The sequence below is a fragment of the Stomoxys calcitrans genome, chromosome 1 (genome assembly GCF_963082655.1).
Source record: "Stomoxys calcitrans chromosome 1, idStoCalc2.1, whole genome shotgun sequence".
Lineage (NCBI taxonomy): Eukaryota > Metazoa > Arthropoda > Insecta > Diptera > Muscidae > Stomoxys > Stomoxys calcitrans.
Genome location: NC_081552.1, coordinates 117,763,461 through 117,907,639, shown reverse-complemented (window position 1 = coordinate 117,907,639; position 144,179 = coordinate 117,763,461). Strand labels below are relative to the sequence as shown.

At 40.2% G+C, this 144,179-nt stretch overlaps 1 protein-coding gene across 1 annotated transcript; it reads right to left on the bottom strand.

Moving 5' to 3' along the window:
- Positions 1-30,164: 30,164 nt before the first annotated feature.
- On the bottom strand, positions 30,165-112,494 carry LOC131996816 (uncharacterized). The gene is made up of 3 exons (XM_059366825.1): positions 109,240-112,494; positions 107,785-108,567; positions 30,165-30,320 (listed from the first exon to the last, which is right to left on the bottom strand). Exons 1-3 carry the CDS (start codon positions 112,492-112,494, stop codon positions 30,165-30,167), a joined length of 4,194 nt encoding a protein of 1,397 aa, XP_059222808.1.
- Between the last annotated feature and the right edge of the window lie 31,685 nt (positions 112,495-144,179).

The following is a 144,179-nucleotide window of genomic DNA, read 5'->3' as shown; positions in this document are numbered from 1 at the left end:
GTATTCGTTTGTAACACCCAGAAGGAAGAAAGATAAACCTATTGATAAGTATACCGATCGACTCAGAATCACTTTCTGATTCGATTTAGCTATGTCCGTCTGTCTGTCCGTCTGTCTGTGTTAATTTGTGTACAAACTACAGGTCGCAATTTTCATCGTCTTCAAATTTGGTACAGGCATGTTTTTCGGTCTGGAGACGGAGCCTATTGAAATTGCAAAAAATCGGTTCAGATTTGGATAAAGCTTCCACATATATCTTTGTGCGATTTTCATTAATAATGCAAAAAAATTGTCATTTGTTAACCGATTCTCTCGAAATCGGAAATTTTTACTCTCGACATTAATAGTGAATTTCATAGAAATCGGTACAGATTTAGATATAGCTTTCATATATATAAATATCCACTGAATTTCACTCCCAGAGCCACTGCAAGTGAATTTACTGACCTATTGACCAATTAATCATTTATTGTACAGCGCATTCCCCGTCGACTTCATATTTATATATGGCTCTCATATATATGTTCGTCCGATTTCAAGAAATATTGCAATAAAGTGCTCATTTGTTAACCGATTCTCTCGAAATTTGGCAAGAAGGACTTTCTTATGACTTTTAATATTGCTGGTGAAATTTATAAAAATCGGTTCAGATATAGATATAGCTGCAATGCATGCATTTCGCCCGATTTTCACTTTTAGAGCAACTGCAAACCCATTTATTGACCAATATTGCCAAAATTGTGCACAACGCTTTCCTCGATGCCTACCACAATATCTAAGAAGTTTGGTAAAAATCGGTTCAGATTTAGATGTAGCTCCCATTATATGTTCTCCAGATTTTGGATAATTTACAATAATGTTGTCATTTGTCAACCATATCTATTACAGTTTTATCATATTTGCTTTAAATTTGATACATCCGCCGAGGTGCATAAAAATTGGTGCAGAACTAGATATAGGTCCCACTTTGTACTTATAGGGTAGGTGTATGGTATTATAAAGCGACACCGCTCAACTTTTTCTTTTCCTTACTGGTTTTATTATAAAAATTTTTAGAATTTTATTGTTTTTTGTTAAAATATTTTTTATTATTTTGTCCAGAGCCGAAATAATTTTTTCTACTCCGACTCTGCAGCCCTGAATATAACTCCCATACATGTATATGAATGCAGGATTTTCACTTAAAAGCCATAGCAAACAGAATAATTTGCAATTATTCCAGAAACTTTGCGGATTGCTTTCTTTACACAATTTACCGCATGAATGTTACACCGCATGAACGGGGATACATTTCTCGGATACTTCTCAGCATGTTTTCCGATCAGACTGTGACCTGTCAAGACGTCCGTTTTAGACAGCGACAGCAAAGCGGTAGACCAATTGAAGTCATGACTAGACCACATAATTTTGGAATGCCCACAATCCAACGGATGATATATGTCGCAGTAGTTTGTATACCCACGATATCCAGAGGCATTAGGCGTAGCATTAAATGCAGTGCGTGAAATGGTATAGTCCTCTTGAACAGTATGTGGACTTTTGAAGCGCCGTCCATCCGACCACTACCCCATATAGCATTATAGGTCTGACAACCAGTATATACCCAGTGCATGACATGCAGCTGTATAGGGCAAAAGTAGACTTTCTTGTCCTTTCCAAAATGTTGGATTCTAAGTTCAATTTCCAGTCTAGCAAAACACCTAAGTATTTTGCACTTTCAGTAAATGGAACATTCTCTCCTCCTAAGGAGACAGGTGCCTCTGTAGGTAACTTGTACCTCCTGCTGAAAATAACTACTTTTGTCTTGTACGAATTGACGCCTAGACCACTTTCGGTAGCGCACTTCGCTGTCGTACGTGGAGTTTCCTGAAGTATATCTCTAAGATATTGTTCTGCCATCTGCCATATCTCTAAGATATTGTTTTCAATCGTATAAAGTACAATACAAAACTTTTAACATTTATCTGCCATAAATAGTGTACCGGTATTGGGTTGTCTCCAAATACCTGCAGTTTTTGGCGCAGTTTGCTTGTTATTAATGAAACAAAATGCAAAATATTTGTTCTCCTGCTCTACCTTTTGTACATAGTTCGTAACAAACATATACTTGCCGACTATAGGCTTTGGTTGGAAATTGACAAATTAACCTTGCGTCATCTACCATCCTGCTTTGATATAAGCTTTAATTGCACACATTTACAAGCCGGCAAGTGGTTCTTGTATAAGCTAAGCTTTTCTTTGCAAGCATTTCCTGGTTTGACGCATCTCTACAATTTGATTGTTGTAATTGCCAAAAGCATTAAATCGTGAAGCTTAGAGATTAATTTAAACTTTTATTTTAAAGAACGCCCCTGTAGCCCAGCATCTGAAACTTAAAAATGAATTGCTCTAAGATCAACTGCAACAAGTAAAAAAGCGTTAAGTTCGGCCGGGCCGAACTTTGGATACCCACCACCTCGGGTATATATGTAAATCACCTTTCATCAAAATCCTGTAAAAATTGCATTCCTTATGTCCTATAGCAGTTATATCGAAATATGTTCCGATTTGAACAAAGTACTGTTGTTGTAGCAGTTTATTGTGTTCTATCTTTCGTCTGCTTGATTCTGTTGAGTGTCAAGACCCAGGAACTCTGCGACTAAGATGGGGTGGGTCCACAGGAATCTGGGTCTGAGTCGAGTGGGTCTGGCCGGGTAGTTAAACAGGTGACGTGTATCGTGCGGTCCCTGGTTACAATCGGGACATACATCTTGCACGTCGGCATCAATCCTAGCTCTGTGGGAATTGAGGCGGCTGCATCTGCCAGAACGTAATTGAGCCAAAACCACTCTGGTTTGCCAATGGGTGGCGGTCGTTCTCCAAGGACTACATTCACCCGGTAGCCAATTACCGCGTCTGCTACCGTGTCTGCATGAATGTTGTTCAGACCCGCTTGATATGCTGCTTGATCTAGAGGTTCTCTCTTGTAGCGCTGAACCTCACGCTCTAGATCGTGTAGATCTACCTTAAGGCTTCTGGGCGGTGGGTATCTATCCACAAGATGATGATTTGGATGGTTTCTGCGATAACAGCCCAAAAGGTATTGCTTAGACAGCATGTAGTTATGTCTTCGCACTGGTAGGATCTTTGTTTCCTGATGGAGGTGGTCCACATGAGAACTGAGGAGACAGCCCGTCGCAGTTCGGAGGGAGGCATTCTGACAGATCTGAATATTATTCCACTGCGTGTCACAAAGTTGACGAGACCACACTGGCGCTGCATAACTTACCACAGACCGGCCAATTGCTTTGTACGTGGTCAACAAGGTTTCTTTGTCTGCACCCCAAGTGCTGCCGGCGAGTGACTTGAGGTCCTTGTTTCTACTTTTGACTAACTTTGACTACTTTGGACCAAGTACTAATAAGTACAAGTCATTGTTCAATTGTGTATAACAAAATATTGGTATTTTTAGTAACTATATCTAAAAATAAACCGATCTGAACCATATACGACCCAGAAGTCGAAAAGCCTAACATAAGTCACTGTGTCAAATTTCAGTGAAATCGGATAATAAATGCGCCTTTTATGGGGCCAAGACTTTAAATTGAGAGATCGGTCTACATGGCAGCTATATCCAAATCTGCACCGATTTGGGCAAAGTTGCAGAAAAATGTCCAAGAGTGTAACACAACGCACTGTCCCAAATTTCAGCGAAATCGGACAATAAATCCGCCTTTTATGGCCCCAAACCCTAAAACCGAGAGATCGGTCTATATGGCAGCTAAATACAAATCTGGACCGATCTGTACCATATTGCAGAAGTATGTCAAGGGGCATAACTTAACTCACTGTCTCAAATTTCGGCGACATCGGGCAATAAATGCGCCTTTCATGGGCCCAAAACCATAAATCTAAAGTTCGGTCTATATGGCAGCTATATCCAAATCTGAACCGATCTGGGCCAAATTGACGAAGGACGTCGAAGGGCCTAACACAACTCACTGTGCCAAATTTCAGCAAAATCGGATAATAAATGTGGCTTTTATGGGCCTAAGACCCTAAATCGGAGGATCGATATATTTAACAGCTATATCCAAATCTGGACCCATCTGGGCCAAATTGACGGAGGATGTCGAAGGGCATAACACAATTCACTGTGCCAAATTTCAGCAAAATCGGATAATAAATGTGGCTTTTATAGGCCTAAGACTCCAAATCGGAGGATCGGTCTATATGGCAGCTATATCCAAATCTGGACCGATCTGGGCCAAATTGACGAAGGACGTCGAAGGGCCTAACACAACTCACTGTGCAAAATTTCAGCAAAATCGGATAATAAGTGTGGCTTTTATGGGCCTATGACCCCAAATCGGAGGATCGGTCTATATGCCAGCAATATCCAAATCTGGATGTCGAAGGGCCTAACACAACTCACTGTCTTAAATTTCAACAAAATCGGATAATAAATGTGGCTTTTATGGGCCTAAGACCCTAAATCGGCCGATCGGTCTGGGGGCTATATCAAGATATAGCCCGATATAGCCCATCTTCGAACTTATCCTGCTTATGGACAAAAAAAGAATCTGTGCAAAATTTCAGCTCAATATCTCTGTTTCTAAAGACTGTAGCGTGATTTCAACAGACAGACGGACGGACATGTATAGATGGTCTTAGATTTTTACGCTGATCAAGAATATATATACTTTATAGGGTCGGAAATGAATATTTCGATGTGTTGCAAACGGAATGACAAAATGAATAAACCCCCATCCTTCGGTGCTAGGTATAAAAATACCGATTCCGATGATTCGATGTTGTCTTGCTTTCTATGTTTGGATTCATAACACGTAAGATGTGTCGGATTAGCAGCACGCACTGCGTATAATTAAAGGAAGGATAAAGGTCTACGTTGGTGCTGTACCAAATGCAGAATGTTTATTAATTTATTTATTTGAAATAAATTATCTTGATAATTTACATACATCTAAATTGAAAAAATTAATTACAAAAAAACAAATGCAAAAACTACATCCATCCCAATTAGAAAACATATGAAAAATTTAATTAATAATAAAAAGCAACGTATAAAGCAAAGAAAATAAAAAATGTAGTAAAATTTAAAAAAAAATTAATTATGAAAATTATATAATAATAGGTTCGGTTAGGTTGAAAAGGGGGTACAGATATTAATCTGCCCCATGCCACTAAAGACATACATCTAAGCCAGTAATCGGTTTGTTGTGCGCTGCAAAAGCCGGACAATGACATAGGAAATGCTCCAAAGGCTCATCATCTTCCCCACATACCCTACACATGCTATAACTTGCCGCATCGATTTTGCATAAGTGAGCTCGTAGTCCTATGTGTCCCGTTATGATACCAATAGCTATATTGACCACTCCTTACTTAATTTCAGTAATAGCCTCGTCCTCTCACGATCCGGATCATCCCATAGGGTTTTCGCCGTCCTACCGACTGTTTCGCTGTGTTACATGCACGTTTGTCGCCCACGCCCTTAACTCGGACTGCGTCGACCAGAAAGGCTTCGGGTTAACCAAGTTTACCGACGGTAGTCCTCTGGCCTTCACCGCCAAATTGTCTGCCCCTTCATTTTCCCTTACCCCGTTATGGAGTAAAATGGGCCCGGCACCCAAACGATGCATATTTTGCCATCCTCAGAGAAGGCGTTAATCTCCTTCTTACACTGCAAGACTTCGTTCGTGACCTTACCGTCCTGGTTGTTATTGCCCTTATAACAATTTTACTGTCGGTAAATATGTTCACACTCGACGTCCTCGCGTTACTACAACACTACCTCACGCATTCCGTGATCGCCCGGATCTCCGCCTGCAGGACCGTATTATGGTCAGCCAGTCTAAAACAGATCTCTTCCCAATGTAGACTCCCAGGCCCACTCGTTCCCCAAGCTTTGATCCATCCGAGTAATATGATCTTCCAGACGGCAATACTAGGGTTCCGCCAGTCCAAGACTGTGCAGCTGGCACTCTACCTCAAGTGTCGTCTCAGGTATCCGATCGGAAACCTCTTACCTTCCTTTCTGGTTTCCCATCGTTGCCTCGTCTAGTAATAATCCTATAAAGAAATTGTGAAGATCTCAATTTGAGGGGAGAGTCAAAACTGTATCCATAAAGGCAATTACTTGAAGTCATGTTGGGTTCTTCTCAAGCTATAGGCATATCGTATTATGGCATTAAAAACAACATTCAGTTCAAATTTCCAAAGAGCTCACAACCATACAACAGCACTGAAACCAATATGGTCTTTGCCATCAGATCTCGTATGCTAAGTGATGTGAATGAATGCGTAAGCTATGGTGTACGTAGTTTAGTAAGCTATGGTGTACGTAGTGTGTCCAACGGCTGCATTAATATGACTTGTCCAACTAAGTGAACTGTTAAATATTACCCCTAAATTCTTCGCAGTGGGGACTATCCGAATCTTTTCATTGTTAACATATACGCCGATGCGGGGAGCTTTTCCTATTCTTGTGTAAAATCAAACACTTTGATTTGTTAGGCTTTAAGAGGAGACCATTCGCCCGGACTCATCTACGAACATTGCGAAGATCACTATTGAGGTCCACGTTGGACTGATTATGATATTAATCAGTTCAACGTGAGATGGCTACTCAAGTAAATTTGAACGTCGTCAGCATACATGTGCACTTGGCTATAAGTCAGTTGATCAGGAAGATCATTAGCTTACATTAAAAAAAGAAGTGGACCAATAATCGATCATTGAGGAACTCCTTTTCCTTCTTCTAATGGTTGCGATGGATCGATTTTCGAGAGGAGAGTCTCAGTGAGGAGTCAGGTGGCACTGGCTCTTAATTAAATACTGAGTCCGAATGATACTCGAGATGACAAGGCGATCATTCAAATATCCAATGGCCAAAATCAGCGTCTGTTCCGAGGTTAGGGAGCGAGTGTCAGATCTTGGAGCAAGCGGCTCGCCACAACGAGGGGTACATGTGCAATCCCACAAAGCCCATTCGGTTGGGGCGCTGGGGCAGTAAACCGCCCCCGGAAAACTATGAGAAACAAAGGAATAGTAAAAACGGACCCCCCAACGTTGACAACCCACGCCAACAAAAAAAGGACCATGATTTTCGGATCTGCACCTGGAATGTCCGCACTCTTTATAGAGAAGGTGCAACATGCGCGCTGGCGGATGTATTAGAGAAGTACAAGGCAGATATTACAGCCTTACAGGAAGTGCGATGGACTGGGAATGGCGTCACTACAACACCAAACGGTGACGATCTATACTATAGCTGCCTTAACACGAGGCATGAATTTGGCAGTGGATTTGTGGTTAGTCGGAGACTGAAACACCTTGTCTCCAGCTTTACTCCGGTGGATGAGAAGCAAGCTACAATTCGCATAAAAGCCAAATTCTTCAACATCAGCCTTATTTGTGCCCAAGCCCTGACGGAAGACAAAGACGAGCAGACCAAGGATATTTTCTACGACCCCCTAGAGAGAGAATATGACCGCTGCCCCGCCGATGATATTAAAATCGTTCTTGGAGATTTTAATGCGAAGATAGGGAAGGGAGACATTTTTGGTCCAACAGTAGAAAAGTTTAGCCTCCACGAGATAATGTCCAGTAACGGGTTGAGGCTGAGATGAAGGAGAGGTATCGGCAGAAAAGGAGAGAGGAGAAACGTCTATTCCGCAGAAAGAAAAAGGAAATGGAAAGACGTAAGTGTGAGCGAATTGATATGCACAGAATTAAACATCAAACGGATGGCTTTAGTGCAGGTACATCCTCCTGCAGAGACAAAGAAGGAAATCTGGTAACTGACAGAGATAACATGCTGAGGATATGAAAAGAACATTTTACCCAACTGCTAGTGTCCGACGTTGGCGACGAAAAGGATACCGCAGAACCAATCCCTGATGATGGTATAGAATGTTTATCTCCTAGTCAGAATGAGGTCCAAGTAGCAGTGACGCGACTAAAGAACAACAAGGCAGCAGGAGCCGACGGATTACCCGCTGAACAATTTAAGACCGTAGGCGACACGCTGATAAGGCGTATGCATCAGCATACTATGTCCCGTACACAAGAAAGAAGACAAGACGGAATGTTCCAACTACAGATGAATAAGTCTCCTCCCCGTCGCGTACAAGATACTCTCGAGCGTACTGTGAGAAAGATAAAAACCAAAAGTCAATGAAATAATTGGGCCCTATCAATGCGGCTTTAGACCTGGTTAATCCACCCTGGACCAGATATTCACACTGCGCCAAATCCTGGAAAGACCGGAGAAGCACAAATCAACACTTACCATCTCTTTTCGTTGACTGCAAAGCCGCTTTTGATACTCCATTACGTTCAAAGGTATTTCAAGCCATGTCTGAGTTTGGTATCCCTGCAAAATTAATAAGACTCTGCAGGATGACACTTGCTGACACGCGTTCCTCAGTAAGAATAGGAATGAATCTCTCCGAACCATTTAATACCAAATGAGGTTTCAGACAAGGAGACAGCCCATCGTGTGATCTCTTTAAAATTCTGCTGGAGAAGATTATACGAGATGCAGATGTGAATAGATATGGCACACTAATTAAAAGAGAACACATGCTACTCGCCTATGCCGACGACATCGATATCATAGGTCGGTCACCGGAAGTTTGAAAGAATCGAAAAAGAATCGGTGAAAATGGGCCTGACAATAAATAGAGCTAAGACGAAATGGATGGTATCAACTCCCAAAACGTCTTGCACAACCGAGCTGATAAAGAAAATGGAGAAAGTTGGGAACCACAACTTTGAGACAGTCAGTAAATTAACTACCTCGGCACCGCCGTAACCGAAACGAATGACCCGTTTTGAGATTAAGCGAAGAAAATACTGGCAAACAGATGCTACTTTGGACGAAGTAAGCAGTTTAGAAACAAGACCACCTCTCGACAGACGAAGATTACACTATACAAGACACTGATACTACCCATGTTGTTATATGGTTCTGAAGCATGGGTACTTGCGAAAGCAGATGAGGTAGTGCTTGGAGTATTTGAGAGATTCTTCGTAAAATATATGGACCAGTTTGCTTTAATGGAGAATATAAACATCATATGAACCACGAGCTGTATGACGACGATAGCATAGTTACATGCATTAAAATACAACGGCTGCGTTGGCTAGGTCATGTTGTCAGAATGGATGAAGAAGTTCCAACAAAGAAGTCTTTTGAAGGTAAACACGGTGGTACACGCAAACCAAAAGCCAGATGGAAACTTGGTGTCAGAGATTTTAGAACGAGAGCAGAAGATCGAGGCGCTTTGAACGCTAGTGGAAAAATGTTCTGTCACAGCCAATTAAAGTAAGTAAGTAATGGTTGCGATCTCGAGCTCCCTACGTACACCGATTGTGATCTATTAGAGAGGTAGGACATTAGAAATCTTGTTGACGTACTAGAGAAACCGAAAAATGGCGAAGTTTGAAGAAAAGATTCCGGTGGTCAACGGTATCGAATGCTTTTGATGATGAAGAAGAAGAAAACACGCCTTGTTGCCATCAATATCCGCTCTAATAGATTCAGAAACTTCTAACAAAGCTGTTATGCAACTGTGGTTGGGCCTAAAACCAATTGGCCGATATCCTTTATCCGTTTTGGGTACTGGAATAATTTTGCATGCTTTTAATTAGATGAATAAGTACTAGAAGCGAGGATATTATTAAACAAGTGGGTTATGAAGGGAATTAGACGAGGAACGAGAATGCGTATAAACCTAGGGTCGACTCTGTCGGGATCTATAGCGTTACATTTGACTGCCGCAAAACATTCCAAAACAACCTCTCGCGAGACACACCGAAACTTAAAACTACCTTCGCCAAGTATGTCATTAGATGTTCTACCATCAACATTATAAAACGAGGGATCCGCCTGCCCGGATGGTATACTGACAAATGTTCTGTTCAGTTCCTCAGGGTCTTAGTGACAAATACTAATCTCATTAGTTTTCCCAATACCAAATTCCTCAATAATTCTCCATTTACCTCTGGAGTCTAAGGCTAAACTAAATTAATTGGAATATGGAATTGAATTCTGTCTTCGCCGCTTTTATCAAATAGTTAACCCCTCTCCTCGCGGTGCGGAATTCATCATATAGAATTCATCATATTTTATGGCATTTCTAATAGATGAGCCAAAGCAAAGCACACGATTCATGTTGGTGTGTTTCCTCTTTATAGGAACAGTCACATTGTACAAATTGCATTGTAGGAAATCAAGTTACTGATCCACTACTTACATACTTCTGAAATCCCGAAACGAATACGTTCCTGCATCTATATGTAGGTTGAAATCGTAAACCAAGAACATCAAATCATGCTTGGAGAAGCCAGGAGCAGAAACCTGTTCATAAAGAAGAACATTTTTCAGGTTATTAACAAACAAGTAACAAGGAGTTAAGTTCGGTCGGGCCCAACTTTGGATACCCACCACCTCGGGTATATATATAAACCACTTTTCATCAAAATACGGTGAAAATTGCATACCTTATGTCCCTAGAAGTTATACCGAAATATGTTCCGATTTGGACCAAATACTAATAAGTACAGCAGCTACATCTAAAAATAAACCGATCTAAACCATGCACGACGGATGTCGGAAAGCCTAACATAAGTCACTGTGTCAAATTTCAATGAAATCGTATTATAAATGCGCCTTTTATGGGGCCAAGACTTTGAATTGAGATATCTTTCTACATGGCGGCTATACCCAAATCTAGACCGATTCGGGCCAAGTTGCAGAAAAATGTCGGGGAGCCTAACACAAATCACTGTCCCAAATTTTAGCAAAATCGGATCATAAATTTGTTATTTATGGGACTAAGACCCTAAATCGGAGGGTCGGTCTACATGGCAGCTAAACTCCAATCTGGACCGATCTGGGCCAAATTGAGGAATGATGTCGGAAGGCCTAGCACAACTCACTGTCCCAATTTTCAGCAAAATCGGATAATAAATGTGGCTTTTATGGGCCTAAGACCCTAAATCGGCGGATCGGTCTATATGGGGGCTATATCAAGATGTAGTCCGATATGGCCCATCTTCGAACTTAACCTGCTTATGGACAAAAAAAGAATCTGTGCAAAGTTTCAGCTAAATATCTCTATTTTTAACGACTGTAGCGTGATTTCAACAGACAGACGGACAGACGGACGGACATGTCTAGATCGTCTTAGATTTTTACGCTGATCAAGAATATATATACTTTTTAAGGTCGGAAATGGATATTTCGATGTGTTGCAAACGGAATGACATGAATATACCCCCATCCTTCGGTGGTGGGTATAAAAATAAATGAAGCAATGTGCTTGAGGAAGAATAAAGGTGAGTGGGTGTGTTCTACTAGTGGGATATAGACCAAGCGAGAACATGTTATCCGTCAAAGATGGGTCAACGAGAATATTTGACTTAAAGTCGACCGTGATGGCCACTTCATTATATCCCAGCATTACAGCCATTGAGCTGACCAAAATCAATGGTTAGATGCAACCAATTAACATTCTCCTATTATTGGACCTGAGATCAATAAAATTATATTCGATACCATCACCAGTATTCGATCTCAGACGAAATTTTGGTTTAAGAACATTCCTTGCGAAAATTGCAACATCTCCCTTACGTTTTTCCTGTCAGATCTAAATACAGAATAATCCTGCATTCCAATAAAAGCATCGGGTATTGATGGATTAAGTCATCTTTGTACTACATATAACATGAATACATGTGTTTTCAAATATGTACTTAAACTCATCGGTTTTATTTACTATACTCTGAGCGTTAAATGGCAAATTTTTAATCCCCTTCTTTGGTTTGCGAGAATTCGAAAAAGAATTCTCGTTGTGTCTTGGGAAGCACTGTCTACACAACACATCGCTGAAAGTGATAAAACGGGTAACAGCAACACATATAGTTTTGATTAGCAGGCAGTATTAAGTAAAAGCGTGCTAAGTTCGGCCGGGCCGAATCTTATATACCCTCCACCATGGATCGCATTTGTAGAGTTCTTTTCCCGGCATCTCTTCTTAGCCAAAAAAAGGATATAAGAAAAGATTTGCTCTGCTATTAGAGCGATATCAAAATATGGTACGGGTTGAACCACTATTAAATTATATGTTGGAGACCTGTGTAAAATGTCAGCCAATTCGAATAAGAATGGCGCCCTTTAGGGGCTCAAGAAATAAAATAGAGAGATCGATTTATATAGGAGCTGTATCGGGCTATAGACCGATTCAGACCATAATAAACACGTATGCTGATGGTCATGAGAGAATTCGTCGTACAAAATTTCAGACAAATCGGATAAGAATTGCGACCTCTACAGGCTCAAGAAGTCAAGATCCCAGATCGGTTTATATGGCAGCTATATCAGGTTATGAACCGATTTGAACCATACTTGGCACAGTTGTTGGATATCATAACAAAACACTACGTGCCAATATTCATTCAAATCGGATAGGAATTGCGCCCTCTAGAAGCTCAAGAAGTCAAGACCCAAGATCGGTTTATATGACATCTATATCAGGTTATAGACCGATTTCAACCATACTTGGCACAGTTTTTGGATATCAGAACAAAACACGTCGTGCGAAATTTCAACATCAGCCTTATTTGTGCCCAAGCCCTGACGGAAGACAAAGACGAGCAGACCAAGGATATTTTCTACGACCCCCTAGAGAGAGAATATGACCGCTGCCCCGCCGATGATATTAAAATCGTTCTTGGAGATTTTAATGCGAAGATAGGGAAGGGAGACATTTTTGGTCCAACAGTAGAAAAGTTTAGCCTCCACGAGATAATGTCCAGTAACGGGTTGAGGCTGAGATGAAGGAGAGGTATCGGCAGAAAAGGAGAGAGGAGAAACGTCTATTCCGCAGAAAGAAAAAGGAAATGGAAAGACGTAAGTGTGAGCGAATTGATATGCACAGAATTAAACATCAAACGGATGGCTTTAGTGCAGGTACATCCTCCTGCAGAGACAAAGAAGGAAATCTGGTAACTGACAGAGATAACATGCTGAGGATATGAAAAGAACATTTTACCCAACTGCTAGTGTCCGACGTTGGCGACGAAAAGGATACCGCAGAACCAATCCCTGATGATGGTATAGAATGTTTATCTCCTAGTCAGAATGAGGTCCAAGTAGCAGTGACGCGACTAAAGAACAACAAGGCAGCAGGAGCCGACGGATTACCCGCTGAACAATTTAAGACCGTAGGCGACACGCTGATAAGGCGTATGCATCAGCATACTATGTCCCGTACACAAGAAAGAAGACAAGACGGAATGTTCCAACTACAGATGAATAAGTCTCCTCCCCGTCGCGTACAAGATACTCTCGAGCGTACTGTGAGAAAGATAAAAACCAAAAGTCAATGAAATAATTGGGCCCTATCAATGCGGCTTTAGACCTGGTTAATCCACCCTGGACCAGATATTCACACTGCGCCAAATCCTGGAAAGACCGGAGAAGCACAAATCAACACTTACCATCTCTTTTCGTTGACTGCAAAGCCGCTTTTGATACTCCATTACGTTCAAAGGTATTTCAAGCCATGTCTGAGTTTGGTATCCCTGCAAAATTAATAAGACTCTGCAGGATGACACTTGCTGACACGCGTTCCTCAGTAAGAATAGGAAAGAATCTCTCCGAACCATTTAATACCAAATGAGGTTTCAGACAAGGAGACAGCCCATCGTGTGATCTCTTTAAAATTCTGCTGGAGAAGATTATACGAGATGCAGATGTGAATAGATATGGCACACTAATTAAAAGAGAACACATGCTACTCGCCTATGCCGACGACATCGATATCATAGGTCGGTCACCGGAAGTTTGAAAGAATCGAAAAAGAATCGGTGAAAATGGGCCTGACAATAAATAGAGCTAAGACGAAATGGATGGTATCAACTCCCAAAACGTCTTGCACAACCGAGCTGATAAAGAAAATGGAGAAAGTTGGGAACCACAACTTTGAGACAGTCAGTAAATTAACTACCTCGGCACCGCCGTAACCGAAACGAATGACCCGTTTTGAGATTAAGCGAAGAAAATACTGGCAAACAGATGCTACTTTGGACGAAGTAAGCAGTTTAGAAACAAGACCACCTCTCGACAGACGAAGATTACACTATACAAGACACTGATACTACCCATGTTGTTATATGGTTCTGAAGCATGGGTACTTGCGAAAGCAGATGAGGTAGTGCTTGGAGTATTTGAGAGATTCTTCGTAAAATATATGGACCAGTTTGCTTTAATGGAGAATATAAACATCATATGAACCACGAGCTGTATGACGACGATAGCATAGTTACATGCATTAAAATACAACGGCTGCGTTGGCTAGGTCATGTTGTCAGAATGGATGAAGAAGTTTCAACACGCTCAAGAAGTCAAGATCCCAGATCGGTTTATATGGCAGCTATATCAGGTTATGAACCGATTTGAACCATACTTGGCACAGTTGTTGGATATCATAACAAAACACTACGTGCCAATATTCATTCAAATCGGATAGGAATTGCGCCCTCTAGAAGCTCAAGAAGTCAAGACCCAAGATCGGTTTATATGACATCTATATCAGGTTATAGACCGATTTCAACCATACTTGGCACAGTTTTTGGATATCAGAACAAAACACGTCGTGCGAAATTTCATTCCAATCGGATAAGAATTGCGCACTCTAGAGGCTCAAGAAGTCAAGACCCAAGATCGGTTTATATGGCAGCTATATCAGGTTATGGACCGATTTGAGCCATACTTAGCACAGTTGTTGGATATCAAAACAAAACACGTCGTGCGAAATTTCATTCCAATCGGATAAGAATTACCGACCTACACTAATAAGAAGTATTTGTGCAAAATTTCAAGCGGCTAGCTTTACTCTTTCGGAAGTTAGCGTGCTTTCGACAAACAGACGGACGGACGGACGGACGGACATGGCTAGATCGACATAAAATGTCACGACGATCAAGAATATATATATACTTTATGGGGTCTCAGACGACAATTTCGAGTAGTTACAAACAGAATGACGAAATTAGTATACCCCCCATCCTATGGTGGAGGGTATAATTATTGTTTTATATATGAGTGTTAATAATAAAAACTGAGAGCAAGTTATGACAAAGAAATCAAAAATATGAGAAACAAGTAAAAGCGTGCTAAGTTCGGCCGGGCCGAATCTTATATACCCTCCACCATGGAGCGCAGTTGTCGAGTTCTTTACCCGGCATCTCTTCTTAAGCAAAAAGTGATAGAAGAAAAGATTTGCTCTGCTATTAGAGCGATATAAAGATATGATCCGGTTTAGACCACTATTAAATTATATGTTGGAGACCTGTGTAGAATGTCAGCCAATTCGAGTAAGAATTGCGCCCTTTGGGGGCTCAAGAAGTAAAATAGAGAGATCGATTTATATGGGAGCTGTATCGGGCTATAAACAGATTTAGACCATAATCAACACGTATGTTGATAGTCAAGAGAGGATCCATCGTACAAAATTTCAGGCAAATCGGATAATAATTGCGACTTCTAGAGGCTCAAGAAGTCAAGATCCCAGATCGGTTTACATGGCAGCTATATCAGGTTATGAACCGATTTAAACCTTATTTGACACAGTGGTTGAAAGAAAAAATAAAAAACGTCATGCAAAATTTCAGCCAAATCAGGTAGGAATTGCGTCCTCTAGAAGCTCAAAAAGTCAAGTCCCCAAATCTGTTTATATGACAGCTATATCAGTTTATGAGCCGATTTGAACCATTTTTGGCACACTTGTTGGATATCATAAAAAAAACATGTCGTGCAAAATTTCATTCCAATCTGATAAGAATTGCGCACTTTAGAGGCTTAAGAAGTCAAGACCCAAGATCGGTTTATATGGCAGCTATATCAGGTTATGGACCGATTAGGACCATATTTGGCACAGTTGTTGAATATCATAACAAAACACGTCGTGCAAAATTTCATTGTAATCGGATAAGAATTGCGCACTCTAGAGGCTTAAGAAGTCAAGACCCAAGATCGGTTTATATGGCAGCTATATCAGGTTATGGACCGATTTCAACCATACTTGGCACAGTTGTTGGATATCGTAACAAAACACGTCGTGCAAAATTTCATTCCAATCGGATAAGAATTGCGCACTCTAGAGGCTCAAGAATTCAAGACCGAAGATCGGTTTATATGGCAGCTATATCAGGTTATGGACCGATTTCAACCATACTTGGCACAGTTGTTGGATATCGTAACAAAATACGTCGTGCCAAAATTCATTCAAACCGGATAAGAATTGCGCACTCTAGAGGCTCAAGAAGTCAAGACCCAAGATCGGTTTATATGGCAGCTATATCAGATTATGAACCGATTTCAACCATACTTAGCACAGTTGTTGGATATCATAACAAAACACGTCGTGCAAAATTTCGTGCTAATCGGATAAGAATTGCGCACTCTAGAGGTTCAAGAAGTCAAGACCCAAGATCGGTTTATACGGCAGCTATATCAAAACATGGACCGATATGGCCCATTTACAATACCAACCGAACTACACTAATAAGAAGTATTTGTGCAAAATTTCAAGCGGCTAGCCTTACTCCTTCGGAAGTTAGCGTGCTTTCGACAGACAGACGGACGGACGGACGGACGGACAGACGGACGAACATGGCTAGATCGACATAAAATTTCACGACGATCAAGAATATATATACTTTATGGGGTCTCAGACGAATATTTCGAGTAGTTACAAACAGAATGACGAAATTAGTATACCCCCCATCTTATGGTGGAGGGTATAAAAATATGTAATCTAATATATAAAAATGAATTTGTGTTCGTTTGTATGTTTGTTTGTTTGATTGTTTGATTGTTTGTATGTTTGTGGGTTTGTAAATTTGTTTGTTCCATATAGACTCAAAAACGGCTGAACCGATTTCAAATTTTCACAGATTGTGGGGAGTGGTCCGGAAGGAGCAATAGGCTATATAATTTATTTATATTGGTAGGGGGCGGACCCTCCCCCTTACCCTAAAAGTACGACCCCAAAATAAAAGTGAACCGATCGGAACAATATGTGATTCAAATGAAAGGTATTGGTATTCAAATGAAAGGTATTGGGGAATAGAATACGAATATGGTATTAAAAATTGTGGTGAAGTATGCGAGGGGTCGTGCAACCCCAAAACAAACATATTTTTTTTATTGTTTGTATGCTTGTGGGTTTGTAAATTTGTTTGTTCCATATAGACTCAAAAACGGCTGAACCGATTTAAAATTTTCACAGATTGTGGGGAGTGGTCCGGAAGGAGCAATAGGCTATATAATTTATTTATATTGGTAGGGGGCGGACCCTCCCCCTTACCCTAAAAGTACGACCCCAAAATAAAAGTGAACCGATCGGAACAATATGGGATTCAAATGAAAGGTATTGGGGAATAGAATACGAATATGGTATTAAAAATTGTGGTGAAGTATGCGAGGGGTCGTGCAACCACAAAAACTCCCCCAAAACAAACATATTGGACGTAAATATCAATATGGGACTCAAATTAAAGGTATTGGGGACTAGACTACGAATATGACATAAAAAATGAGGTCCAAGTAATTGGGGGTCTCCCCACCCTCAAATGGGAATATAATTCGATCCTAGCTAGATGAGCCTCAAATTAAAATCATTTGGTAGCAGATTACGAATATGACATTAAACTTTGTGTCCAAGAATCTAGGTGGTGCTTTACCTCCCCATTAAAACAATGGGAGATCAAGTGATATATATTTTTAAGTGGAGTGCGTCATTCAAATTTGTGCTCAAGTGGCAGATGGAGTGAGGCGTCCCCCACCAAACGGGGTTAAATTCAAAGTATAAGGTTGTGGACTGCGAATATGATATATTTATTCTGCTCAAAAATCTAGCGGACTACCTCACCTCGAAACAGTTGATCAATTATAATGACCTAACAGGACACTGCCGCCGTACCCTCAAAATTATGACATTCAGTGTGATAGGAGCAGTTGCAAACCTTAAGTCAAGGTGGCCGCCATTTTTAGCTCATCGACAAGGAGCCTTCCTTTCCTATACAAGTCCAAACAACGTGCTGCTCGGCAACACTTTTATGTTAAAAAGTTTTACATGGTTTAATTACTAAGAACTGTCGCCACCGCACCTAATATAAAGACCGGCTATGACTATTCAACAGGTAGCCATATAGTCAGTTATAGACAACTAACACATGATGATCAATGTTATAGACGCTATGCCGCTCTAAGCGTGTAGCAGCATAGAGAAAGGAAATTTATATATTCATAACATGTGTTCAAAAAAGCTCTAACAGATAGAAGAAATGTAAAATTCTCAGTCATTTATATGGGATTGCGCAAGCAACCAGGGCGACATGGAACGGAGAACTTTTAAGTTACTTTGTAAACATTCTGGATATTAAAGTCCAAACCTTTCCCTTATCGATGGCAGCACTAACATTTAAATAAGCACCATCTATTATGTTTGCAAATGGATCAACTGAATGGAGACGCCACCACGAGTGGTAAAAATTGATCATGCAGCATTTATCTTTGTTATGGCAAACCTATCGGTCAGTAAAATAAAGAAAAATAAAGTCTAGGAATTTCGTTGCGGATGTTTGCTGTACTATTTTTTTGCAAATTTCCCACCCTTAGATAGATAATTCAGGTAGTTTATGAGGCTATCTTTGCCATAGATAAAAATTTATTTTGTAGAGTGCGATTATCCAAGTTTGTGTTAATCTGTTAGAGGGGAAGGCTCAACGAACGTACACAGAATCAGAGCTGTTGGAGAGTAGGTTACGTTACAGAGGTGACAATTTCTACATCTTGAAAGCGAAAGCGAAAGCTCAGTGGAGCGGGTTTGATTGAAAATTTAGTTGAAAGGTAAGAGACCTCCTTTTTATAGTCGAGCCCAAGTGGCATGCCGATGAGCACACATTTTTTTTCGTTTTGTCACTCGATTCGTTCGCCAAGTCATTGAAAACTGCTGATTTTATAAATGGTTCGGCCGGGCCAAATCATACATACCCTTGAACTTGGATCTCATTTGTCATTTTTTTGGCCGATATCTCTTTATAGGCAAACAAAGGATAATGGATATAAATTGCAAAGCTATTGGAGCTATTTCAGATTATCAACCAATTAGAAACATGTTTGGTTTGGCTGTTAGTGACCATAGTAGATGTCATTACGCAAAATGTCATCAAAAATTGGATTAGAATTGAGCTTTTAGTGGCTTAGGAATTAAAATCGGGAGATCGGTTCATATGGGAGCTATATCAGGTGATGGACCCATTCAAACTATATTTGGCATGCACGTGGAAGGTCATAGGAGAAGTCGTAAAAATAATGTTTAGCCAAATCGCATAATAATTGCGCCCCCTCAGAGGCTCAGAGAGTCATATTAGGAGATCGGTTTATATGGGAGCTACATCAAGTTTTAAACCGGTTTGAAGCATACTTAGCACAGATGTTGGAAGCCATAACAAAATATCTTATACAAAATTAGATACAAATCGGATAAGAATTGCGGCGTTTAAAAGGTCAAGATCCAAAATCGGTTTATATAGCAGCTATATCAAAACATAGACCAATATGACCCACTTAAAATCCCAACTGGAAGTATTTGTGCCAAATTTTAATGCACCTAGCTTTATCACTTTGTTAGCATGCTTTCGACAGATGGACGGATCGACATGGCTAAATCGACTTAGAATGTCAAGACGATCAAAAATATACACATATATAAATATATATATATATATTGTTGGTTCTCAGATGAATATTTCGATGCTTCACAAACGGGATGACGAAATTAGATTACGATGGAGGGTACAAAAAGAAAAACTAAATTTAGTGCTCTAGGCCGTAAGTTTTTGTACTGAAGTCATAAATGGATAATGATTATTGTCGCAACTATTATTGAAGGAATATCCAGTGCTCAAATATTTTCTGATATTTTTGGCATGGGTAAGCCGAAGATGCTTACCCATGCGTAACGGTGACATTAGATAGGCCGAAAAAAGTGGAAATTCAATTGAATTTAAAAATAGACAAAATGATGACAATGTGATTGGAAACAACAGCTAGCATGACCAACAATAACTTCAGCGCTATCTATTGGAAGATAGAAATAATTTGAATAGCCAAGCAAACCCGAACAAAGAAAAAGAGCGCGAGAGGTACAGGAGTGTGTTCAAAGTTGATCATATGCTTTTCACTACTGTTTTGACAAGTTGTCTGTCCTTCGAATAAATAAAATAAAGGAACTAACTTTTGACTGTTTTCGGTATCTTTTGTTTAACCCTCCTACCGTGGGACAAGTTTCCACAATAGTCCAAAAGTTCTATAAAAACATGGCCGCAAAATATATACCTATCTTAGTGAATGCAAAGAGGAGTAATTGAAAAGAAGGTTATAATTCATATGGTGTAAAAGGAAGCGCAGCGAAGCGGGTCGGGTTCAGCTAGTCTTATATATAAATATCAATTTGCGTTTGCTTGTTTGTGTGTACCTTATAGACTCAGAAACGGCTGAACCGATTTTCTTGAAATTTTCACAGATGATCCCGTGGTGAAAATAGGGTACTACATTTTTTGATATCTGAAGGGGGGCGGACTCTCCCCCTTACCCTAATTTTCAGAAACGCCAGATCTCGGAGATGGGTGGTGCGATTTAAGCGACATTTTGTGTGCTCACATATAGTACCCTAAAAATAAAAATTTGGTATCCAAATTTCGGATGGGGTACCTAGGGGGGCCACCCCACCCTAAAACCTACCAAACATATATTTAGACCAATCACGACAATATGGGACTCAAATGAAAGGTATTTAGGATAAGAAAACGTATCTGATATCCATTTGTCGAATCAAGTGCTAGGGGGACCACCCCAAGCCCCAAAACACCCCTTAATCGGACATATTTACCGACCATGGCAATATGGGACTCAAATGAAAGGTATTTGCGAGAAGAATACGAATCTGATAACCAAATGTAGGACCACGTTTCTGGGGGTCTACCTCTTCCCCAAAACACCCCCAAACAGGACTTCTTTACTGACCATGGGAATATGTGGCTTAAATAAAAGGTATTTGAGTGAAGAATAAGAATCTGATATCCAAGTATGGGACCAAGTGTTTGGGGGGACGCCTCTCCCCAAAAACATCCCCCAAAGGGGACACATTTACGACCATAGCTACATGGGGCTCAAATGAAAGGTCTTTGGGAGTAAAGCACAAATCTGATACCAAAATTCGGGAAAAGTGCCCATGGGGCCACCCACCCCCACAACACCACCCAACCCCCTAAACACCCCTAAATCGGACATATTTACCGATCATGGCAATATGGGACTAAAATTAAATGTATTTGAGGTTAGAAAACGAATTTCATAAGCAATTTTGGGACCATGGGTTTGGGGGACGCCTCATCCTGTAAACTCCTCTTAAGCCAATGGCAATATGGGGTTTAAATAGATGGTATTTGAGAGAAGAGCACTATGCTGATGATTTTTCAGGGCCAAGTGTAAGACATCATGAGAAAGTAAGGCTAAAATAAAGTATTTTAAGAATACCTTACATCCACACTTAAATTCGTAGACCAATAAAGATCAAAAGGGATTCAGATAAAGGCACTTATATTGTTAAACTGTTTGTCAAGCGATATACTATTTTCGTGTTTGTCAAGCGATATACAATTTAAAAGCTCTTTAATTGCCGAAAATAAATATTGCAATGAAAATTTTGTTCGATATAAAGTAAAAGAAGGCGCAGCGGAGCGGGCCCGGTCCAGCTAGTATATGTATATATATATATATATATATATATATATATATATATATATATATATATATATATATATGTATATCTATATATATCACCAAAATTTTTTATTCAATTTACAAATGTCTTAATTGAACCATGTTTTAATATTTTTTCTGTGTATTAACGCAGTTTATGATATTAAATATTCAAAGAAATCCAGTAGTTAGTTAAATGCTTCCATATTCGTTATGACTTTTATACCCACCACCATAGGACGGGGTATACTAACAGTCTCTTGCCGGCACAAGATGCTCTCTAAAGAAGAACGTCTACCTATAGTTATCTTCTTCTTATATATAAAAAATTAATTTGTGTTTGTTGTGCCGCCCCACCCCCAAAACCTACCAACTATATACATATATATATATAGTACATTCACGACAATATGGGACTCAAATGAAAGGTATTTAAAAGTAGAAAACGCCTTTCATATCCAATTGTCGGACCAAGTGCTTGGGGGACCACCCCAAAACCCCCCTAAATCGGACATATTTACTGACAATGGCAATATGGGACTCAAATGAATGGTATTTGCGAGTGGATTACGAATTTGATATCCAAATGTAGGATCAAGTTTTTGGAGGCCCACCCATTTCCCAAAATACTGCCAAAGGGGACATATTTACGACCATAGCAATATGTGGCTCAAATAAAAAGTCTTTGGGAGTAAAGCACCAATCTGATATCAATATTCAGGAAAAAGTGTTTATGGGCCACCCCAACCCCATAAAACCACCCAAATAGGACGTATTTGTGTCCATTGCAATATGGGTCTCAAATAAGAGGTATTTTAGAGTAGAACAAGAATTTGATATATATTTTCACGGCCAAGTCACTGAGTGGCCTTAAAACAGCCCCCAAAACGGTCATGTTTCTCGACTATGGAAATATGGGGTTTAAATGAAAGGTAATTGGGAGTAGACTATGAATGTGATATCAACATTCGGGATCAACTGTCTAACCGACGTCCCACCCGCAAATAGGACGTATTTGCTGACCAAGACAATTTGGGTCTTAAAGCGAGTGGAGCTCGATATTGATAGTTTTTAGGGCCCATGCCCCAAACAGGATATATTTGCTGAATTTGAATTGAATTTGAAATTAGAAAACGAATTTAATAAACAATTTTGGGGTCAAGTGTTTGGGGGACGCCTCATCCCATAAACTCCCCTTAAACCAATGGCAATATGGGGTTTAAAAAATGATTTTTGAGGACAGAGCACGATGCCAATGTTTTTTCAGGGCGAAGTGTCTGGGGGACCACCTCACCCCACAAAACATCCCTAAATTGAACAAACATATCTACCGATCTTGGCAATTAAGGGCTCAAATGAATGGTATTTTGGGAGTAGGATACGAAATTCACCAACCACCAACCTGGGCACTTCCCACTACCAAAATCCATATGAGAATATCGGGCTCCAATAAAGTCTTTTAAGTTGAAATACGTCTGACACATCCAAACTTAAATGACCATAAATCCTCCGAGCGAATTCATAGACGAATAAAGATTATATGGAATTCAGATAAAGGCATTTATATTGTTATACTGTTTCTCAAGCTATGTACACATACTATTTTCGTAGCATGGTATTTCACTCAACGCTCTTTAATTGTCAAAAATAAATATTCAAAGGATAATTTTGTTCCATATAAAGTAAAAGAAGGCACAGCGGAGCGGGTCCTGTCCAGCTAGTGGTGAATAAATCAAAGATGCAAAAACGAAAGTGTTTAAGAATATTTAAACTATAAGATATCCACAATAAAATGCAAGATTTAAATCGGTTAGTTCTGTGGCTTGAAGTTACTTCCTTCACCCACACTACGAAACACATCAAGACCTTTCGAGTGGTAGGCGCAGATTGATTCATTGCTATTGGGGCGCTAAATGTAGACAACGCCACGAAATGTGTAAGCCGCCTGTATAAGTCCTTTTTTCTTGAGATGGATGACATCTTGTAGATAGTGATAATTGGTATTAGATATATTTTCAGAGATATAATATTGAGCAGTTAATTGAATCCAATGGTATTAAATAGAAGCTTATTGGCATTAAGCTTTTTGTATGCTGCTACCGATTTCATTAAAAAAATTTCTGTCGTAAGGTGACATAAATTTTGCAATGATGACTCCATCTGGCGAATTAATTTTTCTCTTTTTTTTGTGTTATTCCTCTTTTGTAATCGATAAATGGATTTAAAACATGGTAGAGATATTCTCATGCAGTTGCATATGTCACCAAAAATATGAATCAAATTCTCATCGGCTTTAAAGGGAATACCGTCAACTCTAATATCGCAGGCTTCATGCGAATTTTCTTGTTTGAGGACTTGCATACGAAGATCTTTTATTTCTTCTTTCATATTTGAGACTTCATTAACGTAGTTTAAATCCGATCGTATGAATGAATTATTCGGAATGGGAAATCCGACAAAAGTGGCGTTTTGAACGAATTTCTAAGAGTGCATTGAAGAAGACATTCTCTGTCTATTTTGGGTGCCCGCAAAAGATGTTTACAATTTATTAGCTGTATTCGGCAATTCAAAAATTTGCTAAAATTTTTACTGGAAGTCGTACTTTATTTGCCAGGGGAAGAGAGAGTAAATTTTGACAGTTTGAAAATAGAAAACCCGCAAATTCTACTGGGAATTTATTTGGCAGCAGAAATTTGCTACTTTGAACAAATGTTTTGTGAAGATCATCCGTTTCATGAAAATCAGCTGTTACATGAAAATTCAAAAGCTAACACCAAAATCAAAAGGGCAGAGGTAAGTAAAATATATAAATATTGTGTATTGGTAATTATTATATTTGTTTCATTATACCTACACCACTACTTTGGTACAGGGTATTACAACTTAGTGCATTTGTTTGTAACACCCAGAAGAGAGAGATGTAGACCAATTGATATGTTTACAGATCGACTCAGAATCACTTTCTGATGAGATTTAGCTATTTCCGTCTATGTATCTATCCATGTTAATTCGTTTACAAACTACAGGTCGCAACAATTTTTATCCGATCATCTTCAAATATGGTACAGGCAAGTTTTTCGCCCTAGAGGCGAAGCCTATTGAAATTGGAAGCCTATTGAATCGGTTTCGATTTGGATATAGCTCGCATATATACGTTTTTCTTTATTTATTCTTTTTTATTTAAGCCTATAGATAATAAATACCCTTATAGACTTATAACAATATATATTTACAAATATATTAACCTAAGAAATTAAAAATAATATAATTTTCCCTTTTTAAACTTTCTCTATTCTCAGGTAGATCTATTATATCTTTCAGTTGATTAAATTGATAACATAGGTGCCGAAAAGGATCATTATTGGCATACTTGGTTTTATAATAAGAAATTTTCAAAAGATCAAAATATCTGGTAGGTCTGATAGGAACGTTAAAGAAAATTCGACTCAAAAGAAATCAGGAATCTATTTGGCCATGAATTAATTTAGTCAAAAACGTAATGTTTAGCATGGTTCTACGACTTTTTAATGTATGAAGCTTTATAAGATTTAATCGGTACTCGTACGAAGGTAATGAACTTCTGTCCCACCCATTTCGACGGAGACAAAATAGTTGAAATCGTTTTTGAACCGATTCTATCAAATCAGAATGAATATTGTAGTACGGATCCCATACCACTGAACCGTACTCGAGATTACTTCGTCCGATTTGCAGTAATAATGCAATAAAATGGTAATTTGTTCAGATTTAGATATAGCTTTCATATATATATCGCCCGATTTCAACTTCTAGCGCATTTATTGAACAATCTTGTCAAAATTTTGCACACCGCTTTCCTCGACAACTACCACAATATCCGAAAAGTTTAGTCGAAATCGGTTCAGAATTAAAAATAGCTCCCACATATATGTTCGTCCGACTTTGGGAAATATTGCAATAAAGTGCTCAGCTGTTAACCGATTCTCACACAAATTGGTAGGAGGGATTTTTTTTTTAGACTTTCGATATTTCTGGTGAATTTCATAGAAACCGGTGCAGATTTAGACATAGCTGGCATATATGTAAATCGCCCGATTTTCACACCAACGGCCACTGCAAAAGGATTTATTGAGCAATCTTGTCAAAATTGACTGGCTGGGCAGTTAAACAAGTGACGCACAGTGGGATTGGAAAAATGTAGTGCAAATTAGTCTGCTAATTGTGAGCGGATACAGATATTTTCAATGATAACACAGTGTCCGTAGCCGCCACATGAACAAATAGAAAGCTCCCTTTGCCTCACATCAGTGATGTCAAGCCACAATATCCAGAAGCATTAGCATTAAACTCAGTTCACCAGACTGTAGCAGTTGGCATTCTGACAAATCACAATATTATTCCACTGCGTGTCACATAGCTCAATAGACTACATTGCCGCAGCATAACTTACCACAGACCGGATAATTGCTTTGTACGTGGCTAGTCCAGGGTTTCTTTGTCAGCACACCCAGTGCTGACGACTAGGGACTTGAGAACGTTGTTTCTACTTTTGTGTACGGTGATGGCATGTAAAGCAGTTGTATTTCTATGCAGCCTTTGAAATGCTTGCTGATGCTCGGCGAATGGAAATTGTCCAAAGGGAGGAGCAGTCCCTCATGCGTCTTGGCTACTGATGAGAGAAGGAAGATCAGTCTGTACGACTTCTCCTTGATCGTGTCCTTTCCAGGTTTCAGTAGTGGGATCACACTGCCCATCTTCTAAACATCGGGTACTATAATAGTGTTCAAACAGGCTGAGGACAGTTGTAAGGTACTCGACTCGAGGCAGATCCAGATTCTTCAGCTTCAGTGAAGAGATTCCGTCTGGGACCAGCGCCTTGCGCGACTTCGGTCAAAGGATGACATTCGTAGCTTCGTGCGGCACGGAGATCATGGATACAATGAATGGCCCGCCTTTTAGCCTTGGCACTCTCGGGTCAATAAATTGACGTCCATCTAAGGGAATGTCTCACAAGTATCGCCAGCATTTTTTTTATTTTAAAACAATAGTTTTCCTAAGCAAGCAAATAAATAACCAATCAAAACAAAAATCAGTTATTGTTCTGCAAATTTTTACTCCAAGTCCTTCGCGTACTTTTGCTTGCAAATTTTTTAAAGAGAGTAAAATGGCTCTTAATCTCCTGCAAATTTTTACTGGAAAAGTATGCGGACAATTGTTTTGTAAATAAAAACCAACACAAAACATGTCACAACACTTCACATGAGTTATTAGACACTGGGTGTTTATTTGCATAGATTTCACAGTATTATTGATTAATAAAACAGTTAATAGTCCTAATTTGAAGGATTTTGGTGGGAGCTTAAATAAACACTCCCACTCGCGACAAAAAATAGAATTAAATTCAACGCCTTGATGAATAGATTTGTAAAATACAAAAAAATATTTGATAAAACGTCTTATTTAGATCAGTTCCTTGAATCTCCATCTGACTCACCTCGCAAAGAAAAAAGCGGTTTGATGCTGCCTATGTCAAACAAGCAACAACTAAAAGGCGTTAAGTTCGGCCGGGCCGAACTTTGGATACCCACCACCTCGGGTATATATGTAAACCACCTTTCATCAAAATCCGGTGAAAGTTGCATACCGTATGTCCCATAGCAGTTATATCGAAATATGTTTCGATTTGGACCAAATACTAATGAGTACAAGTCATTGTTCTGTTGAGTATAAAAAAATATTGGTCTTTTTAGTAGCTATATCTAAAAATAAACCAATCTGAACCGTATACGACACGGATGCCAAGAAGCCTAACACAACTCACTGTCCCAAATTTGGGGAAATCGGACAATAAATGCGCCTTTTAAAGGCCCAAAACCTTAAATCGAGAGATCGGTCTATATGGCAGCTATATCTAAATCTGAACCGATCAGGGCCGAATTGAAGGAAGATGTTGATGGGCCTAAGAAAACTCACTGTCCTAAGTTTCAGCAAAATCGGATAATAAATGTGGCTTTTATGGGTCAAGACCCTAAATCTAAGGATCGGTCTATGTGGCAGGTATATCCAAATCTGAACCGATCTAGGCCAAATTGACGAGGGATGTCGATGGGCCTCACACAACTCATTGTCCCGAATTTCAGCAAAATCGTATAATGAATGTGGCTTTCATGGGCCTAAGACCCTATATCCAAATCTGGACCGATCTGTGCCGTATTGAAGAAGGATGTCGAAGGGGCTAACACAAGTCACTGTCCCAAATTTCAGCAAAATCGGATAATAAATGTGGCTTTTATAGGCCTAAGACCCTAAATCGGCGTATCGGTCTATATGGGGCTATATCAAGATATAGTCCGATATAGCCGATAAAAAAGAATCTGTGCAAAGTTTCAGCTCAATATCCCTATTTATAAAGACTGTAGCGTGATTTCAACAGACAGACGGACGGACATGTCTACGCTGATCATGAATATATATACTTTATAGGATCGGAAATGGATATTTCGATGTGTTGCATACGGAATGACAAAATTAATATACCGGTGGTGGGTATAATTAAGTGAATACTCAAAGAAGATATCTTATATATAAAAATCAATTTGTGTTTGTTTGTTCCTTATAGACTCAGAAACGGCTAAAGTGTTTGGGGGCCGGCTCTCACCCAAAACATCCCCAAAGGGGACAAATTTACGACCATAGCAATATGGGGCTCAAATGAAAGGTCTTTGGAAGTAAAGCACGAATTTGATATCAATATTCGGGAAAAGTGTCTATGGGGCCACGCCACCCCCCCCCAACACCACCCAAATAGTAAGTATTTTCTGTCTATTGCAATATGAGCAAATTGTAAAGTGGAACTCGAATCCGATATATATTTTCAAGGCCAACTGACTGAGTGGCCGCCCATCCCCCAAAACACCCCCCAAGCCAGTCACGTTTGCCGACTATGGAAATATTAGACTCAAATTAAAGGTAAGTGGGAGTAGACCACGTATCTGATATCAACATTAGGGGCCAACTGCCTAGCGGACGTCCCACCACCATAACAACCACCAAATAGGATGTATTTGCTCACCAAGACAATTTGGGTCTTAAAAAGAGTGGAACTAAATACTTATAGTATTTAGGGCCAATACCCCAAACCGGACATATTTGCTGACTTTTGCAATAAGGAGTTTAAATGAGATTAGAAAACGAATTTGATATCCAATTTTGAGGCCAATGCCAATATGGGGTTCAAATAAATGATATTTAGATATATGAGAGTAGAGCACGTTGCTGATATATTTTCCGGGCTTAGTGTTTGGGGGACCACCCCAATCCCCAAAACACCCCTAAATCTGACATATTAACCAACCATGTCAATGTGGAGCTTAAATGAAAGGTATTGGGGGGTATAGCAAAAATTGATACCCATTTTCGGGACCAATTTTCTGGGGGTCTACCCCTTTCCCAAAATACCCCACAAACACCAATTTTTTAGTGACAATATGGGGCTCAAATAAAGGTATTTTAGAGAGGAATATGAATTTGATATCCAAATTTAGGACCATGTATTTAGGGCATCACCCCTTCCCCAAAGGGTTAAAATTTTTCGACCATGCCAATATGTGGCTCAAATGAAAGGTATTTGAGATTAGAAAACGAATTTGATACCTATTTTGGGGCCATGTGTTTGGGGAACGCCTCATCCTGTAAACTCCTCTTTAGCCAATGGCAATATGGGTTTAAGTAAATGGTATTTTAGAGAAGAGCACGATGCTGATATTTTTTTAGGGTTAAGTATCTGGGGGAGCATCTCTCCCCCGAAAACATCACTAAATCAGACATCAATGGAATATCGGTCTGAAATGAAGTATTTTAAGAATGGGGTTTGTTTGTTTATTGAGTGTAACACCAGCACAACAAGATTATATCTTATATGTTAATGTGCTGATTCGCAATAGAGTATATAAAATAATGATTATTCTTTTTAAAAGGATATTAACTAATCTTAACATTTTAAATTATAGTAGTAAATATTAAGGACATTTAAAGAAAAATAATTCGTAGTTCATTTAAAAAATTTAAATAGCTCATTTTTGAATGAAGTTGCATTGCTTATGCTCTGTATGTTGGGAGGTAGGTTGTTCCAGAGACGCGTACTATGTACAATGTACTGTCGTTCAGAGGTTCTCAAATCTCTTATCGATTAACATAAGCATTCGGTGTGGAGAGTCATAATTTGAAAGCCGCGGAGTTTTGTTGACACTTTCCTCACTTATGCTCATCCCCTCTCTCATTCGTTTTGGCGCCAACAACAGAGACTCTCCAGGAGAAATATTGTTGTTGGATGAAGATATTTTTTTCACTGATGGCACTTCAGACATGATGAGTTAACTTTAATGTTTCTCAGGGTTAATTGTTGTTGTTGTTGTTTTAGTTCTTCACTTTTTTCTAGTTTAGCACTTTGATATGTGGTTTTGTTTTGTTTTGAATTTGTATTTGAAGCCTGTGTTGTATTCTTTTTTGTAAATAACACGACGGTGATTTGCCAAGCAAACAGTATGAACAAAAATTAACAAAAATTAAACTTTGTCAGTTAAAAGACACTTTTAAACATTTGAAATAATTTATTTTTGAGGAGCGTTTTAAAAACACGTCTGTACGCAAAGAGAGTCGCTGGAGATGTGGGCCACCTTACAACCAAACTTAAATTCGAAGACTAATAAAGATCATATGGGATTCAGACAAAGGCACTTATATTGTTAAACTGTTAGTCAAGTTTGCATGATATTTCACGAAGAGATCTTTAATTTCGAAAATAAACATTCCTATAAGACTTTTGTTCCATATAAAGTAAAAGAAGGCGCAGCGGAGCGGGCCCCGGTTATCTAGTCTTACATTAAAAGCAAATCCAACACGGCCACTGATATAAAAGACTTCAAATTTAAATATGCGGAAAGTCGAAGTTAGGCCTCTTTTAAAATCATTGTTCCATTGTTCCTGAAGACGAAGGAGGCAGAGGAGTGTGAACCGGCAGCGCAATCGGGCGAAATTGCGGGATGCTGGAAGGGATACAACTGACATTTATAGAGGACTGTGACTTCCAAAAGGAGGCCACAGTCATCAAGAAAGGAAAAGATGGTCGCTGAGAATGGTAAGGAGCCGCCCTCTTACGCCAAAGTGACAAGGAAACACAACAGAGATGAACTTACTTATGCAATTATCAATATAAGCAGTGCATCCGGTAGGTTTCCACCAGATCATCGGTCCCAAGTGGAGGATCTGGTTAAGGATCGGATTTTTGAACATGTAAGTTCCACCCATACAAATGATGCGCTGTGAGTACAGAGGGGGTAACTTTACGCTGCGTTTTGCGCCGGCGGAATATATTGATGTCGAAAAAAAGCTTGTGATCTGACATCCCGCAGATCACAAAGGCGACGATCTTTAACAAGGGATGGGACAGTGAATTTGCGACGAAACGTATGTTTTGATTCTTGGGCAAGCCAAACCAAGGGTTGGTCGCAAAGAAGTGGGAGGTCTTCCACAGGGAGGGGAAGGAGGATGGAACTTTCCTTGTGGTTGGCATTGATCACATCTCCGTTACAAGTTATGTTAAGATTAAAGGCATGGCGCACTACGGGAGCAAGGCTGTCTCTTTCAAGATTGGGAAAACTAGGATAGGAAAATATCCTCATATTGACCCTTATATTAAAACAATAGGCAGCGCAGGGGCGAAATACTCAACACAGCCTAACGAACAGGGACCAAACGATGGAACCTTAAACAACATTATCAAAATTCGGAAGTCTAGAATAGGCAAAGAACCAATTACTGAAACATCAGGCAGTGCAGTGACAGGAAAGTCAATGCAACCTAAAGAACAGGGAGCGGACGATAAGACCATCACCTACTTCCAAGAAGCCCATTTTCTCAAGATTTGGAAGACTAGGATAGGCAAAGATCCTAATATTGGAACGTTAGGCAATGCAGGAACAGGAAACTCAATGAGAGCATCATTGTCCTCGATCGAGGACCTGCGCTATTCATCATAAAAATTTAAATTGAATATTTTCCCCAGAGTTGTAAACGTCGGATGCAACAGTGGTGAGACAGGGATACGGTGGAACATACCTGGCACCACTTTATCTGCCTTTCGACTCTCCGACATCGCCACCCACGTCGGAGCTGCAACGGGTGGTGAGAAAGGCAAAATAGACAGGAGTGAGGTACTAATAGGGTGCGATGCGAACTCTCACTGCATTTCGTAGTGTAGTACCAATACTAATAAGCGGGGTCAAGCCCTGGCAGAGTTCTTGAATACTAACGACCTAATAACACTTAATATTACCTTTGTTAATAGGATGGTTTTAGATGTGACAATATGTTCGGAAAACCTAGTCGATGAGGTTCAGGATTGGAGGTGCTCTATGGAACACTCTTTCTCTGACTATCCCTACATTAGATTTTAAGTCGCACGACCAGCGCTTCCGAAATAAGTTGAAAGCCAACTGGACAAAATTTGGAAGATTATTCAGAAGAAGACTTGGGCAAGATAATTAAAATTGTCCAAGCATAGACGACAATGTCATCAGGATTACGACTGCACTGTTGGGGTCTTTCAAAGATAGTTGGATGACCGGGGAGGTTCGCAAAATTGGAAAAGAGGTCCGCAGACACTTTAACAGAGCACGTCGTACAAAAGCGGACGTTTATTGGCATGTGTATTACACACGGCTCAAGGAATACAATAAAATTACCAGAGCGGCAAAGCGTGCCTTCTGAAAGCTTTTCCGCGAACAGGTCGATACTGTTAATGACGCCGCCAAGATGAAGAAGTTTCTCTCAAAACCCCATCCCCAAACTGAAACTTTAGTAGTCGACATGGGTGTGAAAGCAGAGTCAACGGAGGATATGTTGAGGATTTTTCACAGGATACGACAGGACTCACGAAAACACCGGAATCTTGGAAAATGATGTTGATAGAAGGCTTATCATTACCAAAATTTATGGTGAAGGAATCCTTAAGGAGCTTCAAACCATTTAAGTCACCCGGACCTGATGGAATATTTCCGACGTTACTACAGAAGGAGGCAGACTATCTGGCGCCCCAACTGGTCAATATTTTCACAGCGTGCCTGTAACTTGCATATACTCCGAAAGCCTGGCAGGAGGCAAGGGTGGTATTAACACCCAAGTCAGACAAGCAAGTTATGCGACACCAAAGGCCTTCAGACTTATAAGCCTAATGCCCTTTGTTTTCAAAACCGTGAAACTTATTGTGGACACCATGGCAAAGAGTAGGAAATCCAGCGAACTGCTCAAATACAAACAGCATGCCTATGTCAAGGGAAGGTCGGTGGAGACTGCCCTATACGAGGTTGTACATAAAATAGAAGATTCCTTCCTTTTAACAATGTACGCAGTGATCCAATCCTTAGATCAGTATCGGGTGGACCCGGTCCTTAGAGACTGGATACGACATATGCAAAGGAACAGGTGGGTAAATTGTGTGTCCCATGACATAAATACAATATAAGGGAGCAAGTGGCACAAGGCACACCACAGGTGTCCACCATAAATGACCTATTACGAATGCTGACTGAGGAGGGATTTGAACGTGTCAGCGTAGCAGCCGATGTTATAATACTTCTAAGGGGTAAGGATCCGAACCAGTTATGCAGAAAGGCCGAAAGGGTCATGCAGATGGCACACGATTGGGCTAGACCCAGGCCACTCAATGTTAACCCAGACAAGACTGAAATATTCCTGTTCACGAGGAAGACGAAGGTGACGCACCACGTTTCAATAAAACAATTTCGACATCGGACAAGGTCAAGGTCAAATACTTAGGGGTGATCGTGGACAGGAAACTGAATTGGAAGTGTGACATTCAGGACCATACCGAGAAGGCTCACAGATGTTGGGCACTATGTAGACGAGCCGTATGCTCGAACTTAGTTTGGTGGACTGCGATGGAGAAAAGGTGTAACGTAGGGAAAATACAACAGGTTCAGAGAACACGTTGTTTTGCCACAGGCAGAGCGATGAGGACCACGCCAACTAGGGCACTGGAGACTATTCTAGATACCTGACCAATAGATATACAGATTAAGTGCGAGGCTGCCACTGCGGCTGTGAGACTTAAGGATAGGAAATATGGAAAGAAGGGGACAGATTTTCGTTCGGATACCTGAGACGACACTTGAGTTCGAGTGCGAGGAACTGCTGCTAACGGCAGCTAGGAAGGAACTGCTGCCAGCGGAACCCTAGTATTGCCATCTGGAAGATCATGTTACACTGATGGATCAAAGCTAAAGAACAGAGTGGGCCTGTCGGTCTACGTTGACAACCCAGGGACTGAGATCTGTTTTAGACTTCCTGATTATAATACCGTCCTGCAGGTGGAGATCCGGGCGATCACGGAATGCGTGAGGTGGTGTGGTGTTAACGCAAAGACGTCGAGTATGAACATTTTTACGGACAGTAAACAGGCCTACAGGCAATAACAACCAGGACGGTAAGATCACGAACAGCCTTGGAATGTAAGAAGGAGATTAACGCCTTCTCTGAGGATGGCAAAATCCGCGACGTTTTGGTGCCGCGACATAGCGGAGTATCTGAGAATGAGAAAGCAGACAATTTGGCTGAGAACTGCCGTTAATAAGCTTGGTTAACACGAACTCGGGTCAATGCAGTCCGAGTTAAGGGCATGGGCATGCGCATTCGATGCAACATTGTGGAACAGCGAAACGGTCGGTAGAACAGCAAAAATCCTATGGGGTGGTCCAGGTGATGAAAATACGAAGCTTTTATTGAACGAAAGTAAGAAGGAAGTCAATATAATTTTCGTGTCATAATGTTTGTAATGTAATGGGACACATAGGACTACGAGCTCACTGATGTAAAATCGGTGCGGCAAGTGATAGCATGTGAAGGGCATGCGGGGAAGATGATGAGACGTTGAAGCATTTTCTATGTCATTGCCCTGCTTTCGTGTCTAACAGATACCGGCACTTAGGTGGGGACGCAATACAGACATGAACCAACAAAGGGGCGTGACATGGAAAACAATTAAGGATTTTGTAAGTAGCACGGAATTTTTAACTTAGATTTTCTTTTTCGAGGTTACTTTATTTGTATTAAGAGCGCACAACAAGCGAATTACTGACTTAGGTGTATGTCCATTGTGGCATTGAGCGGATTTATATACGCACCCACTTTTTAACCTAACCTACAATTACAATTAATTACAATGTTTGCATTGAATTTACTGAAACCTGGCTTCAAACTTTTTGTCAAAAGTTTCAGGTATTTAGACGTGATCGTGTAGATAGTTCCAAAAGAAGAGACGGTGGTGTCTTGCTAGCTGTTTCGTCCGAATTAACTACTAAAGAAATTTTCTTTCCCACACCGGCTGATATTGAGATTGCCGCTATTAAGATCCGTCTTAGATATTTATTTATATTCGTTACATGTTCATACATTCCTCCGCGTTCAAGCGTTAAAACGTACATGAAACATATTTCATTTATTCTACTTGCCTTCCAGTCTGCAAGGTCAAAGGATATATTAATCACTCTTGGTAACTTTAATCTGCCAGGTATTCAATGCATTGAGAGTCTTAATATTAATGATTTGTTACCTACTGAAATGAATGAGAGTATTGGAAATACATTGGCCCGTTAATAATTTTTGGTCTATCGCAGTTTAAAAAGGTCTATAACTTATGTGGAAGATTCCTTGACCTTGATATTCGTTAGTTAACCCCGCGATATATTGTTTTTTCCTTTTGATCCCAATACCCGTCCAGAGGATAAATATCACCGAGCTATAGGACTTCAGATCCCGCAGTCGTACCTTTCTACATGCCCTAGTAAATCATATCAAAATAAGTCTGTATATTGCTTCTCAATGACAGATTACGTTAAATTGAATTCACTTCTGAGTTCAACGGACTGGACTATTCAATTAATTTTATTCAATTTATTCAATTAAATTTTTTATTCAATTAATTCTTTCGATGAAATGCTACAGATCTTCTATCGTACTCTAAGACATTATGTATCAGAAACTGTTCCAAAGTGAGTACCCTCTACGAATGTTGGTCCCTCGTGGAATACTCTTGCGTTGTCGAAATTGAAGAACAGAAAGAATAAACTCTATAGAAAATTCCAAAAAAGTAATTCACATTTTGATTATATGAATTAGTCAGTAGCAGGGTCGAAATACTCGATTATGAATAAACAACTGTATGGCAGGTACATTACTAAAATGAAGAATGAGTTGACGTTGAATCCTAAATACTTTTATGGGTTTATTAACAATAAACGTCGATATAATGCTTTCCCAAAGAGTTTGCAATTTGGACAAGTTGCAGCGGAAATCTCAAATATCTTTGCATCTTTTTTTAGAACCACTTATTCAACCAAATAGCAGAAGGACACCTTTCAATATCTCTACCAGTTTTCTGAATTCTCATCTATACACATAGATGTCGTTAGTTTAATATTAAAAAATCTACTGGAACTAAACATTAGACCTTTTTCAGACTAGGTAGAATACAATCAAGTTATTATTTTAATGACCGTTTAATTGAATGTGTCTCATCTATGAACAATATTGGGATGCTTTTGGAGCACCAACTAGACTTCCGCGAGCATATTTCTGTAATTACCAACAAGGCATATAAAAGTCTAGTCTTGATTAAACGCTGGAGTTAAGAATTCTAAGCAATTTTAAATTTCTTTTGTTCGTTATATCTTAGAGTATGGCTCTGATGTATGGGACCCAGTTTACTTAATACATTCCAATACAGTTTTATCAGTTCAGAAACACTTTTTAGTATTTTGGGAGTCGTGCCTGGCACCACTAGAATTTGCCTAGTTGTAATTGCGGACTAAATCTTATTAAGTTACCAACTCTGAAGAGTCGTCGCACTATGCTGAATACAACTTTCTAATGAACATTATTCATGGTAAAGTACTATCGGATTTAATTTTAGATAGACTTTTTATAAACGTTCCAATCAGACCGACTCGTCATGATCAACTACTTCACATAAATCATTATACTATCAATTATGCAAATAATGAACCTTTGCGGCGCCATTTACTTGAATTCAACAAAGATTATAATCTAGTTGATCTATCAGAGTACCGTGAATCGAGGAAAACAAACTAAATTTTATACTTGAATCATATTAAGTAGGTAAACCTCTATATTCTTAACAAGTAAAAGCGTGCTAAGTTCGGCCGGGCCGAATCTTATATACCCTCCACCATGGAGCGCATTTGTCAGTTCTTTTCCCGGCATCTCTTCTTAGGCAAAAAATGATATAAGAAAAGAAAGAAAGAAAAATCTGCTATTAGAGCGATATCAAGATATGATCCGGTTTAGACCACAGTTAAATTATATATTGGAGACCTGTGTAATATGTCAGCCAATTCGAATAAGAATTGCGCCCTTTGGGGGCTCAAAAAGTAAAATAGAGAGATCGATTTATATGGGAGCTGTATCGGGCTATAGACCGATTCAGACCATAATAAACACGTATGTTGATGGTCATGAGAGGATTCGTCGTACAAAATTTGAGGCAAATCGGATAAGAATTGCGCTCTCTAGAGGCCCAAGAAGTTAAGACCCAAGATCGGTTTATATGGCAGCTACATCAGGTTATGAACCGATTTGAACCATACTTGGCACAGTTGTTGGATATCATAACAAAACACGTGGTGCAAAATTTCATTCTAATCGGATAAGAATTGCGCACTCTAGAGCCTCAAGAAGTCAAGACCCAAGATCGGTTTATATGGCAGCTATACCAGGTAATGGCCCGAACTGAACCATACTTAGCACAGTTGTTAGAAGTGATACTAAAACACTATGTGCAAAATTTCAGTCTAATCGGATGAGAATTGCGCCCTCTAGAGGCTCAAGAAGTCAAGACCCAATATCGGTTTATAAGGCAGCTATATCAGGTTATGGACCGATTTGAACCACACTTGGCACAGTTATTGGATATCAAAGCAAAACACGTAGTGCAAAATTTCATTCCAATCGGATAAGAATTGCGCACTCTAGAGGCTCAAGAAATCACGACCCAAGATCGGTTTATATTGCAGCTATATCAGGTTATTGGCCGATGTGAATCATACTTTGCACATTTATTGGATATCGTAGCAAAACACGTCGTGCAAAATTTCATTCAAATCGGATAAGAATTGTGCCCTCTAGAGGCTCAAGAAGTCAAGACCCAAGGTCGGTTTATATGGCAGGTATATCAGGTTATGGACCGATGTGAACAATACTTGGCACAGTTGTTGGATATCATAACAAAACACTTTGTGCAAAATTTCATCCCAATTGGCTAAGAATTGCGCACTCTAGAGGCTCAAGAAGTCAAGACCCAAGATCGGTTTATATGGCAGCTATATCAGGTTATGGGCCGATTTGAACCATACTTGGCACAGTTGTTGGATATCATAACAAAACACGTCGTGCAAAATTTCATTCCAATCGGGTAAGAATTGCGCACTCTAGAGGCTCAAGAAGTCAAGACCCAAGATCGGTTTATATGGCAGCTATATCAAAACATGGACCGATATGGCCCATTTACAATACCAACCGACCTACACTAATAAGAAGTATTTGTGCAAAATTTCAAGCGGCTAGCTTTACTCCTTCGGAAGATAGCGTGCTTTCGACAGACCGACGGAAAAAGTAATTCACATTTTGATTATATGAATTAGTCAGTAGCAGGGTCGAAATACTCGATTATGAATAAACAACTGTATGGCAGGTACATTACTAAAATGAAGAATGAGTTGACGTTGAATCCTAAATACTTTTATGGGTTTATTAACAATAAACGTCGATATAATGCTTTCCCAAAGAGTTTGCAATTTGGACAAGTTGCAGCGGAAATCTCAAATATCTTTGCATCTTTTTTTAGAACCACTTATTCAACCAAATAGCAGAAGGACACCTTTCAATATCTCTACCCGTTTTCTGAATTCTCATCTATACACATAGATGTCGTTAGTTTAATATTAAAAAATCTACTGGAACTAAACATTAGACCTTTTTCAGACTAGGTAGAATACAATCAAGTTATTATTTTAATGACCGTTTAATTGAATGTGTCTCATCTATGAACAATATTGGGATGCTTTTGGAGCACCAACTAGACTTCCGCGAGCATATTTCTGTAATTACCAACAAGGCATATAAAAGTCTAGTCTTGATTAAACGCTGGAGTTAAGAATTCTAAGCAATTTTAAATTTCTTTTGTTCGTTGTATCTTAGAGTATGGCTCTGATGTATGGGACCCAGTTTACTTAATACATTCCAATACAGTTTTATCAGTTCAGAAACACTTTTTAGTATTTTGGGAGTCGTGCCTGGCACCACTAGAATTTGCCTAGTTGTAATTGCGGACTAAATCTTATTAAGTTACCAACTCTGAAGAGTCGTCGCACTATGCTGAATACAACTTTCTAATGAACATTATTCATGGTAAAGTACTATCGGATTTAATTTTAGATAGACTTTTTATAAACGTTCCAATCAGACCGACTCGTCATGATCAACTACTTCACATAAATCATTATACTATCAATTATGCAAATAATGAACCTTTGCGGCGCCATTTACTTGAATTCAACAAAGATTATAATCTAGTTGATCTATCAGAGTACCGTGAATCGAGGAAAACAAACTAAATTTTATACTTGAATCATATCAAGTAGGTAAACCTCTATATTCTTAACAAGTAAAAGCGTGCTAAGTTCGGCCGGGCCGAATCTTATATACCCTCCACCATGGAGCGCATTTGTCAGTTCTTTTCCCGGCATCTCTTCTTAGGCAAAAAATGATATAAGAAAAGAAAGAAAGAAAAATCTGCTATTAGAGCGATATGAAGATATGATCCGGTTTAGACCACAGTTAAATTATATATTGGAGACCTGTGTAATATGTCAGCCAATTCGAATAAGAATTGCGCCCTTTGGGGGCTCAAAAAGTAAAATAGAGAGATCGATTTATATGGGAGCTGTATCGGGCTATAGACCGATTCAGACCATAATAAACACGTATGTTGATGGTCATGAGAGGATTCGTCGTACAAAATTTGAGGCAAATCGGATAAGAATTGCGCTCTCTAGAGGCCCAAGAAGTTAAGACCCAAGATCGGTTTATATGGCAGCTACATCAGGTTATGAACCGATTTGAACCATACTTGGCACAGTTGTTGGATATCATAACAAAACACGTGGTGCAAAATTTCATTCTAATCGGATAAGAATTGCGCACTCTAGAGCCTCAAGAAGTCAAGACCCAAGATCGGTTTATATGGCAGCTATACCAGGTAATGGCCCGAACTGAACCATACTTAGCACAGTTGTTAGAAGTGATACTAAAACACTATGTGCAAAATTTCAGTCTAATCGGATGAGAATTGCGCCCTCTAGAGGCTCAAGAAGTCAAGACCCAATATCGGTTTATAAGGCAGCTATATCAGGTTATGGACCGATTTGAACCACACTTGGCACAGTTATTGGATATCAAAGCAAAACACGTAGTGCAAAATTTCATTCCAATCGGATAAGAATTGCGCACTCTAGAGGCTCAAGAAATCACGACCCAAGATCGGTTTATATTGCAGCTATATCAGGTTATTGGCCGATGTGAATCATACTTTGCACATTTATTGGATATCGTAGCAAAACACGTCGTGCAAAATTTCATTCAAATCGGATAAGAATTGTGCCCTCTAGAGGCTCAAGAAGTCAAGACCCAAGGTCGGTTTATATGGCAGGTATATCAGGTTATGGACCGATGTGAACAATACTTGGCACAGTTGTTGGATATCATAACAAAACACTTTGTGCAAAATTTCATCCCAATTGGCTAAGAATTGCGCACTCTAGAGGCTCAAGAAGTCAAGACCCAAGATCGGTTTATATGGCAGCTATATCAGGTTATGGGCCGATTTGAACCATACTTGGCACAGTTGTTGGATATCATAACAAAACACGTCGAGCAAAATTTCATTCCAATCGGGTAAGAATTGCGCACTCTAGAGGCTCAAGAAGTCAAGACCCAAGATCGGTTTATATGGCAGCTATATCAAAACATGGACCGATATGGCCCATTTACAATACCAACCGACCTACACTAATAAGAAGTATTTGTGCAAAATTTCAAGCGGCTAGCTTTACTCCTTCGGAAGTTAGCGTGCTTTCGACAGACCGACGGACGGTCAACATTTTATGTCGATCTAGCCATATCAATCCGTATGTCCGTCCTTCCGTCCTTTCGTCAGTCTGTCGAAAGCACTCTAACTTCCGAAGGAGTATAGCTAGCCGCTTGAAATTTTTCACAAGTACTTCTTATTAGTGTAGGTCTGTTGGTATTGTAAATGGGCCATATCGGCCCATGTTTTTATATAGCTGCCATATAAACCGATCTTGGGCCTTGACTTCTTGAGCCTCTAGAGTGCGCAATTCCTATCCGATTGAAATGAAATTTTGCACGACGTGTTTTGTTATGATATCCAACAACTGTGCCAAGTATAGTTCAAATCGGTCCATAACCTGATATAGCTGCCATATAAACCGATCTTGGGTCTTGACTTCTTGAGCCTCTAGAGTGCGCAATTCTTATCCGATTGGAATGAATTTTTGCACGAAGTATTTCATTATGATATCCAACAACTGTGCCTAGTATGGTTGAAATCGGTTCATAACCTGATATAGCTGTCATATAAACAGATCTGGGGATTTGACTTCTTGAGCTTCTAGAGGGCGCAATTCCTATCGGATTTGGCTGAAATTTTGCATGACGTATTTTATTTTTACTTTCAACAACTGTGTCAAATAAGGTTCAAAACGGTTCATAACCTGATATAGCTGCCATATAAACCGATCTGGGATCTTGACTTCTTGACCGCTAGAAGTCGCAATTATTATCCGATATGCCTGAAATTTTGTACGACGGATCCTCTCATGACCATCAACAAACGTGTTTATTATGGTCTATAGCCCGATACAGATCCCATAAAAATCGTTCTCTTTATTTTACTTCGTGAGCCACAATGGGCGCAATTCTTATACGAATTGGCTGAAATTTTACACAGGTCTCCAACATATAATTTAATTGTGGTCCGAACCGGACCATATCTTGATATCGTTTTAATAGCAGAGCAACTCTTTTCTTATATCCTTTTTTGCCTAAGAAGAGATGCCGGGAAAAGAACTCGACAAATGCGATCCATGGTGGAGGGTATATAAGATTCGGCCCGGCCGAACTTAGCACGCTTTTACTTGTTTATTTTATAAAAGTAAATAATATGAATATTGCAATAACGATATATACTACTATGAGTCCTAACGCAAGTTGTTTGTGAAAGGATATTTTAGCTGTTTTTATACCCTCCACTATAGGATGGGGCTATACTAATTTCGTCATTCTGTTTGTAACACCTCGAAATATGCGTCTAAGACCCCATAAAGTATATGTATTCTTAATCGTCGTGACAGTTTAAGTCGTACTAGCCATGTCCGTCCGTCTGTCGAAAGCACGCTAACTATTGAAGGAGTTGAGCTAGCCGCTTGAAATTTTGCACAAATACTTCTTATTAGTGTAGGTCGTGCTAAGTTCGGCCGGGCCGAATCTTATATACCCTCCACCATGGTCGCATCTGTCGAGTTTTTTGCGCAGTATCTGTTGTTAGGCAAACAAAGTATAATGCATAAGGACGGAGGAGCAGCTATATCAAGTTATAGTACGATTCGGGGCTCAAGAAGCGAAATCGGGAGATCGGTTTATATGGGAGCTGTATCAAGCTATAGATCGATTCTGATCATATTGCACACGTATGTTGAAGCCATGGGAGGAGCCGTTGTACAAAATTTGTGCCAAATCGGATAAGAATTGCGCTCTCTAGAGGATCAAGAAGTCATGACCCAAGATCGGTTTATATGGCAGCTATACCAGGTTATAGACCGATTTTAACCATACTTAGCACAGTTGTTGGAAGTGATATCAAAACACTATGTGCGAAATTTCAGTCAAATCGAACGAGAATTGCGCCCTCTAGAGGCTCAAGAAGCCAAGACCCATGATCAGTTATATCAGGTTATGGACCGATTTTAACCATACTTAGCACAGTTGTTGGAAGTGATATCGAAACACTATGTGCGAAATTTCAGTCAAATCGGGAATTGCGCCCTCTAGAGGCTCAAGAAGTCAAGACCCAAGATCGGATTGTATGGCAGCTACATCAAAACATGGATCGATTTGGCTCATTCACAATACCAACCGATCTACACTAATGAGAAGTATTTGTGCAAAATTTCAAGCAGCTAGCTCAACTCCTTCAAAAGTTAGCGTGCTTTCGACAGACAGACGGACGGACGGACAGACGGACGGGCATGGCTAGTTCGAGTTAAAATGTCACGACGATCAAGAATATATATACTTTATGGGGTTTTAGACGCATATTTCGAGGTGTTACAAACAGAATGATGAAATTAGTGTACCCCCATCCTATGGTTGAGGGTATAAAAATTATTATAAGAAAATAAATTATTTGCTATTGATTGAATGAAACTTGTTTCATTAATACAATGAAGCTCTACGTTGGTTCCAAAACAACGAAAATTTTCATTGCATTAGTGTAAGATTTCATTACGGTTTCGAAGGGTTTCCTTTCAGTGTAGACTTAAGACAAATAAAAAAAAGTTCTCGGAAACTTTCTCCTTGCAGCAATAGCCACGTCATCAGCATACGCGACTACTTTTACACCTTTTTCTTTAACAGACAATAATATATTGTTAATGGTTATTACCAAAGTAGAGGAGACAGTACATTTCCATGAGGTTTTCCTCTGCTGACCCATCTTTTTAGCATGCATGCTGTTCCAGAGACTGGATATCTCCAGGAATCTTTGCCCTAAGATATATTTCTATCATCCTCTTAAGAGTCTTCAGCATAAAGGATGACAGACTAATAGGAAGAAAATCTTTCGCCTTCGTGTGGTAATGTTTTCCTGCTTTCGGAATGAAACTGACCTTTATGTCCTTCCATTCCATTCCAGTATATACGATATGCTGATAAAAGCAAAGCATATCTCCCTAAGCCAAGGAGCCAGTATGTCGGACACAGCTTGTAATTCATCCGGTGATACATCATCATGGCCTGGCGACATAAAGAAGTCAAAACTTTTTATTTACCAAGGGATTTTTGATTCAGACACAATTTCCCCAATATCCTTTAATGAATGCATATGGTGACAACTTCTTCTGGCGCCTCGATGTTCGTTGGAGAGTTTCCCGTGAAATGTGTATCAAAGAGTAGCTCTGCTGTTTCCTCACTTGACATTGACCATACATGACTGACTTCTAAATGTATCCCACCTTAATCGGTCTCGAGGATAGGATCCTTCTTAGCCTAGAGGCCTCAGATATATCCTTCACGGAGCTGCAGAATTCCACCTAGGATTCGTTCAGAGCCTTTTTCAGCTCGCCCTTGTATTTTCTTAGCTCAGCCTTGTAGACGTCCCAATCATGTGGTGCCCTTGTGGCTTTCGCCCTGTTAAAGAGTTTTCTGCAGCCCTTCCTTAGACTAATCTTGGCTTGGCACTCAGACATGCTGACACAAGCGAGTTATTCAGAGCCTTCGTGATCCGTTTGATCATTATGTCTATATCCTCCGCAGTTTTCACTCATTTTCTGGTTTAGAAAGGATAGTTCTACAGAATCTGTGCCGAAATTTATACCAATCTGCCTTTGTTCTATTCAGCCGAGTGATCACTTCAGCAGTATTTTCGCCAACACTGAAACTAATACAACGATAATCAGAGAAGCTGTAGTCATTCAAAACTTAACAGTCGCATATCCTTCCGCATATATATTCCGATAAAAAGGTGGCATCTAGTACCTTATGCTTGTTCCTGGTAATAAAGATCGGTTTCTTCCATTTGTTACAAATCGCCAGATTACAACTCATAACATATTCAATAAAAACCTCACCTCTTTCGTTTATATCCACTTCTCATATCTGATGATGTGCATTAGAATCGCTTCCCACATTGAAGGTATTTCCCCTGCAGAAGCGGCTTCAAAGAGCAACTTGCGGCTTGAAGGGGTCATCACTGAACCGCGTGCCATTTCCTTTTAAATAGCACGCGGTTCCGAGATGACCCCTTCAGCGAGCCAGTAATAAGACTTATTAATTTCCAAGCTAGCTACTGAATCCTCAGTGCTTAGTGCCGAAAGAAGAAAAAGATTTAGACTACTCTTTGTAATTATAAAGGCTTTGTGTCTCCCAATCTTTGTATCCTTGAGTAGTTTAGATCAAGGAATGTTTAGTCTACGAGCCATTCCTCCGCATGCCCATGGTTTCTGGACAAGAACCACGTCAAATCCTCCTACAATAAGAAGAACCATTAGTACTGCCGAAGCGGCCTTACAATGATGGAGATTTTTCTGCAGAAACCGGACCATAGTCAGGATTCATAACTTCCACCACTGCTCCGCAAAGAGTTCAACCTCACAAGATTCGTTAGATCTTGTCATGATGAGCTTTCGTACACACCCAGGGAACAACTTTTCCTCAGGACACCGGGCCCTTGCGGTGTGAACGCTACCTCCTTAGATGCTTCACTAGCCGCTGCTGTCGAACTACTTTTTCCGGTCCTTGCTTCCTCCCTGGCGCACACCTTGAGCCCAGACTAACTTGATGATCCATCCACACAGGGTTAGTCGGGTCCCGTTTCAATGCCTTTCTTTCCTGTCTCGATTGTGGCAGGGGGATTTTCAGTCTCCTGCAATCCCCCAGACTTTAGCGATGTGGTCGATAGTTCCTCAGGCAAGTGTTCAGCAACAACTGCTGAGTCGTCTCCTGATTCCCCAACCCCACCGCTTCTATACACCTTCAGTTAAACCTTGTTGAATCCGTAGGACTTGAGGTCTGCGGGACAGCCGGAGTTTAGCACGAATACTCCGGTCACCATCAGCCTCATCCAATCTTCCAGTCGGTGGTTGAAAGATTGCGATTACATTCCCCTAGTCTTCCAAGTATGGATTCAGGCGTATTCAGAAGGAATATCTTCTTTCTTAACTTGATCCAGTGCTGCACCTGGGCAGATCACACCACTCTTTTTTAGCGCACAACGATACATTTCAATTGAGCGTTGATCCCCGAAAGCAATTAGTCTATATCGGCCCCGATACCGCCTGCATCGTCAAAAACTGAAGGAAACCCAAGAAATTCCGCAAGAACATGGAAGTATGCTGATGACTGTCCATTGACTATCCCACTCCAATTATTCCTAGGTATGCAGCCCTGTTCTTTCACCTTGTCGACAACTGCCATCACCAAATTCTCCCTAGCGACATTAGCAAAGGTTCTTGGACCCATCTTAGTATTGTTCGTCCTAGTTCTTTTAGGCATGGGATGCCCCGCAGGTGACCGCAGCCTTTTAGCTGACTGCGGAGCAGTTTCCGAATCTAGATATGTAGTCTTTGGGGTAGCCTGCGCATCGAATCCCCGAGCCCAATTCCCCAATCCCTAACAGTGAGAGTCGTTGGATCATTCCCATCAAGCCTCTCAATAAACCTGAGAGCTATGCGCCTTCTACTATTCCAACCTCTTAACGAGCGTGTTGATTTGCCGGGGAAGGCCGATCGTCTAGGCAAATTATAGGCATGCGAAGATAGAATAGGTTCAGCCTTGTCCTTTAATCTCGAACCAGGTATTTTCGTCAAACGCCACTGCTGACCAATCGCCTGTAGGCTAGTGGATCCTGGAGCAGCCGCTCCACCAGTCGAGGTTTCCGTAGCAGACAACATGCTACTGCCTGATACCACCATCGCAGCTGTTGGGTCTTTGGAGTCCATTCTAGGCCTACTCCTGGGCTCTATATCTGCTGGCTATCCTTGAGTGACTAAAAATTTCCTGAAAATAAGTACCTATTACGAGTTACAGAAAATTCTTGAGGAGAGCAAAAAAATACGTCCGCTCCACTCAAGAAACTCATATCAATGAGTGTAGTCCGATTAATGTTTAAGCTCAATGATAAAGGGGCTCCCTTTTTATGCCGTGTCTGAACGGAGTGCCGAATTAGTGTCGCTATTTAACGTGGCAGGATACCTAACAAATGTAGCAATGATGTTCACACCGGAATTTGCACCCATGCATTTGGCGTTATTGGCGGACATGCCAACCTCTGCTTCACGATGACTTCAATTTGTGTTAGGACCGTACAATTGAAAGAAATTGTAAAGCTTTTTTATGTGGGTAATTTTTATGTTAATTTTTGGACAGCCAAAAAACAAAACTAACCCTCAATATATATCGCTCATATTTTGGAGTAGGAGAGCTCAACATGTGCTTACATAAGAGCGAGCTCCATTCGTATATGATGTACATAAGGAATGTATTATGAATACAGAAAGGAACAGCACCTATGTAACGCACACATCGTGTGATAGCAACTTAACCAGGGACCAAATGTCACTTGTTCAATCAATCGTACTCGACTTACAATCAAATCGCTATGGCCACAGTCTCGCTGAATTTACGCTACCCGCCTATAACGCTGAAAGCCTGGGTTTGAATCCTGGCGGGAACATCAGAAAAAATTTCAGCCGTGGTTATCCCCCACTTATGCTGGGGGACACATGTACGTGAGGGCTGCAGCTCTTTCTCCGCTCTCTACCATGCGATGGCGCTAAAGCTGCTATTAGACGTTAAGACTTGTCATATGTAGTTCCAAAAATAGCCACTCTGAGAGTTGTACACATCGTGTTATACGTATGAAAAAATTAATATGAGAAAAGCTTTTTGGACTAATTATCCAACTATTAAATGGAATCGTACATGTAAGCACATATCTTCAAAAAAAGTTACAATACATATAAAAATACAAGCCGATACATAATAGATAGAGGCCACCGTAGCGCAGAGATTAGCATGTCCACCTGGCGAGACCATCAGAAAAATTTTTCAGCAATGGTTTTCCCCTCAGCAATGGTTTTTTCCACTTTTCTCCAAAGTGGTGTCGTACTGCGTCACGCCGTTCGGACTCGGCTATAAAAAGGAGGCCCCTTATCATTGAGCTTAAACTTGAATCGGACTGCACTCATTGATATGTGAGAAGTTTGCCCCTGTTCCTTAGCGGAACGTTCATGGGCAAAATTTGCAATTTACATATGAGAATAGAGCGCGCTCTCTCTATTCATATTCATAGGAAAGTTTTATCAATACAGAAAGTGACAGCTCATATGACAAGTTTTATCGTGTAATAACAGCTTCAGCCTAAAATCTTAAATCCAGAATATTGATGTCTCAGAAGTAAAAGTCTGCGGAGAAACGATTGATAGAATCTCTTACAAAACTTTTTAGCTTGTTAAACATTTGTCAAATTTTCAGAAAAAAACCTTATCTTACTTAACCTATTTCGATGGCAAGCGCTTTTGAGAATTTACTAATTGACTTTAAGCGTCCAATATAACTTTAATGTACCAGATGGCTGCAGTGTAAGTGCGGGGAGGGCACTGTGTAAAAAACATTGATTGCCTGCTTTGTGTGTCTGATATTTGAAATCAATACTTCTTTACTTCAGTATCAGCATCAATAACGACGACGAAGTCCTTTCGGTCTGGATGTCCTTTATTGAATTTGAAAAGCTTTTAGTCGCATTTTCGAAATTAAATAATAAAAATACAGAAGCGGATACTTTCATTATTTTCCCCTTGTGAAGAAAAGTTCACGTTGCTTACACGCACAAAAACAGACACAGTTGTGTATGAGCAGAACAGCACCTTTACTTTTACTACTTATTTTTCTTTTTCAATATCAATTGATTGATTGAATTGACTTTTCGCCATTAAGCATTTTTTTTAATTTTTTCAATAGTGCTTATAGTTAAATCAAGTTATTTTTAAAGCATTAATTGCATGCTGGTGACGGTCTGTTCTTTCTACTCAGCCCCGCAATTTGGAAGCATGAATTTTCGAATATGTATTTAATTATTGTTTTTGTTGAAATTTTCATTAGGGAGGCTAAGAGGCGCGGGTTGTTCTGCTTAAACTTTTCACTTCTTAAAAATCGAATTTCAGCAAACAATACAAGCAAAAACGCACCGGCCGGACCGAACTTTGAGCGCCACCACTTCGTGTATATTATCCACTGTTCGTAAAAATCTCGTAAAAAAATCACAATTTATGAACTCTTGGCAGCTACATGGTCCGATCTGGACCAAACTCGGAACGTATGTCGAAAGGTTCGCACCCGTTTAAGCATGGCGACGAAAGTACGATTTGACACTGCACGGAAGCTGGACATTGAAAAGCTGCAAACACAACATGTGGCAACGGCATTCTTCACTCGACTGACCCAACTGCTTAATGAAAGCATTCCTTGTTCCGATTATAAAACGGCGCAGGGGCAATCCATTGCCCATTCCATGGAAAATGCCCATTCCATGGAAAAACGTGAAAGCCGTACTTGGGTATCGGAAGCCTGCCCCATGCTACTGAAGCCATGAATGCAACCCTGCAATCAGTATCGGGAGAGAGGAGAAACGTCTATTCCGTAGAAAGAAAAAGGAAATGGAAAGACGTAAGTGTGAATGTGAGCGAATTGCGATGCACAAAAGTCAGAATGAAGTCCGGAAATTCTACCTACTTAAATATTGAACTGATGGCTTTGGTGCAGGCACATCCTCCTGCAGAGACAAAGAAGGAAAACACAAAGAAGTAACTGACACAGATAGCATGCAGAGTATATGGAAAAAACCTTTTATCCTGGAGCTAGTATCCGACGATGGCGACGAAGAGGATACCGCAGAACTCGTGTGACTCGACTGAAGACCAGCAAGGCAGCAGGAGCCGACGGGTTACCCGTTGAACTATTTAAGACCTGAGCCGTCACGCTAATAAGGCGTATGCAACAGCTTGTCTGCACGATCTGGCAAGAAGAACGCTTACCCGATGGTTGAAACCACAGAAAACTATGTCCCGTACACAAAAATGGAGACAAGACGGAATGTGCCAACTTCAAAGTATTAAGAATTAATACCTAAAATCAATGAGATAATTGGGCCCTATCAATGCGGCTTTAGATCTGGTAAATCCACCCCAGACCAGATATTCACACTGCACCAAATCCTGGAAAAGACCCGAGAAGGACAAATTAACACCTACCATCTCTTTGTTGACTACAAAGCCGCCTTCGATACTCGTTTACGTTCAAAGGTATTTCAAGCCATGTCTGAGTTTGGTATCCCTACAAAATTAATAAGACTCTGAAGGATGATACTTGCTGAAACACGTTCCTCAATAAAAATTGGAAAGAATCTCTCCGAACCATTTAATACCAGACGAGGTTTCAGACAAGGAGACAGCCTATCATGTGATCTCTTTAATATCCTGCTGGAGAAGATTATACGAGATGTAGATGTGAATAGATATGGCACACTAATCACAAGAGAACACATGCTACTCGCCTATGCCGACGACATCATCATCATAGGTCGGTCACCGAAAGTAGTAACTGCAGCCTTTGAAAGAATCGAAAGTGAATCGGTGAAAATGGGCCTGGCAGTAAATGGAGATAAGACGAAATGGATGGTATCAACTCCCAAAACGCCTTGTATAACCGATGAGATAAAGAAAATGTACAAATCTCGGCATTCGCCGTAACCGAAAGGAATAGGACCTGTTTTAAAATAAAGCGAAGAAAAATACTGGCAAACAGATGCGTCATATGAATCACGAGCTGTATGACGACGATAGCATAGTTACACGTATCAAAATACAACGGTTGCGTTGGCTAGGTCATGTTGTCAGAATGGATGAAGAAGCTTCAGGAAAGAAGTCTTAATGGCGATCACGGTGGTACACGCAAACCGGCACGACCAGAAGCACGATGGAAAGATCATCGGTATAAAAAGCAGCTACATATATTCAAATAATGCCCGATCTGAGTCATATACGGTATCAATGGTCTTAATGCAACTCACTGTACCATATTTCAGCGAAATCGAGCAATAAAAGCGCTTTTTGTGAGCACAAGTTCTTAAATTTTGAGGTATGGCAGTGGGGCAATATGTATTTATTGATTGACGTTTGATGTGTTTTATTTTAGTACTGAATAGATAAACCGTGAAGAGCAAAACTAAAATGCAAAAAATGTTTCCAGTGCAAGTCTGTTTGTTTGCCATGAGGTGGTAACGCCAGTTGCCAACCTGTCAAAACAATACGAGAAAAAAAGTGAAAATATTTGTAAAATTGGTAAATACAATGTGCAAAACATGTGTGGGCATAGCAGCCAATTTACTAAGATTTGTGCACGCAATTTTATAAATAATTAGTTTTAATATTATTTCGCCATTCACAGTATAAGATTTCTGTGGGTGGCCACACTAATTTGTGAAAAACATATGACAATCCTGACGACAAATGCTCTACATAAGCTTTCGTTGTCCTAGATAGATGTTATTTTCGTATAAATTTCACTATAAAGTACTAAAATAAAACACAGCTAATAATAAGAAAGTTTAACATTTTCAGACACTAAGATTAATTGTGGTAAGAGATAGGCCATACCGTAGATGGACATGTGCTATACAAGTTTTTTAGTTAGTGGGGAATGAAATATGGTATACGTGATCCTAAAAATGTGTATTCACTTTTAAGACGTTTTCATTAACATCTTGTAGAAGATATACTCCTATACAAAAAAGTCAGCATATTTTTTTCATAAATTTTCATTAACGAATTTTTTTGAACATAAATGTGTTTGTTTGTGGTACGTGGGTTTTTCTATTTGTGGGTTTTTTTTATTTTTCGTGTCTGTGTCCGTTAGAAATGTGTAGGTTTTTTGCGTTTTTGTTGTTGGACACGCATGAACGTATTGTGGCGTGTGGATCATTGGCTATAAGCTTTTTATTTGGCAGTTTCCTATATTACTTGATAAAATACGGTTCGTTAGAGAGCAACGGAAAAAAAACGTGGCTAGATGAAAACAAGTTAAACCGTGCTAAGTTCGGATTCTGATAAAATTGTATACAAACTAAGTTTAGTTGAAGGGCATAATTTTATTCTACGAACCACACTTCTACCAAACCAGCAAAATTTAAAGCTTCTTGGAACCGAACAAGGATAATCGAGACACCGGTTTATATGGGGGTCAGGGATGTAGCTAGGATTTTATTTTTTTTTTTTTTTCGAAAATTGTGATCGCTTTTGTGTGCAGGAACTGACCTATCGGCCGTGACATGTGGTCATAAAGACAGAGATGAATTTTGTACTGCTTGCCAACACACCGATCCTCATCTTTCAAAGTGTGGTTGTTTTTGCGAATATCTAAGTTTTATAGTGGAAGTTTCGGCAAATCAGCTTCAGTATTTTTTCCATTTGCGCTCATTTTTGCTATCAAACTTGTTTTATGACTTTAACAGGTTATTGTTTGTGTCGGTCTATTAGTTTTAAATGAATTTTATTTTCATAAAAGTGTACGTAAACAAACTGAAAACATTGAGCAACAATAATTGTAAGATATTTCAAAACTAAATTTTGACCAATTTTTACGAAGAACCATCTACATTCTGCTTAAATTATGTCGCTAGTTTCGTCTTCGAATTTGATTAAAATCGATCGAAAATTCGGTTTTAATGGAAATGATGTCCGATAAAAATTGCATCCAACTATTGCCGTATAAGCTTATAACTTGCATCATGTCTTTATAAGTCCTAAAGTTTTCCTAATTTATTGGAGATAAAATGGAAAAAGGAGGTAGAAATAACAAGTAAAAGCATGCTAAGTTTGGCCGAGCCGAATCTTATATACCCTCCACCATGGATCGCATTTGTCGTTTTCTTCTCCCGGCATCTCTTCTTAGGCAAAACAGGATATAAGAAAAAATTTGCTCTGCTGTTAGAGCGATATCAAGATATGGTCCGGTTCGGACCACAATTAAATGATGTGTTGGAGACCTGTGTAAAATGTCAGCCAATTCCAATAATATTTGCGCCCTTCCGACCTAACTTAACACAGTTATTGGAAGTCATAGCAAAACACGTCGTGCAAAATTTCAGTCCAATCGGAATTGAATTGTGCAAAATTTCAAGCGGCTAGGTTTACTCCTTCGAAAGTTACCGTGCTTTCGACAGACAGACGGACGAGCGGGCATGGCTAGATCGACATAAAATGTCACGACGATCAAAAATATATATATACTTTACGGGGTGTCAGACGAATATTTCGAGTAATTACAAACAGAATGACAAAATTAGTATATCCCCATCCTATAGTGGAGGGTATAAAAATCAGAAGCACCAAGAGATTTCTACGTTATTGTAATTGGAAATTCTTTCTTTGCACAGCGGCAAACGTAAGTGTAATATAAAACTTGCTCTCATAGATAAGTCTGCTGACTTATATTTTTTTAATACATTTGCTCACTTAAGGTGGGTATTAAATTCGTGTTTCACAGTAAAAATTAATATTTTTACGATTAATTTTTGTAGACAATAGGTTTTAAAGCAAAAAGCTGCTGATTTCATTATTTATTCCCATTATTTACGATAAAATTGTTAGAAAAGTGTTACGTTATCTGTTCGGGGTCAATCTAAGGGAGAATTAGGGGGTTCAAATTCAAGGTTGTTGTAATTGTTTATTTTGTTTTTTTTTCTTCATTCAATGTTATTTAAAATTCATTAGGGATAAGTAGCAATTGAGTTTTAGTTTAAAAGCAAATGTAACATTTAGGTTTAGATAGCAACGTTTATGTTTAGTTTTTAGTAGTACAATTAAATATTAGGCATAAGTAGATAAATTTACACTTGAACTTTTGGGCCTAGGGAAATTGTGCAATATTTGGATTTGTTGTTGGTATGGATAGTGGCCCGCACTTGTGTTTGGTGTTGGTGTCCCGCACTTTGGTTGCTTTACATATATATGTTGTGTTGGGTTTATTACTTAATGAGTCTTTGTGTTGTACCTTAGTGTCACTTCACGTCTGGAAATTACATTTTGTTAGCTTTGTTTCACTGTTTGTTTCTCAATATTGTTCAATGATCATACATTGCTTGTTTGTTGGTTAACGTTCACATTTCACTTGTTGTCACTAAAAGGGGGGAGATCACGATAGCGCGGGTTAAGTTTTCAAAGGAGACTGATCTTTTTATACCCTCCACCATAGGATGAGAGTATACTAATCTCGTCATTCTGATTGTAACTACTCGAAATATTCGTCTGAGATCCCATAAAGTATATATATTCTTGATCGTCGTGAAATTTTATGTCGATCTAGCCATGTCCGTCCGTCTGTCTGTCGAAAGCACGCTAACTTCCGAAGGAGTAAAGCTAGTCGCTTGAAATTTTGCACATATACTTCTAATTAGTGTAGGTCGGTTGGTATTGTAAATGGGCCATATCGGTCCATGTTTTGATATAGCTGCCATATAAACCGATCTTGGGTCTTGACTTCTTGAACCTCTAGAGTGCGGAATTCTTATCCGATTGGGATGAAATTTCGCACGACGTGTTTTTTTATGATATTCAACAACTGTGCCAAGTATGGTTCAAATCGGTCCATAACTTGATATAGCTGCCATATAAACCGATCTTGGGTCTTGACTTCTTGAGCTTCTAGAGTGCGCAATTCTTATCCGATTACAATGAAATTTGGCACCACGTGTTTTGTTATGATGTCCAACAACTGTGCCAAGTATGGTTCAAATCGGCCCATAACCTGATATAGCTGCCATATAAACCGATCTGGGGTCTTGACTTCTTGAGCCTCTAGAGTGCGCATTGAATGAAATTTTGCACGACGTGTTTTTTTATGATATCCAACATCTGTGCCAAGTATGGTTCAAATCGGTTAATAACCCGATATAGCGGTCAAATAAACCGATCTTGGGTATTGACTTCTTGAGCCTCTAGAGGGCGCGATGCTTATCCAATTCGAATGAATTTTGGCACGTAGTATTTTGATATGATATTCAACAACTGTGCCCAGTATGGTTCAAATCGGTTCATAACCTGATATAGCTGTCATATAAACAGATCTGGAGACTTGACTTCTTGTGCTTCTAGAGGGCCCAATTCCTATCCGATTAGGCAGAAATTTTGCAACACGTTTTTTATTGTTACTTTGAACAAATATGTCAAATAAGGTACAAGTCGGTTCATAATCTGATATAGCTGCCATATAAACCGATCTGGGATCTTGACTTCTTGGGCCTCTAGAGGTCGCAATTATTATCCGATTTGCCTGAAATTTTGTACGACTGATTCTCTCATGACACATACAGCGATACAGCCCCCATATAAATCGATCTCTCTATTTTACTTCTGAGCCGCAAAGGGCGCAATTCTTATTCGAATTGACTGACATTTTACACAGGTCTCCAACATATAATTTAATTGTGGTCCAAACCGGACCATATCTTGATATCGCTCTAACAGCACATAGCAGAGCAAATCTTTTCTTATATCCTTTTTGTCTAAGAAGAGATGACGGGAAAAGAACTCGACAAATGCGATCCATGGTGGAGGGTATATAAGATTCGGCCCGGCCGAACTTAGAACGCTTTTACTTGTTTTGCCTAAAAAGAGATGCCGGGAAAAGAACTCGACAAATGCGATCCATGGTGGAGGGTATATAAGATTCGGCCCGGCCGAACTTAGCACGCTTTTACTTGTTCTAATTGTTGCTTGTCACTTAGACCCCCCGAAAACGGTTGGCTTTCCGAGCGACAAACAACAATTCCAGGTAAACAAATGCGCAAACAAAAGGAAACAGCTATTAAGAAATAACATCAATGTACCGTTATGTACAGTGGGTCGTGTGCATACATGAGCACACGTCTGCACATGGGTACACACAGCTTTATGTTCAAACATACTTTGAAAATTATCAATGATTTTTTTGGAGTTTTTCAAAAATGTGATCATGAAAATTATGGATATATCACTGTGAAACATGAACTTAATACCCACCTTTTTGTAAACATGCAATTTGACTCGTCGACATAATATTGGGTTGCCCAAAAATTAATTGCGGATTTTTCATATAGTCGGCGTTGACAAATTTTTTCACAGCTTGTGACTCTGTAATTGCATTCTTTCTTCTGTCAGTTATCAGCTGTTACTTTTAGCTTGCTTTAGAAAAAAAGTGTAAAAAAGTATTTGATTAAAGTTCATTCTAGGTTTTATTAAAAATGCATTTACTTTCTTTTAAAAAATCCGCAATTACTTTTTGGGCAACTCAATACATGACGAAATCAATATTCGAAAATTCTTTGTAAATTCATTGTAAAAAAAATTTTCTTGGAAGAAAATCAAAAGATTTAAAAATGTTTTAAATAATATTTCAATGTGCTCAAATCTACGGCCGAAACCAACAGACCTAACAAATTTCTACTTGAATTTTCGTCTCTTCCTATCAATTGCCTTAAATACTGTTTTATGGAATTCAAAGAAAGAAAACGAAATGGTTTTATTTGATATAACTATTTTAAAATTTACGGTAATCTGGGTGATTATTTCGGGGTTCTTAAATTCCCTAAAATTTTTCCTTTCATTGGTGATGTTATTCTAATGATTCATAATTAAATATTCCTAATTATTCTTTAGAAAATTTTTCAGAATCACAAGTAAAATATTTCATTTAAAGACATTTTTTAAATATTTTTTTCTGCAGATAAAATTTCAATTAAAATAATAAAACGGGAATAAAGAGGAAATTCATATAGAATTATGTCTCAGAATTTTTTTTTTAAATGTTTGCCTTTCGGAAAAACTTTTATAAAAAACAAGTAAAAGCGTGCTAAGTTCGGCCGGGCCGAATCTTATATACCCTCCACCATGGATCGCATTTGTCGAGTTCTTTTCCCGTCATCTCTTCTTAGGCAAAAAAGGATATAAGAAAAGAGTTGCTCTGCTATTAAAACGATATCAAGATATGGTCCGGTTCGGACCACAATTAAATTATATATTGGAGACCTGTGTAAAATTTCAGCCAATTCGTATAAGAATTGCGCCCATTGGGGCTCACGAAGTAAAATAGAGAGAACGATTTTTATGGGATCTGTATCGGGCTATAGACCGATTCAGACCATAATAAACACGTTTGTTGATGGTCATGAGAGGATCCGTCGTACAAAATTTCAGGCATATCGGATAATAATTGCGACTTCTAGGGGTCAAGAAGTCAAGATCCCAGATCGGTTTATATGGCAGCTATATCAGGTTATGAACCGATTTGAACCTTATTTGACACAGTTGTTGAAAGTAAAAATAAAATACGTCATGCAAAATTTCAGCCAAATCGGATAGGAATTGCGCCCTCTAGAAGCTCAAGAAGTCAAATCCCCAGATCTGTTTATATGACAGCTATATCAGGTTATGGACCGATTTCAACCATACTTGGCACAGTTGTTGGATATAATAATGAAATACTTCGTGCAAAAATTCATTCCAATCGGATAAGAATTGCGCACTCTAGAGGCTCAAGAAGTCAAGACCCAAGATCGGTTTATATGGCAGCTATATCAGGTTATGGACCGATTTAAACCATACTAGGCACAGTTGTTGGGTATCATAACAAAACACGTCGTGCGAAATTCCATTCCATTCGGATAAGAATTGCGCCCTCTAGAGACTCAAGAAGTCAAGACCCAAGATCGGTTTATATGGCAGCTATATCAGGTTATGGGCCGATTTGAACCATACTTGGCACAGTTGTTGGATATCATAACAAAACACGTCGTGCAAAATTTCATTCTGATCGGATAAGAATTGCGCACGCTAGAGGCTCAAGAAGTCAAGACCCAAGATCGGTTTATATGGCAGCTATATCGGGTTATGGACCGATTTGAACTATACTTGGCACAGTTGTTGGATATCATAACAAAACACGTCGTGCAAAATTTCATTCCAATCGGATAAGAATTGCGCACTCTAGAGGCTCAAGAAGTCAAGACCCAAGATCGGTTTATATGGCAGCTATATCAAAACATGGACCGATATGGCCCATTTACAATACCAACCGACCTACACTAATAGGAAGTATTTGTGCAAAATTTCAAGCGGCTAGCTATACTCCTTCGGAAGTTAGCGTGCTTTCGACAGACAGACGGACGGACGGACATGGCTAGATCGACATAAAATGTCATGACGATCAAGAATATATATACTTTATGGGGTCTCAGACGAATATTTCGAGTAGTTACAAACAGAATGACGAAATTAGTATACCCCCCATCTTATGGCGGAGGGTATAAAAATGTTGGCAAAAATATTCCATGAAGCAATTTTAATACGCCAAAACTCAAACGAAAAAATTTCCCAAAATTCTTAGGAGTGAGATTTCTGGAATCCGTTTTAATGTCTTGTTGGATTTGATGGTTTCTATATTATTATTATGGAGACCACCGGAGCGTCTGGCGAGACCATCAAAATAATTTTTAACGCTGGTTTTCCCCTCCTAATGCTGGCAACATTTGTAAGGTACTATGCCCTGCACAACTTCTCTCCAAAGAGGTGTCGAACAGCGGCACGCCGTTCGGACTCGGCTATAAAAAAGATGCCCCTAATCATTGAGCTTAAACCTGAATCGGACTACACTCATTGATATGTGAGAAGTTTGCTCCTGTTGCTTAGTGGAATGTTCATGTGCAAAATTTGCAAATATTAAAAAATAGATTTATCGCAATAATCCTACTTATTTTGACAGCAGGTGTCATTTTATGTCATAATCATTAAAGCCAGCTTTCTTCGCTTAATGGTCATAAAATATTAAAAAAATTATTGTTTTTGTTGTAGAGGAAAAGGAAATAAAATGATTTTTGTTTTCAAAAATTTTTAAAATTCAAAATATTTAATTAATGGTCATAAAATATTAAGAAAATGATTTTTTGTTGTAGAGAAGGCCACCGTAGCGCTGGGTTAGCATGTCCGCCTATGACGCTGAACGCCTGGGTTCGAATCCTGGCGAGACCATCAGAAAAAATGTTCAGCGGTGGTTTTCCCATCCCTCTCCAAGGAGGTGTTGCACTGCGGCACGCCGTTCGGACTCGGCTATAAAAAGGAGGCCCCTTATCATTGAGCTAAAACTTGAATCGGACTGCACTCATTCATATGTGAGAAGTTTGCCCCTGTTCCTTAGTAGAATGTTCATGGGCAATATTTGTTGTTTGTTGGATGGGGAAATACAAAGATTTTTGTTTTATTTTTTATTTAAATTAAAAATATATCATTTTGTTGTTGGTTTAACCAGCTTAGACCAATGTGTTTTTATTTATTGCTTCTTTTTCAAAACAAAACAAAAACACTTTAAAGAGCCTCAACATTTGTGGTGTGTTAAATGTGTCAAGGGGCGGGCTGCAATGATCACGATTTCGGCCTTTGCCAGGGTCCTCGCCAGACTGCTATGCCACCAAAAGATAACATGCTTCCACCTACTCACTAATCAGTGAGCAGTGCAATAGTAGAAGCATGCCCTCTGAATGCAAAGTTGGGTCTTGTTATTCAACCTTTTCTTATAGCGCAGTAAGAGAAAAGTTAAATTCTAACAGCCAACATCTCTTCAAAAAGACATCTAACATCAACAATACACACTTGTTATGCGGACAAACTTCGCTTGCCAAACTAAAGAATCACAAAGGAATGAATGAGGGCACGATCAGCATGTCGATGGGAGCTATATCAGGTTATAGACTGATTTGGATCGCACTTAGCACAGTTGTTGGAAGTCGTTACAGAATACTGCATGCATTTCTGCCAAATCGGACACAAATTGCGGCTTGTAAGGGCTCAACAAGTTAAATCGGGAGATCGGTTTATATGGGAGCTATATCAGGTCATAACAAAACACTATGTGCAAAATTTAATCCAAATCGGACAAAAATTGCGGCTTGTAAGAGCCAAAGAATTCGAATCGGGAGTTCGGTCTATATGGAAGCCAGGGACGTAGCCAGGATTTTATTTTGGCTGGGGCCACCCCACATTTTTTCAAAATCCAAAATTGCCAAAATTCTTCTCTTACTATGCAATTGTTAAAGATACCTCAATTTTCTTTCTGAAAATTGTGGTCGCTGTTGTGTGCAAGAACTGACCCATCGACGGTGACATTTGGTAATAAAGTCAGAGCTGAATTTTGTACTGATTGCCAACATATAATTTATAGGCCGATCCTAAGTTTTCAAAGTGTGGGTGTCTTTGCGAATGTCTTAGTTTTATTGCGAATCAGCCTAAGTATTTCGATGAATTTTTTTCATTTGCGCTCATTGTTGCTTTCGAACTAGTTTTAAGATTTCAACAGGTTATTGTTTGTGTCGGTCTATTGGTTTTACATTACTTTTATTTCCATAAAATTTTACGCAAATAAACTGAAAACGTTAAATATATAAAAAATAAATGTCGACCAATTTTTAGGAAGAACCATCTGCATTCTGCTTAAATGATGTCGCTAATTTCTTCTTCGAACTTTACTAGCATCAATTGAAAATCACATTTTCATGGAAAAGATGTCCGGTAAAAACTGGATCTATTGCCCTTTATACTTATAATTTGCATCAAGTCTTTATAAGTCTAGGTTGAGTTAGGCCGAAAAGAGGGTGCAGATATTAATCCGCCCCATGCCACTATAGACTAAAAACTCAAAAGTAACCTCGAAAAAGAAAATTTTAAGTTAGGAATTCCGTGCTACTTACAAAATCCTTAATTGTTTTCCATACCACTCCCCTAAATTGGTTCATGTCTGGTATCATGTACCCATGTAAGTACCGATGTCTGCTAGACGCTAAAGCCGGGCAATGACATAGGAAATGCTCCAACGTCTCATCATCTTACCTACACGCCTTACACATGCTATCACTTGCCGCACAGATTTTGCGTAATTGAGCTCGTAGCCCTATGCGTCTTGTTAGGACATCAGATGCTATACGGACCTCTTTCTTTCTTCCTTTCAGTAAAAGCCTCGTCCTCCCATAATCCGGATCACCACATAGGATTTTCGACGTCCTACCGATCGTTTCGCTGTTCCACAGTCGCCCATGCCCTAAAATCGGACTGTGTCGAACCGAAAGGATTCGAATTAACCAAGTTTATCGATGGCAGTTCTCTGGCCTTCACTGCCAAATCGTCTGTCCTTTCATTCCCCTTACTCCGTTATGGCCCAGCACCCAAATGATGCGGATAGTGCCATCCTCTGAGAAGGCGTTAATTTCCTTCTTACATTCCAAGACTGTTCGTGGCTTTACCGACCTCGACGTCCTCGCGATAACACCACACCACCTCACGCATTCCGTGATCGCCCGGATCTCTGCCTGCAGGACCGTGTTATGGTCAGGCAGCCTAAAACAGATCTCAGTCCCTGGGTTCTCAATGTAGACCCTCAGGCACACTCCAGCTTTGATCCATCCGTGTAACATGATCTTCCAGACAGCATTACTAGAGTTCCATCAGTCCAAGACTGTGCCGCTGGCAGCAGTTCCTCGCACTCGACCTCAAGTGTCGATTCAGGTATCCGATCGGAAACATCTTCCCTTCCTTCCAGGATTTCTATCGTCGCCTCGATTATACCGCGATGGTATGAGCTGCTCCCATCCTCAATCCATTCTCCCATCGTCTTAAGTCTCATAGCCGCAGTGGCTGTCTCACTTTTAATCTGTATATCAATGGGTCGAATATCTAGAGTAGTCTCCAGTATCCTAGAGGGCGTGGTCCTCTTCGTTCCGTCTATGCCAAGACAATTTGTTTTCTGAACTTGTGGTATGGTCCTAACGTCGGATTCAGGTCCCATTTGAAGCCTCTCGGATTCAGGTCCCCTACGGCTCATCTGCATAGTGCCCAATATATGTGAGCCTTCTCAGTACGCTCCTGAATGTGACGCTTCCAATTAGGTTTCCTATTCAAGATCACTCCTGAGTATTTGACCTTGTCAAATATCGAAATCATTTTATTGAGGAAACGATAAGACCGGAAAATATATCAGAAACGTGCTCTACTCTCATATATCTAAATATCATTTATTTGAACCCCATATTGGCATTGGCCTCTAAATTGGATATCAAATTCGTTTTCTAATCTCATTTAAACTCCTTATTGCAAAAGTCAGCAAATATGTCCGGTTTGGGGTATAGGCCCTAAAAACTATATATATTTAGTTCCACTCTCTTTGAGACCCAAACTGTCTTGGTGAGTAAATACGTCCTATTTGGGGGTTGTTATGGTGGTGGGACGTCCGCTAGACAGTTGGCCCCTAATGTTGATATCAGATACGTGGTCTACTCCCACTTACCTTTAATTTGAGTCCCATATTTCCATAGTCGGCAAACGTGACCGGCTAGGGGGGTGTTTTGGGGGATGGGCGGCCACTCAGTGAGTTGGCCTTGAAAATATATATCGGATTCGTGTTCCACTTTAAAAACCCTCTTATTTGAGCCTCATATTGCAATAGACAGAAAATACTTACTATTTGGGTGGTGTTGTGGGGGGTGGCGTGGCCCCATAGACACTTTTCCCGAATATTGATGTCAAATTCGTGCTTTACTTCCAAAGACCTTTCATTTGAGCCCCATATTGCTATGGTCGTAAATTTGTCCCATTTGGGGGATGTTTTGGGCCGGCCCCCAAACACTTAGTCCCATATTTGGATATCAGATTCGTATTCTACATTCAAATACCTTTCATTTGAGTCCCATATTGTCGTGATTGGTCTAAATATATGTTTGGTAGGTTTTGGGGTTGGGCGGCCCCCCTAGGTACCCATCCGAAATTTGGATACCAAATTTTTATTTTTAAGGTACTATGAGAGCACACAAAATTTCGCTTAAATCGCACCACCCATATCCGCGATCTGGCGTTTCTGAAATTAAGGTTAAGGGGGAGGGTCCGCACCCCCTTTAGATATCAAATACACCATCTGTGAAAATTTCAAGAAAATCGGTTCAGCCGTTTCTGAGTCTATAAGGAACACACAAAGATACAAACAAACACAAACTGATTTTTATACCCACCACCGAAGGATGAGGGTATATTCATTTAGTCATTCCGTTTGCAACACATCGAAATATCCATTTCCGACCCTATAAAATATATATATTCTTAATCAGCGTAAACATCTAAGACGATCTAGCCATGTCCGTCCGTCTGTCTGTTGAAATCACACTACAGTCTTTAAAAGTAGAGATATTGAGCTAAAATTTTGCACAGATTCTTTTTTTTGTCCATAAGCAGGTTAAGGTCGAAGATGGGCTATATCGGACTATATCTTCATATAGCCCCCATATAGACCGATCCGCCGATTTAGGGTCTTAGGCCCATAAAAGCTACATTTATTATCCGATTTTGCTGAAATTTGGGACAGAGATTTGTCTTAGGGCCTTCAACATCCTTCATTAATTTGACCCAGATCGGTCCAGATTTGGATATAGCTGCCATATAGACCGATCCGCCAATTTAGGGTCTAAGGCCCTTAAAAGCCACATTTATTGTCTGATTTTGCTGACATTTGGGACAGAGGGTTATCTTGAGCCACTCGACATCCTTCCTCAATTTGGCTAGATCGGTCCAGATTTCGATATAGCTGCCATATAGACCGATCCGCCGATTTAGGGTCTTACGTCCATAAAAGCCACATTTATTATCCGATTTTGCTGACATTTAGGACAGAGTTATATGGTTATCTGAGCCACTCGACATCCTTCCTCAATTTGGCTAGATCGGTCCAGATTTCGATATAGCTGCCATATATACCGATCCGCCGATTTAGAGTCTAAGGCCCATAAAAGCCACATTTATTGTCCGATTTTGCTGAAATTTGGGACAGAGAGTTATGTAAGGCCACTCGATATCCTTCCTCAATTTGGCTCAGATCGGTTTAGATTTGGATATAGCTGCCATATAGACCGATCTCTCGAGTTAAGGTCTTGCGCCCATAAAAGGCGCATTTATTGTCCGATGTCGTCGAAATTTGGGACAGTGAGTTAAGTTAAGGCCCTTGACATACTTCTGCAATAAGGCACAGATCGGTCCAGACTTGGAAATAGCTGCCATATAGACCGATCTCTAGATTTAAGGTTTTGGTTCAATAAAAGGCGCATTTATTATCCGATGTCTCGGAAATTTGGGACAGTGAGTAGTGTTAGGACCTTCGACATCCTTCGTCATTTTGGCCCAGATCGGTGCAGATTTGGATATAGCTGCCATATAGACCGATCTTCGCATTTAGGGTCTTAGGCCCATAAAAGCCACATTTATTATCCGATTTTACTGAAATTTAAGACAGTGAGTTGTGTAAGGCCCCTCGACATTCTTCGTTAATTTGGTCTAGATCGGTTCAGATTTGGATATAGCTGCCATATAGACCGATCCTCCGATTTAAGGTCTTAAGCCCATAAAAGCCACATTTATTATCCGATTTTGCTGAAATTTGGGACAGTGAGTTGTGTTAGGCCCTTCGACATCCTTTGTCAATTTGGCTCTGATTGGTCCAGATTTGGATATAGCTGTCATATAGACCGATCTTCCTATTTAGGGTCCAAGGCCTATAAAAGGCGCATTTATTGTCCGATGTCGCCGAAATTTGGGACATTGAGTTAGGTTCAACCTCTTGACATAGTTCTGCATTATGGCACAGATCGGTCAGGATTTGGATATAGCTGCCATATGACCGATCTCTCGGTTTTAGGTTTTGGGGCCAGAAAAGGCGCATTTATTGTCCGATGTCGCCGAAATTTGGGACATTGGGTTAGGTTCAACCTCTTGACATAGTTCTGCACTATGGCACAGATCGGTCAAGATTTGGATATAGCTGCCATATAGACCGATATCTCGATTTAAAGTAAAAAAAGTAAAAATTTGACACATTGACTTATGTTAGGCTTTTCGACTCCATATTGTATATGGTTCAGATCGGTTTATTTTTAGATATAGCTAAAAGGACCAACATTTTGTTATACATAATTGAACAATGACTTGTACTTATTAGAATTTGGTCCTAATCGGATCATATTTCGATATTACTGCTATGGGACATAAGGCATGGAATTTTCGCTGGATTTTGATGAAAAGTGGTTTACATATATACCCGAGGTGGTGGGTATCCAAAGTTCGGCCCGGCCGAACCTAACGCCTTTTTACTTGTTAAATCTCAAATACCTTTCATTTGAGCCACATAATACCATGGTCGGTAAATTTTTACTATTTGGGGGGTGTTTTAGGGGAAGGGGCGGTGCCCCAAATACATATTTCCACTTTTGGATATCAGATTCGTATTGTACACCCAAATACCTTTATTTGAGCCCCATATTGCGTCGGTCAGTAAATAATAGCTGTTTGTGGGTTGTTTTTGGGGAAAGGGTAGACACCCAGAAAATTGGTTTCGAAAGTGGGTATCAATTTTGTGCTCCACTCCCCAATACCTTCCACTTGAGCTTCACATATACATGGTCGGCTAATATATCCGATTTAGAGGTGTTTTGGGAAGTGTGGTGGTTACCCAAACACCCTGCAAATACATCAGCATCTTGCTCTACTCTCATATTGGATATCAAATACGTTTGCTAATCTCAAATACCTTTTATTTAAATCCCTTACTGCAAAAGTCTTGCTGACTGATATGTCCGGTTTGGGGTATGGGCCCTAAAAACTATCAATATCGAGCTCCACTCTCTTTAAGACCTAAATTGTTATGGTCAGTAAATACGTCCTATTTGCGTGTGGGACGTCGGTTAGACAATTGGCCCCGAATGTTGATATCACATTCGTAGTCTACTCCCAATTGCCTTTCATTTGAGCCCCATACTTTCATAGTCGAGAAACATGACCGTTTTGGAAGTTGTTTTGTGGGATGGGGCGGCCACTCAGTGACTTGACCCTAAAAATATATACCAGATTCTTGTTCTACTCTAAAATACCTCTTATTTGAGCCCCATATTGCATTGGTCAGCAAATACGTCTTATTTGGGTGGTTTAATGGGGTTGGGGTGGCCCATTAACACTTTTTCCCGGGTGGTGTATTGGGAAAGGGGTGGACCCCCAGAAACTTGGTCCCACATTTGGATATCAAATTCGTACTCTACTCGCAAATACCATTCATTTGAGTTCCATATTTCCATTGTCAGTAAATATGTCCGATTTTTATACCCACCACCGAAGGATGGGGGTATATTCATTTTATTATTCCGTTTGCAACACATCGAAATATCCATTTCCGACCCTATAAAGTATATATATTCTTGATCAGCGTAAAAATCTAAGACGATCTAGACATGTCCGTCCGTCGGTCCGTCTGTCTGTTGAAATCACGCTACAGTCTTTAAAAATAGAGATATTGAGCTGAAATTTTGCACAGATTCTTTTTTCGTCCATAAGCAAGTTAAGTTCGAAGATGGGCTATATCGGACTATATCTTGATATAGCCCCCATATAGACCGATCCGCCGATTTAGGGTCTTAGGCCCATAAAAGCCAAATTTATTATCCGATTTTGCTGAAATTCGACATCCTTCGTCAATTTGGCCCAGATCGGTCCAGATTTCGATATAGCTGCCATATAGACCGATCCTCCGATTTAGGGTTTTAAGCCCATAAAAGCCACATATATTATCAGATTTTGCTTAAATTTGGGACAGGGAGTTGTGTTAGGCCCTTCAACTTCTTTCGTTAATTTTGCCTAGATCGGTTCAGATTTGGATATAGCTGCCATATAGACCGATCCTCCGAATTCGGGTCTTAGGCCCACAAAAGCCACATTTATTATCCGATTTTGCTGAAGTTTGGGACAGTGAGTTGTCTTAGGCACTTCGACATCTGTCTTCAGTTTGGCCCAGATCGGTTCAGATTTGAATATAGCTGCCATATAGACCGATTTCCTGATTTAAGGTTTTGGGCCCATTAAATACTCATTTATTGTCTGATGTCGCTGAAATTTGAGACAGTGAGTTTAGTTAGGCTCTTCGACGTGCTTCTTCAATTTTGCCCAGATCGGTCTAGATTTGAATATAGCTGCCATATAAACCGATCTCTCGATTTAAGGTTTTGGGCCCATAAAAGAGGCATTTATTGTCCGATTTCGACATTTGGGACAGTGCTTTAAGTTAGGCTCTTCGACATTTTTATGCAAATTGACCCAAATCGGTCCAGATTTGGATATAGCTGCCATGTAGACCGATATCTCGATTTAAAGTCTTGGCCCCATAAAATTCGCATTTATAATCCGATATCACTGAAATTTGACAAAGTCTTATGTTATGTTTTTTTTTTATTTAAGTCTATAGATAATGAATACCCTTACTGACTAATAACAATATATATACAAATGTATTAACCTAAGAATTTAAAAATAATATAATTTTCCTTTTTAAACTTTCTCGATTCTCAGATAGATCTTTAATATCTTTTAGTTGATTAAATTGATAACATACTTACTTACTTTAATTGGCTATGACAGAATATTTCTTCCACTAGCCGAACGTAGAATAGCGTTCCAAGCGCCTCGATCTTCTGCGCTCATTCTAAAATCTCTGACACCAAGTTTCGAGGTGTCTCCCACAACTTGATCTTTCCATCGGGCTTTTGGTCTTCCCGGTTTGCGTGTACCACCGTGTTTTCCTTCAAAAGACTTCTTTGCTGGAGCTTCTTCATCCATTCTGACAACATGACCTAGCCAACGCAGCCGTTGTATTTTGATGCGTTTAACTATGCTATCGTCGTCATACAGCTCATACAGCTCGTGGTTCATACGTCGCCTATATTCTCCGTTAACGCAAACTGGTCCATATATTTTACGAAGAATCTTTCTCTCAAATACTCCAAGCACTGCCTCATCTGCTTTCACAAGTATCCATGCTTCAGAACCATATAACAGCAGTGGTAGTATCAGTGTCTTGTAAAGTGTAGTCTTCGTCTGTCGAGAGATGGCCTTGTTTCTAAACTGCTTACTTAGTCCAAAGTAGCATCTGTTTGCCAGTATTATTCTTCGCTTTATCTCAAAACTCGTGTCATTCGTTTCGGTTACGGCGGTGCCGAGGTAGATAAAGTTACTGACTATCTCAAAGTTGTGATTCCCAACTTTCTCCATGTTGTTTATATGCTCGGTTATACAAGGCTTTTTGCGAGTGGAGACCATCCATTTCGTCTTATCTCCATTTACTGCCAGACCCATTTTCACTGACTCTCTTTCGATTCTTTCAAAGGCTGCAGTTACTACTTCCCGTGACCGACCTATGATATCGATGTCGTCGGCATAGGCAAGTAGCATGTTCTCTCTTGTGATTAGTGTGCCATATCTTTTCACATCTACATCACGTACAATCTTCTCCAGCAGGATATTAAAGAGATCACACGATAGGCTGTCCCCTAGTCTGAAACCTCGTTTGGTATTTAATGGTTCGGAGAGATTCTTTCCTATTCTTACTGTCGAACGCGTTTCAGCAAGTGTCATCCTGCAGAGTCTTATTAAATTTGCAGGGATACCAAACTCAGACATGGCTTGAAATACCATTGAACGTAAAGGAGTATCAAAGGCGGCTTTGTAGTCAACAAAGAGGTGGTAGGTTTTGATTTGTCCTTCTCGGGTCTTTTCCAGGATTTGGCGCAGTGTGAATATCTGGTCTAGGGTGGATTTACCAGGTCTAAAACCGCATTGATACGGCCCAATTATCTCATTGACTTTAGGTTTTAATCTTTCACACAGTACGCTCGAGAGTATCTTGTATGCGATGGGGAGGAGACTTATTCCTCTGTAGTTGGCACATTCCGTCTTGTCTCCTTTCTTGTGTACGGGACATAGTATGCTGAGGTTCCAATCATCGGGTATGCGTTCTTCTAGCCAGATTGCGCAGATAAGCTGATGCATACGCCTTATCAGCGTGTCGCCTCCGGTCTTAAATAGTTCAGCGGGTAACCCGTCGGCTCCTTCTGCCTTGTTGTTCTTTAGTCGAGTTACTGCTACGTGGGCCTCATTCTGACTAGGAGGTAAACATTCTATACCATCATCGGGGATTGGTTCTGCGGTATCGTCTTCGCCGCCAATATCGGACACTAGCAGTTGGGTGAAATGTTCTTTCCATATCCTCAGCATGTTGTCTGTGTCAGTTACCAGATTTCCTTCTTTGTCTCTGCAGGAGGATGTGCCTGCATCAAAGCCATCGGTTTGGTGTTTAATTCTTTGGTAGAATTTCCAGACTTCATTCTGACTCCTGTACATCTCAATTCTCTCGCACTCACGTCTTTCCATTTCCTTTTTATTTCTGCGGAATAGACGTTTCTCCTCTCTCCTTTTCTCCCGATACCTCGCCTTCATCTGGCGCGTTGCTACTGATTGCAGGGTTGCTCTATATGCCGCATTCTTGGCTTCAGTAGCATCTCGACACTCTTGGTCGTACCGTGGGTTTTTTGGAGTACGGATTTCGCGGCATTTTCCATGGAGTGGGCATAGTTTGCCACTGCGCCATTATATCATCGGAACAAGGAGTGCTTTCGTCAAGCAGTTGGGTCAGTCGAGTGGAGTATGCCGCTGCCATTTGTTGTGTTTGCAGCTTTTCAATGTCCAGCTTCCGTGCAGTGTCAGATCGTACTTTCCTCGCCATGTTCAAACGGGTGCTAACCTTTGCTGCAACAAGGTAATGATCCGAATCTATATTCGCGTCACGGATCGATCGTACATCTAACACGCTGGATGAATGCCTTCCATCTATCACAACGTGATCAATTTGGTTTCTCGTGTTTTGATCGGGTGACAGTCATGTGGCTTTGTGGATATTTTTATGTTGAAATCTGGTGCTACTAACTACCATGTTCTTTGCCGCGGCGAATTCTATCAGCCTCAACCCATTACTGGACGTTATCTCGTGGAGGCTAAACTTTCCGACTGTTGGACCAAAAATTTCTTCCTTCACTATTTTAGCATTAAAATCTCCCAGAACGATTTTAATAATATGCGTGGGTCAGCGGTCATATTCTCTCTCTAGGCGCTCGTAGAAAATATCCTTGGTCTGCTCGTCTTTGTCTTCCGTTGGGGCATGGGCACAAATAAGACTGATGTTGAAGAATTTGGCTTTTATGCGGATTGTGGCTAGCCTCTCATCCACCGGAGTAAAGCTGAAGACTAGGTGTTTCAGTCTTCGACTAACCACAAATCCGCAGCCAAATTCATGCCTCGTGTTATGGCAGCTATAGTATAGTTCGTCACCGTTTGGTGATGTAGTGACGCCATTCCCAGTCCATCGCACTTCCTGTAAGGCGGTTATATCTGCCTTGTACTTCTCTAATACATCCGCCAGCGCGTATACTGCACCTTCTCTATAAAGAATTCGGACATTCCAGGTGCAGATCCGCAAATCATGGTCCTTTTTTCGTTTGCGTGGGTCGTCAACGTTGGGGGGGTCGGTTTTTACTATTCCTTTGTTTTTCATAGTAGTTCTATGTTTTCCGGGGGCGGGTTACTGGCCCAACGCCCCAATCGCATGGGTTTGTGGGATTGCATGTATCCCTCGTTGTGGCGAGCCGCTTGCTCCAAGATCTGACGCTCGCCGCCAGCCGCCCCTAACCTGGGAACAGACGCTGATGTTGGCCATTGGTTATTTGAAGGCGCCAATAACTCGCCTTGTCATCTCGAGTATCATTGGCACTCAGTATTAGTAAAAACGTAGCTTTCCACCATCCGCAACCTGTGGACGCGCCCGGTAGCTTTCAGCTAAGCTTCCCGTGATAACGATGGGCACCACACAAGTCGGAGCTACAAATTCCAGCCTGTGTGGTGCTCATAGTCATCCCGTATCGGCCGGGATGACTATGAGCACATAGGTTCCGAAAAGGATCATTAATGGCATAGATGGTTTTATACTAAGAAATTTTAAAAGATCAAAATATCTGGTAGGTCTGATATGAACGTTAAAGGAAATTCGACTCAAAAGAAAGCAGGAATCTATTTGGTCATGAATTAATTTAGTCAAAAACGTAATGTTTAGCATGCTTCTACGACTTTTTAATGTAGGAAGCTTTATAAGATTTAATCGGTACTCATACAAAGGTAATGAACTTCTGTCCCACCCATTTCGACGGAGACAAAATAGTAGAAATTGTTTTTGAACTGATTCTATCAAATCAGAATGAATATCGAGATTACTTCTAACTAGCGACGTATATAAGTCACAGAGAAATCGTTAAGTTTTTTACTCCAGCGTTTCATGAAGCCAAGAGCACTACGTGCTTTGTTTACAACCATTGAGATGTGTTGACGGAAGTTTAAGCGTTGATCTAGAAGAAATCCAAAGTCTTTAAAGCTATGGACTACTTCAAGTTGATTGGAACCCAAATAGTAGCTAGTTTTAAGAGAGGTTATTCTTGAAAATTATATGTGTTTGCATTTGGAAATATTAAGTTCCATAAAGTTCTGGTGGCACCATTCGTAAAGAGTATCAAGGTCATAAGATAACACTGTTCATCAGAGTCTCTCGTTGATCTGAAGATCTTTACATCATCTGCATACATCAAAATATTCGAGTGCTTTAAAGTAAAAGGGAGATCGTTTATGAACAAACAAAACAGCACAGGGCCAAGGTGACTATCCTGTGGAACACCTGAAGAGACAACAATTGATTTGGAAACTGCAGTACCAAATTTAACTCTTTGAGTACGTCCAGTCAGATGTGATCTGATCCACTTTAGTAAAGATGGACTGAAACCCATAAGATCTATTTTTCTTAACAGAAGGTTGTGGTTGACTTTATCAAATGCTTTACTAAAATCGGTATATATAGTATCCGTTTGGTAGCGTTCCCTAAAGCCATCGTTGACCAAACAAGTAAATTCTAAAATATTTGTCATCGTCGATTTCGATTTCCGGAACCCATGTTGGTAGGGAGACAATATAGAAGACACTTGATGTGAAATAGTGTCAGTCAGAATTTTCTCTAATAGCTTCGGAATAGCATTCACAATTGAAATGCCCCTGTAATTAGATACCTCATTGCGATTTCCGGCTTTAAATAACGGTCTTATATAAGATTGCTTCCACAATTCCGGCAGATATCCATGCTTTAATGAACTGTTGAAAAGTGTACAAAGGGGATACGAAAGTTCGAGAGCGCAATGCTTTAAAATGTTCGAAGTTATTTTCAGTGGCCTTAAATTTATAAGTACTACGTTTTCGCCAATCTCAGACACGTCTATAAAAGCTGAATTGTTGATTGTGTATGGATATGTTCCACATAAATCATAATAATTATCTGAGTAGGTAGTGCTAAAAAAGACAGCAGCAAAGATGACGGCAATGCCTGAATCGTTATCAGCTACTTTAGCTTTATATCTAAGAAAACTCGGTAAACTATTACAACGGCGCTTTGAATTCACAAATTTGTAGAAGGATTTAGGATTTAATTTCAAATGATTTTAATTTTATTCAGATAACTACCATACGCCAATTTGTTTTCTTTATTATATTCGCATCTTGTTAATGAATGCATCGAAAAGTCAGACGTTGACCCTGAGCGTTTAAACCTTTTATATAATTTATTCTTCCTTTTCTTCAGCCTGGAAAGTTTGGTTGTCCATGGAGGACCAGATGCGTTGCAAAAAGTAGTTTAAGGGACAGATTGAGAAATAAAGTCAAGTAGCACAGTATAAAAAGTTGAAATCATTTCATTGATATCTTTAGATCTGAAAATTTCATTCCAATGAACAGTTTTAGCAAAACAGTACACTTTTTCAATTGCTACATCTCTTTTAACTTTAGAAGTGGGATAGGGTATAAGTAATTAGAGTGTCGGATGATATCTATCCTCAGGACTTGCAACCGGATCATTAAAACTTAAACATAACTCAAATGGTTGATTAACGAAAGCAAGATCGAGTAATTTAGAAAATGAATTGTTTATGTAATTAATTTGAAAAAGACCAAAATTTAACAATATGTTGATGCATTCATTAGAAATGCCATTTGGTATCACGGGTGATAAATCATTTGACTCCGACGAATGAATCCAGTTAATTTGAGGAAGATTAAAATCATCAAGGGCAATCAATGTGTCTCTTGGTTGAGACGACTGAAATGCTGATTGGATTGCAAGTACATGTTTTAAATAAATATCCTCACATGAAGAGGGTGGGACGTAAGAACATGAAATAAATATTGAAACATTTTTCAAAAATATTTTTACGGCTACAAATTCAATATCCAAGGAAGATTCCACTATTATTTCTTCAGAAGGAAATTCAGTGGAGACCGCTATTAGCACACCACCGCCAGATTTTTTTATTTTATCGTTCCGATCACGCCTATATATTTGATATTTGGAATGTAATATTTCAGAATCGTATACCTTATTCTGAAGCCAAGTTTCAATAAAAGCGATGATATGATAATCGAAAATAAAGCTATCTGAGTAAAATGACGACAGTTTTGTATTTAACCCTCTAACATTTTGATATACTAGAGATATGTAATCAGCAGCAAATGATAAATTCAGTTTTTGGCATAATTTCAGAGTTAGAATTAGTTGGGAGGTAAACAACATCAAATCGAGGCGTATCCTTAAAGATATATTCTCGGATAAATGCCTTAGCGGGCCAAAAATCGGGATTTATAACGACTTCAAAAATGTCTTCTGGAACAATGATTCGGAAAGAAGCTTAGGGGGGTTTTGGGGGTTGCGGTGGTTCCCAAACACTTGGTCCGACAATTGGATATCAAATACGTTTCCTACTCTTAAATACCTTTCATTTGAAAATATTTCGAATTTAAACTAAAGAATCTTACAAGATGCCCTCTCCCTAAAAAGAAAGAAACTTTTCGCCCAGCCCATATTTTCAAAGGACAAGTGTATGTGAAGCGTGATCCCAGCGACGTTCCGGAATGCATTGAAAATTTTGATACTTTAAATGGGTTTTGTCATACTAACCAAACACAAAATCCTACTACTAACATCATCTCATAAACTACGGCTAATCGCATGTCATTTATGTTATCCTCTATTTAGTTCTGTCATTCGTTTTTTACATTTTTTTTATAGTATCTTATCATTCATCAAAATTAATTTATGTTCATTCATAACATTTCTCATCTTGCGAGTTGCTGAGAATTTAATTAAATCATTTTACTTCTTTAAATATGATTGCTACAACTAATACTAGAGATGCAACAGCGAATATGATCAGGATATTGTCTAAGCAACATAATGGATTAAATATCTGTCATATTAATGCCCAAAGCCTGAATAACAAGCTTGACGAATTGTGTGTGTATCGGAGACGTGGCTGATTCAGTCAACACCTGATGCGTTTATTGATCTTTCAGGATATTGTGTGCACAGAGCTGATAGATTACGTCGTGGGGGTGGCATCGCTCTGTATGTGAAAAACTACCTGAATACTCAGTTATGTATAAAGTCGAACCCAGGTGGCCCAATTGAGTGTGTTTTTGTTGAGGTGTCTGCTGTCGATAACAAGCTCCTAGAGGGATGCGTTTATAGACCGAACAACCGTACAAATACGCGAGATTATTTCCCTGTCTTTCAACCTCTCTCTCTTGCTTACTCAGACGTTGTGGTTGATGGGAACTTCGACTCGGGCTTGACGTTTGAAATGTTTTCCTTGGGACTTTTGCCTGTCAATTCAACAATTTCCACCCATTTTTCGCATCCTCCAGCGCGCTTTTTCGATCTGTTCTTTGCTAGTGACACTTCTCATGTTTTTCGAACCATGACTTGATCTTTTTATGTTATGAATTTGAGCTCACCAAGACTATGGAAACTTATTCATATAGAGATTTTGCCAGTCTTAACCATGATTTTTTGCTTTCGAGTGCTGTGCTTATTGACTGGGATCTGATATTTCGCATGGAAACTACCGATGAACAAACTGACTTTCTACAGATGAAAATCCGTGACCTACAGGAACTTACGGTTCCACTCAAGACTATGGAAGTGTCATCCAGAACGAAACCGTGGTTCTCCCGGGATATTCGTTCGGCTATTCATGAGAAGAATATGTCGCATCGTATGTGGAGACGTTTCGACGCCTAAGTTACATGATGCCTTTCGCTCGGCAAGAGACCACGTCAATTAGTTGATTAAGATAGCCAAAAAAGACTACTATTACAGACGCCTTTCTTCTCCAATAGTCTCCAAGAGAACTTGGATATACATAGGAATTGGGAAAGAAACAAATAGATGTTCAACAAACCTGGACATTAATGGGCTTAATGATGCCTTTGTAAATGTCCCACTGATCCCAGTTTCTATGGCTTCAATATCTCCCCCTCTCTCGATGGCTTCAACTGTGTTGGTCCGGCTGATTTCCTTGAGTGTGTCGCGACTGTAAAGTCCACTTATTATTCCTCATTTAACCTGTGTTTTCAATAGGATTTTGACCACGAGTTATTTTCTATTAGCGTAGAAGCATGCCAAAGTCATCCCACTGCCTAAGAATTCCAAGGAATATAGACCAATTGCGATTCTTTGTTACTTGTCAAAGGTCTTTGAGAAATTGCTGTATTTGCAAATGTCGTCTTCTGTCAACGAGAACTCTTTGTTAAATGTGAGACAGTCCAGGTTTCGTCCTGACTATAGCTGCATAACTGCCCTGGCAGAGGTCACAGAGAGGATCAGGGTCAATTTGGAGAATGACAAGATAAACTTTCTTGTTCTTCTTGACCATTCTAAGGCATTTTACACTGTGGATCATTCCTTGTTTTGTGATAAGATGAGACATCATATCAATTTTTCTCCTACGTCCGTTCGTCTTATTTTGTCGTACCTGTCACATCGCACTCAGTCCGTCAGTTTTAAGTCTTCTGTATCGTCGCCTCTGCTTGTTTTAATATTCCTCAGGGATCAATTCTGGGACATCTTCTCTTTCATTGTACAGTAACGACTTGGCGAGTCAATTGTCTTCTTCTGAGGTACATATGTGCGCTGACGATGTACAAATATATATCGGCAGTACGAGGGATGAGATCGCTGAAAACATACGTCTGCTTAATCATGATCCGTCAAGAGTCAGCACGTGGGCGAAAGCCATTGGCCTGTGTCTCAACCCTGTAAAGTCCAAGTGTGTTGTTATCAGAAGCAGGCTGTCTTGTTTTTCATGTGATGTCAGTTTATTCATTAACGACGCTAGATTGGAAATCGTTGCTCATGCAAAGAACTTGGACGTGGTTATTAATAGGACTCTGATTTGGAGTAATCATATCGACTCTGTCGTTGGTCAGGGATATTCAAAATTCCGTGCTCTCGGGGCCACTCACTCGGTTACTCCGCTGCGGGTCTCTCTTGGCAAAGACTTATTTTGTTCCTGGCAATCTCTACGGCTGTGAGTTGTTTGCTAATTGCGACTCGGTAAGTAGACGCAAGCTGAATTAACTCTTTTAATAGCGTTACTCGTTATGTATTTGGCTTGAGACGGCGCGACTCCATCTCTGAATACTCTTTATCCCTGTATGGCGTCTCCTTACACCACTTGTTGTACTTGAGATCGCTTAATTTCCTGCACAAACTGATCTACACGCAGGCACCACAATATCTTTACGGATTCATTGATTTCACCAGATTTATTAGCGGTAAAAAAATCATTCCCAAAATTCATCGGAGGCTGGTTTCTGAATGGCACATGTTCATATTCGCTGTACGTCTCTGGAACTCACTTCCTTACCACCTGCAATTACTCAGTAACTCGGCAATATTTAAAACCAGACTTTTGAAACATTTTACTACATTAAGTTGATCAATTTCCTGAAACCATAATTTCTTTTTTTTCGGATCAACTAAGTCTATTTTTCTATTCCCGAAGGATGGGGGCATATTTTGTTATTCCATTTACAACACAACGAAATATCAATCTATATAATCTTGATCAGCGTAAAAATCTAAGACGATCTAGCCATGTCCTGCCGTCTGTCTGTCTGTTGAAATCACGCTACAGTCTTTAAAAATAGAGATATTTAGCTGAAACCTTGCACAGATTCTTTTTCTTTTTTGTCCATAAGCAGGTAAAGTTCGAAGATGGGCTATATCGGACTATATCTTGATATAGCCCCCATATAGACCGATCCGGCGATTTAAGTTCTTAGGCCCATAAAAGCCTCATTTATTATCCGATTTTGCTGAAATTTGGGACATTGAGTTGTGTTAGCCCAGTCGACATTCTTTTTCAATTTGGTCCAGATCGGTCCTGATTTGGATATAGCTGCCATATATAGCCATCTCTCGATTTGAGGTTTTGGGCCCATAAAAGGCACATCTATTGTCCTATTTCGTTGAAATTTGGGACAGTGAGTTGTGTTAGGCCCATTGTCAGCCCTCTTGAATTTGGCTCAGATCGGTGTAGATTTGGATATAGCTGTCATATAAACCGATCTCTCGATTTAAAGTCTTGACCCCATAAAAGGCGAATTTATAATACGATTTCGCTGAAATTTGACACAGTGACTTACGTTAGGCTTTTCGACATCCATATCATATATGGTTCAGATCGGTCTATATTTGGATATAGCTACCAAAAAGACCAATATTTTGTTGTACAAAATTGGACAATGACTTGCACTTAATATACCACTCAATATCCGTGTCAAATTTGGTCCGGACATATTTACATAAAGCTGCAATGGAACCATAAATTATGCATTTTTCACCGGATTATGACGAAAGGTCTTTTATATACATACCCGAGGTGGTGGGTATCCAAAGTTCGGCCCGGCCAAACATAACGCGTTTTTACTTGTTGGTTTTTCTTTTAAATTAAAATCTCCAAAGCCACAAATGTTTGTTTTTTGTATATGTGTATGTATGTATGGATATATATGTATATATATATATATATATATATATATATATATATATATATAGATAGATATGGGTATGTAAATGTATGTATATATATACATATATTAAATAGTATTTTTCATAAATCTACCAATTTGTATCAAATTATTTCAATCTAAAAATCTGTGATGTATAGTATAGCTATAGATTCTTTGTCTTAAGTCTTTACTATGTACAATTGTTGGAGAAATCCGTACTTTACGTTATAGACTGGTTTGGAACGTGCTTGACACTCTTGTTGGAAGTCGTAACAGAACTCCGCTTTCAAAATTTCAGCCAAATCGGACAAAAATTGCGCATTGTAAAGGCTCAAGATGTCAAATCGGGCGATCGGTTTATATAGGAGCTATACCAGGTTATAGACCGATTTGGACCGTACTTGGCACAGTTGTTGGAAGTCATAGCAGAACACCAAGCAAATAGTTTCAGCCAAATATTGAGGCTTCCAGGGGCTCAAGAAGTTAAATCGGGAGATTAATCTGAACCGATATAGTCCATTTGCAATCCCCAACGATTTACATTGATATTAAGTATCTGTGCAAAATTTCCATATCCATATCTTTTTTTATCATTTGTTAATATATTTATATTATTATTGAAAATATTTAAAAATAAATCAACCAACCTTCAATATTTTTGAAGTAAAGGTGTTCAATAACATTATAGTGGACTTCACCCTTCGAAAATCGCACAATTTATTGATTTAGACCAGTTGAAAAAAATAACGATTTGCTGTCGGTTTTTTCTCAACATTTTGACGATTTTGTTCTTAGTTTTGACAATTTTTTTGAAAAAAGTCTGGCAACACTGGCTGTTCACTACCTGTGTTAATTTGTCTTGTGTAAATGCCCCATTTTTGTTTATTTTGCTAGACGCCATCAACGCCATATCGAAACCATTTGAGTGAAATGAAATGAATCCAAATGATGTTTTAACCTGCTTTTCTACGGAGTAAAATGGACATTGGAGTGAAGAAAATATAAAACCCATAGAATGTAATTTACCTCCTATTTTATGGCGTTAAATGGACGCCTGCAAATAATGGTATAGGCTTCTTTTCGGTGGGAATCGGTAAGATTTGGATAAAGCTCTCATGTAAATCGATCTACGGTTTTAATTTTTTAATCTCGTAGAAGTTTAAATGTTTATGCAATTTGATTAGAATTTGGTACTAGAGTTGCTCTGTGCCCATAAAACCTCAACCAAATGCCGGCCAGGTGGATCCAAAAAAAAATATGGCCATAGGCAAAATTTTTGATATACAAGTTGTGGAAAACTATCTCCATATTTGAATTCTTGAACACAACAAAAATTATTTTGATAAATATTGGAATTGCACTCCGAATTTCCATAATTATTAAAATTTAATGAAACTTTGCACAATGAGTTCTCTTATGCATACATGATAAGTTTAGTATAAATCGGTTTATAACGGTATACTAACCTAGTTGAGAAACTGCAATGCGATTTACAACCGTTGAATACCGATGTCCATTACAAAGGACATTACTATATCGGACTACACTACACTCACATTGGGCTTGTTCTCTAATTTAGACGATATCGTAACACAAAATGAACCTGATCAAATAGGTGTTTTGCTGTCCACCATTGATATGTAAATATAAGAACAGTGCCATTAATACGCTCAAACAAAATATAACAAAAATCATATGAGTAATAAACGTTGGACTCTCAAAGTCATGTCCTCTGTAGACAGGGCTGCCAGACGAGACGATTTTACGTCGTATTGACAATGTTGTGGCGAAAATTTGGCGTTTCCACGCTTGACGATTTTTGTTTTAAATCCCTTTACGTATTGACGATTTTTTTTTTGTTTTTAAATTTTAAGGTCACAAAGTTATCAAGGTCATCAGATCGATATTGAAAAATGGGGTTTTCTTTTGCTATATATAGTCGTACAGTCGTGTTTTTACTATTTATATCGGGTTTTGTGCAAAAAACGGCCCGTCTTTTTAAAGATGCATTATTAATTGTTCTTTGTCGTTTCTCTATTAAATCTTTATAAAAACAAAAAAAATTTCTGTGAAAAAATTTTAATTTCTTTAAAATTAAAATTTTAGAGTTTCAATAACCTACCTTTCAAAAAGTTTGTCTTTAGTCATCATTTCAATGCAATTTCATCCTGAGATACATTTTCATAATATTTTGGTAAAGATTTTATTGAAATTTTGTGTTTAAGGAAAATGTCAGTTAAATTTTACGTTTGGAGAAAATTTCAGTAGACATTGTCTCTATAGAAGATTTCATTGATATTTTATTAAATACTAGCTGACCCGGGCCCGCTCTGCTGCGCCTTCTTTTAATTTATATGGAACAAAAGTTTCCTTGGAATATTTATTGTCGACAATTAAAAAGCCTCTAGTGAATTAACATGCGACGAAAATAGTATATCGCTCGACAAACAGTTTAACAACATAAGTCCCTTTATCTGAATTTTATATGAACTTTATTGGTCTACAAATTTAAGTCTACAAGTTTAAGGTGTACTCCAATCTTAAAATACCTTATTTCAGCACGATATTCTCATGATGTCTGATTTAGGGGTGTTTTCGTAGGTGAGACACTTGGCCATGAAAATATATCAGCATCGCGCTCTTCTCTTAAATACTATTTATTTAAACCCCATATTGCCATTGGCTTAAGAGGAGTTTACAGGATAAGGCATTCCCCAAACACATGGCCCCAAAATAGGTTATCAAATTTGTTTTCTAATCTCAAATACCTTTCATTTGAGTCACATATTGGCATGGTCGAAAAATTTTTACCCTTTGGGGGTGTTTTGGGGAAGGGGTGATGCCCTAAATACACAGTCCTACATTTGGATATCAAATTCGTATTCTACTCCCAAATTTCTTTATTTAAATCCCATATTGCAATGGTCAATATGGGAAATTGGTCCCGAAAATGGGTATCAATTCTTGCTCTACCCCCAATACCTTTCATTTGAGCTCCACATTGACATGATCGGTAAATATGCCCGATTTAGGGGTGTTTTGGGGATTGGGGTGGTCCCCCAAACACTAAGCCCTAAGCGTGCTCTATTCTCATATATCTATATATCATTTATTTGAACCCCATATTGGCATTGGCCTCAAAATGGGATATCAAATTCGTTTTCTAATCTCATTTAAACTCCTTAATGCAAAAGTCAGCAAATATGTCCGGTTTTGGGGTATTGGCCCTAAAAACTATAAATATTTAGTTCCACTTTCTTTAATACCCAAATTGTCTTTGTAAGCAAATACGTCCTATTTGGGGGTTGTTATGGTGGTGGGACGTCCCCTAGACAGTTGGTCCCTAATGTTGGTATCAGATACGTGGTCTACACCCACATACCTTTAATTTGAGCCCCATAGTCTGCAAACATGACCGGCTTGGGGGTGTTTTGGGGGATGGGCGGCCACTTAGTGAATTGGCCTTAAGAATATATGTCGGATTCGTGCTCTGCTCCAAAAACCCTCTTATTTCAGCCTCATATTGCAATAGTCAGCAAATACTTCCTATTTGGGTGCTGTTGTGGAGGTGGGATGGCCCGAAAGACACTTTTCCCGAATATTGAGATCAGATTCGTGCTTTACTTCCAAAGACCTTTCATTTGAGCCCCATATTGCTATCGTCGTAAATTTGTCCCCTTTGGAGGATGTTTTTGGGAAGAGGCGTCCCCCCAAACACTTGATCCCATATTTGGATATCAGATTCGAATTCTACATTTAAATACCTTTTATTTAAGCCGCATATTCCCATGGTCAGTAAATAAGTCTTGTTTGGGTGGTGTTTTGGGGAAGGGTTGGACTTCAAGAAACATGGTCCCACATTTGGATATTAGATTCGTATTCTATTGGCAAATACCTTTCATTTGAGTCCCATATTAGCATGGGCGGTAAATATGTCCGATTTAGGAGTGTTTTCGGGGTTGGGGTGGTCCCCCTAACACTTGGTCCGACAATTGGATATTAGATATGTTTTCTAATCTTAAATACCTTTCGTTTGAGTCCCATATTGTCGTGATTGATCTAAATATATCTTTGGTAGGTTCTAGAGGGGGGCGGCCCCCCTTGGCACCCCATCCGAAATTTGGATACCAAATTTTTATTTTCAGGGTACTATATGAAAGCACACAAAATTTCGCTTAAATCACACCATCCATCTCCGAGATCTGGCGTTTCTCAAAATTAGGGTAAGGGGGAGGATCCGCCCCCCCCCCTTCAGATATCAAAAAATTTAGTACCCTATTTTCACCACGGGATCATTATGCACCATCTATGAAAATTTCAAGAAAATCGGTTCAGCCGTTTCTGAGTCTATAAGGAACACACAAACATACAAACAAACACAAATTGATTTTTATATATAAGATTGGAATATGTTATTGAAAGTAATAGAAAATCAAACGAACAGCCCTCATTAATTGAGTTTTCAGATCACAGATTTTTAGATTGAAATAAATTGTCTATAACCTGATATTGCCCCCGTGTAAACCTGTCTCTCCATCATCCTTGTTCGGTTCCTAGAAGCTTTAATTCTTGCTGGTTTGACAGAACTTGGGTATGTAGAATAAAATTATGCTCTACAGCTTAATTTTTTTGTATACATTTTTAGCGGAATCCATGGTGGTGGGTTCGCAAGATTCGGCACGTTCGAACTTAGCACGCTTTTAATTGTTTTCTCTTATTTGCGGTCAATTTCGATACAAATAAATCCCGAAAAATCGTCAATTCTCAAGGGATTCAAAGCAAAAATCATCAATCTTCTAAATGCCAAATTTTGGACAAAAACATTGTCAACATAACAAAAAATCGGCACGTCTGGCAGACCTGTGTACAGCAAACAGCTGAGTACAATTTTTTCTCCCGGAGTACACAATCTGACAACGAGATTTCATACGGTCGGTTGTGCGTGTGCTTTATAGTTAAGAACCTAGCACACACAAATAAAGAAAATGGCGCGAACTAGTAACATACTCAAAATCAGAATTGCACTAATCACTGATTTTGACAGATAGTGCTCCCAATTTTTTGTTGTTGACCAACCTGTTAAATTTGGCTTGGATTTGTAGGCCTTTGACGCCAAATGAATGCGTTTCAACCAGAAAAAGTTTTTTGCTGTGGATACGTTCCTTCTTATACGACATTTGTAAGAGTTTATTATCTTGAGCTAAAAACTGGAATCAGACAGCATACGTTGATAAAGAGCAATCTCTTGTTCCCTTATAATATGTTTATAAGAAAATTTGAAAATGCATTACCTCTTACGGCTGTTATTGGAAAATGAATTTTGAAAACTGTTTTAAATAAATTTTTATATCAAGTTATTGACCGGTATGGACCATACTTGCCATGGCTCGAGTAATAATTGCGCACTCCAGAGGTTCAACATGTCAAACTGGGAGATTGGTTTATATGACAGCTATATCGGGTTATATACTGCTTTAGACCATACTAAGCACAGTTGTTGGAAGTCATACCAAAACGATCAAATCCAATCAGAATTTCGCCCTCTAGAAGCCCAAGAAGTGAAGACCCAAGATCGGTTTATATGGCAGCTATGTCCAATAATAGATCGATATGGCCCATTTACAATCCCAGCCGACCTACAGTAACAAAAAGTATTTGTGCAAAATTTCAAGCGCCTAGCTTTGTTCCTTCGAAAGCTTGCTTTCGACAGACGGACATGACTAGATCGACTTAAAATGTCATGACGATCAAGAATATATATACTTTATGGGGTTTTAAAAGCATATTTCGTGGTGGCACAAACGGAATGACGAAATATAAAAATGATGTTGCAAAAACGTCATCTACATGGTTATCGATTTGGAAAAAACTATTATTTCTAGCACTTATTTTTATACCCTCCACCATAAGATGGGGGGTATACTAATTTCGTCATTCTGTTTGTAACTACTCGAAATATTCGTCTGAGACCCCATAAAGCATATATATTCTTGATCGTCGCGACATTTTATGTCGATCTAGCCATGTCCGTCCGTCCGTCTGTCGAAAGCACGCTAACTTCCGAAGGAGTATAGCTAGCCGCTTGAAATTTTGCACAAATACTTCTTATTAGTGTAGGTCAGTTGGTATTGTAAATGGGCCATATCGGTCCATAACCTGATATAGCTGCCATATAAACCGATCTTGGGTCTTGACTTCTTGAGCTTCTAGCGTGCGCAATTCTTATCCGATCAGAATGAAATTTTGCACGACGTGTTTTGTTGTTATATCCAACAATTGTGCCAAGTATGGTTCAAATCGGTCCATAACCTGATATAGCTGCCATATAAACCGATTTTGGGTCTTGACTTCTTGAGCCTCTAGCGTGCGCAATCCTTATCCGATCAGAATGAAATTTTGCACGACGTGTTTTGTTATGATATCCAACAACTGTGCCAAGTATGGTTCAAATCGGCCCATAACCTGATATAGCTGACATATAAACCGATCTTGGGTCTTGACTTCTTGAGCCTCTAGAGGGCGCAATTCTTGTCCGAATGGAATGGAATTTCGCACGACGTGTTTTGTTAGATACCCAACAACTGTGCCTAGTATGGTTTAAATCGGTCCATAACCTGATATAGCTGCCATATAAACCGATCTTGGGTCTTGACTTCTTGAGCCTCTAGAGTGCGCAATTCTTATCCGATTGGAATGAATTTTTGCACGAAGTATTTCATTATGATATCCAACAACTGTGCCAAGTATGGTTCAAATCGGTCCATAACCTGATATAGCTGTCATATAAACAGATCTGGGGATTTGACTTCTTGAGCTTCTAGAGGGGGCAATTCCTATCCGATTTGGCTGAAATTTTGCATGACGTATTTTATTTTTACTTTTAACAACTGTGTCAAATAAGGTTCAAAACGGTTCATAACCTGATATAGCTGTCATATAAACCGATCTGGGATCTTGACTTCTTGACCCCTAGAAGTCGCAATTATTATCCGATATGCCTGAAATTTTGTACGACGGATCCCCTCATGACCATCAACAAACGTGTTTATTATGGTCTGAATCGGTCTATAGCCCGATACAGATCCCATAAAAATCGTTCTCTCTATTTTACTTCGTGAGCCCCAATGGGCGCAATTCTTATACGAATTGGCTGAAATTTTACACAGGTCTCCAACATATAATTTAATTGTGGTCCGAACCGGACCATATCTTGATATCGTTTTAATAGCAGAGCAACTCTTTTCTTATATCCTTTTTTGCCTAAGAAGAGATGCCGGGAAAAGAACTCGACAAATGCGATCCATGGTGGAGGGTATATAAGATTCGGTTCGGCCGAACTTAGCACGCTTTTATTTGTTTTTGGCAAAGGTAGGCATATACATTTTCAAATCAAGATGCGCGGTTTAGTATTTTATTTTAGAAATATGGTTTCTTCGGAGAAGTTTCTTAGAATTTCATGAAGTTTACGGTTTTGCTATACAATTGAAAAAAAAAATTTACTCGCCCTAATAAACATACTCGGGTGCTGGTGTGGATATTAATTCGTCCTATATACACCTAAGGCAGCAGTCGGCTTGTTGTGCGCTTTAAACATAACAAGTAAAAGCGTGCTAAGTTCGGCCGGGCCGAATCTTATATACCCTCCACCATGGAGCGCAATTGTCAGTTCTTTTCCCGGCATCTCTTCTTAGGCAAAAAATGATATAAGAAAAGAAAGAAAGAAAAATCTGCTATTAGAGCGATATCAAGATATGATCCGGTTTAGACCACAATTAAATTATATATTGGAGACCTGTGTAAAATGTCAGCCAATTCGAATAAGAATTGCGCCCTTTGGGGGCTCAAAAAGTAAAATAGAGAGATCGATTTATATGGGAGCTGTATCAGGCTATAGACCGATTCAGACCATAATAAACACGTATGTTGATGGTCATGAGAGGATTCGTCGTACAAAATTTGAGGCAAATCGGATAAGAATTGCGCTCTCTAGAGGCCCAAGAAGTCAAGACCCAAGATCGGTTTATATGGCAGCTACATCAGGTTATGAACCGATTTGACCCATACTTGGCACAGTTGTTGGATATCATAACAAAACACGTGGTGCAAAATTTCATTCTAATCGGATAAGAATTGCGCACTCTAGAGGCTCAAGAAGTCAAGACCCAAGATCGGTTTATATGGCAGCTATATCAGGTTATGGACCGATTTGAACCATACTTGGCACAGTTGTTGGATGTCATAACAAAACACGTCGTGCAAAATTTCATCCCAATCGGATAAGAATTGCGCACGCTAGAGGCTCAAGAAGTCAAGACCCAAGATCGGTTTATATGGCAGCTATATCAAAACATGGACCGATATGGCCCATTTACAATACCAACCGACCTACACTAATAAGAAGTATTTGTGCAAAATTTCAAGCGGCTAGCTTTACTCCTTCGGAAGTTAGCGTGCTTTCGACAGACAGACGGACGGACAGACGGACGGACAGACGGACGGACAGACGGACGGACATGGCTAGATCGACATAAAATGTCACGACGATCAAGAATATATATACTTTGTGGGGTCTCAGACGAATACTTCGAGTAGTTACAATCAGAATGACGAAATTAGTATACCCCCCATCTTATGGTGGAGGGTATAAAAAAGTAGTTTCGGTTAGGTTGAAAAGAAGGTGCGGATATTCATGCGCTCCATGCCACTATGGACATACACATAAGCCAGTAATCAGCTTGTCTTGCGCTCTAAATACTAAATAGAAGAATCGAAAGAGAAAATCTAAGTTTAGAAATCCGTGCTACTTACAAAATCCTTAATTTTTTTCATACCACACTCCCATGTCAGGTATTGTGTACCCACGTAAGTAGCAGTTTCAGTTAGCGGCGAAAGCCGGGCAATGACATAGGAAATGCTCCGACGTCTCATCATATTCCTCACATGCCCTACACACGCTATCAATTGGCTCACCGAGTTTACATAAGTGAGCTCGTGTATCCCGTTATGATATCAAAAGCCATACTGACCTCCTTCTTACTACCTTTCAACAATAGCCTCGATTTCTCACGATCCGGATCTCCCCATAGAATTTTTGCCGTCCTACCGACTGTTTCGCAGTTCCACAGTGTTAACCCACGCCCTTAACTCGGACTGCGTCGACCCGAAAGGCTTCGGGTTTACCAAGTTTATTGACGGCAGTCCTCTGGCCTTCACTGCCAAATCGTCTGCTCTTTCATACCCTTTACTCCGCTATGGCCCGGCACCCAAACGATTCGGATCGTGCCATCCTCACAGAAGGCTTTAATCTCCTTCTTTCAATCCAAGACTGTACGTGACCTTATCGTCCTGTTTGTTATTAAACTGGCCCTAATATACCGCGATAGTATGTTCTGCTCCTATTTTTTATCCATTCCCCCATCGTCTTCAGTCTCATAGCCGCAGTGGCTGCCTCGCACTTAATCTGTATGTCTATAGGTCGGATATCTATCCTTTCCCAACATCTATAAGCCTTCTCCGTACGCTCCAGAATGCCGCACTTCCAGATATCAAAATCGTTCTATTGAAGAAACGTGGTGCATTAAATCGACCCCCTTCGTCTTCCTCGTGAACAGGCAGACTTCAGTCTTCTCTGGATTAACATTGAGACCCCTAGGTCTAGCCCAGCCGTGTGCCATTTACAAGACCCTTTCGGCCCTTCTGCACAGCTGGTTTGGATCGTTTCCCTTTAGAAGTATTATAAAATCTTCTGCGTAGCAGACTCAGACTCCCTCCCTCCCTCCTCAGTCCGAATCAGTAAAAAGCCATTTATGGTGGTCATTAAAAGGAGTGGCGATAAAATGACCCCCTGTGGCGTGCCTTATGCCACTTTCTCCCTTATATTTATGTTATGGGACCCACAATTTATCCACCTGTTCCTTAGTATATGGGTTATCCGATCTCTAAGGACCGAGTCCACCCGGTACTGGTCTACGGATTGGATCAATGTGTCAGTCCGCACATTGTTAAACGCCCCTTCGATGTCAATGAAAACCGCTAATGTGTACGTCTTGGCATCGATGGATTCTTCTATTTTATGCACAACCTCGTGTAGGGCAGCCTTCACCGACCTTTCCTTGACATAGGCATGCTGTTTGTATCTGAGCAGTTCGCTGGATGTCGTACTCTTTATCGTGGTATCCACAATAAGTTCGTTCCATGGTTTTTAAGTAGAAAGGACTTATAAGGCTTATAGGTCTGTAAGCCTTTAGTGTCGCATAACATGCCTTGCCGGACTTGGATATAAATACCACCGTTGCCTCCTGCAAGTCTTTCGGAGCATATACAAGTTTTAGGCAAGCTATGAAAATAGTGTCCATATGGGGCGCCAGATAGTCCGCCTCCTGCTGTAGTAACGCCGGAAATATTCCATGAGGTCCACGCGACTTAAATAGTTGGAATCGCCACACCCCAAAGCGGCTATTTAAAATTCAATGTTTCTTTAAATGTTATAAAGCTGGTGCCCAGTGCCATGGGTCTTTTTTTTAAAAGTACATTACTTTATTACATTAATGTCCCACAGGACCTTAATGTAATAATTAATTTTAAATTCGGGAGTATGAATTGTACCCTTCAATTTAATTCTCTAATGGCGATTTCGATTCAAGAAAAATGAAAATGGTTCCCCATCCTTTCAAAGTTTTGCACTTTTTGCAAATTCAATCGATCATGTTCGAACATATGCGAAACTTAAAATGCAAAAAATAAAAATTTTAGTTGAATATTTTTTTAGGCGTAGCGTTGTTTCGCCGCAAATGACAAATGTCATATTGCCCAAACGATGAAACAAAGCCCAACAAGTAAAAAGGCGTTAAGTTCGGCCGGGCCGAACTTTGGATACCCACCACCTCGGATATATATGTGAACCACCTTTCCTCAAAATCCGGTGCAAAATTCATACCTTATGCCCCATAGCAGCTATGTTCCGATTTGGACCAGATACTAATAAGTAAAAGTTATTGTTCAATTGTATATAACAAACTATTGGTCTTTTTAGTAGTTATATCTAAAAACAAGTAAAAGCGTGCTAAGTTCGGCCGGGCCGAATCTTATATACCCTCCACCATGGAGCGCAGTTGTCGAGTTCTTTACCCGGCATCTCTTCTTAAGCAAAAAGTGATAGAAGAAAAGATTTGCTCTGCTCTTAGAGCGATATAAAGATATGATCCGGTTTAGACCACTATTAAATTATATGTTGGAGACCTGTGTAGAATGTCAGCCAATTCGAGTAAGAATTGCGCCCTTTGGGGGCTCAAGAAGTAAAATAGAGAGATCGATTTATATGGGAGCTGTATCGGGCTATAAACAGATTTAGACCATAATCAACACGTATGTTGATAGTCAAGAGAGGATCCATCGTACAAAATTTCAGGCAAATCGGATAATAATTGCGACTTCTAGAGGCTCAAGAAGTCAAGATCCCAGATCGGTTTACATGGCAGCTATATCAGGTTATGAACCGATTTAAACCTTATTTGACACAGTGGTTGAAAGAAAAAATAAAAAACGTCATGCAAAATTTCAGCCAAATCAGGTAGGAATTGCGTCCTCTAGAATCTCAAAAAGTCAAGTCCCCAAATCTGTTTATATGACAGCTATATCAGTTTATGAGCCGATTTGAACCATTTTTGGCACACTTGTTGGATATCATAAAAAAAACATGTCGTGCAAAATTTCATTCCAATCTGATAAGAATTGCGCACTTTAGAGGCTTAAGAAGTCAAGACCCAAGATCGGTTTATATGGCAGCTAAATCAGGTTATGGACCGATTAGGACCATACTTGGCACAGTTGTTGAATATCATAACAAAACACGTCGTGCAAAATTTCATTGTAATCGGATAAGAATTGCGCACTCTAGAGGCTTAAGAAGTCAAGACCCAAGATCGGTTTATATGGCAGCTATATCAGGTTATGGACCGATTTCAACCATACTTGGCACAGTTGTTGGATATCGTAACAAAACACGTCGTGCAAAATTTCATTCCAATCGGATAAGAATTGCGCACTCTAGAGGCTCAAGAATTCAAGACCCAAGATCGGTTTATATGGCAGCTATATCAGGTTATGGACCGATTTCAACCATACTTGGCACAGTTGTTGGATATCGTAACAAAACACGTCGTGCCAAAATTCATTCAAATCGGATAAGAATTGCGCACTCTAGAGGCTCAAGAAGTCAAGACCCAATATCGGTTTATATGGCAGCTATATCAGATTATGAACCGATTTCAACCATACTTGGTACAGTTGTTGGATATCATAACAAAACACGTCGTGCAAAATTTCGTGCCAATCGGATAAGAATTGCGCACTCTAGAGGTTCAAGAATTCAAGACCCAAGATCGGTTTATACGGCAGCTATATCAAAACATGGACCGATATGGCCCATTTACAATACCAACCGACCTACACTAATAAGAAGTATTTGTGCAAAATTTCAAGCGGCTAGCCTTACTCCTTCGGAAGTTTGCGTGCTTTCGACAGACAGACGGACGGACGGACGGACGGACAGACGGACGGACATGGCTAGATCGACATAAAATTTCACGACGATCAAGAATATATATACTTTATGGGGTCTCAGACGAATATTTCGAGTAGTTACAAACAGAATGACGAAATTAGTATACCCCCATCTTATGGTGGAGGGTATAAAAAACCAATCTGAACTATATTCCACACGGATGTCGAAAAGCATAACATAAGTCAGTGTGTCAAATTTCAGTGCAATCGGATTAAAAATGCGCCTTTTATGGGGCCAAGACTTTAAATCGAGAGATCGGTTTATATGACAGCTATATGCAAATCTTGATCGATCTAGACCAACTTGAGAAAATATGTGGAGGGGCTTAACTTAACTCTTTGTCCCCAATTTCGGCAACATCGGACAATAAATGCGCTTTTTATGGCCCCAAAACCTATAACCGAGAGATCGGTCTATATGGCAGCTATATCCAAATCTGGACCGATCTAAGCCAAATTGACGGAGGATGTTGAAGGGCCTAATACAACTCACTGTCACAAATTTTCTCAAAATCGGATAATAAATGTGGCTTTTATGGGCCTAATACCCTAAATGGAGAATCGGTCTATACGGCAGCTATATCCAAATCTGAACCGATCTGAGCCATATTGACGGACGATGTCGAAGGGCCTAACACAACTCACTGTTCCAAATTTCAGCAAAATCGGATAATAAATGTAGCTTTTATGGGTCTATGACCCTAAATCGGATCGGTCTATATGGCAGCTATATCCAAATCTGAACCGATCTGAGCCGTATTGACGGAGGACGTCGAAGGGCCTAAGACAACTCACTGTACAAAATTTCGGGTAATAAATGTAGCTTTTATGGGCCTATGACCCTAAATCGGAAGTTGGGTCTATATGGCAGCTATATCCAAATCTAAACCGATCTGGGCCAAATTGACGGAGGATGTCGAAGGGCCTAACACAACTCACTGTCCCGAATTTCAGCAAAATCGGATAATAAATGTGGCTTTTATGGGTCTTTGACCCTAAATTGGAGGATCGGTCTATATGGCAGCTATATCCAAATCTGAACCGATCTGAGCCGTATTGACGGAGGACGTCGAAGGGCCTAAGACAACTCACTGTACAAAATTTCGGGTAATAAATGTAGCTTTTATGGGCCTATGACCCTAAATCGGAAGTTGGGTCTATATGGCAGCTATATCCAAATCTAAACCGATCTGGGCCAAATTGACGGAGGATGTCGAAGGGCCTAACACAACTCACTGTCCCAAATTTCAGCAAAATCGGATAATAAATGTGGCCTTTATTGGCCTAAGACCCTAAATCGGCGGATCGGTCTATATGGGGGCTATATCAAGATATAGTCCGATATAGCCCATCTTCGAACCTGCTTTTGGATAAAAAAAGAACCTGTGCAAAATTTCAGCTCAATATCTCTATTTTTGAAGACTGTAGCGTGATTTCAACAGACAGACGGACAGACGGACGGACATGTCTAGATCGTCTTAGATTTTTACGCTGATCAAGAATATATATACTTTATAGGGTCGGAAATGGATATTTCGATGTGTTGCAAACGGAATGACAAAATGAATATACCCCCATCCGTCGGTGGTAGGTATAAAAACGATGTTTTTTAAATGTCAGAAAGCTCAAATGAATGTCGCAAAAATTTTGGATTTGGATGTTGTGAAGTTTCAACATTCCAATATGCCATAATATCAAAAACCTACTGTGTCAGAAAGCCCAACCATTATTATATCATAACACACAAAATCAGAAAATTTTATAAATCCATAACTCCACATCCGCTAAATCAGACAGGTTCTCAAAGAAATGTTCTATAGTCTCTTCTTCTTCGATGTGAGGACATCTGCAAAAGCCCAATTCCCTGTTGCACGTAGAGCTTCCTGAAGTATATCTCTTAGAGTACTGGAAAACTTTCCCCTAACCGCAAAAGACACGTTATCAACATGCGCTACCACTTTTACACCTTTTTCTTCCAGAGACAATAATATATTGTTAATGGCTATATTCCAAAGTAGAGGAGGCATACACCTGCTTAAGGTGTTCCTATGCTAACCCATCTTTTTAGATCAACAAATCCCAAGCCTGCCGTAATGCACCTTTGATAGTAAAAGGTTGTATATTTTATGGAAAATAGACACTGGGGTTTTTTCTGTAAAAATTATGCAATTTTTTCAGGAAAAAGTTTTCACTAACGGCTATTCCCATAATGGACATCTTTCTTCTTTTCTTCTTCTATCATTGACTGACTGATCACTGCCCATACCAAACGGCTGAAGCTAGAATCATGAAATTTTGCTCGAATGTTAGTCCTGGGTCGTAGGCATGAGATAAGGCTGGGTTTTGCGATATTCGTGTTTTTAGGTACTAAGAAGTACAAAATGGGTACTATTTGTCCAGAGTGAACAGATAGGGATAGGAGAATGCTCTTGAGCTGAAACTAAAGAGGGTCTCGGAAGAATAAGGTTTGTTAAAAAAAACAATTCTGGACAATCGTACCGTAAGTGGAAGAAATAGTATGATTAGTGCAGTAATTTGTACTATTTGGTACTTTCTTCGTAAATTGAGCTAGATCTTTGCATTTGGGAACTTTGGTAAACAATGGCAACCTTAATTGGGTGACATTAAGAGTTTTTGGAAATTTTTACTTTCAGTTACTGGAAAAAGTACCAAAAAGGCACTAAATGGGTGAACTTTGTACAGGGCGGATGGATAGAGGTAGAATTTTGAAATTTGACTTAAAAGGTGCAAAAGGATGAGGGTGAAAAGAAACAAGCAAAAAGGCATTAAGTTCGGCCGGGCCGAACTTTGGATACCCACCACCTCGGGTATATATGTAACTTTGTCACAATTATTTGAAAATTAGATATCTTAAGCACCCAAATTTGGCACGGACATTGAGTGGTCTAATATATATGTCACAATTCAACTTTGTAGAACAAAATAATGGTCTCTTTGGCAGATATATCCAATTATAAACCGATTTGAACCATATTTAGGTGGGATATCGTGAGGCTCAGAAAAACTCACTGCTTCAAATTACAGCGAAATTTGGTAATAAATAAAGCTTTTATGGGCTTCAGTCCCCCTAACGGCAAGTCCGTCTATATGGCAGCTATATCTAAATATCCAATCTGAACCATATTCAGGTCGGATATTGGGAGGTCTTAACCCACTCACTGTTTCAAATTTCAAGGAAATCGGGTAATAAAAAAAGATTTTATGGGCTTCAGACCCCTTAACGGCAGATCGGTCTATATGACAGCTATATCTAAATATAGTCCGATGTGAACCATATTTAGGTCGGGTATCAGGAGGCTAAAAATAACTCACTTTTCCAAATTTTAGCGAAATCGGTTAAAAAACAAGTAAAAGCGTGCTAAGTTCGGCCGGGCCGAATCTTTTATACCCTCCACCATGGAGCGCAGTTGTCGAGTTCTTTTCCCGACATCTCTTCTTAGGCAAAAAGTGATATAAGAAATGATTTGCTCTGCTATTAGAGCGATATCAAGATATGGTCCGGTTTGGACCACAATTAAATTATATGTTGGAGGCCTGTGTAAAATGTCAGCCAATTCGAGTAAGAATTGCGCCCTTTGGGGGCTCAAGAAGTAAAATAGAGAGATCGATTTATATGGGAGCTGTATGGGGCTATAAACAGATTTAGACCATAATCAACACGTATGTTGATGGTCAAGAGAGGATCCATCGTACAAAATTTCAGGCATATCGGATAATAATTGCGACTTCAAGAGGCTCAAGAAGTCAAGATCCCAGATCGGTTTACATGGCAGCTATATCAGGTTATGAACCGATTTAAACCTTATTTGACACAGTGGTTGAAAGAAAAAATAAAAAATAAAAAAGTCATGCAAAATTTCAGCCAAATCAGGTAGGAATTGCGTCCTCTAGAAGCTCAAGAAGTCAAGTCCCCAAATCTGTTTATATGACAGCTATATCAGTTTATGAGCCGATTTGAACCATTTTTGGCACACTTGTTGGATATCATAAAAAAAACATGTCGTGCAAAATTTCATTCCAATCTGATAAGAATTGCGCACTTTAGAGGCTTAAGAAGTCAAGACCCAAGATCGGTTTATATGGCAGCTATATCAGGTTATGGACCGATTAGGACCATACTTGGCACAGTTGTTGAATATCATAACAAAACACGTCGTGCAAAATTTCATTGTAATCGGATAAGAATTGCGCACTCTAGAGGCTTAAGAAGTCAAGACCCAAGATCGGTTTATATGGCAGCTATATCAGGTTATGGACCGATTAGGACCATACTTGGCACAGTTGTTGAATATCATAACAAAACACGTCGTGCAAGATTTCATTCCAATCGGATAAGAATTGCGCACTCTAGAGGCTCAAGAATTCAAGACCCAAGATCGGTTTATATGCCAGCTATATCAGATTATGGACCGATTTGAGCCATATTTAGCACAGTTGTTGAATATCATAACAAAACACGTCGTGCAAAATTTCATTCTGATCGGATAAGAATTGCGCACGCTAGAGGCTCAAGAAGTCAAGACCCAAGATCGGTTTATATGGCAGCTATATCAGATTATGAACCGATTTGAACCATACTTGGCACAGTTGTTGGACATCATAACAAAACACGTCGTGCAAAATTTCGTGCCAATCGGATAAGAATTGCGCACTCTAGAGGTTCAAGAAGTCAAGACCCAAGATCGGTTATATGGCAGCTATATCAAAACATGGACCGATATGGCCCATTTACAATACCAACCGACCTACACTAATAAGAAGTATTTGTGCAAAATTTCAAGCGGCTAGCTTTACTCCTTCGGAAGTTAGCGTGCTTTCGACAGACAGACGGACGGACGGACGGACGGACGGACGGACGGACGGACGGACGGACAGACGGACGGACATGGCTAGATCGACATAAAATTTCACGACGATCAAGAATATATATACTTTATGGGGTCTCAGACGAATATTTCGAGTAGTTACAAACAGAATGACGAAATTAGTATACCCCCCATCTTATGGTGGAGGGTATAATAATGCTTTTATGGGCTTCAGACTCTTTATCGGGAGATCGGTCTATATGGCAGCTATATCTAAATATGGACCGATCTAATCCATATTTAGGTCTGATGTCGGGATGGTTAAAATAACCTACTGTTGCAAATTTCAGCGAAATCGGGTAATAAATAAAGCTTTAATGGTGTTCAGACCCTTTATGGGAGATCGGTCTATATGGTAGCTATATCTAAACATTGTCCGATCTGAACCATATTTGGGTCAGTAGCGGGAAGCCTTAAAATACTCACTGTTTCAAATTTCAGCAAAATCGGATGAAAAATAAAGTTTTTATGTGCATTAGACCCCATCATAATATCGTCTTAGAATTTTACGACGATCCGAAATATATATACTTTGTAGGGTCGGAAATTGATACTTCGATGTGTTGCGAACCGAATGACTAAATGAATATACCCCCTATCCTAGGGTGGTGGGTATAAAAATTGAAAAATACTACTGGTAACGGGAGAAACGGCACGATTAGTATCGCAATTGGTACCATTCGGTACTTTCTTTACAGATGGAGCTAGATGTGTGAAATTTGGCATGTTGGTACAACTAGCAAATATATATTGGATGACTTAATGATTTTTTTACAATTCGTATGTTTTGGTTCCGCAATTAGTACCGTTTGGCACCTTCTTCCAAATGGAGCCACACTCAACCACATTTGCTAACAATCAGTTTTTGTCTGCTGAAAGTGGGAAAGCAGACATTACTGCTGTTACAGCAAACATAGGGCTCCTGTAGTAGCAAACATTGTGGTCAGCTAAATCAAAATCTGCTGTTTTAAGTACAATGTGCTGAACAAAATGTTATTTTTTAATGATTGCCTGTTACTTGTTTTGATTACATTAGGCATTTTTTTTTTTGAAATTTTTTTTTTTGGAGGGATGATTTTCCTTTGTGGAATATTACTTTAAAGAATAAGAATACTTGACCATCCATTGGTATACATTTCGAAATGTGGCTGAGCTTTCTAGCATTTTTTGTTATTGTTCTACTAATGTGTACAAAACTGCCATGGCCTTTTATATCTAAATTTAAAGAAAAAAGATTATGGAAAGTATACATTCAGTGGTGATTATAAACACCAACTGGGACACACATTTACATTAGTATTTTATTTTTATACCCTCCACCATAAGATGGGGGGTATACTAATTTCGTCATTCTGTTTGTAACTACTCGAAATATTCGTCTGAGACCCCATAAAGTATATATATTCTTGATCGTCGTGAAATTTTATGTCGATCTAGCCATGTCCGTCCGTCTGTCCGTCCGTCCGTCCGTCCGTCTGTTTGTCGAAAGCACGCTAACTTCCGAAGGAGTAAAGCTAGCCGCTTGAAATTTGCACAAATACTTCTTATTAGTGTAGGTCGGTTGGTATTGTAAATGGGCCATATCGGTCCATGTTTTGATATAGCTGCCATATAAACCGATCTTGGGTCTTGACTTCTTGAGCCTCTAGCGTGCGCAATTCTTATCCGATCAGAATGAAATTTTGCACGACGTGTTTTGTTATGATATCCAACAACTGTGCCAAGTATGGTTCAAATCGGCCCATAACCTGATATAGCTGCCATATAAACCGATCTTGGGTCTTGACTTCTTGAGCCTCTAGAGTGCGCAATTCTTATCCGATTGGAATGAATTTTTGCACGAAGTATTTCATTATGATATCCAACAACTGTGCCAAGTATGGTTGAAATCGGTTCATAACCTGATATAGCTGTCATATAAACAGATCTGCGGATTTGACTTTTTGAGCTTCTAGAGGGCGCAATTCGTATCCGATTTGGCTGAAATTTTGCATGACGTATTTTATTTTTACTTTCAACAACTGTGTCAAATAAGGTTCCAATCGGTTAATAACCTGATATAGCTGCCATATAAACCGATCTGGGATCTTGACTTCTTGACCCCTAGAAGTCGCAATTATTATCCCATATGCCTGAAATTTTGTACGACGGATCCTCTCATGACCATCAACAAACCTGTTTATTATGGTCTGAATCGGTCTATAGCCCGATACAGATCCCATAAAAATCGTTCTCTCTATTTTACTTCGTGAGCCCCAATGGGCGCAATTCTTATACGAATTGGCTGAAATTTTACACAGGTCTCCAACATATAATTTAATTGTGGTCCGAACCGGACCATATCTTGATATCGTTTTAATAGCAGAGCAACTCTTTTCTTATATCCTTTTTTGCCTAAGAAGAGATGCCGGGAAAAGAACTCGACAAATGCGATCCATGGTGGAGGGTATATAAGATTCGGCCAGGCCGAACTTAGCACACTTTTACTTGTTTCTTCTATCATCCCCTTCATAATTAAGCAGCAGTCATTTTCAGCAAATAACAGACTTTTCAGCTGTAAGCCTGCTGCTTTGAAAATGTAGAACTACTGCTGTTGGTACATTTTGGTACAAAAATTGGTATTATTAGGTACGGTCTCTACAGATGCAGTTATAGATCTGAAATTTGCCATGAAGGTACAACCAACAAACTAAATGATTTTTTTACAATTCGTATGTTTTGGTTCCGAAATTGGTACCATTTGGCACCTTCTTTACAAATGGAGCTAGAATTCTGAAATTCGGTATATAAGTACACCTAAAGGATCTATTCACAATTTGTACATTTTGGTACCATTTCGTACCTTCTATCCAAATTGAGAGAGAGGTCTGAAATTTGGTGTGTAGGTACAACTAGAAAATATATGGTGGGTGACTAAATGATTTCTTTAAAGATGGAGATAGAGGTCGGAAACTTGGCATGTAAGTAGAACTAAGAATATATGATGATGATCTTCTCAAAAATCGTACTTTTAGGTTCCAAAAAGTTTAAAATAGTACGAAATATCTTATCTTTGCTTACAGCAATATAAGCAAACGTACTAATTGTGGTGTAATTGGTACGTTGAAAGAATATATTGGGCAACTAGAAGTTATTTTCTATTCGTATATTTATTTCTCAAACGTACAACATGGTATTTTCTTAACTCTCTAAACTGAGATACAGATACACCTTTACAGTATATGTTGGGCAACAGAAGATTTTTCAAAATCGTGCAATTATGTACTGAAACGTATAAAATGGTGCATTCTTTACGAATTGAGCTAAAGCACTCAAAATTAGAATACGAGTACACCTTAAAAGTAAATATTGTTCGGCTAGAAGATTTGTTTGTAATTCGTGCACTTAGGTATTACAACATAGAAAATGGGACTGTCTTTATATAGTGATCTTAATGTCTTAAAATTGGGGTACATCTACACCTCGATTAAATATTTTGAGCGACCAGAAGATTTTTTTGTTAAATCGTACAATTAGGTACTAAAACATACAAAATGGTACTTTCATTATAAATTGAGCCAAAGTGCTCAAACTGGGATTAATTTATACCTTGGTAATATATACACTCAACCAAATTTTTTTATTCAAAACAGCAACAATGTTCGTTAATGCAGTTTTTGTCTGCTGTCTGGAAAAACAGATATTAATGCTGTATCAGCAAACATTTCTTGATGCCATTTCAACTAAAAAAATCTTCTGTTTTGAATACACAAGTTTGCAACCAAGATTATGGTTGCCTGTTACTTGTTTTGATACTTTAGGCATTTTTTTTTAATTTTTTTTTTGAAATTTGTTGATAGGTGATTTCAGTTTGTGGAATATTACTGAAAAGAAGCTACCTGAACCATCCTTTGGTATACATTTCGAAATGTGGCTAAGCTAGTTCGCATTTTTATACCCACCACCATAGGAAGGGGGTATACTAATTTAGTCATTCCGTTTGTAACACTTCGAAATATTCGTCTGAGACCCCATAAAGTATATATATTCTTGGTCATCTCGACGTTCTGAGTCGATCTAGCCATGTCCGTCCGTCCATCCGTCTGTCGAAATCACGATAGATGTCGAACGCGTAAAGCTAGCTTTACACACATGATAATTTGCTCAGTTACTAAATATCGAGCTAGGTCGTTGGGTATTGCAAATGGGACATATCGGTTCAGATTAAGATATAGCTCCCACATAAACTGATCACCCGATTTGACTCCTTGAGCCCCTGGAAACCGCAATTTAGTCCGTTTTGGCTAAAATTTTGCATGTAGTGTATCGTTACGACTTCCAAAAACAGTGCCAAATATGGTCCAAATGGGTATATGACCAGATGTAGATAATTTTAACTCCATTGTGATACCACAGCAGCGACAGACCAAGACTTCAGGCGGGAATCGAACCCACAAGCCCTGCACTGGTAATCCAAGCTCTACCAATGTGCTCATGACTGGCGTGGCCTTTTGTATTTAAATTTAAAGAACAAAGATTATGGAAAGTATGCATTCTGCGGTGTTTATAAACATCCACTGAGATACACATTTACATATGTGTGTTTATTTTTATACCCTCCACCATAGGATGGGGGTATACAAATTTCGTCATTCTGTTTATAACTCCTCGATATATTCGTCTAAGACCCTACAAAGAATATATATTCTTTATCGTCATGACATTTTAAGGCGATCTAGCTATGTCCGTCTGTCTGTCGAAAGCACGCTAGATTTCGAAGGAGTAATGTTTGCCCCCTAAAATTTTGCACAAATACTTCTTATAAGTGTAGGTCAGTTGGGATTGTAAATGGGCCATATCGGCCCATATTTAGATATAGCTACCATATAAACCGATCTTGGGTCTTGACTTCTTGAACCTCTAGAGGGAGCAATTCCTATCCGATTTTGCGTGACGCGTTTCGTTATGACTTTCAACAACTGTGCGAAGTATGGATAAGCAAAGATCCTAATACAAAACTATCAGGCAGTGCAACGAACAGAGACCCAACGATGGACCGACTTCAAGATTCGAAGACTATAGGCATAGATTCTAGTATTGTAACATCGGGCAGTACAGGGAACGAAAACTCAATACAGCCTAACGAACAAGGATCCGACGATGGAACCATTGCCGACTTTTAAACGAGACGGAAGACTAGGATAGGCAAACAACCTAATAACATTAGGCAGTGAAGTGACAGAAAAGTCAATGCAGTCTACAGAACAGGGAGCAGACGATCATCACCTACTCCCAAGATGCCCATTTACTGGAGGACCAATTATTGAGGTAATCCAGATAAACCTCCACCGGAGCGCGACCGCTACACACGCTCTGATGGAGAAAATCAGCAAGGGCAAGATTCATATTGCCTTAATTCGGGAGCCATGGACGACCCGGAAAAAAGTTTCTGGACTGAACCATATCAACTACCAATTATTCTATGCTAACACTGGTACTCGGCCGAGGCCTGCGTAATTTGTCATAAAAATTTTAATTATATATTTCCCCATAGTTTTAAACGTCGGATTCAACAGTGGTGAGACAGAGAGACGGTGGAGCATACCTCACATAACTTTATCTACTGCAACGGCTGGTGAGGAAAGCAAAACAGACAGGAAATGAGTTATTAATAGGGTGCGATGCGAACTCTCACCACATTTCGTTGGGTAGTACTAACACTAATAAACGGGGCCAAGCCCTGGCAGAGTTCTTAAATGCAAACGATCTAATTAAACTTAATATTGGCCGCAGTGGCTGCTTCACGCTTAATCTGCATGTCAATGGGTCGGATATCTAGAATAGTCTCCAGTGCCCTAGTGGGCGTGGTCCTCATCGCTCCGCATATGCCGAGACAACATGTTCTCTGAACCTGTTGTATGGTCCTTATGTTGCACTTCTTCTCCGCAGCAGTCCACCAAACTACTGAGACGTAAGTAAGTATTGGTCTTATCACGCTCCTGTACAGCCAGTGGACTTTCCTCGGATTCAGGCCCTATTTAGAGCCTACGGCCCGTCTATATAGTGCCCAACATATGTGAGCCTTCTCAGTACGCTCCTGAATATGACACTTCCAATACAGTTTCCTGTCCAAGATCACACCTAAGTATTTGACCTTTTCAGATATCGAAATCGTTTCGTTGAGGAAACATGCTGCGTTTAATTTGCACACTTCTTCCTCGTGAACAGGAATATTTCAGTCTTCTCTCGGTCAATATTGAGACCTCTGGGTCTAGCCTAGCCATATGCAATATGCAAGACACTTTCGGCCCTTCTGCATAGCTGGTTCGGATCCTTAACCCTAAGAAGTATTGTAACATCGTCTGCGTAGCAGACGGGTTCAAATCCCTTCTTAGTCAGCATCCGTTATAGGTCATTTATGGTGGTCACCCATAAGAGTGGCGATAAAATACCCCCCTGTGGCGTGCCTTTTGCCACTTTCTCCCTTATATTTTTGTCATGAGACAGACAATTTATTCCCCTGTTCCTTTCCATATGGCTTATCCAGTCTCTAAGGGCCGGATCCACCCGGTACTGGTCTAAGGATTGGATCAGTGTGTCGCCATACCACCAGTGTGTACGCTTTGGCATCGAAGGATTCTTTTATTTTATGCCCAACCTCGTGCAGGGCAGTCTCTACCGACCTTCCCTTGACATAGGCATGCTGTTTGTATTTGAACAGTTCGCTGCATTTCCCACTCTTTGTCATGGTGTCCATATACGTTCCGTGGTTTTATAGTTCTGTAGGCCTTTGTTGTTGCATAACTAGCTTGCCTGGCTTGGGTATAAATACCACCATTGCCTCCTGCCATGCTTTCGGAGTATATGCAAGTGGCAGGCACGCCGTGAAAATATTTACCAGGTGGTGCGCCAGATAGTCCTCCTCCTTCTGTAATAACGCCGAAAATATTCCATCAGGTACGGGTGACTTATATGGTTTGAAGCTCCTCAAGGATTCCTTCTCCATAAACTCCGCAATTATAAACCTTCGATCAACATCATTTTCCAAGATTCCGGCGTCTTTGTGAGTCGCGTGGTATCCTGTGGAAAATGCGTTTTCATCAAAAGCGTCAACATGTCGTCTACTAAAGTTTCAGTTTGGACATGGGTTTTGAGAGAAACTTTTTTATCTTGCCGGCGTCATTAACGCTGTTCACAAAAAAGCATCCACGAGGCACGTTTTGCCTCTTTGGTAATCTTATTGTATTCCTTGAGCCGATGTGCTCCGTTAAAAAGTCTGCGGACCTTTTTCCCAATATTACGAATCTCCCCGGTCTTCCAGGGGTTTTCTTGGGCTGACTTCCTTTCCCGAAGAGGACAACTATCTTCGACGGGCCTCACTCACCAATGCAGTCGTAATCCTGTTGAAATTTTCGTCAATGTCTTCTATGCTTGGACAATCTAAATCATCTTGCCCAAGTCTTCTTCTGAGTACACATCCGAATTTTGTAGAGTTGGTTTTCAACTTATTCCGGAAGCTTATTGGATTCGCCACTGGCCGTGCTATTCTAAACCTAATGTAGCGATGGTCAGAGAAAATGTGTTCCATGGAGACCCTCCAATCCTGAACCTCATCGATCAAATTTTCTGAACATATCATCACATCTAATACCTCCTCCCTAATCCTATTAACAAAGGTAGCGGTGATACCAATATTAAGTGTTATTAGGTTGTTAGTATTCAAGAACTCTGCCAGGGCTTGGCCCCACTTATTAGTGTTGGTACTACCCCACGAAATGTGGTAAAAGTTTGCATCGCACCCTATTAGTACCTCGTTTCCTGTCTGTTTTGCTTTCCTCACCAGCCGTTGCAGCTCCGACGTGGGTGGCGATGTCGGAGAGTCGAAAGGCAGATAAAGTGATGCCAGGTATGCTCCGTCGTCTCCCTGTCTCACAACTGTTGCATCCGACGTTGATAACTCTGGAGAAAGTATATAATTCAAATTTTTATGACAAATAACGCAGGTCCTCGGCCGAGTACCAGTGTTAGCATAGAATAATTGGTAGTTTATATGCTTCATTCCAGAGACAGCATTGACTTTCCTGTCACTGCATTGCTTGATGTCATCGTTTTAGGTTCATTGCCTAGTCTAGTCTTCCGACTTTTTATAAAGTCGGTAATGGTTCCGTGGTCTGGTCCCTGTTCGTTAAGCTTTATTGGGTTTCCATTTCCTGTACTGCCTGGTGTTTCAATACTAGGATCTTTGCCTATCTTAGCCTTCCAAATCCTAAGTAAATGGGTTTCTTGGGAGTAGTTGATGGCACCATCATCGGCTCCCTGTTCATTGGGTTGCATTGAGTCTCCTGTCGCTGTGCTGCCTAATGTTTCAATATTATTATCTTTACCTATCCCAGTATTCCGAATATTTAAGTCGGTTATGGGTCCGTTGTCGGGTTCCTGTTTGTTAGGCTATGTTGGGTCTGTCGCCCTGCATTACCTGATATTTTAGTATTAGGATCATTGCTTTTCCTAGTCTTTCCAATATTGAGAGATGCCGTAGTTGTCTCGTTGTCGGCCCCTCTTAGTTGGGAAGTGTTGAGTCACCTGCCACTGCACGGCCTGACGTCGTAGAATGAAAATTTCTGCCTATACTAGTCTTCCCAATCTTGAACAAGTAAAAAGGTATTCGGCCGGGTCGAACTTTGGATACCCACCACCTCGGGTATATATGTAAACCGCCTTTCATCAAAATTCGTTGAAAAATTCATAACTTATGTCCCATATCAGTTATATTAAAATATGTTACGATTTTGGTCCAAATACTAATAAGTACAGTAGATATATCTAAAAATAAACCGATCTGAACCATATACGACACGGATGTCGAAAAGCCTAACATAAGACTTTGTCAAATTTCAGTGATATCGGATTATAAATGCGAATTTTATGGGGCCAAGACTTTAAATCGATATATCGGTCTACATGGCAGCAATATTCAAATCTGGACCGATTTGGGCCAAGTTGCATAAAAATGTCGAAGAGCCTAACTTAAAGCACTGTCCCAAATTGAAGCGAAATCGGACAATAAATGCCTCATTTATGGGGTCAAAACCTTAAATCGAGAGATCGGTATGGCAGCTATATTCAAATCTAGACCGATCTGGGCAAAATTGAAGAAGGACGTCGAAGAGCCTAACTAAACTCAGTGTCTCAAATTTCAGCGACATCAGACAATAAATGCGTCTTTTATGGCCCCAAAACTTAAAACCTAGATCTCGGTCTATATGGCAGCTTTATCCGAATCTGCACCGATCTGTGCGATATTGCAAAAGTATGTCTAGGGGCTTAATGTAACTCACTGTCCCGAATTTCGGCGACATCGGACAATAAATGAGCATTTTATGGGCCCAAAACCTTAAATCAGGAAATCGGTCTATATGGCAGCTATATCCAAATCTGAACCGATCTAGGCAAAATTAACGAAGGAAGTCGAAGGGCCTAACACAACTTCCTGTCTCAAATTTCAGCAAAATCGGATAATATATGTGGCTTTTATGGGCCTAAGACCCTAAATCGGAGGATCGGTCTATATGGCAGCTATATCCAAATCTGAACCGATCTAGGCAAAATTAACGAAGGAAGTCGAAGGGCCTAACACAACTCACTGTCCCAAATTTCAGCAAAATCGGATAATATATGTGGCTTTTATGGGCTTAAGACCCTAAATCGGAGAATCGGTCTATATGGCAGCTATATCCAAATCTGGACCGATCTGAGCCAAATTGACGAAGGATGTCGATGGGCCTAACACAACTCACTGTCCCGAATTTCATCAAAATCGGATAATAAATTTGGCTTTCGTGGGCCTAAGACTCTAAATCGGAGAATCGGTCTATATGGGGGCTATATCAAGATATAGTCCGATATAGCCCATCTTCGAACTTAACCTGCTTATGGACAAAAAAAGAATCTGTGCAAAATTTCAGCTCGATATCTCTATTTTTAAAGACTGTAGCGTGATTTCAACAGACAGACGGACAGACGGACGGACATGTCTAGATCGTCTTAGATTTTTACGCTGATCAAGAATATATATACTTTATAGGGTCTGAAATGGATATTTCGATGTGTTGTAAACGGAATGACAAAATGAATATACCCCCATCCTTCGGTGGTGGGTATAAAAAGACAGCCTTGCTCCCGTCACGGAGACTTGACCAATGCCGACCACAAAGAGAGTTCCTTCCCCACCCTGTAGAAGACCACCCACTTCTCTGCGACCAAATCTTCGTTTTGCTTGCCCAAGAACCCCAACATGCGTTCCGTCGCAAATTTACTGCCCCATCCCTTGATGAAGACCGTAGCCTTCGTGAGCTGGGGGATATCCATCTTTCTCACCAGGTCGAGCTTTGCGCTCTCCCAGGGAGCGTGAATACCTCTGACGAGCTGTTTGACGGTATCAATACATTCCGCCGACGCAAAACGCAGCGTAAAGATGTCCTCTCTTAACTCGCCCCTCATCATTTGTATGGGTGGACCCTCTACAGAGTTCCACACATGTTCAAAATTCAGATCGTTAACCAGTTCCTCCACTTGGGACCGATGATCTGGTGGAATCCTACCGGATGCACAGCCGATATTGAAGACTGCATAAGTCAGCTCATCTCTGTTGTGCTTCTTTGCCACTGATGGGTTACTAATCGCGGCGAAAAAATACGTCATTTGATGAAACGTCAAAACAAGATTGTAAATAATCCAATATGGTTATCTGGGGATTTTCGATAAACAAATTGGGAATGTAGTTTGACCGTAAAATATGTAGGGGTTTTGGATGTAAACATTCCGCCCCCCTTGCAGTATTACTGCAACAAATAGTTCGTACCACATCAGAATTGATTTTCCGTTTACAATTCATGTTAATTTAGTATTAAAAAATATAATTTCTACAAATAATTTTCAAATTAATTCGCTAGGTTAGGAAAGTTATGTAATTCATTGTACTCTTAAGGTTATAAATACTTCTTTGTATTTTCAATTGAAAATAGAAACTAGATTTGTATTTTTATAATAATTTTAAAATTATGTACGTATATTGAAGTGTTGGTGTTAGGTTACATTTGCTTAAGTGTTCAGTTTGCTATTTAGAGTGAGTTCAGTTTTGTTGGATTTCAGTTGATGCGAGTAATAATTCAAAGTGCAAGGTAAAAACTACATTGGGCAACTGCCATAGATGGTCCATCCAAACATAGTATTCTGGGCAGTTGGCAGACCAGAATGGTTGGAAATGCCTTCTCTTATCACTAAAGAGTATATGTCGATACCAAGTATTACATCTATGGGGCCTGGTTTGTAGAATGAAGCGTCTGCAAGCATTATATTGGTGTATTTGGCCTTTATGGATTTTGAAAGCAATTTGCCGGGTGTGCGCACGGAAATTCTATTAGTTACGCGGAGTGTAACCTCGATTCGTATGTCTGGATCGTACACGGATGCCAAAACAATTGGGCAAATTGTCTCTTCGTTTAGAGTAAGCGTTGTAAGTCCCAATTGGCGCACTAAACTTGAAGATATGCGGCTATATTGGGATCCAGTATCAAGCAAACAACGTACTCTGCATTTTCCTTTGTTACCTTCGATTTCCACAACCACGGTTGGGAGTAGCGTAACTGTATTCTGCTTTAGGATAGCAGATAAAGAAGCATTGGAAGATTTATTTTCACACGATTTCGACCTTGCAGTTGGCTTCAAATTTGGATTTGAATCCGGATTTAGTATTGGATTCGGGTTTGGCTTTGGATGTGAATTTGGAGTTTTTGAGCTTCGGGATTTATTTTTGGACTGTTTTTGTTGTGTAGAATGAGGCCGTCCTTTTTGGCTCCGAGTTTGTTGTTGTGCCTTGTGCATATGAAGTAGGCTGTGATGGTTTTTTTGGCAGTACCGGCAACCAGTCGTTGTAAAACAAGAACCTTGGGAGTGCGAATGTGCCAAGCAGTTCTTACAGTAGCCGAATTTGTTTACCAGTTGAAGCCGTCTAATAGGTTCCATTTCCAAGAACTTTTTACATTTTCGGAGTGGATGGGTCCATCTACACAATCTGCATACATATTTCCCGGGCTTCTTACTATTTGGTTTACTGGCCTTTTGGTTACCACGCATTTTTTTTTGCTAGGATTGAATGTAGTTTTAGTACCAATTAGATTTTAATCAAAGGATTAAAGTGTTAAAAGGTGGATTCGTTAGGAAGAACGACTAACTTTGTGATCGGCCTTGTTATTTTACCTTTCTCGGTAATAATCTCGGCGACACGGACTCGACCATCTGAGCCTGGACACACTTTCGAGATTCTACCCAATCGCCAACAATTTGGGGGCAAATTTTCTTCTCGAACTACAACCAACGAATTTTCTTCCAAGTTCGCAGTGGGATTTTTCCACTTGTGGCGCTTGTGGAGCTCTTTCAGGTATTCGTCCTTCCATCGAATACAAAAATGTTGGTGCATAATTTTTAATCGTTGCCATCGATTCACGAGGGATAATGAGACATTTTTCATATTTGGATCAATAGGCGTTAAAATCGGAGCCCCAATCAAGAAATGACCAGGTGTTAGGGCCGATAAATCGGATGATTCTTGAGATATAGGGCAAAGTGGGCGTGAGTTCAAACAAGCCTCAATTTTAGACAGTAAAGTTTGAAACTCTTCAAAGGTGTGTTTGGAATTCGCCGCCACCTTTCGGAAATGGGACTTAAAACTTTTTACCCCTGCCTCCCAAAGCCCACCCATATGTGGGGCTCCAGGAGGGATAAAATGCCATGCTATACCCTGGTGAGCATATTTGGACTCAAGTAACTGCTGGGATGATTGGAGGAAATCTCTTGCCAAGACCTTGGACGCACCAACGAAGTTAGTGCCATTGTCGGAATAGAGATGGAGAGGACATCCACGCCGTGAAGCAAATCTAGTAAAAGCCGCCAAAAACGTGTTGGTGGACAGATCTGATGTGGGTTCCAAATGAATGGCCTTGGTCGCAAAACACACAAAGACACATACATAGCCTTTGGTGATGCGACAGCACCGGCCGGAATAATTCTTTATATCAAATGGCCCAGTGAAATCCAGACCAGTGTGAGTAAAAGGCCTGAAAATTTCAGTTCTTTCTGGAGGCAGTGCGGACATCATTTGTCGCTGACACCGTTGCTTATAAAGGATGCACGGTTTACATCTGTTAATAATCGTCTTAATCAAATTTTTAACTTTGATTATCCAAAATTGCATACGAAGCAAACGGAGAACCAGTTGGTTGCCACCATGAATGGAAATCTCATGGGTGAATTTAACCAGGAGACGAGATAACTGGCTACTATACGGAAGTATAACCGGATGTCTTTCATTATACGACAAGACCGGAGATGATGTCAGCCTCCCACATATCCTCATAACACCTTCATCATCCAGGAATGGATTTAAACTTAATAATGAGCTTTTGGAGGCAATAGTTTTCTTCGCAGACAGTGCCAAATATTCGTCGGGAAAGTAAGCTTTCTGAGTCATGGAGAGAAGGCGGTTCTGCACCATCAAAACCTCTGATGGTGAAATTGTTGCCCTATGCCTCTGGTGCTTAGATCGGTATTTTGGATGCGTGCTGTGGAAAAACCGATATATGTATGCAATAACCCGAATGGCTCTTGAAAAAGAGGAAAACCTTTCCAGGATGTCGTCAAAATCACGAAAATAGGAAAAATGGACCTTCACAGTCTTCCTTTCAAGCTCAATAGGCTCGCTTGAACACTCGCTGAGCTTTGGCCAAGCATGCTTGGGGCTACTTAGCCACGATGGTCCATGCCACCATAGGTTGTTATTCAGAAGTTCAGTCGGATATATACCCCGACTGGCCAAATCAGCTGGATTAAAGTCAGACCTTACATGATGCCATTTAGAAACATCAATAACCTGGGTGATCCTTGATACCCGATTGGCCACGAACGTCGACCAAAAACAAGGAGGTTTACTAAGCCAAGACAGGACAATAGTGGAGTCCGTCCAACAAAACACTGAATAATCCTGGATATGTAATTGAGGAAGTAGGTGGTCAAGCATTTCAGCAAGTAAAGTTGCCCCACACAATTCCAATCGTGGAATCGAAAGTGTCTTCAATGGTGCAACTTTAGTCTTACATGAAACCAAATGGACGGATGTTGACCCCCTCTTACTGACCCGAACGTAGAGTGCAGCCGCGTATGCCTTCTCTGAGGCGTCACTGAAACCATGAAACTGGATATCACAATCTGGGCTATACTCAAACCACCTTGGCACGACAATGGAATTTATTGACGGATATGCAGACTGAAAACATCTCCAGCCAGACAATGATTGTGGGGAAACTTCCTCGTCCCACTTTGTACCTTCGGTCCAAATAGTCTGCATAATCATTTTCGCTATAACAATGCATGGGGCCAACCAACCGGCAGGGTCAAAGAGTTTGGAGATTTGCGATAAAATTTCCCTTTTCGTAAATTTGCAATTGTCGGGAAATGGTGAAGTAGAAAAGTAAAATGAATCAGAAGATGCATTCCAGCGAATGCCTAAAGTTTTAGCAGTACTTCGGTCATCTAAATTCAAAAAGTCCTCGGAAAGCAGTTGGTCAGTAGAAAGGTCGGAAAGGACCATCTTGGAATTAGATGCCCACTTCCTCATTGAAAAACCAGCGGACATCAAAGCTCTAATAAGCTGATTTCTCGACTCAATCGCATCCTCAATTGTGTGGGCACCTGCGAGAGCATCGTCCACATACATCGAATCCCGTAATATATGGGCTGCTAATGGAAATGACTCTTTCACATCGTCAGCCAACTGCAGGATAGTCCTTATGGCAAGGAAGGGGGCACAATTGACTCCGAAAGTCACCGTATCGAGTTCGTAGTCAGAAATACTTCCATTAGGGTCTATACGGTGAAGAATTCTTTGGAAAACTCTATGTTCCGGACGTATTAGTATCTGCCGATACATTTTCGTTATGTCCCCGTTGAATACATAACGGAAAAATCTCCACCTAAGAATGAGCACGACAAGGTCATTCTGTAAAACAGGGCCAGCATATAAAACATCGTTTAAACTGACACCATTGGATGAGGGGGAAGAGGCATTGAATACCACCCTCACTTTTGTCGTAGTGCTCTCGGGCTTTACAACGGCGTGATGGGGTAAATAATAATAATCGCAAGAGTGTACATCTTTAGGGGCAGAAACCCTGGACATGTGCTTTAAGGACGTATATTCCTCAAGCACTTTGTCATACTCGGACTTGAAAACTGGATTTCGGAGAAGACGTGCCTCATTCCTTATGAACTGTGCCATCGCACAGTTTCTAGAGTGACCGATGTTAACATCCTCCGGAAAACCCTCCCTAAATGGAAGTGAAACCATATATCGGCCCTCTTTATCCCTTGTAGTAGTCGCTGCATACAAATCCTCACAATACTGATCTGAACGAGATAAAAACGTCTTCCTTGGAAGGTCTTCCACCTCCCAAAAACGGGAAATCAGTGATTCTAGAGCAACTTCACAAAAATAAGACACAACTCTAGGAGATGAAGGAATGGATTCAGAAGGAATTGGACCTGTAAGGATCCATCCAAATACAGTTTCCTGTGCAAGCAACGATCCACAGACTTCTCGTCTAATGCCCGAGAGCATTATAAATGGAAGAATGTCCCCACCTAGAAGAAGATCAATTTTGGAACTTTCATAAAACCGGGGGTCTGCAAAAGGAATGTCGGGCAAATCGACTAATGAGTTCGGATGAAAGGTTCTCGATGGCAGGCTTCCTGACAAATGTGGTACCACCAGTGCTGAAGCCCAGACCTCAAAATTCGGATCCACTATTGAATTTAACTTGAAACGGCATTCCTTCTGAACGGAGGCGGAAATTGTATTATTTAACCCCGAAATACTCGCACTCATACGTTTGAACGGCAATTTAAGCTGATTGAACAACTTCTCGGAAATGAAGGTACCCTCAGAACCTGAATCAACTAGTGCTCTTGCCAGATAATCCAAACCATTATGACAAATCTTCACCATAGCCGTGCCCAACAGAACCCCTTTGGAATGACTTGAAAAGCATGTCTGTATTAAACCACCTCCGGAATTAGTGGACTGTAGAGTACAGGAATTTGGTATCGGAGATGTGACAGAACTGGAAGTGGTATGAGCGTTCGTATCGGGCTGGCCCTGGGTCGAAGGCGTCTGTTCTCGGTGTAGTAAAGAATTGTGGCGTTTGTTGCACTTCAGACAAGAAAACTTACTCGAACAGTGTCTCACGGAATGGGATTTGGAAAAACAATTTAGGCATAGACTCAATCTCTTAATTTCCGCCAACCTCTGATTCACACTCATTTGCAAAAACTTAGGACACTTTCGAATAACGTGAACCTCATTAGGGCACAGTTTGCAGTTGGACTCAGAAACTTTATTCTGAAAAGCCCTTATGTTCTTGCCCCCGGACTTCGGGCATGACCTCTGCCCCGTATTAGAGCCAGTCGACATCGTGTCCTTTTTACGGATTTCGGACACAGATTCTAAGGTCCTATGTCGATTTGTCAGAAATGTATCGAAGACAGACCATTTCGGAATTAAAGTTTTGTCCTCCAATGTCTGTTCCCATAAAGTAAGGGTCACGTCAGGAAGACGACTGGAGCATATATAAATGAAAATGGGGTCCCAACTGTCAACATCAATGTCATAAAGCTTCAACATGGAGATGCAAGCATTTATGTCTCGCTGAAGAGACTTAAGTGCGCCGGCAGATTCTGAATGAATGGAAGAAATATTAAAAAGTGCCTTCAGTTGAGTGTTGACAAGAACCCGTTTGTTCTCGTACCGTGAACAAAGACTTCTCCAAGCCAAGGCAAAATTCTCCTGAGTCAAAGGGAATTTCCTCACTATCTCATTGGCCTCTCCCTTCGTCCTTTGAGTCAGATGAAATAGCTTCTCCACCGGACTAAGACGAGAATTCCGAATACAGACCGCCGTAAACATGTCCCGGAATGTGGGCCATGTGGGATAATCGCCACCGAATGTAGGAATTTCACATGGTGGGAGTTTAAATCCCTGAGGTTGATTCGAAGCCGTTGTAGAAATGGGTTGGGAGAGCTGTTGAAGCACCTCCCCTAAATGTTCAACGCATCGACAATAAGTTGAGAAAGCACTTCTAAACTTTGACTTGACCATTTCAACCTCAGAAGCCTTCTCGTCATTTCCCCCAAAAGGCATCTCATCCCCAACTGCCTCCTCTTCCAAATCGCCAAGGCATTGCTCGTAAACTGGCTTCAGCCTATCCCAAATTTCCTTGACTTCCTCCTTGTGCGTCTCAACAGCATAACATGAGGACAACTTGGTATGCTTATCATTAAGGAGTGCCTCAAATTCGACAAGCCTGTCAGACAATCGGATGAACTTATCCAAGGACATGATCGTATCTACATTCGATTGCCTTTATACAATCTCAAAAGCACCGTGGGAAGGCAGTAGATAAAAAAAATGTGGGGAAATGCACAGCAAACCAAAAATCGACTAGGTCGAATAATTCTGTTCCTTAACAGGAAGTCTCTATTCAAACAGATTTCGCCCGTAGACAAAATATAGAATTAATTCCTGTTAATCAAACAAAGCGTAAAATGTACCTTCGAAACACAAAAGTATCTAGTCACACTGAAAAACCAAGAAAAAGAATATTCAACCACAAATGGATCCCAACAGAGATTCAAAAACATAAGTCATAGATACATCGCTAGGCTAAACTGCACTAGTGACGTCATGAATCAGCTGTAGCCTTATTCAAAACTGTTGGGGGTCAATAACCTCGAAAGAAGAAAGAAGGAATGGAGAACGGAGAACCGAAATATTTATAACTCAAGAGAGGAAATCAACCACTGCGCAGACTCCAATAAATACAGGCACCAGTGATGAAAATCAGATTGGCTCCAAACATAGAAGAGAAAATTGTACCCACAAGCGAACTTATTAGTACACAGCGCATGGGAGTAGTGTAGTCATAAAATAACTTGTTTGTACCCCTATGATACAATCGTATGACAAGTTATGATCACTGACAAAATGAAATGAAGCTTCTATGTGGAAAGATCACTTGTAAGAGAGTGCAATGGTTTGAGTGATAGAGAATAGGAGTGGTAATTAGAAAAAAAAGAGTTGACTTAGGGACAATGGGAATGAACAGAAGATATCGTAAATGACTGGATGATCTCAAATAACAACAAATAGCTGAAAATCAAAATAAGCATACATTCACTGCAAGAGAAATAACCACAGAGCACAATGAAATCCCATATCATCTTTGGCTACTGTGCATTCATGGGTATATCAACTGCAAAGTAGGAAGCGCGCACTGAACATACACCACCGATTTTACTTTGCCTCATGCACATGGATATTGAAAGAATTTTTTCTTTACTTCATTTATGGAATGTTTGTATTTTTGGATTTAAAAACACACGACTCACCAATGCTTTGTCCATGAAGGGCCCATGCCTTATGGTCCAATTAATCCAATATTTCAGGCAATGCTTGTAAACGAAGTCTTGGTGATTATTTTGTCACATTAATAAGTGTATTTTCCATAGTGACCAAACAAATGTATGATCTCCCAGTTTGGCTTATATAAATTCTGTATGCGGACTAATTAATTTATTTTCTTCTTATAGCACAATTTATAAATTTGACACGTGGTTAAATGCGCTTTTGACTGTAGCTTATTCTGTGTCAATCCTCACTCTATAGCACCTCAATAACAAATAGCTAGAACACAAAAGGCAATGTAACACTAACCTGTTTTTATCGGGATGACAAGAACTGGAACTTCTGGAATTGAAACTTCTGAGAGTGCCTGCTCCAAGAGGTCGTAGGTATCCGGTTCGAAGGACCAAAATGTTTATGTGTGCGGGAGTGCACTTCGATCTGTGGGAAGATGGTGTATTGATTGAGTCCACTGCAAAAGTCAGAAGTAACACTTCACTAATGGCTTTGCATCTTCGTAAGAATGGTTGGAGAATATGTTCCCAGTGAACATATGAAAACAAAAGGAATGAGAAAAAGCAGTGGAGTTAGGATTGAACAAATATGCTTGGATTTTATTGAGGGGGAATACGCCTTACCAGTATGAAGATGAACAGCGAATGAGACAGAAGGCCTCAGATTTTTTTGCGGAAATATCAATTTTGATGGGTTACTAATCGCGGCGAAAAAATACGTCATTTGATGAAACGTCAAAACAAGATTGTAAATAATCCAATATGGTTATCTGGGGATTTTCGATAAACAAATTGGGAATGTAGTTTGACCGTAAAATATGTAGGGGTTTTGGATGTAAACAGCCACTCTGGCTTAAGAGGACGGCTCCTTACCATTCTCAGCGACCATCTTCCCCTTCCGTGTTGGCTGTGGTCCCCTTTTGGAAGTCACAGTCCTCCATGAAGACTCAGAGGCCGTGCGCGCTTCCTTTGTTCCTGTTCCAACTTTGTCTACCTCCGCAAGACACTGTCTGGAGACTCTATTGCGGGATGGCTGGCTTGGTTTTCCCAGAATACTTGAAAGGGGGGAGCTCTTTTTCATTTTTATACCCTCCACCATAAGATGGGGGGTATACTAATTTCGTCATTCTGTTTGTAACTACTCGAAATATTCGTCTGAGACCCCATAAAGTATATATATTCTTGATCGTCGTGAAATTTTATGTCGATCTAGCCATGTCCGTCCGTCTGTCCGTCCGTCCGTCCGTCCGTCCGTCCGTCCGTCCGTCTGTCTGTCGAAAGCACGCTAACTTCCGAAGGAGTAAAGCTAGCCGCTTGAAATTTTGCACAAATACTTCTTATTAGTGTAGGTCGGTTGGTATTGTAAATGGGCCATATCGGTCCATGTTTTGATATAGCTGCCATATAAACCGATCTTGGGTCTTGACTTCTTGAACCTCTAGAGTGCGCAATTCTTATCCGATTGGCACGAAATTTTGCACGACGTGTTTTGTTATGATGTCCAACAACTGTGCCAAGTATGGTTCAAATCGGTTCATAATCTGATATAGCTGCCATATAAACCGATCTTGGGTCTTGACTTCTTGAGCCTCTAGCGTGCGCAATTCTTATCCGATCAGAATGAAATTTTGCACGACGTGTTTTGTTATGATATTCAACAACTGTGCTAAATATGGCTCAAATCGGTCCATAATCTGATATAGCTGGCATATAAACCGATCTTGGGTCTTGAATTCTTGAGCCTCTAGAGTGCGCAATTCTTATCCGATTGGAATGAAATCTTGCACGACGTGTTTTGTTATGATATTCAACAACTGTGCCAAGTATGGTCCTAATCGGTCCATAACCTGATATAGCTGCCATATAAACCGATCTTGGGTCTTGACTTCTTAAGCCTCTAGAGTGCGCAATTCTTATCCGATTACAATGAAATTTTGCACGACGTGTTTTGTTATGATATTCAACAACTGTGCCAAGTATGGTCCTAATCGGTCCATAACCTGATATAGCTGCCATATAAACCGATCTTGGGTCTTGACTTCTTAAGCCTCTAAAGTGCGCAATTCTTATCAGATTGGAATGAAATTTTGCACGACATGTTTTTTTTATGATATCCAACAAGTGTGCCAAAAATGGTTCAAATCGGCTCATAAACTGATATAGCTGTCATATAAACAGATTTGGGGACTTGACTTCTTGAGCTTCTAGAGGACGCAATTCCTACCTGATTTGGCTGAAATTTTGCATGACTTTTTTATTTTTTATTTTTTCTTTCAACCACTGTGTCAAATAAGGTTTAAATCGGTTCATAACCTGATATAGCTGCCATGTAAACCGATCTGGGATCTTGACTTCTTGAGCCTCTTGAAGTCGCAATTATTATCCGATTTGCCTGAAATTTTGTACGATGGATCCTCTCTTGACCATCAACATACGTGTTGATTATGGTCTAAATCTGTTTATAGCCCCATACAGCTCCCATATAAATCGATCTCTCTATTTTACTTCTTGAGCCCCCAAAGGGCGCAATTCTTACTCGAATTGGCTGACATTTTACACAGGCCTCCAACATATAATTTAATTGTGGTCCAAACCGGACCATATCTTGATATCGCTCTAATAGCAGAGCAAATCATTTCTTATATCACTTTTTGCCTAAGAAGAGATGTCGGGAAAAGAACTCGACAACTGCGCTCCATGGTGGAGGGTATAAAAGATTCGGCCCGGCCGAACTTAGCACGCTTTTACTTGTTTAAAAATAATGACTTATTACGAGTTACAGAGAAATTTTTGCGGAGCGAAATAACAAAACGTCTGATCCACTCAACGGTTCTAAAAAGAATCACCACAAATTCGGCTTTATAAAACCCATGGCCGTTTAATAATATGTATTCACATCTTTGGAATTTTTATACCCTCCACCATAAGATGGGGGGTATACTAATTTCGTCATTCTGATTGTAACTACTCGAAATATTCGTCTGAGACCCCATAAAGTATATATATTCTTGATCGTCGTGAAATTTTATGTCGATCTAGCCATGTCCGTTCGTCTGTCCGTCCGTCCGTCTGTCTGTCGAAAGCACGCTAACTTCCGAAGGAGTAAAGCTAGCCGCTTGAAATTTTGCAAAAATACTTCTTATTAGTGTAGGTCGGTTGGTATTGTAAATGGGCCATATCGGTCCATGTTTTGATATAGCTGCCATATAAACCGATCTTGGGTCTTGACTTCTTGACACTCTAGAGTGCGCAATTCCTATCCGATTGGAATGAAATTTTGCACGACGTGTTTCGTTATTATATCCAACAACTGTGCTAAGTATGGTTCAAATCGGTCCATAACCTGATATAGCTATATAGGATCTTGGCTTCTTGAGCCTCTAGAGGTCGCAATTATTATCCGATTTGCCTGAAATTTTGTACGACGGATTCTCTCATGACCGTTAACATACGTGTTTATTATGGTCTGAATCGGTCTATAGCCCGATACAGCTCTCATATAAATCGATCTCTCTATTTTACTTCTTGAGCCCACAAACAGCGCAATTCTTATTCGAATTGGCTGACATTTTACACAGGTCTCCAACATAAATATAATTTAATTGTGGTCCAAACCGGACCATATTTTAATATCGCTCTAATAGCAGAGCAAATCGTTTCTTATATCCTTTTTTTCGCCTAAGAAGAGATGCCGGGAAAAGAACTCGACAAATGCGATCCACGGTGGAGGGTATATAAGATTCGGCCCGGCCGAACTTAGCACGCTTTTACTTGTTTAGTATTTTAACAGTGTTATGCTCTTCGGGAGATCTAATTCTTTTTCCAGCTTCCGCTTGGAATGTCAGTTCTATCCCTTCCAGCATTCTGCACTTTCGCCCGATTACGCTACCGGTACATACTCCTCTATCTCCTTCGTCGTGCACCGGATCGCTTTCTTGGTCTGCTTGTGAGCTTAGCAAAGCCATCGCTCACTTCTGTTGTCATCCCGATGCCCTCATCTCTCGATTCGGCTGCGATGACTGCTTCATTGACACCGTCGCTGTCTGAATCCGAGTCAGAAACACCACCTTTACTTAAAGGCTGGGGACGAACTGTGCATCCCTCTGGTTTATCCGTCTCTTCCTCATTAATTAGTCTGACGACTAGTTGTGCGCTTGAAGCATTAGTCTCGACTACAAGTGCCAAGGCATCCGCATCTATAGGAGGGGAGAACAACATGCTATGGTCTGACGCCACCACCACAGCTGTTGGGTCTTTGAAGTTCATTTCTAGCCTACTCCAAAAAGGCTTTGAAATTTTTCATAATAGGTAGTACCTATTCCAAGATATGGATATTTTTTCTTTGCGGAGCGAAATAAAACAAGTAAAAGCGTGCTAAGTTCGGCCGGGCCGAATCTTTTATACCCTCCACCATGGAGCGCAGTTGTCGAGTTCTTTTCCCGACATCTCTTCTTAGGCAAAAAGTGATATAAGAAATGATTTGCTCTGCTATTAGAGCGATATCAAGATATGGTCCGGTTTGGACCACAATTAAATTATATGTTGGAGGCCTGTGTAAAATGTCAGCCAATTCGAGTAAGAATTGCGCCCTTTGGGGGCTCAAGAAGTAAAATAGAGAGATCGATTTATATGGGAGCTGTATGGGGCTATAAACAGATTTAGACCATAATCAACACGTATGTTGATGGTCAAGAGAGGATCCATCGTACAAAATTTCAGGCAAATCGGATAATAATTGCGACTTCAAGAGGCTCAAGAAGTCAAGATCCCAGATCGGTTTACATGGCAGCTATATCAGGTTATGAACCGATTTAAACCTTATTTGACACAGTGGTTGAAAGAAAAAATAAAAAATAAAAAAGTCATGCAAAATTTCAGCCAAATCAGGTAGGAATTGCGTCCTCTAGAAGCTCAAGAAGTCAAGTCCCCAAATCTGTTTATATGACAGCTATATCAGTTTATGAGCCGATTTGAACCATTTTTGGCACACTTGTTGGATATCATAAAAAAAACATGTCGTGCAAAATTTCATTCCAATCTGATAAGAATTGCGCACTTTAGAGGCTTAAGAAGTCAAGACCCAAGATCGGTTTATATGCCAGCTATATCAGATTATGGACCGATTTGAGCCATATTTAGCACAGTTGTTGAATATCATAACAAAACACGTCGTGCAAAATTTCATTCTGATCGGATAAGAATTGCGCACGCTAGAGGCTCAAGAAGTCAAGACCCAAGATCGGTTTATATGGCAGCTATATCAGATTATGAACCGATTTCAACCATACTTGGCACAGTTGTTGGACATCATAACAAAACACGTCGTGCAAAATTTCGTGCCAATCGGATAAGAATTGCGCACTCTAGAGGTTCAAGAAGTCAAGACCCAAGATCGGTTTATATGGCAGCTATATCAAAACATGGACCGATATGGCCCATTTACAATACCAACCGACCTACACTAATAAGAAGTATTTGTGCAAAATTTCAAGCGGCTAGCTTTACTCCTTCGGAAGTTAGCGTGCTTTCGACAGACAGACGGACGGACGGACGGACGGACGGACAGACGGACGGACATGGCTAGATCGACATAAAATTTCACGACGATCAAGAATATATATACTTTATGGGGTCTCAGACGAATATTTCGAGTAGTTACAAACAGAATGACGAAATTAGTATACCCCCCATCTTATGGTGGAGGGTATAAAAACACGTCCGCTCCACTCAACGGGAACTAATCTTTTTATACCCTCCACCATAAGATGGGGGGTATACTAATTTCGTCATTCTGACTGTAACTACTCGAAATATTCGTCTGAGACCCCATAAAGTATATATATTCTTGATCGTCGTGAAATTTTATGTCGATTTAGCCATGTCCGTCCGTCCGTCCGTCTGTCTGTCGAAAGCACGCTAACTTCCGAAGGAGTAAAGCTATCCGCTTCAAATTTTGCACAAATACTTCTTATTAGTGTAGGTCGGTTGGTATTGTAAATGGGCCATATCGGTCCATGTTTTGATATAGCTGCCATATAAACCGATCTTGGGTCTTGACTTCTTGAGACTCTAGAGTGCGCAATTCTTATCCGATTGGGATGAAATTTTGCACGACGTGTTTTGTTATTTTATCCAACAACTGTGCCATGTATGGTTTAAATCGGTTTATAACCTGATATAGCTGCCATATAAACCGATCTGGGGTCTTGACTTCTTGAGCCTCTAGAGTGCGCAATTCTTAGCCGTTTGGAATGAAATTTTGCACGACGTGTTTTGTTATTATATCCAACAACTGTGCCAAGTATGGTTCAAATCGGTCCATAACCTGATATAGCTGCCATATAAACCGATCTTGGGTCTTGACTTCTTGAGCCTCTACAGTGCGCAATTCTTAGCCGATTGGAATGAAATTTTGCACGACGTGTTTTGTTATGATATCCAACAACTGTGCCAAGTATGGTTCAAATCGGTTCATAACCTGATATAGCAAACCGATCTTGGGTCTTGACTTCTTGAGCCTCTACAGTGCGCAATTCTTATCCGATTTGAATGAAATTTTGCACGACGTGTTCTGCTTTGATATCCAATAACTGTGCCAAATCAAATCGGTCTATAACTTGATATAGCTGCCATATAAACCGATATTGGGTCTTGACTTCTTGGGCCTCTAGAGGGCGCAATTCTCATCCGATTAGACTGAAATTTTGCACATAGTGTTTTAATACCACTTCTAACAACTGTGCTAAGTATGGTTCGATTCGGGTCATTACCTGGTATAGCTGTCATATAAACCGATCTTGGGTCTTGACTTCTTGAGGCTCTAGAGTGCGCAATTCTTATCTGATTAGAATGAAATTTTGCACCACGTGTTTTGTTATGATATCCAACAACTGTGCCAAGTATGGGTCAAATCGGTCCATAACCTGATGTAGCTGCCATATAAACCGATCTTGGGTCTTCACTTCTTGGGCCTCTAGAGAGCACAATTCTTATCCGATTGGCATGAAATTTTGCACGACGTGTTTTGTTATAATATCTAACAACTGTGCTAAGTATGGTTAAAATTGGTCCATATCCTGATATAGCTGCCATATAAACCCATCTTGGTTCTTGACTTCTTGAGCCTCTAGAGTGCGCAATTTCTCTCCGATTTGCATGACGTATTTTATTCTTACTTTCAATAACTATGTCAAATAAGGTTCAAATTCGTGAGCCTCTAGAGGTCGCAATTATTATCCCATTTGCCAGACATTTTGTACGACGGATCCTCTCATGGCCATCAACATACGTGTTTATTATGGTCTGAATCGGTCTATAGCCCGATACAGCTCCCATATAAATCAATCTCTCAATTTTACTTCTTGAGCACCCAAAGGGCGCAATTCTTATTCGAATTGGCTGATATTTTGCTTAGGTCTCCAATATATAATTTAATTGTAGTCCAAACCGGACCATATCTTGATATCGCTCTAATAGCAGAGCAAATCTTTTCTTATATCCTTTTTGTCTAAGAAGAGATGACGGGAAAAGAACTCGACAAATGCGATCCATGGTGGAGGGTATATAAGATTCGGCCCGGCCGAACTTAGCACGCTTTTACTTGTTCTGACTAAAAGTTTACTTTCTATTGGAAATTGATACATTTTGGTACTAAACTGTACAAATGGTACTTTCTTTTCAGACTGAGCTACAATTCTGAAATTTGGGCTACTGGTGCATGTTAGCAGTAAATATATTCTTACCATATGTACAATATATTAAAGCGTAAAGTTTTAGTGAATGAACGAAGCTCAAAATGGCAAAGCCGAGAACCATTCCGTGAATGCTGACGTTGCGCAGAGGTTAGCATGATCGCCTATGATGTTGAACGCCGGTTTTCGGATCCTGGTTCGAAAAAGTTCGGTGGTGGTTATCCCCTCCTAATTCTGGCGACATGCCTTTCGAAAAAATACCAAAGGCAGTCATTTGGCACGACGTTCTGACTCGGCTATTAAAAGGAGGTCTCTTATCATTGACCTTAGACTTGAATCAGGCAGCACTCATATATATGAGAGAAATATCCCGATGTTCTTTAATGGAATGTTCATAGGAAAATTTGCATTTGTATGTGAAATTTACAAGCAATTGATGGAAATATCAGATTTTGCACTAATGGCCCTCCTTGTAAAGTTGTAACAAACCACCAACAAATTTATGCATACACACCTTAGGATGGGGGATACATTCATTTAGACATTCTGTTTGCAACATATTGACCCTACAAAAAATATGAATCTTAATCCCTATAAAATTCTAAGATAAATTAAAGATGTCCGAGTGTCTGTCTGCCCGCCTATCAGTTGCCCGCCTTTGTTGTCCAAGCGGATAATTTCTTGAATTAGCTAATTCGGAATATATTTGGATACAGCTGTCATTTAGACCGTTCTCCATATTTAGCGCCTTGAGCCCATAAGGCGCTTTTATTACTCGATTTCGATGAAATTTATCGATTTTGGGACTAAAGCCCGTAACAACCGCATTTATTTTCCGATTTCCCTGAAATTTCAAATGGTGGGCTGCCCTATGACCCATACATATAGTTGTTATATATATCGATCTGCCGATATAGGGTCTTGTGTGCATAGAAGATGCTTTTATTAGCCAATTTCGCTGAAATTAGAGACAGTGAGAAACACAAGGGGCCTAATTCTCGCATCCGCTATCGCGCGTGGATCATGGATTACGATTGTAATTTGTCAAAAAGTTATCGATTTCGGAGAAGAAAAGTCGGTACGCAGAGCATATTTTGCCATCTCAAAGGTAAACAATGCAAATGGTGGTTGTTAAAAAAAAATTATCACTACAAAAAAAAAAAAAAATAAATAAAACACTTTTTAAACAATATGCAATTGTTTTTTTTTAACGATATTTTACTGTTTTCACAATATATTGTAAATTGTGGTTTTATGTGAAAGAGGACAAAAAATATGTGTGGTACATACTCCTCTATCTCCTTCGTCGTGCACCGGATCGCTTTCTCGGTCTGCTTGTGAGCTTAGCAAAGCCATCGCTCACTTCTGTTGTCATCCCGATGCCCTCATCTCTCGATTCGGCTGCGATGACTGCTTCATTGACACCGTCGCTGTCTGAATCCGAGTCAGAAACACCACCTTTACTTAAAGGCTGGGGACGAACTGTGCATCCCTCTGGTTTATCCGTCTCTTCCTCATTAATTAGTCTGACGACTAGTTGTGCGCTTGAAGCATTAGTCTCGACTACAAGTGCCAAGGCATCCGCATCTATAGGAGGGGAGAACAACATGCTATGGTCTGACGCCACCACCACAGCTGTTGGGTCTTTGAAGTTCATTTCTAGCCTACTCCAAAAAGGCTTTGAAATTTTTCATAATAGGTAGTACCTATTCCAAGATACGGATATTTTTTCTTTGCGGAGCGAAATAAAAAAACACGTCCGCTCCACTCAACGGGAACTAATCTTTTTATACCCTCCACCATAAGATGGGGGGTATACTAATTTCGTCATTCTGATTGTAACTACTCGAAATATTCGTCTGAGACCCCATAAAGTATATATATTCTTGATCGTCGTGAAATTTTATGTCGATTTAGCCATGTCCGTCCGTCCGTCCGTCTGTCTGTCGAAAGCACGCTAACTTCCGAAGGAGTAAAGCTATCCGCTTCAAATTTTGCACAAATACTTCTTATTAGTGTAGGTCGGTTGGTATTGTAAATGGGCCATATCGGTCCATGTTTTGATATAGCTGCCATATAAACCGATCTTGGGTCTTGACTTCTTGAGACTCTAGAGTGCGCAATTCTTATCCGATTGGGATGAAATTTTGCACGACGTGTTTTGTTATTTTATCCAACAACTGTGCCATGTATGGTTTAAATCGGTTTATAACCTGATATAGCTGCCATATAAACCGATCTGGGGTCTTGACTTCTTGAGCCTCTAGAGTGCGCAATTCTTAGCCGATTGGAATGAAATTTTGCACGACGTGTTTTGTTATTATATCCAACAACTGTGCCAAGTATGGAATTGCAATTGCAATTGTTTTTTTTTAACGATATTTTACTGTTTTCACAATATATTGTAAATTGTGGTTTTATGTGAAAGAGGACAAAAAATATGTGGATTTCGTCGCCTCTAGCATTAGCAACGGTACTTGTTTAATGCTTGTTTTTTTGGGCAGGCACAAGGAGAACAACAGCCAAAGTACAATTGGATAAAGTCAGAATCTTTTCTTTGAAAAAATATCCTGCTGGCTTAAATTTAGTGATTTTGCTTTGCCGAATTGGGCTTAAGCACAAAGTTAATTTTTGTGCAATTTAAGGGACCAAAAATGTAAATATATTGTAATTATTGTATTATTTTGTGAAATAAATACTTCGAAGTCCTATTTTATTAGCCTAGTTTCTTGAAAATAAACGACAAATTTTTATTAACGATAGGTAAATTTCTGCGGGCAAAAACTCACACACATTTATTCGAAGTTTCGAATAGAATTGATGAATAACAGATGCTATAATTCAAAAAATACGAAACTCGATCGTAACTGGTCGATTTCGGATGCGAGAAATAGGCCCCAGGGTTGCTTTATTTACCCTTGAAGCGGATTTTCTGGCTTAGTTTGATTGTAGAAAAATGCTTATTAAGCGGTTTGGCTTATCTCCGTCTATTACCACCGTACATAATGACTAGAGTCCGGATTTTCATGCAAAATGCATTTTTGGTCCGATTGAACTTAAATTTCGTATTTAGCGTAGTTTTGACACAGCAAAATCATTTTTTACAGAATATTAAAATTATGCCAAAAATATGTAAAATATATTCTTTCCATATGTATATTAAACAGAAGAAAGGCAGATTGGGAAAAATTTCGGCACAAATTCTGCACGTCTATCCCTTCTAGACTAGAAAAGGAAGTGAAAACTATGGATGATATAGACATAGTCGTCTAGCGGATCACGAAGGCCCTGAATGACTCGCTTGTGTCAGCATGCCCTAGTGCCAAGCCAAGGGGCAAACAGCGACCGCCATGGTGGACCCCAGAGCTGGTTGGTCTAAGGAAGGACTGCAGAACTCTTAAACAGAGCAAAAGCCACAAGAGCACCACACGATTGAGATATCTTTAAGGCTGAGCTAAGAAAATATAAGGGGGAGCTTAAAAAGGCTCAGAACAAATCCTGGGAAGAATTCAGCAGCTCAGTGGAGGATACATCTGAGGCCTCTAGGTTAAGGAAGATGCTGTTCTCCAGACCTATTAGGGTGGGGTATATTCAGAAGTCAGAGAATTTATGGACAATGTCTAGTGACGAAACACTAGAACTACTCGTAGGCACACATTTCCCGGGGAATTCTCCAACGGACAACGTAGTGCCAGAAGATATTGTCACTGATATGCATTCGTCGGAGGCCATTAGAGAAATTGTGTCTGAGCCGAAAATCCTTTCGGAGATAAGAAGTTTCGACTCCTTTAAGTCGCCAGGCCCTGATGATGTATAGCCGGTTGAATTACCAGTTGTGTCTTATAGACTGGTTCCCTGGCTTAGGGAGATATACATTGCTTGTATCAGAATGTCATATATACCTGTGGGATGGAGGGATACGAAGTTCATTTTCATTCCGAAAGCAGAAAAACCCTACCACACGATGGCGAAAGTTTTTCGTCCTATTAGTCTGTCATCCTTTATGCTGAAGACTCTTGAGAGATTAATAGAAACATATTTTAGGGCAAATATCCCTTTAGATCGCCTGTCGTGGCAGCAGCATGTATATAATAAAGGCAAATCCACTGAAACAGCTCTTCACAAACTAGTCGGCTACATAGAAGGTTCAATCGCTGTCAAGGAATATATAATGGTAGCATTTCTTAACATTGAAGGTGCATTCAATTATGTAAAACCGACGTCAATCATGAAGGAGTTGAAGTTTCTAGGCATCAACTCTACCGTAAGAAAGTTTATTAACAACTTCCTTAATAAAAGATGCATTACGACAGGCTTGGGATCTGTGGATGTAAAACTATGGGTCAGCAGAGGAGGTGTACTGTTCCCTCTACTTTGGAATATAGCCATTAACAATATATTATTGTCTCTGGAAGAAAAAGGAGTAAAGTGGTCGCGTATGCCGATGACGTGGCAATTGCAGTTAGGGGAAAGTTTCCCACCACTCTAAGAGATATACTTCAGGAAGCTCTACGTGAAACAACCAAGAGGGCTACCGAAAGTGGTCTAGGTATAAATCTGGGCAAGACAAAAGTAGTTCTTTTCAGCAGGAGATACAAGTCGCCTACAGTGGCATCTGTCTCCTTGGGTGGAGAGAATATTTCATTTACAGAATGCGCAAAATACCTGGGTGTTTTGCTCGACAGGAAATTGAACTTCAAATCCAACATTCCGGAAAGGGCATGAAAGGCCACTCTTGCCCTATACATCTACAAGAGAGCTATTGGCAAACGTTGGGGGTTTACACCACGTGTTATGCATTGGGTATATACTTCTGTTGTCAGGCCTATAATGCTATATAGTGTTGTGGTCTGGTGGACGGCGCTTCAAAATTCCACCCACTGCTGAATACCGGATCCAAATGATGGCTTGTTTTTACATCACAGCCGCACAGGGGACGACACCATCTGATGCACTGAATTTAATGCTTCATCTTATGCCTCTGGACATTGTGGCTACCCAAATTGCAGCGACCACTGCCGTGAGGTTAATGGACCTTTCTCATTGGTCATGTGGCGGCTGCGGACACTGTGTTATCCTTGATACAATATGCGATGTTCTACACAGTATTGAATACACCCTACCTGAGCCGCTTTTTGATAAAAAGTACTGTTCCACTATTCCTTATAGAACCAATTGGAACTACCATATCCCTGGTAACAGAAGTTACATAGACTTCTATATAGATGGCTCCAAACTTAACGCCCAGGTGGGCTTGGGGTGTACTCTAAAGACCTAGAACTGGTCATATCGAAAAGGTTACCCGACCACTGCAGTGTGTATCAAGCGGAGATCCTTGCAATTAAGGAAGTGGTGGAATGGCTAAGATATAATGTCATTACGACGATTGTCATAAATATCTCATCAGAGAGCCAGGTAGCCATTAAAGCCCTGGAGAACGTACTTCTGAACACAAAAACCGTCCTCGATTGTCGCAGATATCTCAACGAGATGGCTGAACAGTTCAAAATTCTCATATTCTGGTTGCCGGGCCTCAGAGATATACCAGGAAATTGTAAAGCGGATGATCTTGCGAGACTAGGAACTACTCTCCACATTTTAGGGATACTGGAATCTGTGGGTATGCCTCTTGCAACATGTAAGCTAAGTTTTCAGGATCAGGCCCGAAGGACAACGAATGGTAGATGGTCACAAAGAGGGGATTGTGAGCATTCCAAAACTACGTAGCCTAATCTATACTTGAAGAGGTCTACTTCTTTGCTGTCATTGGCTAGAACAGATGTCTCAGTCATTGTGTCCGTCATGACAGGACACTGTCTAATCGGAAAACATGCTCACAGACTGAAGGTTGCCAGCAACGACTTTTGCAGAAGCTATGAGGTAACGAAGAAGAAGAGACTATAGAATAGCTTCTATGTGTGTGTCCCGCACTAGCAGCGGATGTGAACAGTCGCAAAATATTGGGCTTTTTAAAGCGATCTGGATGGTTCAACGGCAGGAGAACCTAACCTAACCGTTGTATATTTAAGAGTAAAGATTTAGTGAATGAACGAAGCACAAAATGACTAGGCCGAGAATCATTCCGTGAATGCTGACGTTGCGCAGAGGTTAGCATAATCGCCTATGACGTTGAACACCGGTTTTCGAATCCTGATTCGAAAAAGTTCGGTGGTGGTTATCCCCTCCTAGTTCTGGCAACATTTGTGAGTTACTTTGCCTTTCGAAAGGCAGTCATTTACATACATTTTTTTGGATGTAAGGTGTACTCTATTCTTAAAATACTTTATTTCAGCCCGATATTCTCGTGATGTCTGATTTAGTGGTGTTTTCGGGGGAGAGGCCCAGATACTTGGCCCTGAAAAAATATCAGCATCGTGCTCTTCTCTCAAATACTATTTATATAAACCCCATATTACCATTGGCTTAAGAGGAGTTTACAGGATGAGGCGTCCCCCAAACACATGGCCCCAAAATAGTTTATCAAATTGTTTTCTAATCTTAAATACCTTTCATTTGAGCCACATATTCACATGGTCGAAAATTTTTTTCCCGAAAACGGGTATCAGTTCTTGCTCTACCCCCCAATACGTTTCATTTAAGCTCCACATTGACATGGTCGGTAAATATGCCCGATTTAGGGGTGTTTTGGGGATTAGGGTGGTCCCCCAAATACTAAGCCCGGAAAATATATCAGTAACGTGCTCTATTCTCATATATCTATATATCATTTATTTGAACCCCATATTGGCATTGGCCTCAAAATTGGATATCAAATTCGTTTTCTAATATCATTTAAACTCCTTATTGCAAAAGTCAGCAAATATGTCTGGTTTGGGGTATTGGCCCTAAAAACTATGAATATTTAGTTCCACTCTCTTTAGGACCCAAATTGTCTTGGTGATCATATATGTCCTATTTGGCGGTTGTTATGTTGGTGGGACGTCCGCTAGACAGTTGGCCTCCAATGTTGATATCAGATACGTGGTCTACTCCCACTTACCTTTAGTCGGCAAACATGACCGGCTTGGGGGGTGTTTTTGGTGATGGGCGGTCACTCAGTGAGTTGGCCTTGAAAATACATATCGGATTCGTGTTCCACTTTAAAAACCCTCTTATTTGAGCCTCATATTGCAATAGTAAGAAAATACTTCCTATTTGGGTGGTGTTGTGGGGGTGGGTTGGCCCCAATAGACACTTTTCCCGAATATTGATATTAAAGTCGTGCTTTACTCCCAAAGACCTTTCATTTGAGCCCCATATTGCTATGGTCGTAAATTTGTCCCCTTTGGGGGATGTTTTTGGTGAGAGGCGGCCCCCAAACACTTGGTCCCATATTTGGATATCAGATTCATATTCTACATTGAAATACCTTTTATTTAAGCCCCATATTCAGATGGTCAGTAAATAAGTCCTGTTTGGGGGGTGTTTTGCGAAAGGTGTTGGATATTGGATATTAGATTCGTATCCTACTCGAAAATACCTTTCATTTGAGTCCTATATTGTCGTGATTGTTCCAAATATATGTTTGGTAGGTTTTAGGTTGGGGCAGCCCCCCTAGGTACCCCATCCGAAATTTGGATACCAAATTTTTATTTTTAGGATACTATATGAGAGCACACAAAATTTCGCTTAAATCGCACCACCCATCTCCGAGATCTGGCGTTTCTGAAAACTAGGGTAAGGGGGAGGATCCCCCCCCCCCCCCCTTCAGATATCAAAAAATGTAGTACCCTATTTTCACCACGGGGTCATTATGCACGATATGTTTCTGAGCCTATAAGGAACACACAAACATACAAACAAACAAACACAATTGATTTTTATATATAAGATTGATGGAAACATAAATTTTGCACTAATGGCCCTCCTTGTAAAGTTGTAACAAACCACCAACAAATTTATGTCTACACACCATAGGATAAGCGGTTCATAATTTAGACACACATCGACCCTACTAAAAATATCTCAATCCCATGGCAGCCGGTTGTACGCACCGGATTGACCCGATGGAATCTTCATCGGCAAGGGCTGCCGCCTCAGTGTACGTGTTCGTCTTTTTTCGTCATGGGAGAGGCACATCCCGGAGTGCCTTCTCCGTATGCTTTTGGTCCGTGCCGGGATTGAAAAGAACCCCTGACCCTGGTTCTGTTCCGTTTGCCAGAACCGCCTTCATCATCGGTCAGTGTCGGTGAGGTGTAACAGGTGCTTGGAGTGGGTACATTTCCGTTCTTGCTCTGGCCTAACTTCGCTACGGGAGTATAGTCATACTGGCTATATCGCTAGGTGCTGTGCGAACATAGCCTGCAGTGGGTCACAAGCGTCGCCGTCGTCGCCTTCGGCGTCCTCGTCGTCGGACTATGTGACCCCCCCGACCTCTCCCGTACGGCAATTTATGCAAAGACAGCACCCTAGCCCTACTATTGCTAGGCCAGTGTCGGGAAATGTATCGTTCCTGCAGTTAAACTGCAATGGACTGCGAGGCAAGATTGATGAGATTGTAGATTTTATGAGTCGGAAGAGCATATCGGTCGCAGCGATCCAGGAGACAAAGCTGACTAACACCTGCAGCTTGCACAGTTGTCACGGCTACAATGTGCTACGTAAGGATCGCTCAAGGAATGGAGGTGGGGGATTGGCCTTCGTTATACACCATTCCGTGCAGTATAGACCTATCTCGCCTGCGCTTGACGCTAGTGACCCATACATGGAATGTATGGGGGTAGCAGTCAGGTCTGATACTGCCGAGATAGAGATATACAACGTGTATATACCGCCGGTTGGCAGCTGTGTCCCGATTAATGGCCAGGCCTACAGGCCCGACATAAGTGGGTTGCTATCTGGCCATAGTCGTCTGGTTCTGGGGGATTTCAATGCACATCACTCGTCATGGCATTCTCCCCTAGGTAACGACCAGCGTGGCATAGCTTTGACAGAGCAGATAGATAGCTCCACGTTTTGCACGGTGAATGAGGATGCCCCCACTAGGATTACGAGAAGGTGCAGCAGCTCGCCAGACATCTCAATCGCATCCCCTGATCTCCTGAGTGACGTATCCTGGCAAGCCGTCATCTCTTTGGGGTCAGACCACCTCCCCATAATCCTCACCATCGACCGACCACCCGACTTCATAACCTCTCATAACTACAAGAAGGCCAATTGGACTGGGTTCAGAGAGTATACCAATCGCCGCTTCAATGAACTGCCACCCCCCTCTGATGTGCTTGTGGCCGAGAGGAAAATCCTGAGACATCATCAACGCAGCAGCCGCTCGCTTTATACCAGCCGGTCGAATACCGCAAGTGCGACCCAATTTCCCGGCGCAAGCAGTGGTACTCGCAGACGAGCGTGATGGGATTCGTGCTATGGACCCCGCTAACCCCAGAATCAGCGAGCTGAATCTGGAAATAAACAGGGTAGTCAACGAACATAAGCGGAATTTGTGGCTGGAACACTTGGAGCAATGTAACTTAGGCACCGGTGCAGGCAAATTGTGGGCCACTGTTAAGTCTCTCTCGAACCCCGGTAGACGGGACGACAGGACCTCAGTCACTTTTGGCGAGTTAACCGTGACTGATCCGAAGAGATGCGCCAGGTTGTTCAACCGTCAATTTATCGTGCATCCCGAGAGAGACAGGGCAAGGAGGAGAGCCATTCGCCGTATTCGTGGTCTCCGAGCCGATGAACAGCCATCACAATTTACCGTGGGCGAAGTTACGAATGTCATCCGTGGCGCCAAATCTTCCAAGGCGTTGGGCCCCGACGGAATCTCTACATTGATGCTGAAGAATCTGGATTTACCTGGAGTTGAGTACCTTACCACTGTCCTTAACCTGTCATTGAACACTCTTATAGTTCCCGATGTCTGGAAAATGGGCAGAGTGATCCCGCTACTGAAGCCTGGTAAAGACCCGAGTTTGGGGGAGTCGTACAGACCGATCTCCCTTCTCTCACCAGTGGCTAAGACGCTTGAGGCATTACTCCTCCCGAGCCTCGTAGGAGAATTTCCATTCGCCGAGCATCAACACGGATTTCGGAGACTGCACAGCACAACAACAGCTTTGCATGCCATCACCACACACATTTGCCGTGGCTTCAATCAACCCAGGTCTTGTGATAGGACGGTTCTCGTGGCACTGGACCTATCGAAGGCATTCGACACGGTCAGCCATGCCAAATTATTTGAGGACATCGCCAACACGTCCCTCCAGCCAGGCCTTAAACGTTGGGTCGCGAATTATCTGTGTGGCCGCCAGTCATTTGTGGAATTTAGGGATAAGAAGTCAAAACACCTTAGAGTGAAACGGGGAGATACCCAAGGTGGGGTGATATCTCCGGCTCTGTTTCACCTCTACCTATCCTCCATCCCACCTCCTCCAGACGGCATAGAGATCGTATCATATGCGGACGACTGTACGATCTTGGCATCAGGCCCCCCACCCATTGATGACATCTGCGATAGGTTGAACGTCTACCTCAACGAGCTTGCCTCATATTTCGCTGCAAGAAATCTGAAGATATCCGCCACCAAATCTTCAGCCACACTGTTCACTACAAATACGCGTGAGGTGAATTCTGAGCTGACTGTGATGGTCGATGGACAAATCATTCCGACCATCAGTGTCCCAAAATACTTGGCGTCAAATTTGACAGCTCCTACACTTTCTCCCCACATGCCACAGCAATCTGCAATAAAGTCAAAAGTAGAAACAAGGTCCTCAAGTCACTCGCTGGCAGCACTTGGGGTGCAGACAAAGAAACCTTGTTGACCACGTACAAAGCAATTGGCCGGTCTGTGGTAAGTTATGCAGCGCCAGTGTGGTCACGTCAGCTTTGTGACACGCAGTGGAATAATATTCAGATCGGTCAGAATGCCGCCCTCCGAACTGCGACGGGCTGCCTCCTTAGTTCTCATGTGGACCACCTCCACCAGGAGACAAAGATCCTACCAGTGCGAAGACATAACTACATGCTGTCTAAGCAATACCTTTTGGGCTGTTATCGCAGAAATCATCCAAATCATCATCTTGTGGATAGATACCCACCGCCCAGAAGCCTTAAGGTAGATCTACATGATCTAGAGCGTGAGGTCCAGCGCTACAAGAGAGAACCTCTAGATCAAGCGGCATATCAAGCGGGTCTGAACAACATTCATGCAGACACGGTAGCAGACGCGTTAACTGGCTACCTGGTGAACGTAGTCCTTGGAGAACGACCGCCACCCATTGCACCCGAAGAAACCGACCTCCCCCGGCAAACCAGAGTGATTCTGGCTCAATTACGTTCCGGCAGATGCAGCCGCCTCAATTCTCACAGAGCTAGGATTGATGCCGACGTGCAAGATGTATGTCCCGACTGTAACCAGGGACCGCACGATACACGTTACCTGTTTAACTGCCCGGCCAGACCCACTCGACTCAGACCCAGATCCCTGTGGACGCACCCCATCTTAGTCGCGGAGTTCCTGGGTCTTGACACTCAACAGAATCAAGCAGACCAAAGATAGTACACAATAAACTGCTACAACAACAACAACAACAACTAAAAATATTAATCTTAATTTCCATAAAATTCTAAGACAAATTAATTTAAATTAAATTCCTTTGTACTCCAAGCGGATAAAATCTTGAATTAATATATAATATTTGGGTACAGGTGCCATTTAGACCTTCTCCATATTTAGCGCCTTGAGCTCATAGTATGCGCATTTGTTACCCGATTTCGATGAAATTTATCGATTTTGGGACTTAAGCCCATAACAACCGCATTTAGAGAAATTATTTATATTACTTCAATATAGAAATTTCGGAAAAATCTACTAGTTGCCCAATATAAACCGATAAGATGTATCAGTATCCCTATTTTAAGAAAGAAAGTACCATTTTGTAATTTTTAGTGCCCAAATATTAATTTCAAAGAAATCGTCTAGTCCCCCAACATTTACTGTCAAGATATACCAGTATCCCAAATTTTAGAGCTCAAGGTCAATCCGTAAAGAAAGAACCAAATAGTTCCAATTACAGCACTATAGGATATTTTCTTCCACTTCTTGTATGTATATATTACCGCATATTTTGTTTTTTCAAAACTACGATAATTTTTACCAATATGCTTAATTCTAGCAGTCGCCATCCACTGTACACGAAAATAGGGTATTTCGTACTATTTTATACTTCTTGGTAAGGAATGTACGAATTTTGACAAAATCATTTTGTCGGCAAACATATATTTCCTACATGTCAAGTTTGAGAAATCTAGCTCAATCCGCAAAGAAAACATCAAATAGTACAGATTACGGCACTAAACGCATGATTTTGCAAATTTTTTTCTTTGAACGTTATTTTTTCTAGACGTTCTTAAATTTGAGCCGAATTATAATTTTCCTATCGCTATGGGCTAACATTCACCATTTTGTACTTTCTAATAGCTGAATGTACGAATATCACCAAACCCCGTATGCCTATGACTCAAGAATAACATTCGTACCAAATTTCATGATTCTAGCTGTGACCATTTGGGCTATGCGATGTGCTTCGCTATACTTTTAAGTGTTTTCGACCCCCTTTCGACATTTTCCAAATTTGAAAAATTGTTTATATTCCTATTTAACTCTCAAATACCTCTCATTAGAATCCCAAACTGTCCCGTTTGAAATACATGTCCATTTGGGACATAATTTTAGAGTGGAGCGACTAGCGCGAGTACTGGGACTCATACCTTTTGTTTGAGTCCTATATTGTCTCGTGTTTATTTGGGTCATAATTTTGGGGTGGGAATAGACCCCGACTGAGAATAGACCCCAAGCGGCACCTTTGGGACTTGACCCCAAATTTTTCTATAAGTTTCGTATACTACTTCTAAATACATTTCATTTGATTCCCAATCGGAAAAAATGTCATTCTTTGGTGTGGGGCGGGCCCCCGACACTTGGGGTTAAATTGTTATGTCAAGTTCGTACTCTACTATTAAATACCTTTCATTTGATGCCCATATTGTGCCAATCGGTAAACATGTACGTTTCAGTTTAGGCTTATACCAAAGTTTTATACCAATTTCGTGTTTTGAGTTAACATAAATGTACAAGCCAAATTTCGCTTAAGTTGGTGCACCCATCTCGGAGATCTAGCTTTTTTGAAAATTGGAACTAGGGGGAAGGTTCGCTTCGGATATCAAAAAATGGGGAGCCTCCTATCCATCATCGGTTAACATCGGTTCGCCGTTTCTGGGTCTTAGGTAACATACAAACAAAGTGCAACACATTCATCTTCATATAATAGATTGCTAGATAGCATCTCAAATGACAACACGATTACCTGTACATCATGTGGTAGTTCAATCTTCAAAGGACTTTGTGGCTTGTGATCACATTATCATAATTTTTTCATCGGCCAATATGCATGTATGGGGGAGACGGTTTGGATTTGCTCGGTCCCTAGATCATAAGATCGAAGTTTTAATATAAAATGCGTTTTCTATTCTCAAATACCTTTCACTTGAGTCCCATATGGTTCCAATGAATCAGCTTTTCTTGGTACGTTTGGGGTCCCTTTGTTGGGAAGGCAGCTCTCCTGAGACTTGACGCAAAATTTAATATCAGTTTCGTACTCTAATCCCAAACACCTTTCATTTGAATTCCATATTGTCCCAATCGGTTTGGATACCAATTTGGAGGAGGGGGGGGGGGGTTGTGTCGGTGCAGCCTCCCTGGGTCTTGACCCCAAATTTTGTTATAAGTTTCGTATTATACTCCCAAATATCCTTCATTTGAGACCCATATTGTCCCATCGGTTCACTTTTGATTTTGGGTGGTTTTTTGGTGTAGTGGAAGGTTCCGTCCCCCTTCCGATATCAAAAGCTTATGAAGGATATTTTTGATATCATGAGGCATCTATACTGGTTTTTTGATCAAATTTTAAGCTAGTTAGATTTAAACTTTGAGTTATATAATGCTAATGTCGTAAAAGCAATTTGCATATTTTTAGATTATTGCATATTTATACCCTACACCACTACTGTGGTACAGGGGATTATAACTTGTGAATTTGTTTGAAACACAAAGAAGGAAGAGAGCTAGACCCATTGATAAGTATACCGATCAACTCAGAATCATTTTCTGATTCGATTTAGCTTTGTCTGTCTGTCTGCCCATGTCAATTTGTGACCAAAGTTCAGGTCGAAATCGGCTTAAATTTGGGTATAGCATATATATATATATATATATGTTCGTCCGATTGGGGCCAATAATGAAATTTTGCACAAAGGATTCGGTGATTCATAAAAATCGAATCATATTCAGATATAGCCCACATATATATGTATCACCCGATTTTGAATTTTAGAGCCTTTCTCACCGTATTTCTTAACAGGTTTTCTCTTAATTTTGCACAATGTATTGTTGTATAATTTTAACTAGGTATACCGATTTTGGTTAAAATCTGTTTAGATTTAGATATTGTTCTCATATTTCTTTCCATCCGATTTTGACTAATATTGCAATAATTTGGTCATTTGTTAACCGATTCTCACAAAATTTAAGTCGTTATCTCGTGGAGGCTTAACTTTCCGACAGTTGGACCAAAAATGTCTTCCTTCTCTATCTTCGCATTAAAATCTCCAAGAACGATTTTAATATCATGAGCGGAGCAGCCGTCATATTCTCTCTATAGGCGCTCGTAGACAATATCCTTGGTCTGCTCGTCTTTGTCTTCCGTCGGGGCATGGGCACAAATAAGGCTGATGTTGAAGAATTTGGTTTTTATGCGAATTGTGGCTAGCTTCTCATCCACCGGAGTAAAGCTGGAGACAAGGTGTTTCAGTCTTCGACTAACCACAAATCCACAGCCAAATTCATGCCCTGTGTTATGGCAGCTATAGTATAGTTTGTCACCGTTTGGTGTTGTAGTGACGCCATTCCCAGTCCATCGCACTTCCTGTAAGGCTGTAATATCTGCCTTGTACTTCTCTAATACATCCGCCAGCGCGCACGCTGCACCTTTTTTTACTATTCCTTTGTTTCTCATAGTAGTTCTCATAGTTTTTCGGGGGCGGGTTACTGGCCCAGCGCCCCAACCGTGTGGGTTTTGTGGGATTGCACATGTATCCCTCGCTGTGGCGAGCCGCTTGCTCCAAGATCCGACGCTAGCCTCCAGCTGCCCCTAACCTGGGAACAGACGCTGATGTTGGCCATTGGTTATTTGAAGGCGCCAATAACTCGCCTTGTCATCTCGAGTATCATTGGCACTTAGTATTTAATTAAGAGCCAGTGTCACCTGACTCCTCACTGAGACTCTCCTCTCGAAAATCGCTGACTGCCCGCGGCCTCATTTGCAGTTACTCCGCATAAAAACGGAGCTTTCCACCATCCGCAACCTGTGGACGCGCCCGGTAGCTTTCAGCTAAGTTTCCCGTGATAACGATGGACACCACACAAGTCGAAGCTCAAAGTTCCAGTCGGTGTGGTGCTCATAGTTATCTCGTGTCAGCCGGTAGGCCTTTGGTGTCGCATAACTTGCCTTTCCGGGTTTGGGTATAAACACCACCCTTGCCTCCTGCCAGGCTTTCGGAGCATATCCAAATCCTTTGAAAATATTGGCCAGACAAGGCGCCAGATAGTCTGCCTCTTTCTGCAGTAACACCGGAAATATTCCATCAGGTCCGGGTGACTTAAATGGTTTGCAGCTCCTCAAGGATTCCGTCACCATAAAGACCGTAATTATGAACCTTCCATCAACATTATTATTCCAAGATTCCGGTGTCTCCGTGAGTCCCGTCATATCCTGCTGAAAATGGGTTTTCATCAAAAGCCTCAACATGTTCTCCGTTGTCTCTGCTCTCACTTCCATGTCGTATACTAAAGCTTAAGTTTGGACATGAGTTTTTGAGAGAAACTTTTTATACCCTCCAACATAAGATGGGGGGTATACTAATTTTGTCATTCTGATTGTAACTACTCGAAATATTCGTCTGAGACCCCATAAAGTATATATATTCTTGATCGTCGTGAAATTTTATGTCGATTTAGCCATGTCCGTCCGTCTGTCCGTCCGTCCGTCTGTCTGTCGAAAGCACGCTAACTTCCGAAGGAGTAAAGCTATCCGCTTCAAATTTTGCACAAATACTTCTTATTAGTGTAGGTCGGTTGGTATTGTAAATGGGCCATATCGGTCCATGTTTTGATATAGCTGCCATATAAACCGATCTTGGGTCTTGACTTCTTGAGCCTCTAGAGTGCGCAATTCTTATCCGATTGGGATGAAATTTTGCACGACGTGTTTTGTTATTTTATCCAACAACTGTGCCATGTATGGTTTAAATCGGTTTATAACCTGATATAGCTGCCATATAAACCGATCTGGGGTCTTGACTTCTTGAGCCTCTAGAGTGTGCAATTCTTAGCCGATTGGAATGAAATTTTGCACGATGTGTTTGTTATTATATCCAACAACTGTGCCAAGTATGGTTCAAATCGGTCCATAACCTGATATAGCTGCCATATAAACCGATCTTGGGTCTTGACTTCTTGAGCCTCTAGAGTGCGCAATTCTTATCCGATTGGAATGAAATTTTGCACGACGTGTTTTGTTATGATATCCAACAACTGTGCCAAGTATGGTTCAAATCGGTTCATAACCTGATATAGCAAACCGATCTTGGGTCTTGACTTCTTGAGCCTCTACAGTGCGCAATTCTTATCCGATTTGAATGAAATTTTGCACGACGTGTTTTGCTTTGATATCCAATAACTGTGCCAAGTGTGGTTCAAATCGGTCTATAAATTGATATAGCTGCCATATAAACCGATATTGGGTCTTGACTTCTTGAGCCTCTAGAGGGCGCAATTCTCATCCGATTAGACTGAAATTTTGCACATAGTGTTTTAATACCACTTCTAACAACTGTGCTAAGTATGGGTCAAATCGGTCCATAACCTGATGTAGCTGCCATATAAACCGATCTTGGGTCTTGACTTCTTGGGCCTCTAGAGAGCACAATTCTTATCCGATTGGCATGAAATTTTGCACGACGTGTTTTGTTATAATATGTAATAACTGTGCTAAGTATGGTTAAAATTGGTCCATATCCTGATATAGCTGCCATATAAACCCATCTTGGTTCTTGACTTCTTGAGCCTCTACAGTGCGCAATTTCTATCCGATTTGCATGACGTATTTTATTCTTACTTTCAATAACTATGTCAAATAAGGTTCAAATTCGTGAGCCTCTAGAGGTCGCAATTATTATCCCATTTGCCAGACATATTGTACGACGGATCCTCTCATGGCCATCAACATACGTGTTTATTATGGTCTGAATCGGTCTATAGCCCGATACAGCTCCCATATAAATCAATCTCTCAATTTTACTTCTTGATCACCCAAAGGGCGCAATTCTTATTCGAATTGGCTGATATTTTGCTTAGGTCTCCAATATATAATTTAATTGTAGTCCAAACCGGACCATATCTTGATATCGCTCTAATAGCAGAGCAAATCTTTTCTTATATCCTTTTTGTCTAAGAAGAGATGACGGGAAAAGAACTCGACAAATGCGATCCATGGTGGAGGGTATATAAGATTCGGCCCGGCCGAACTTAGCACGCTTTTACTTGTTTATCTTGCCGGCGTCATTAACGCTGTCGACCTGTTCGCAGGAAAGCTTCCAGGAGACACATCTTGCCGCTCTGGTAATTTTATTGTATTCCCTGAGCCGCGTGTAATAAACATGCTAATAAACTTCCACTATTTTGCGACGCGCTCTGTTAAGAAGTCTACGGACCTTTTTGCCAATATTGCGAATTTTCCGGTCATCCAGGGTTTTTCTTGGGCTGATTTCCTTTCTTCGACGGATCTCACCAGTACAGTCGTAATCTTGTTGACATTTTCGTCAATCTCTTCTATGCTTGGACAATCTAAATTATCTTACCCAAGTCTTCTTGTCCAGTTGGTCGCTGGCCGTGCTATTCTAAACCTAATGTAGCGATGGTCAGAGAAAATGTGTTCCATGGAGACCCTCCAATCTTGAACCTCATCGAATAGATTTTCCAAACATATCGTCACATCTAATACCTCCTCCCTAATCCTATTAACAAATATAGCGGTGTTACCAATATTAAGTGTTATTAGATCGTTAGTATTCGAGAACACTGCCAGGCCTTGACCCCGCTTATTAGTGTTGGTACTACCCCACGAAATGTGGTGAGAGTTCGCATCGCACCCTATTAGGAACTCGTTTCCTGTCTGTTTTGCTTTTCTTGCCAGTCGAAAGGCAGATAAAGTGATGTATGCTCCACCGTATCCCTGTCTCACAACTGTTGAATCCGACGTTGACAACTCTGGGGAGAATACATAATTTAAATTTTTATGACAAAAAACGCAGGTCCTCGCCTGAGTACCAGTGATAGCATAGAATAATTGCTAGTTGATATGGTTTAGTCCAGAAACTTTGTTCCGGGTCGTCCATGGCTCCTGAATTAAGGCAATATGAATCTTGCCCTTGCTGGTTTTCTCTATCAGAGCGTGTGTAGCAGTCTCTCTCCGGTGGAGGTTTATCTGGATTACCTCAATCATTGGTCATCTAATAAATGGGCATCTTAGAAGTAGGTGATGATCTCATCATCTGCTCTCTGTTCTTAAGACTGCATCCACTTCCCTGTAACTACACTGTCTGCTGTTATCGTATTAGGTTGTTTGCCTAGTCTCGTCTTCCAACTTTTTATAAAGTCGGTAATGGTCGGGTTCCTGTTCGTTAGGCTGTATTGGGTTTCCATTCCCTGTACTGCCTGATGTTTCATTATTAGGATCTTTGCCTATCTCAGTCCTCCAAATCTTAAATAAATGGGCTTCATGGGAGTAGGTGATGATACCATCATCGGCTCCCTATTCGTTGGGTTGCATTGAGACTCCTGTAGCTGCGCTGCTCAATGTTTCAATATTAGTATCTTTACCTATCCCAGTATTTCGAATCTTGAAGTCGGTCATGGGTTCGTCGTTGGGTCCTTGTTTATCAGGCTGTGTTGGGTCTCTCGCCACTGCACTGCCTGATATTTCGGTATTAGGATCTTTGCTTATCCTAGTCTTTCCAATATTGAGAGAGGCCGTGATTATCTCGTCGACGGCCTGATGTCGTAGAATGAAAATTTCTGCCTATCCTAGTCTTCTCAATCTTAAAAAATACAGATTTGTTCCCGTAGTGCGGCACGCCTTTAGTCTTAGCCGAACTCGTCACGGAGACTTGATCAATGCCAACCACAAGAAGAGTTCCTTCCTCCTTCTCCTCCCTATGGAAGACCTCCCACTTCTCTGCGATTAGAGGGTGGCTTGTTACCATTTTCAGCGACCATCTTCCCCTTCCGTGATGGCTGTGGCCTCAGTTTGGAAGTCAAAGTCCTCCATAAGGACTCAGGGGCAGTGCGCCCTTCCTTCGTTCCTGTTCCGACTTTGTCTACCTCCGCAGGAGACTGTCTGAAGTCTCCATTGCGGGATGGCTGGCTTGGTTTTCCCAGAGTACTTGAAAACGGAGAGCTCCATTTCTAGCCTACTCCAAAAGGCTTTAAATTTTTTTCGTATACGGATATATTTTTTTTCCTTGAGGAACGAAATAACACTTCCGCTCCATTCAACGGCTGCAATAATTTCTATTAAATTCACCATTAATGTCGAGACTTACATGCAAAATATCGTGGGAATCGGTTTACAAATGACGATAAAATTGCTATTTTAGTCCAAATCGGACGAACTATGTATGGGAGCTGTATCTAAATCTTAACCGATTTCAATAGGCATCGCCTCTAGGCCCAAGAAAATGCTTGTGCCAAATTTGAAGACAATCGGATCTTCAAAAAGAAAATTTTAAGTTAAGAATTCCGTGCTACTTACAAAATGCTTAATTGTTTTCCATGCCACTCCCCTAAGTTGGTTCTTGTCTGGTATTGTACCGGTGTCTTTTAGCCGCGAGGCGATGACATAAGAAATGCACATTCCTTACACATGCTATCAGTTGCCGCACCGATTTTGCATAAGTGATCTCGTAGTCCTATGTGTCCTTTAAGTAATAGCCTCGTCCTCTCACGATCCGGATAACCCCATAGAATTTTCGCCATCCTACCGACTGTTTCGTTGTTTCACAGTGTTACATGTGGGCGTTCGTCGCCCACGCCCTTAAATTGGAATGCATCGACCAGAAAGGCTTCGGGTTAACCAAGTTTATTGACAAATGGAGTTAGAGGTCTGAAATTTGGCATGCAGTTACAACTAGCAAATATATGATGGGTGACTAAATGATTTTTTTCACAATTCGTATATTTTGGTACCAACAGTACTTAGTACCTTTTTAGAACGAAATAGCTTAATTACTTTTACAATTAACGGAGACGGCTAAAACTAAATAATTTGGTAAACATGATCGTGATGTGGACAAAAATACGATAAGTTGTATTAAATACGAAATGCTGAAATCGTACCCGGAGTGCAAGAAAACGTATTTAAGTATTTGATACTATTTGGTACCAAATACTTTGTAGATTGAGCTACAGTTCTGGTTTTGGATACAGGTACATCTCGGAAGCATTTACGGGGAGACTAAAAGATTTTGTTGACATTTTTGGTACTAAAACGTACAAAATCGAGCCTTCTTTACGGATTGAGCTAAAGCTCGAGTAAAAGAGCAGTTACAGTTACATCCCGGTAGTGCTTATCGGGCGACCAACTGACTTTTTTGAAATTCGTACTTTTTTGTACTAAAACGTACAAAGTGGTACTTTCTTTGCAGACTGGCCTAGAAGTCTGAAGGCTGCAGGTACACCTTGAAATATATATTGTGCAACAAGATTTTTTTTTAATTCGTCATTAACGTTTGTACGAACAAAATGGTACGTTCTTTTCGGATTGAGCTTGACTTATGAAATTTGGAATACAGTTACACCTTGACTGTATATATAGGGCGACTAGAAGATTTTTGAGATATTCGTACATTTAGACACTAGTACTTTCAAAATGTTACTTTCTTTGCGGATTAAGCTAAAGTTCTTAAAATTGCGATACAGTTATAACTTGATATTGGGTGTAAGATCGGGGGTAGCGATGCGACCGGGCGTATGCTAGTCTCTAAATATTTAAAAGAGAAGCGTGACTGACTGATTGCCAGACTGATCACTACGTAGCCCAAACGGCTAAAGCTAGAATTATGAAATATTGCACTAATTGTCTTGGGTCGGAGACGCGAGATAAGGCCGTGTTTAGTGATATTCATACATTAGGGTACTAAATAGTACGAAATATGAACTATTTGCCCAGGGCGAACGGAAAGGACTGGGAGAATGGATTGGGCCTGACATTAAAGAGGGTCTCGAAAAATAAGGACTGAAAAAAAAAATTAATATCATACCTGAGGTAAGAGAAATAGTACGTTTAGTGCCTAAATTATTACTTTTATGGATTTAGCTAGAGGTCTGAATTTTGGTATTCAGGTACGCTATGGTAACCTAAGATGGGGGGAGCAAAAGAGTTTTTGGACATTTTTACATTTTGGAACTTAAAAAAGTACCAAAAAAGTACGAAATAGGTGAACTATGTACAGGGCGGAATAATTGAGCTAGAATTTTGAAATTTTACCTAAAAGACATCTGCTGCAAAATAATGAAAGTAAAAAAAAAAACAGTAAGGAAAGGCAAAAGTCGGACGGTGCCGGCTATATAATAGCCTACACCACCTAGTGTATGTAGTACTTTTTATATGTAGAACTTATCTCGAAATTTAGTCAGACTTTAAATTGAAATAGCAATTTAGAACCTTTAGATTTTCCTACCATAGGACAAAAGATTTGGATTTCCACATCCTTAAAAGGCCATATCGGATAAAAGATCGTATGGGAGTTATATCGAAACCTGTGCCAATTTTATTGACACATACTGGGACATGAAATAGAACATCTCACGCCCTATATTGTAGAGATGTGACCAAAATTGTGGATTTTACTGCCTTAAAAGTCCATATCGGATGAAATATACACACTGGAGGTATATCTAAATTAGGACAGATTTTAAGGAAATTTTGCGCACCTATTGGAACTTCAATTTAAACGTCTCATGCTAAATCGGACGAAAATTGTGGATTCGACAGCCATAAAAGGCCACATCGGATAAACGATATATTGGGTTGCCCAAAAAGTAATTGTCGGTAATATAATAGTAATATAGTCGGCGTTGACAAATTTTTTCAACGGCTTGTGACTCTGTAATTGCATTCTTTCTTCTGTCAGTTATCAGCTGTTACTTTTAGCTTGCTTTAGAAAAAAAGTGCGCGAAATTTTGTTTACATTTGTTTGTTTGGCGTCAATTTTAATATGGGTACCACATGTTTTGAAAGAAATTCATTTAACAAACCGAATCAACGCTTGTTTTTAAAACGAATCATAACTGGAGATGAAAAATGGATTGTTTACAACAACGTTAGTCAAAAACGATCATGGTCCAAGCATGATGAACCAGCTCAAACCACTTCAAAGACTGATTCCACCAAAAGAAGGTTATGCTGTCTGTTTGGTGGGATTGGAAGGGTGTGGTATATTTTAAGCTGCTTCCAAGGAACCAAACGATTAATTCGGAAGTTTACTGTCAACAATTGGACAAATTGAATACAGCCATCAAGGAGAAGCGACCAGAATTGGTCAATCGTAAAGGTGTCATATTCCACCAGGACAACGCTAGCCCGCACACATCTTTGGTCACCCGCCAAAAACTGAGTGAGCTTGGCTGGGAACTTTTGATGCATCCACCATATAGCCCTGACCTTGCACCATCAGACTACCATTTATTTCGATCTTTGCAGAACTCCTTAAATGGTAAAACTTTCGGCAATGATGAGGCTATAAAATCGCACTTGGTTCAGTTTTTTGCAGATAAAGGCCAGAAGTTCTATGAGCGTGG

Bases quoted from the DNA above. Each gene is read 5' to 3' on its own strand.
- LOC131996816 (XM_059366825.1), bottom strand. From the start codon at position 112,494: ATGTCCTTGGATAAGTTCATCCGATTGTCTGACAGGCTTGTCGAATTT. The intron at 108,568-109,239 runs GTCAGTAAGAGG...TCCATGACTCAG, and splicing joins CGGCTGCACTCTACGTTCGG to AAAGCTTACTTTCCCGACGA. The intron at 30,321-107,784 runs GTAAAAAGTTTT...TTTACAAAAAAG, and splicing joins GTGGGCTTTGGGAGGCAGGG to AATACAACACAGGCTTCAAA.